Here is a 142,512-nt window from a genome sequence, read left to right as displayed (position 1 = left end):
GTAGTTAGCAGTGATCCAAAAAGGAATTTAAGTGTCTGTTTGTGTCTCTCTAGCTCCAGTGGCACTCAAAACATGTACATAAGGGCTTTGCTAAATGGGAGTGGGCCTTAATGCACACTTAATCACCTTGCAGTCTGGCCTCAGATGTTTGCCTGTATTGCAGTGATCAAGCTCTGTCTCTTGATTTCCTGTCTGCAGTACAGGGATGAAGAGAACAGCCAATGATGTGTGATGGAGACTCCACTGGTCTGACCTTGGGTTTGCTGAATAACTCATGACTGGCAAAACTGTGGATTGATTTCAGTTGGATTTTATGAGGCATGGAGCTGGAAAGACTTGATTTTTTTTCTCCCTCCTCATTACATGGCAATGACTAGCCTAACCATGGCTCCTCATCTTGCATTCAATATTTCCTGGGTCTGATGGATGCCAAGTATTTTCTTTTGTTCCTGGTGTCCTGGTTTTTAACTTCTTTAATTTGTTGACCCTGTGTGTCTTCTGAAGTAGAAGTAACCCCCCCCTGGAAATTCAGTAGTCATGGGGCTACTTTACAGGTCCATGGACTGCCAAGTACCTCCCCTGGCGCCTGCAAAGGCTTTGTTTGCTCCCAATTTCAAGTGACACTAATGACAAACAGTATGAGAAAAGGTTTGGATTTAGACTGGGGTAAAGTCCCTGTAAGCCAAAACTCCTTATCATTTTTTCTTCTCTTCTCAAGTGGACCTATTCCCTGCACTCAATAAATTCAAATTTTAATGGTACAGATTTTCTGCAATGGAGCACTACCTTGATAACCATTTAGTATGTAGACTAGGAAGCCATTAATAGTCAGCAACAAAGAGGAAAGAAGATTACTACCTTTTAATCTTTCATTTATTCTGTGGGTAGCTAATAATTACTTAGACATTATGGCCAGTTGATATTAATTGCTAAGTTTCACAAAGCCCTCTTTCTACAGTCTTTAAAAACAGTAAAGGAAATTATGTATCTAATAGGAATAAGTAGTTTCTGAGCGTAAAGTCACAGAAATCGTAGACCAGGTAGTAAAGGTTTCTAGGTACCTGGTGCTCACTAAAACCAGTAAAAAGTAAACATTACTCATGCCCTTCCTAATCTAGATCCTCATGACTACACCACTTGCTGTTGAGTGGTATGATGGTAGAAACCTGAGATGAAAAAGCCTCCATCTAGTCACAAGGGGCATAAAATATTTCTCTCTAACTGTTTTTATTTTAAAACCAGAATTTCAGGACAGGCCTTCTCTTCACATTGCTGCAGTGTTAATCAAAGCTGTATTTTCAGCTCTGCTAACAGTACGAAGAAAAAAAAAAAAAAAAAAAAAAAAAAGAAGTGTAGCAAACCAGCTGTGACTCACTAGGTATCAAAAGCCATGGAATAAACCATGGGACATCTGTATCTTCAGCTGTCATTTCAGGGAGCAATCCCCTCCTTCTGCCTGCCAGCAAGAGAGGCCATGACAGCAAATTGGTGTGTACAGTCAGAGCTGGACTAGGGGCAAGAGATGGGGGCTGTGCCCAAGCAGCCCAGCCTATTTCTGGCTCTGGGCGAGCACAAGTGAGCTGCTCACAGCAGCAGCAGGGCCCAAAGTCTTCGCTGGCACAAATCACCTGTGTGACATTCTGCGAGGGGACTGCTGTGGGTTTTCACTGTAGGTGGTGCCTGGTCTTCCTGTGTGCTCTGAAGGTTTAGCGTGAACAGGCCAGGCATGCAGAGCAGTCCAGAAGAGCTCAGACCTGCTGGTCTTCCAGGTAAGCTGAAAAATCTGCCCCTTATCCTTGGCTTTCAGCAAGGGAGGGGAAATGCAAGAGTAGTGATTGGCAGGAGGAAAACCGCTGCTGGGTGAGAGCTTTATGTCATTGTCTCTTTTAATTTCACCATCACTAGCTATGTCAGAGAGTTTAAATATGAGCAATGGTGTTGCTCAGTATTGTCAAGGGCATGCAGAGCCCCAGCCCAGTATCTAAATGAAATCCTCTGAAAAATGACTAAACAGGATTAGCACGGCCTGAGTGCAGATACAACACACCTGCACCCTCATGAATCATCCTACACCCGTGTGCAGAGGTGCAGAGGCCCCCACCAAAGCCAGCAGAACAAACTGGTGTTGGCAGAGCAGGATCCAGCCCTTTCTCCACACAGGGCACTGACTGCAGCTCCTTGCGAGGGCAAACACAGCCCTGGAAGGGTGCTCCCACCCCAGGCAGCCGCTTGCAGACCGCTGAGCAAGCTGGGGTGCATGGCAGGGACAGTGTGGGGCAGGGGCCTGACCCTCCATCCGCTCCCCACTGCTGTGGCTGCTGAATGCAGAGGCTCTGGGGCTCCTGTGCCTCAAAGCAATCCCGCTGTGTGGATGAAATCCCTCTCTGTGACAGCACCTGGGAGCCAAGGAGGAAGGAGGGGACTTCTCCCGAGCTCATGGTCCTGCAGGAGGAGATCTGGTGTCACAGGGAGCTGGTGTCACACGCGGAGCCGCTCATGCAGGAGCGGGGCCTCCTCGAGGGAGGGCCCTGAATTCTGACATTTGTTTCCCTTTTCAATCTGACAGGGCAGACACAGATTTTATTGAGCTGCTGAGCAACTCGTGAGGCCTGTCTACTCACCGAGGCTTTTCTGAGAACACGGGTTGAGCGGTTTATTGGATCGGGGGATAATTTAGTATCCATTTTTCACAGCATGTCCATTCATATTAACCTGCCCTCACAGTCTGTTTCCCTCCCTGCCACCCCTGGGCAGTGGAGGGACAGGAGGGAAGGGAGTGCCCTGTCTCTGGCTGTGATGGGACCCCCGGGTTCCCAGGATCACCGTGCTCATGGCCATGGGCAGGAGTGTGGGGCTGCGTCACCTTACAGCACCACCTTTTTTCAGGGTGGGAGGGAAGAGGCCCCAGCGAGATCTGTCAGCCCACACCCCCAATGCCCCTCTGCTGCCTTGCACCAGATCCTCCCAGCAGAGACAATGGGGTATTTCTAAAGGACACATTAACTGTGAGAGAACCCATACCTCCCAGACAGAACCTGTCCTCCCCACCGGTCAGGAGGCTCAGGAGCATGCCTCTCCTGCCTGGCTTCTGAGGACAACCCACAAGCAGGGGACAGGAAGGTCCCTGGCAGAGCTGCTCCAAGCTTTGAGTGCACCAGGTTTTCCTGCAGGAGAGCTTTCAAGGCTGCACACCTGCAGCTTTAGACAATGCTACAAATGCTGCCCAGGGGTCACTTGAAGCAGAACCCTATTGCATCTGCCCACCTCAGGCTGGGACTAGAGGCCCAGGCCTTGGAATGTGATGAGGGCTCCCCACAGCCACCTGTGACCCAGACATCATCTAGAGTTGTCACTTGGAGGGAACATCAAGGATGACAGTAAGAGCTTCTGCTACTACAGTACCGAAGAAGGCTAAACAGAGAAATGTAGGCCCATTGCTGAAAAGGGAAAGTGATCTACTGGCATGGGCACAGAGAAGGCTGAGGTACTCAATGCCTTCTCTCTCTCATCTTCATCAATGAGGTCTTTGAGGGCTCTGGGCACAGAGGAAAACTACCAGCAAGAAAAGTGGTGTTGACTCAGGGGTTGCCTGAGACATCTCTTCAGGTCCATGAGACTCAACAGTTCCATCCAAGACTGCCACAAGAGCTGGCCCATGTCCGTGCACCATCACTCTAACATCTTCCAAAGACTGTGGAGATCCAGAGATTTCCCTGATAACTAAAGGCAAATGTGAGCCCCCCACACCCACCTACAGAAAGGGAGCTGGGAACTTCACTGGTCTGTATGGCAGGAAAACCAAACACACCAGGCGTAAACCAAAACTAGAGAGATCAGATTAGATGCAAGGGGGGGGGGAAAATTTGCCATGAGGACAGTCTAGCAGTGGGGCAGGCAGCCCAGGAGGCTCCACAGGCTCCATCCTGGGAGGTTTCAAGCCCCAGTCAGACACAGCCCTGAGCAGCCTGGTCTGGTCTGGGGATGACCCTGCTCTGAGCCTCTCAGGGTCATGCCCAGCCTGAATTATGCTATGTTCCCATGCTGAGCTGAATTGGATAGCAACGGTAGGAAATTAAAAATACAGAAATATAATCCTGCTGTTGACACAAATAACCCCAGTTCTCCAGACTGCTGTCGTCTTCTGTCTGTTCTGACTTATGCAGGAATCCAGTCTAGCTCTGATCTATCCCAAATACTCTTTTGCCAGTCTGGAGGCTTGGGGCTGCTACTACTGAGAAGAGTCAGATGTGTCCAAAGCAAGTGCAAAGGCTGCCTGTTTCTGTGGAGAACCAGTCACCATCACCTCTACTCGTTTTCCAGCTCTCTTTCTCTCCTCTCCCTCTCTCATTGCCCCTACAGTAAATATCCAACCATGAAAACAAGCCCCCAGGACTCATCTTAGAGGCTCTGTGCCCCACATCTCCCTGTCCTCTCCACTCCCTAAACCTAGAGGGACTTCTGCCAGAGTTCCTCTCCTGGGGGGTAACATCAGTGCCCTCCAGTAACTGCAAGTTGAGCAGCCTAATGATATTAAAGCTCCTTTCACCCTCCTTCCTAGCTGAGGCTAAGCCATCAGGAACAGGAACCTCATCATGAGCAGGGAGATGGCCAGAGAGATGATTTTGAGGGAAGGCTACAGTAACCTCAAGCTTAGAAAAGATGCTTGAACTCCCCTTTTAAGTGGTCATGGAAGCTATTTTCATCTTCAGCTGCTGCAGATTTGCTCCTGGGATGGTGGCTGCACCGAGTGGCTGACATAGACCTGAGAATCAATCAAAAGTAATTGAAACAGAAGAGGCTCAGCAATCAACCTATTAGGTTGCTGGAGCCAGAAAAATGCTGCTATGAGGAGCCAGAGAAAGAGGAACTGACTTCCCTTCTGAAAACTTAATGTGAGGAAGAAGCTTCAGCTGCACCATCTTTTCTTACAAGAATAAAAATTTGTGGAATTCTCTTTTATCCCATTTAATGGGAGGGGGGTAAAGGAAAGAAACCATTAAACCCTTATCTGTAAGAAAAAAAATGCTATCTTGATCTCTTTAATTTTCCTCATTCCCCCCCTCCGTATGCAATAAAATGATTCTTCGCTCTCGATTGTTGTCTGCTGTGGCAGCGGTTGGAATGAGCTTTGTTTTTCTTCACTTCACTGCTCCTCACCGGAGGACTTCGCTGGCTGCAGCAACCCATTAAACTGGTTGCTGGCTGTCATGGTCTCTTCTGTCAGAGTGGGAGTTGCTGCCAGAGTCCAGTTATTTCCAAATGCCTGCATGAATCGGCTCCTGAAAAGCCAGACCTCAGAGCCGTCGACAAGAGCGTGAGCTGAAGTGTTAGGGGGTTGCCAACCTCCAGTAATTAACAGCATCCACCCCTCCACCATCCCTCACCCAGATTTCACAACCTTCTGGCAGGTGCCCCAGGGGGATTTGCAGCAGTGAGCTTAAATATTTCATCTAAATCATTAGAGCAAAAAAGAAAAATTAAACGTGATCTTTAAAAAGGAGGAGGAAATCTTAACCGCTTGCATTCTTGATAAGACACATGCAAAGAGAAAATGTAGCAGCAAGAGTTCAAATTTGGAAGGGACTGCTGTGTATGCTGGTGAGCAATACCTCACCAGGCTTCTCAGAGATTAAATCTGAGGGGCCACCCAGTCTTCTCTGCCCCACAGGTATCTTTCTGAGGTGCATTATTTCGGTTACAGAGGATGTACTGACTTGACCCTGACACCAGAGACTCTTGTTGGCTCTGAATTCCGCAGAACACATCCTTGGTCAGATGCAGTTATGAAACACAATAACCCCTGTTACTGTCTAGATGAGCCCTTCCCCCACACCAATCTGTAATTACTCTCAAGGGAATAAAAACAAAGTTTCTAGTTTCTCCTTTCCGCCTCACCTAGAAAATACAGCAGGGCAGGGAACTGGGCATAGGTTTAATGTTATGATTGAGGCTGGAATGGGAGTCAACCAGTTGACCAAGGGGATTTAGCTTTGGTTCTGGGGTGATTGCAGTGCTTGTTCCCACCAAGGAAAGGCTGGGTGCACCATGCTGTACTTGCTCCTGGCAGTCCCCTACTCCAGGGACTTTTCCACAGCTGGGCAGGCTGTGGAGGGGGCACTCACAACAGTGAGGTTTGACCGGGGTGGTTCTGCCTGACAGGGGTTTTTCAGAGTCAGAGGGAAATGTGTCCTGGGCTCTACAGAGCAGAGCTCCAAGTTTTATCTGTACTTACTCTTTTCTGAGGGTACCACTAAAAATGTCTGGGCAAAGTGCAGGTTTGGAGATCTTTGCAATTCACACCTGCACCTAGACAGTGCCTGTGCTACAGTAAAAACACTGTCCAGATTCACCATCAAGCACAATTTATGTGAGAGATGTGCTCTCCCTGCGGGCTGAAGCAATAACACTCCAAACACACCTTCGGAAAGACTATTGCTTTCATGAAAGGTTTTCATGAAATACAGGGGTGAAGGAAGGGGGTATGAGAAATTAGAGGCTGAAATTGTGTCCGAACACTGCTAAGAGGAAAAAAAATCAATTTTTTTCCCACTAACCCCCTATAGCAGTACTTGATCCAGTATTACCCTCCTCCCAGGGATCAAAGATGATGATGCCACGCAGGAGTAATGCTGGAGTAATACAGGAGCTTATAACTGCAGAAGAGCTGCGACCTAAAGCAAGCCTCCCCTGCAGATGCTGAGTCATCAGAAATGTGATGCCCTTCCGCCATTATCTAAGAACAGCATCTGAAAGAGAGAGGGGTGATTAGACCCGGGTTGTGAGCCAGGACAATCCGAATCCTGATGCTGGTTCTGATATATCCCCCACATGAACCTGGGGAGTAGTTAATAGGACTCAGATGTTCAGAGGTTCTTAACATCTGTCACTCAAAACCCCTCAAATGTACCATGGGTACTTAAATCCTCAAAAAAAAAAATTATGTTTAACCTTCTGAACACAGGCAGAAGAGGAATTAAGGTTAATATTTGTAATGTGCTTTTCAGAAGAAAACAGACTATTACTTTTAGTTCTTCATTACCTTATGCAGTAGAAAGCAAGAAGATATAAAAAAATTAACAACAGAATAAGACTGGTTATTAGTATTGGGAGTGTTGTTGGGCCATTTCTGGGTTTTTATGGGTACTTCTATCAAATAAATGCACGGATTATATGCACCATGAAGGAATAATTCTGGACAGGTGATGTTTGTTCCATAAAAGGGACACTCTCAAAGGACATGCAAAGTCCTCTAAACTTTCCAGGATTAGCACTGAGTGACCTAATATCTCCTCCCACCACTGGTGCCTAACACTTTAGAGAAATTTATGCACAGAATGTGACAACTTGTCATGAAATGCTCAACTTCATCTATCCCGTTTTCCTGTAGAGTTCTCTGCATAATATATAAACAGAGGGGGGTGGGGGAAATCTCTCTGAAAGCTCCTGCCAACTCACATCTATTTCATTCTTTTCTTTTGAAAAGAAACCTATTCCAGATGGTTTATCATTAGAACTTTTTTTAATCTCTGACGCTATGAAAAAACAGGGGAAAAAAAAAGAAATCTGTGTGGTCAGTTCTAGCACAAACTGGAAGCCCTCCTGAAAATCTTTCACACTGAACCTGGGGCTGTGGATGCGTGTCCACTGCAGGGACCAGTGGACTGCCCCAGGTCAATAGAACCAGCACTGGATATTGCTGACAGGGCAGGATTTGGGCCAGCCTGTGACTGGGCAATCTGTTTTCCTGTCCTCAAAGCTCTCACTCTTCCCAGGGCTTGGACACCCACTGTACCACATAAGCAAATATGCTCAGACCGATGCCAGTAAGGTCATTCCTGCTGTGACCTGGGCAAGCTGTTCTGTGTTTATATCGAGGCTCCCATGGCACCCTACAAACAATACAGGGAACAGGAGCTGCAGTATCTCCCCCTGAGCTGCACGCCCTCCTGGGTGTCAGGACTGCAGCCGGGCAGACAGCCAGCACGCTGAGGGATGTTTGAAGCAAGGCCTCTGAGACAAACCTCTGCTTTCAATAAAGTGCCACAGGATTTTTAATGCCCATGCAGAGCAGGCAGCTGTTACCCAAAGGACATTCTCCACCCTAAAATTACATGGAAATTATTTGCCTCTGAAGCTATGTTTAGCCTACAGAGATTCAAACATATAATTCTAGGATATCTAGTTATTTGATTAAAATGCTAATATAGCCACCTCACTGCTAATGCTGCCAACCGACCGGCCTCCCTAGGGCAGCGCTGTGTGTTTGCTTTTCGTGTCTGTCTCTAAGCCAGAGTCTCACCCTAAATCGGGGATCGTGATCACTGCTCTAAGCCCAGGGGTTCAGCCTCCCCAGCACGATGACTCAGAAGAGCAGCCAGCTCAAAGCTGGAGAGGAGGCACAGAGATTTGCCCATTGCCTCATTCCAAGCAGTTTCCCTCTCCTGCTAGGAGCTGTCAGGCAGCAGCAGTGGTGGCAGGTTCCTTAGGAAGGTGTGCATGTTGAGGAGGCACACCCCTTCTACTGAGAAACTGATTTTTATTTTTTTTTAAGAGGAGCCCCTAAATAAGTGCATGGGAGCCATGAGGTTTTTCCCAGAACTTTTCTTAACTGCCTTTTTTCTCACTGTCACTATAATGACTGGGAATTGTGCCGTCAACATTTTCCCTGTGAAGAACAGCTCCCATTTTATCCAAAATTACCTCTGTCCAGCTTGATTTAAAATTTCTAATTTGTCAAAGTTAATTATTTCCACTGAAAATCCAGGTGCCAAGATGCTCAAAACCAATATCATGTACAAAGGAACTCAAAGCACATCATTTTGAGCTCCTGCTATGAACAAACATCCCTTCATCCCACATCCTTTTCCCACCTCAGGATCTCTGTAAAGCACTATGCCACAGCAGTACTACATGATCTTATGATAAATAGACCTAGGTCCTTCTCCTAACGATTGCTGAGGTTTGTCAAAGCTGCTATTCATTTTGCTGAGAGGGCACAGAAAGGATGACCATCCTGATGATGCCAGTCCTAAGCTGAGTGCAGGGGCTGAGCACAAGGCCAGGGATGCTCTGCACTTCACTGTCCGTGTCAGTGTAAGCTGCTTCATCCCTGGCTCCACAGGAATCAGGAGAGAGTCTGAGGGGCACTTTTTTCAGAGGAACAAGGAGGGGAAGGATGAGTGTACATGCCTGATTAGTTACAGGCAATTAAACACGTCTAGCTTCCCCTTGCCTCTCATCCCTAACCTCCAGCCACTGGAACAGAAATCCAGAACAGCCATCTCCTGATGCATGATCCCTATATCCCTTTGCCTTTATAACATGGTGCCTGCACTCTTTCAGCCCCTGGGCATCAAAACATTTGCACACAGGCAAGTGAAATGTCTCAGGCTGTCAGGAAGGAGATCACCCCTTCCCTGCAGACCAATCCTACCTCTGATCATAGGACAACACTCTCTAGCACAGTTCCTGGAGCTGCCATTGCTCATCTTGAACCAGAGCAAAGGCAGCTTTCAGAGATGTGGGATTGCAAGAAACTTCTGTCATCCTTTGGTTTGCAGGCCTTTGGGTTTCCCTGGCTTCACACAGATTTGACCAAGGGTGTTTCCCTTACAGAAACTTTCTGTCTCCATTTAATTTTAAAACTGCTTTTGCTCCAGCACCTGTCCTCCCTGCCAATCTTCTTGAACAAGAGCAGCACAGTCTCAGGGTTTTCCTATAAAATCACTGCTCTCCTTGGTAAAGAAGGATCAGACTATTTGTCCCTTTTCTCCTGTCCTCCCCCAGGGACTGCCAAGAGCCCCCTAGAACCCTATCATCCCTTCTCTCACAGGGTTTCTACCACTGTGGCTGAGTTCTCCAACAAAAGTCTCACCAGGCTGGGTATCATCCTCACCCACGCTCCCCATCCTGCTTCTTCTGCCACTTCTGCCTCCAGGGAACAGGCTCTAGACTGCTCCTGCCAGCAAGGAACACAGCCTCTTGCTGTTTAAGGAAAGAGGTGGGTGGGGAGAGAATCCCTCGGGCTAAGTGGAGAGGCACAATCTGCAGTCAGAACTCCAAAAGCTCTTCCTCCCCAGTGTACTCATCCCTGTCGGGCCACAGCCAAGGCCTTCTTTTTAGAGAGAGCTGGTGAGGCCAGTGCTTATTTCATTGCAGCCAGTACCTCTTCCAAGTAAGGTACAGGTACATGGGTAGAAAATACAGAAAAAAACAAGTGCATAGAATGAGTCTTACTACAGCATGTAACTGTGTTTAAACATGATCACCACCAAAACATCACTATGACTGAACAAATGTCCTTAGGTGTAGGCAAGAGCAAATTTCAATTTGCAAAGGTCAATTTTCACCTCTGTGTTGCAAAGTCTCATCATTTTGCTGAGGACATTGTGATACCCAATACTCTTTAAAGCCTGTATTCCAAGATTTGGGTATACAAGAATGACACCTTGAGCTCTCTTCCAGATACACTTCTTTATGTCTTCTTGTCACTCTCATAGAGATTCCTGATTTTGTGAACCTTATGTTTCAAAAAATAGAGGGACACCCTCTCCCTCACCAAGATTTTTTATCTTATGATCCAGGGAACAACTGGACTTCTGATTTTATACTGGTTGGACTCAGCAGTACTATAAGCACAGTAATTCAAATACAGACAACAGGTAAACTACCAAAATGCCTTTTGCTCTCTGACTGACCCAAAATCCATGTCCAATGTTCTGTAAAGAAACACAGCAAACACAGTTGCGTTCAGATGTGAGAAAATATCACACTTAAGGCAGACCTTAGCACACAGAAAAGAAGCTGAAAGCATCCTTACCTTTTTCTTAGGTCTGTCTTCAGCACCTCACACCATGGCCCAGGTGTACCTCATGCAGCCCAAACCTTCTGTCCTGCTCTCCCTGCATGAATTTTTAGCAATATTCTGTAAGTTACTTTTACTCAGAAAAAAACTGAGTTTTACACCAAGTTATGTCCTGTCAATCCAAAGAACCAGCTCACTCAGTTTAACTATGGGCATGGGGAACATTAGGAATTATTTCCATAAAAGGGTACTAGGCTGGTATTTGATACAGGGGTCAGAGTAGAGGACGTGGTCTAGATTTGACCAAGACAGAGTTTAAAAGTGGTCTGGATAAATGGACTTTCACTGTAGAGTAGACAGGGTTAGAGGTCAGCCTTTGCAGAGAAAGAACAAAAGAGTACTGATCCAACTAGGTAATTTCTGCAAAAAGCAGACTTATTTATCAAAAACTGAATTGATCTAGCTTGCACAACATTAAAGCCAAAGAATAAATAATAAACAGCACCTCCATTTGTCACATAGTAAAAAGAACAAAAGTGCACAACTGGGAAAATGTAATTTGGAGAAAAGTCCAATACAGAAAAAAATAAGGCAGAGTTGCAGTAGCGAAATAAAACCAACCTGTGATTTATTAGCAGCCATTGTGTGCTCTGTGCCATATTTCTTTATTCAAATAAAGCCCTGTACAGATTCCTCTGAGGTGACTTTTCAGCAGCATTTAGCACATTGCAGGGCAGGACCTGAGGGTCACAAGTTCAAGAAAGGACTTGTGTTCCTCTACCCTCCAGCCACCTGATCTGAGCTATAGACATGACTTTCCTCAGCTGTGGTGATGCTGCTGGTGGAAAGGAACAGTCTGCCCTGCGCATTAACGTCTCCTGTAAATTATCTTAGGAACGAGACTGATGCAGCTGCAGACTGAAGCAGCTTTTCAGTTGTCCTAGGCTGGAAGAAGCTACAGCTGATGACAAGAAATGGAAAGGAGGAAGGAAGAGAGAAAAATGTAATTTTGGAGGCTCAGTATGAAAATTTTGACTGCATTATTTGCACGGGCCAGACAGCAATAAAGCACAAACTTGTTGGAATAGCTTATTCTCCTCTGGCTTCAAGCAATGCAGGATTTGCTGTTAGGTCTCCCAGTGCCACCTTCCCCCTCCCCTGTTTTATTATTAACCTCCTACATTTTCTCTGCCTTTAACGGTAAATTGCTTTCCAATCAGCATGGCGTGACAAGGCTAACCAGAGGCAGCCAGAGCCCGTGCAGTGCCGGGCCCAGTCAGGCAGCGACGACTCCTATTCACAGCACTGACACCTCTGTGTTATTTTTCCTACCTCCCCTGACCCTTTGAGATCAGGGGGCCCTGACCATAATGCTCAAGCAGTGAAAAAACACAAATCCTGCTGGACTTGCAGCTGGGGGAGAAACAACCTCAGGAGCTGGGAAAGGAGCTGTCAGCCTTCATTATTAATATCCAGCTGTTAATATTTAATGTCATAAAACCGCGTCTCCCTCCGCAGCCTAGTCATCAGACATGCAGGGGTCACAGCAGCCAAAATCCTTTAGACAGACAATTCAATGTCCCTGTGCTTTAGCTACATGCCAGGACTGCTAAAGGTGTTCTAGATGTATTTGAGATGAAATGCTAGAAGCTTTAATAAAGCCTGAGATAGAAAAAAAATAATAATAATAGGAAATGGAAAAAACAGTGGTCACATTCCTCCCGCCTTCCCAGCCAGCCCTGCTCACAACATTGACCCCATCCACGAAGCCAAAGGGCACCTGCAGCTGGAAAAAAATGAACAGGGCCAGCCAAAGCATTAGCACAGCACGGACATCACCCACTGCTGCAGCTGCAGGACCAGATCACTGCTCTAGCCTTGGTGTCCAGACACAGAGGGAAGGTTTGAACATGAGGTAGAGAGAGGGCCAAGATTTAAATCCTTCAGACTGCAAAAGCCAGATGATACTGCATTAGGAAAAAGACTGTGTAGTCCACCCCAGCCTGTGTTCCCAGGAGCTGTGGCACATACTGAGGAGTGCCAGGCAAAGCATGCCAGGAAATGCTGTTGAGTGTTTGATCTCACAGCAGACGAGACAGAGAGAGGGCCTCTATCATGGGGGGCAGGCAAGGGACATTTTAGTGGTTATTTTCAGATCCTTCACCCTCACAGCTTCACAGAAGGGTCAAACACCAATGTTGTTTGCAGGCAGCTTTCCTCTCAGCGGGTGTGAGAGCGTGTCACCTCTGCTGGCACAGAGCCATGGGTCCTGCTCCCTGCTGCAGATCCCGGGCTCTCCCTGCTAGCGATTCCGCTTGCGCTGCCAGCGTTGCCACTAAAGCTGCCTCGCAGTATTAATTTTTAAAGACTCCTTCCTCCTCCCGGGCATAGATTCCGAGACAGCTCCAGAAGCCCACACATATATACCAGCGCAGCGTAGCAGCCAAATGCGTCAAACGAGATTTTAAGGGAGAATGGGGGAATAAAAAGCACAGCCAGAATGTTTTGGCATGCGGTGCAGAGAAAAGCGTGGCACCACATGCAACATCTGCTACCCTTTGGCCTTCCCTGCCTCTCCTGTTTCCACCTGTAAGCTCAAGATTGATTTCTTTCTTTTTTTTACAGAGCAGTGTAGTCAGAAGGGCTGGAGCACCCCAGGCAATGAAGAAACATAAGTAATGAGAAGCCTCCAAATATGTTAGTCTGCATGACATGAAGACAGCTGAGATGGTCCTCAAAGAATTGGTCAGATCCAGCAGAGCTCATTAGCTCTGGCTTGGGGCTACTTCTGCCAGACCTGGGTTAGCACGAGCTCCCAGGTGTCTGCGAGCTGCACTCTGGGCTCCAGGCTGCCACATCAGCCCAGCACTGGCCTTTGCTGGCACTGTGGCTCGATAGAGCACAGCTCCTCAGCGAGGTGAAGTGCTGCAGAGCTCTGCGGAACACGATGCACAGGTATCCAAGCGACTGTCCAGGAAACAACCTGGGTGCAGCTGTGCCCATACAGAGATGAAGCTATTTAACCTATCTGGGTTTGAGCTGGCTTTATCCAGGGCCTCTGTCCTCCAGCCAGAGTTTGTGGGTTTAGGGACACGATACAGAGACACCCCCATAGCCCTGCCTACAAAACCATCTTGGGTTTGCAGGGATTAGTAGTACAGACTGAGCACTCTGGGGACACAAGGGGTCTAGGTCCCTTTTGGTCTGGAAGCAGACAGCTGTGTCCTCACAGCACAGGGGTAGAGTCCAGCTCAGGCCATTTGGCACAAAGGCAGTTCCTATTTCTTATGGATAATCCACAACCCAATTATATTGCCTACAGCAAGGTACTGACAGCAAGTGGATACTAAAAGAGGGTGGTTATGACTGCGGTCAAGTGTGACAAGCAGGACAAGTCAAGTCTCCCCTTCTACCACACTCTGGCATGGTAAGGTAAAAGTGACTATTTACACATGGCATCTCCCTGCCTATGGATAACAGTAACTTCAGACAACTCTTGCAAACTAGGAACTAGTGAACTCCAGCAGTTAATTATAGTAAATATTTACATAACAGCTGGGCCCTTCAAATTTAGAAGGAATAGTCAATGCAAGGACATGCCCTTTAACCATCCCATTTTATTACACAAATCACCAGGGAGCCCAGCACAGTAAGATTTGCAAATGAAGTGTTTGATATTGGCTGAGACATTAAACTACTTACCTCGTGCTATAAAATGCATAGGTACAGTACATCATTCTTTTTGCAGAAATTTCAACCCCATTTACTTTAGTTAACTCTTCCTCGGCACTTAATATTTTGTGTGCTACAAAGAAACACAGTACATAACCCTGAGTAGGTCTAGTGCCACCGCTCTAGCAGAGTCTGACTTAAAATAAAAATGTTTTCCCCTTTGCTGTTACTAAATTTGGCATCGCTTATGTAGATTCTATTGATGTGTCTGATCTACTTAACATCCTCAATGTTCTCCTATTAGCTGGTTGCTTGGGAATTTGCCTTACGTGAAGGATTCTGCCTCTGTCCCATCCCGTACTTTCTCCACACACACACACCGGATAATTAAACCAGGTTCTGTAAGTGGGGTAATATGTTATCATCCAAAATGACTTGGTACTCAGGAGCATTGTAGAAAATCCTGTAAAAAGCAAAAGCTGTGGGTGCTGGGAGCTGTGGCTGCATGGTTTCCAGACAGAGCACAGTTTTAAAAAGATCACAGTCTGAGTTTGGAAATCCGAGTCAGTCCCAAGCACCCTCGACTGGCAGGACTCAGATGTGCCTTGGGTAGGGTGTAATCTATACCAGGAGCAAGATGAGACACTGACCACTCTCGGGAGCCCCCAGCTCCTGAGTGGCCAGTGGCTGAAGTAACTCCAGAAATACCTGGAGACAAAGCACGATGTGCTGATCCTCTTCAGGAGCTCAGTGTGGAGGAAAGGGGAAAGTAATAAAACACAAAAATCCCAGAAGATATTTCCTTCTCACCACTACAAAAAATTGCATTCCCAGATGCACAAATCAAATATGGAAAGGGGTTGACCATGGTTGCATTAGGCATAGTTTTAGGTGGTCCATAAAAGAGTTCTTCTTACTGAAACGTTATACCAGATAGTATTTACTGCTCTATGACTTCCTTTCTAGAGGATTTTTGTGTTACCTTAGGGAGGAAAATGCTGAAAGGTATCATAAGTCAAGGTGCAAAAGTGTGCAGTGTAAAATTAGCTGTGAGAAGAGAGGATGAAGCAGCCCAAAAATGGTCAGGTTTAGCCAAGGGACAGCTGCTGCAAAATCAGGAACCCTAAGGATTTAATGGATGGGGGTTTTGCATGCATCAGAAACCTTCTGCCAGGCTGGCTGATTTATGTGGCTGAGAAGGCTCAGATGAACCCTCCCTCCTGAGCTTGCTCATAACATTATAGGGTAGGCTAAGAGGGTTACTCAATGTTATTACTGCTGTTGCTGTTGTTTATTTATTAATGCATCTGTATCAGAGACCGTGGCTGATCCTGGGAGTCTCGCTGTGCTACGTGCACAGGATGCAGAGCAAGAAGGAGCAGCCCTTGCTCAAGAAAACTCCAAGTGCTCCCTTTCCCCAGAACCAGAGCAAGCTCCCAAAGCTATCCCAGGGACATAGATCCCCCTTTTCACTGCCATGTTAGCCACTTATTGTTTCCCAGCATAAATATGTTTTAAAGAGAAATAAAGTCTGCAGTTCTGAAAAGGGAGTGCTTTCATACACCCGCTTTTCATCTATAAAGCCCCATGATTTGGCATCTCAGGTTAAAGTATGAAATTATGACACCAGAATTGACTTTAGAGTTTCTGATGCTTCCTTGGATGATTGCTTCTATAACTTATAGAGACAGGGGAGCGTTTGTATTCTACTGAACACATAAATTAATATCCATACATGAAAACGATGTGTAGACAGCAGGACAGAGGCAGGGATGAGTTTGCTACAGTGAATAACACCAAAGGAGGGCTTGTCAGCAGCAGTTTCTGCTGTATTTGGAATGTTGTGGTGAGAGTCTGCAAGAGTAATGAAGTAAAATAAAAGGGGTTTGTACTTGACTTGTTAAAGCAGCTGAGAAATTAATGGTATTTTCCATCATCATGCCATTTGGGGGGGAGTCCTACTGAAAATAAATATACGTTTTTATTTTTGCTGGTGGATATAAACCAGAATTTCATATTTTCATGTGCTCTGTATGTTTTACACCATGAGCAGTGCAGGTTATTTTGTGGCCTAAAGAACATATGTAAAGGTATTGGAATCTGATCTTACAATACATAAGAGATAAGGTTCTCTTGCTCATGCTTGCTAAAAGCTTTATTTTAGTCTGTCGTGGCAGAGACAACATTATTTGATTTTGCTTCTTCCCTGTTTCTAACAGTAGCAATATTATATGCGTTGAAAAGAAATTGGAGCAAAATAAGAAACAGAATACCCCAAACTCTGCATATGCCATGGATCTGAAATCCTGTTAAATTCATGGCAAAGTTTTAAAAACAAAGGGGGTGAAAACCGTAGCCCCACTGAAGCCAGTGGAAAGCTCTCAGTGAGGGACAGGAAGTGGGAGCTGGATTTCACCACGTCCCCTGACACTGTCTTACATTAGAAACAGCAACCAGAATGTTTCTGTTTCTCTCACCTCTGACCCAAACCTTTTTAAAAATTAAAATAAAATGTTAGAGATGCAGCATCAAAGGGCTGGAGGCACAAAGGAAACGTGGGCCTGCTCCCAGCCCTACACACTGGCAAAGCTGTGATGCTGATGAGCCGAGGCAGCAGGTAAGACATTCCCGTCGGCACGGCACGCTGCCTGCCGGATGCCAGTGCCATCAGGAGCAGCAGAGGGGCTGGGTGACACACACCGGTGGCTGGACCAGATGGAGGATTTGGACTGCACTGCAACGTTCAAGTTGTCCCCAGATCCGATGGCAAAGTCCTGTGCCAGTTTGTTAGTCTGGAGAGCTCGAAGCGATCCTGGGAGAAACCCTTATCCCACATAAATCGTCTGGAGTTGATGGATGGCAGGAGCCTCAACTATAAAAATCTCAGCCAGAAACATGATAAATAGTTGCATCCTGTTAAAAATAGGCAGCAGAGCAGCAGGCACATGCATTGGCTGAGGAGGATTGCCAGTCAATGACTGAACTGCCAAGGCATTTTGGCGTTCAGCTTCGGAACAGGCTTTCAGGCTATTCTTGCAAGTGAACAACCTCTGTAGTAACCTGGTTTTCAGTACACATTGAATTTCCTCTGGGTACCTCAAGAGCTGGCAGAAGAAAGCCCAGAAGAATGTTTTGGTTGACTCTGGTTTTTGTATATAGCAGGTATACTGGAGCCAGCTTCTTTTGGCCAAAATCAAGTTTTTCCCTGTGGGCATCATTTAAATGTGTTTGCTTTCCCACCAAATCCTGATTTCGTATAAAGTACTCAAGGGAAAAAGTTGCCTCCCTGCCTCCTCCTGCAGAGTTCCTGTGTTTACTGTAACAGTAGCGTATTTGCATGGCGCCTCCTGCTTTGGAGGCTCAGACTCCCATAGTGCAGGTAATAAACAAATATTACTGTGAGCTTTCTGGAGCAACTCTCTTTCCCTCATAAGAACTTCTATAAAAGAGTTGCTAGATTACAGATGGGAAAGCAAACCTTTCAAAAAAATTCTCTCAACACTTAAAACTACAAGCTAAGTATGTCAGACACACGTGGTTTGCTCTTTATGCAGAACCAATAAAACCTGGCAAATTTCAATTGTAGACCTCAAAACATCCTGTCTATGACGCTTGAAACTTTCTCTCACCAAGAAATTTCCACAATAACATCCCAAATCCTTCCCTAGCCCGTAGTCTCCAATCTGTTCTAGTTTCAGGTCTCTTCCATGCTCCTCAAACACCCAAACCCAGTCTTCTTTTCATCTCTGCAGTGCTCTGCTCCTACCCTGTATGGGTTCTACCATGCTTCCATGTGCCCTCATACCACTTTTCCAGCCTCTTAGCTTGGCAAGAGACAGCACATACTGTGATTCAAGCAAAAAAAAAGCAGATTTGGATGGGGGAGTTGTCAGATACCAGTCAACATGGACAGCATCTTCTTTCCAGCTTTTCTTTGGTGGAAGTACTAACTGGTGTCTTTCCTCCCCAAGTACTGACACTGCCCCAGCCCTCTGCCAGATTTGATTCCATGCTGACCAATGGAGTTCAAAAGCTCATAGTTGGGGACTAGCAGATAAACAGTGTGTTTATGTAACTTTTGTGTCCCTAGGAAACAAGGCTGAAAACAGAAATATGAACTCTGTCCATGTTTACAGATATCTTTCTTGCTAATATTTCTGTTGAACTTGCCCCTGAGACTCTGAGCAACTCTATGATAAACACTGCATAAACAGATAGTAAGGCACGGTCTCTACTCCAGTTAAAGAAGACAAAGTAAAGTATGAAAATCTATACCATTCAGCTATTTTAAAAATGGCTCTTGTAAATAAGCAGCGAGGAATAAATTGCACACAAACATGACACACAAACACAGAGATAGTTTCAGGCTGGGATCATCCGTATCTGATCAGCTGAAAACAAAGATAGATACAAACTTGTCCTATCTGAACCCTACTTTAAAAACACAGTATTGTGCATTCACAGTAGCTCAAATGTTAAATATAAAGCCTCATTTATCTCAAGAGGAAATGCTGATGAAAGGGGTAAGACTTAAACCACATCTTTTGTAGGGCATCAACTTCCCAACTTCAGACTTGCAGCAGAAGCTTATCCTCTCTAGAGATTCTCTACTCCAGTGCTTTGCCATCAGCCATCTGTCATATTTTCTTCAATATCCATGGGTTCAGGACACTCAGTGGTAGGGGGGGACACTTGTCTTAAAAATCCATTGGCCCAGGCTTGAGTCACTATGGGTGCAGCATCTCCTGATGCTGCTGTTTCGCTTCACTTTTCCCTGGAGCAGTTACTGACACCTTGCTCAGCCATAGCTCAGGGAGATGCCACGGAATTAGCCATCATCTTAGCTCTGCTATCAGTCTGTACAGTCCTGAGCTTGATGGTCAGGTCACTTTGCTAGGAGAAACACGTAGATCTGCCCAAATTAGGCAGGGTGAGGCTTTGAAAACAGGTTTTCCATCTGTTGAAAGATTGCTCTAACCAATGGATGGTGGGTGGAACTTGCCCACAAACTCAGGAAGTAGCTAAGTGGGGAACATGGGCCTCTCAGCTTGCCTAACTAGAAGCCTGAATGCCTCCACTTACCATAAAAATTTGGTACATGAGCTGAATCGGACCAGACTTGTTTTCCATCAAGGCTCTGCAGAACACTCAATCACCCTTCCTTTTCTTCGATGCATCAGGAAGGAGTTATGCAATTTAAAACTGTGCAGATCAGAGTGTACAAAACAGACTAAGCCCTTCCCACCAAGAGTCCTTTTGCCATCCCAGGGAGCTCTGGGATGCATGACTGGCTCAGTGTCAGGCTCTTAAAAGAGCCCCTTGTTGGTTGGTTACCAGCACTGGCAGGGCATGACTTGAGAGCTAGGGATCCTGCTTTGCAAAATACTGCCATGCAGGTAGCTTGAAGTTAATTACACACATTGCAATGAAAATGGACATGTAAAGGTCCCCCTTATTAGTTAGTATGGTTTGGGTTTGGGATTTGAGGGGGGTTTTTATGAAAGAAAAGAGGTTTTGGGTGGGTGTAGAAGATTTGGCAGTAAAGCATCTGGACAGCCAGTCAAATAGACAAGCAGGACTTCCATTTTTACTACTCTTGTCTTTAATCCCAGCTTTCCTGCAGCTAAATCTAGGGATAGGGATGTAGGGAAGGAAATCTACACTTATTTATTTCTGGAAATTAGGATGAAGTCATTATGGCCTGCACAGTATGTTTGCTATTATGAAGTTGCAAACTGAGCTACAGAAAGGGCATTTAGTGGGAAATATTGTCAGCTGGCAGTCTCGGGCACTTGAGTACCCTCCATAACATGCATAACGGAATCAATTTAAACCTAGTGAAAGGGACATTGTCTGATAAAGTAATTCCTCTTTGAACACAAGATGGCAGCCTTAAATAAATGCAACCCCGCACAGCTTTTAATCTTACACATCATTAAATTCCTAATTTACACATTATGTTTTCATGGGCCAACCCATAACTCATTAGTGTTGAACTCTTGAGTTGTAAAGACCAACACACTAGACAAATGTGGGCTTCTTTATCTGCTTTTCTTTGGGTGGCAGTTCTCTTTTAATTTACCACAGAGGCAGACTTCAAATTCAACATTAAGAGAGCTTTCTGATCTTGTGTGCTTTGTGCATCCTTTACCCCAAAGAAAAACCACTCTGACTACTGTTCTATACCCACAGATTTTACTGATGAAGTGTGGAATATGGAATGGGGAATACCATCTTTTTTCAGCTTGTTCAAGATACTGGAGTTCCTTGAAAGATGTGTCTTTCAGCAGGAGAATTTCAAACAGGCCTTGAAGTCAAAACTAAAACAGACTGAAAATAACATAGGGTTTCAGCTGGTCTTCCCACTTTTCCACAAAACTTAACACACCAAATCATGTTTTGACCTCTTAGCTTTCCATTCTCTTGTCTGGGTGTTGTCTGAAAGAAGTCACGAACACCATCTGAGCAGGAGGGTTTCCATAGGGCTCCAGTACCATGACACTAGAAATAATTCTAGCAGAATGGATGGAAATGGCAAAGGAAAGGCTATAATCACATTCCCTGCCTTGGGAACTACAAAAACGTCAAGCATAGGAGTCTTTACAAACCTGGTACCACTACTTTAGCACTGCATGTAAGAACATAAATGGCACTTGGAGAAGGTCAGACCAAGGGCCCTTCCAAGGGGCAACCCCTGGTCTCAGATTCCCCATTCAGGCAAGGGCAGTGGGAAATGTGACTAATTATGTGGGTTCAAAGAAAGCAGAGCAGCAAGGCAAGCCTTTGACCTAAGTTTGTTCTTCCTGGCTGGGCTGCAGTTCATCATGGCCACAGGGCCACTGGTCTGCAAGAGCTGCTGCTTTGAGAAAGCCAAACTCCAGTGGCACAAGGCCCTGCATGCCCTGATGGAAACTGGACTGAGGTTCACTGATGGCTGTAAAGGCTGCTTATACAAAGGAGAAGATTGGGATCATTCTTTCCCACCAGAGTTGAGCAAGCTTCTAGGGAAAGTCAGTGCTCCTCAGGGGAATGTTTTGCTATGCCACTGCTCAAAAAAAGCTACAAACCTAAGGAGAGAGGAGGAATATTCATACCTCAAGTGCAAACTATTGCAGGCTCTCCTCCCCATCCTCCACTAAGCCACATGGAGGCCATCCATAACACCAGCAGAAGAAATCTTGATGAAAGCCCCCATCTATTCTCTTGCTGCTTATGCCTCCAGCAGTTCACAAAGATTGCCCCATTGGGCATCTTACAGACCCTTCAACTATTTTAGAGAATGGCAGTGCTGATCCAAGTCATCTGCCTGGCACCCCCATGGAGCTAAATTCTTATTCTTATAGGATGGATGTCTTCACCCCCACCAAGTCCCTTTTCCTATCTGCTTTACTATATAGGCATTAATTTTTCTCTAGTATTCTTCATCCCTCCTTTCTCTTCTTTTTGGTGGATATATATACATATAACATATAGAACATATAAATTTGTCAGCAGAGAAAGAGGTAGCAACCAGTCAAAGTGTCTTCCTACTGACACCACTTTCCAAGTGGAACCTTCCAGAGAGCTTGTGGGTGGTGAGGGACAGTGTGTAGCAGCAGGGGATGGTCCTGTGTGGCAAATAAAGGGACTCTGTCTCTTTCCTGAGACTAAGCTATTTGGGGAAGGAGGTGGGCTTGTGAGATCAACTCAACATCAGCCTCAGTAGGTTTTGCTTCAATTTTTGGCACAGATTTACAGATATGATTTAAAGCCAAACTGGGCTTCCCTGCCTTAGTTTACTCCTAGAGGAAATGAGTCTAGCATTTGGAGCATTTATAGGATCCCACTCCATGCTCCTGCAAACGCATTGAGACTTGGAGACCCAAGTTGCATTCTGACTGTTCTCCACATCTTCCCCATCAGAGATTGTTCTAGAGGTCTAATGCAACCCCCAGCAACATCTGTACAACCTCGTAAGGACATAATTTTAAAACAATGCATTGCACAAGCACACCAGGAAAGGATGGATTCCTCTTGTGGTTAAAGCACAGCAGGAGGCCCTCAAAGATTTAGGTTCCATTCTCAGTTCTGCCCAATAGTTTGAACAGATCATTCAATCTTTTCAAGCTCCCAGTTCCCCTTTATGAGAGGGGAACAGCTCTTGATGGGAATGCCTACGAGGATTAATGCACACAACATGAAAGAGGTGAGGGCTGTATTGCTAAGCTGCATGACAGCGAGTTCTCTCCTTAGCTTGCCAAGTCTCCTACACTCCTGCCAGAGATGGGACACGGCCTCCAGAGGTGGCAATTAGAGCTCTGCCAACTATTACAGTGATGCGTGGCACACGGCACGGCCACCCCTCCTTGGCAGGGCGCCTCTCCAAACAGGGCTGAGGCACAGCACATCTCCCGGGCAGGGCAGCGTCCCTGCAGGGCCCGGCCCGGCCCACGCAGCTCCGGCCGGCTGCAGGGCCAGGGCTGCCGGCAGGCTCCGTGCCCGATGCCCTGATGCCACCTCTGCTGCCTGAGCACGGCCCTGGGACCTGCCTGCACCCTGCCCAGGCTGCCCACACCCTGCCTGGCCTGCCTGTGCCCCACTGCCCACCCTGCCCAGGCTGCCCACCCTGCCCACACCCTGCCTGGCCTGCCTGTGCCCCCCTGCCCCCCTGCCCAGGCTGCCCAGGCTGCCCACACCCTGCCTGGCCTGCCTGTGCCCCACTGCCCCACTGCCCACCCTGCCCACCCTTCCCAGGCTTACCCCTGCCCTCCCTGCCCACCCTGCCCATCCTGCCCAGGCTGCCCAGGCTGCCCATGCCCTCCCTGCCCACACTGCCCCACTGCCTACCCTGCCCAGTCTGCCCACACCCTGCCTGGCCTGCCTGTGCCCCCCTGCCCACCCTGCCCACCCTGCCCAGTCTGCCCACACCCTGCCTGGCCTGCCTGTGCCCCCCTGCCCACCCTGCCCAGTCTGCTCACACCCTGCCTGGCCTGCCTGTGCCCCACTGCCCCCCTGCCCACCCTGCCCAGGCTGCCCATGCCCAGCCCACACTACCCTGCCCCAATTGCCCTGCCTGTGGCACTGCTCACCCCGGCAGTGCTGCTCCCCTGAGGTTCACAGAGTCCTCCACGATCTTCTGTTCCCCACAGCCCCTAGTTCTGCACAGCCCCTCTCCATCACCTCCAGAGTCAGCACCTCCCCGGTGCCTGCCCTGCTGCTGACACCCACACACAGAGCCAGGCACAACCCAGCTGGCCATATGGACCAGCAGCCAAACACAATTTTCCCCTCATCCACAGCCCTTCTGCAGTCTCCCATCTGCCCTCCTTGCTTTTGCACACAGGGCTCAGACAACCAACCCTTCACGTGAGCCTCTGCAAGCCTCACCAGAATACAGACGAGACATACCCTGCAGCTACACACTACCAGAGACAGCCCCTCACACCCTGCACAGGGCTCCCTCTGCTCCCTCTCTTTTGGCCTCCTGTGCATACCAGACTTACTCCACACCCTGCACAGACAGACCCTTTCCACCCCCAAATGCAGCCACAGACACCTGCAGCGTGCGCACACCTGTAGATCCAGAACTGCACAGGCACAAATCATTGATCCTGTACGGGCAGGAGACTGAGTGGAGAGGCAGCAAGGAGGTGTGATCAGACCATTAGTGGAGGGAGTCCTTAAAGCCCCGTCACAAGACAGTGTGCTGCCTTTTAGGAAATGCTGTTACCACATTTCCAACTGCATCCACCTCAGTCAGACACCAGCTCCATTGCCCACAACATCACAAGGTCTTCATCTGTACTCAGCACTTGCCTGTGCCCCACTGACATTTATCTTCCAGGCAGCTCTCCAGCACTGCTGTAATGGACAGCCCCATGGCAGAGGCAAATGTTCTGAATCACAAGTATCTCTCCACCAGTCTGGCTCTGCATGTGCAAACACACAAGTCCTGGCTCCAGGGCTGTGCTGCATCTCTCCCAAGCACTCCCCACCTCGTTCAATACTTGTGCACTTTACAGAGTATTCTTCTACAAGCATCCCATGTATAACCCCTGCACTTCCACAGGAGTGGCTTTCCAAACTCTCCATGCAACTCAAGCATCACAAATACATCTACACATCACATATGGATTTTCATGTTATCCAAGTCAACAGTGGTCTGCTGGCAGGGCAAGTTACATTGTGGTTGCCAAACCAAGGAACAGATCCCTTAGTTCATCATTAGAGGCAGATGAAGTCTGCTGGGAATGGAGGCTGGAACTGCTTAGGGTTTTATTCAGCTTATTCTTTTGTCCACTTGTATTTAACATATTATTTTAAAAATTGTAATATTTATTTCTATTTTTGTTGTCTTCTGTCTGTTGTTGTATGAAAATAGATCACAGGCTGACCCTTGTACCAAACAGAACATATCCTAAGTAAGAAAACCCAACAACCTGTAAATAATAGAGATGATGACAATATGCAGAGTTGTTCTGTTGTCTCCTCTTGCTATATGTACCCCATTATTTTACTTTCAAAATCTCTCGTCATGTCTAACACTGCAGTGGGTTGATTTATGCCTTCCTGCACTTCAGACACTAGGATAAAACCCTCAAACAATAGGTTTTTTTCTCTCTGTCATACTGGTGGCATAATCAACTCTGCCTTGGTTTTCCCTGGCTTCTATCACCAGTTTCTGGCCATAGGTAGTGCCTTTGGTGAGATTTTGCCCCATTTTATGCCCTTTCCATTGTCACAAGGTCGGGTCACTTCCTTAAAAGTAACCTGCTGTGGTCAAGGTTGTTTTCCTTGACCTGGTTTATTGCCTTTTAAATGTTTTAGTGTTTTGACTGTTTCTCAGGTTGAGCACAGGATGTTTGTTGCACTGGTAAGAGGTTAGTACTGCGAAGCCTAGGGAGTGATATATGGATGGTTCATGCTTTCTTTTGGATTTAATTTTTCATCCTCTAGTGCTCTGTGGTGAAAGGAATGTTTGCTGCTTGCCTAGGGAGACACCTGACATTTAGACTTTATCTTCTGTAAAGGCTTGGGCCAAAATTCTCTTCTCTGACTTTGGGAATGGCAGTAAAGGGCACAGAGTTGAAGTGAAGGGGGGGACAAAGAGGGATATGTGTCTTTGTGATACCAGGCCACAGTAAGGAACTGTGCAGCCCTCTGATAAAAGTCAGTTCCTCCAATATAAATGGGGTTTTCATCCCCAGGTGTCTTGCAGAATTTCCTCAGTCCCAGAGTATCTTTCACAGCTCCTGCACACCCAGGTAGAATACAAAGGCTGACCAAAAGATAAAGAATCTTCCTCTGGAATACTTTTTGCTCAAGCTCAAAGCACTGAGGGTTTCCTTTTTATTTTTTTTTTTTTTTTTTTTTTGCCTTTGATGACTCCTAATTTTGCATTGTCCTAACCTGATTTGGCTGCCCCTGCCTCTGGCTTTATCTCATGTCCTGAGTCAGTAATGTTGATTTAACAGAGGCAGATCTGACAGGAGCAGAAAGAATAAGGAAAGGACACCTTTCTGGAGATAACCCTCCAGTGTAAAATAGATAAGTGTGTGAATCTTCCATCTCCAGGGCTTCAGGAGCCATGATCTCCCCCTCCAGAGCATTCACTTTCCCAGAACTAAACACACTGGCTTTCAGAAACTCTCCCCTTGGGTGCTTACATCTGGTTTGCCACCTGGGGTAGGAAACACCAAGAGATGCTGTGCTGGTCTTCCCATAGCTCTTCATTCCTGGCTTTCCCTACCCCAGCCTGTGACAGCACCAGAGGACAGTTCTGAAGGGGAGAGCAGTTCTGTGAGAATATGAATGCTTGATCATAGGTTAAGATGCCAGGAGAGGTTTCTTCTGTGAGTGAAAGGTTGAAAGTTTGTGTTCCTCACCTGTGTGTGCCCACACCTGCCCATTCCCATCATTCAGATATCTGAGCTGAGGTGACTAATGGTCCATTAATAGCTAAAAAGCCCCCTTGGCACAATTGTTAAAAGAGGTATGAACTTTCTGTAAATGGCACTGGTTTATAGCTGTTAGAATAAATGCTACTTAGATGGTTCCCCAATTTTTAAATTAAGGAACTAGGAACTAGGAATTTTAAATTAAATTTAAATTTAAAGAAGGATTTTGTGTCTTCCTTCATGTGCTCAGTGTGAGGAAGGATTGGTATGGTTGCAAGATGCATTTTTGCTGGCCTTCCTGTGGAGAAGCAGTACCTGCTTTGCAGAACTACAGGTGAAGGTCTTCTGCATGATTCTTTTATTTCATCAAGTAGGATGGGCTGTAAAAGATAGACCTGCAGCAAGAAGGACTCAGTTATGCTCTGCCCAGTTCTTTTTTTATCAGAAATTTCACTTCACTCTGTGGGTTGTGTCTGTCAGGTGGATTCTCCATCGTACAGAAAAGCTGGGGAGCTTTCCTTGCCACGTTTTGAAAGGAGGCCTGAACATCCTCGGTCTGGCAGAATTTAGAGTGTGTTTAATTTCCACGTCACTGAAATAACATAGTATTTGTTTTAGAGATTTTGTGAAATACTGTTGTTGTTTTCCCGGCTGACCTTTGGAGGCTCTGCATCGCCGTGGCAGCAGGTTGCTATGGGGATCGCCTCACATGGGTGGGAGCATGAACCAGTACACACAGATCCGCTGGGTGCTCCGTGCTGCACCTGTTCTGTGGTGCTGTACCACTGGGAATTGCTCACAGAAATCTGGTAGGCTGATTCATTAACACGTAGGAGATCCAGCTCCAACTTATATCTCTTTTTTCCTGTATTTCCCTGTATTGTTTGGCAAAAGTAACTTTTTTCTAAGTTATTTATTTTCAGTGGTGCCATAGGTTTTGTTTTCTATTAGCAAATATAACTTGAAGCAAACTGAGGATCAGTCCCAAAAAGCTCAGGTTAAGCCAAGGGTTTAAGCTATACATATTCATGATGCAATTACTCTCTTCTTTTTTTCCTTGTTTTTTGTGGTTTTGTATCACCTGTAAGGTAAAAGTATGTCAGTGGTTAATTCCTCGTGGAGAAATCCAATACAAATTCAGCAATACTTTGCTGTTGGACAGATGGCTGAAAGGAAATGATTAATCTACTAACCTTGGATTTAGGAGATATGGATTTGAGTATCTGCTTGCTGCAGATTTTCCATGTGACACTGATGCGTAAATATCCTCGAATATGGCCACTGGCCTCTGCTTGAGTTCACAGACTGCAAAATAGCATTGCCCAGTCTCTCAGGGCAGGGTGAGAAGAAAGAAGGCACATGGCCTCAGCCAGGTAATCCCAGTTTCTTTACAAGGGAATCTGCAGGCCCACAGCAGCAGGGTAAGCAGAAGGTGACTGGGAATGAGTATGGAAATATTTTGTTACAGTTTTGGGGTGGTGCAGACTTACACTACAAACTGAGGCTGTCGGCTGCTGCGGGGATGGGCTCCACACAAGTGCCTGGCAAAGGCAAGGCTATTTTCAGGAAACTAGACCATAATTTGCAATTGCTCATGCTGACACAGATTTTTCTATAGTTTCATGTCTCAAGCACACTTCTGTTTTGTATGGGCATAATTAGTGCCAGTGACTGTCTCCCGAGGGAGTGTCTGAACTGGAACTCAGCCATCCTGAAGATACAATATCAGGAGAAGGTTATCTAAGTAAACAGGTACATCCTCCTAATCCACATCCTCTGTCCTCATATCCCATATGCAACCTCTTTTACACAATCCCAAGTATTTATTATTTCCTCAGCTATCCTGAAAGACAGACCCAATATTTGCCACCCTGCATGTGACATGAGACACACTATAGAGTGACTTTAAGCACCACATCCAATCTTCCAACACTTGTATACCTGCACTGTCTCCCTTCCCTCTTCCAAAGCAGATCTTCTCTCTGCCTTTTTGGTGAAAAATCCATCATCAAAAGTATTTATTTGTTTTAAGTGAATCCAGAAACCAGGTCTTCGAACTGCTGTCTTTTGCAATTTCCTGAGCCAACCCCAGATCTCTGCACAATTCATCACTGCTTTCTTTGTGCTCTGCCTGCTCTACCCCTGAGAAACATTCAAAGACATTGAGTACAGGCCTGAAAAGCTCACATGCCTGTGCATGGCTGTCTCTGCACATCCTGAGCCTGCATGGGCTGAATTCTCCAGGATTTGGAGCTCGGGGGAGGAATGCATCCAGCAGACACATCACAGGCAGGGGCCACGAGAAGTATTGCTAGGGCTGAGTGTAAAAGTTGGTACGTTGGAGAGAAAAATCACAAACCTTCCCCAGCAACTGTCATCATGGTCCATCTCCAAGCAGGGCTTCACATCTGGGAAGAAACTGCCTGCAGGTAATTGGGTTTGCTAGAGTTGCCTCTCTAATTAATAAGTGATTTGACTTGGAGATTGGAAATAATAGTTGAAATGATGGCATAAGCACAGGGGCATTGGGGCTGCTGTTGCTGCACTGTTCAGAAAGGACTTTCCTGCACAATCTAATGACACTGTATGGCAGTTTGAGGAATGTGAAGTTGTTTGCCCAGGAGACCAACAATGTGATAATATTGGCATATAACCTTCTAGTATTTGAGTAATTAGTTGCTTAGCTACTTTGGATAGGTCATTATTTTGCAAACTGGAAACATTTGCAAGTGGTGATATTTTCCTCGGTATGGTGAAAGAGCTAAACCTATTCTGGCAGTGTACAACTCCTAGAAATATATATGCATAAATTGTTTCTAATGAGACCATCTGCCTTTTATAGCCCCTTTGGAACTAAATAGTACCCAAAGACCACTCTGTCTTTTAGATATCCGTGGTCAGGAAGGCTGCTCCTAGCAATAACAGTATGTAGTTTTTTGCAGCTAGAGAAGCTTTTTGATTCCTACATTTCAAGACGTGTTTGTGTGTGCGTGCGTGCATGATACTGCTTATATTTGTTAAAGTTATTAGAAACCACTGTCCCAAATCTCTTAAGAGATAGCATCTGGTAACTCATCTGTTAAATTAGTATTTTCAGAGATAACAGAAAGTTCGATCTTTCACTTGCAGAGCTGGGGGCAGCTTGGCAAGGATTCTTCGCCTTGTCAGGATCTTCCTGTACTTGCAAAGAAACAGCACTGTTTTAAAGGAATACCCTCAATTTAAAAATCACAGCTGAGCTGCTCAGACTCAACATCTCACTTTGAGGCACTCACATTTTGACACTGGTGTAAAATTTGTCCGACTTCCTGGGTGCTGTGTGCACAGCTCCCACTGAGCTCAGCATGTTGAGGACACAAAGGAGCTCAGCATCCCTCAGTCTCCAAGCAGCTGCTGTCCTGGCACCCAAATCAGACCTAGGCAACAAGTTTCTTCTTTTACTCGTGTTTATAACTGCAGGATTATAAAAATAACAGGATAATCTGTAATTCAGCACTTGCCTGCTCCTTTCCATCACCAGGCTGGAGCCGACACTGAGAATAGTGGAGTCAGGTGCTTTTCTTCACATCAAGTTTTCAGTCATATCCCCTCCCAAGTCCTTCTACAGGAACACAGACCTTTAAAAAGCCTCCACTGACTGTTTGTTTATTTGTTTGTTGCTTTACCCTTCAACCACATAGGTGCATTGGCTTTAGTATGAGGATTTGTAAAGTCATGCTCCATGTGGTTTCTCTTTAAATACTCTCTGCAGTTTCTGTTGGAGGAGACCTCAGGCATGTGCTGGGGGACAGCCTGTGTGGGAGGGAGATCTGCATGGGCAGGGCAGTGCTCAGGTCATGTCCCCTGGCAGCTGGTGAGGCCAGCTGGAGTCCTGACCTCTGGCTCCAGGCTGGCTGTGCCTGGGCACACTGGGTGTACTGGGCACACTGGGTGAACTGGGCACACTGGGTGTGTATTGGGCACACTGGGTGTGTACTGGGTACACTGGGTGCAATGGGCACTCTGGGTGTGTACTGGGCACACTGGGTGTGTATTGGGCACACTGGGTGTACTGGGCACATTGGGTGTACTGGGCACACTGGGTGTACTGGGCACACTGGGTGTGTACTGGGCACACTGGGTGTGTACTGGGTACGCTGGGTGCACTGAGCTCACTGGGTGTACTGGGCACATTGGGTGTGTATTGGGTACACTGGGTGTGTATTGGGCACACTGGGCACACTGGGTGTGTACTGGGCACACTGGGGGTGTACTGGGTACACTGGGTGCAATGGGCACTCTGGGTGTGTACTGGGCACACTGGGTGTGTACTGGGCACACTGGGTGCAATGGGCATACTGGGTGTGTACTGGGCACACTGGGGGTGTACTGGGCACACTGGGTGTACTGGGCACACTGGGTGTGTATTGGGCACACTGGGCACACTGGGTGTACTGGGCACACTGATTGTGTACTGGGCACACTGGGTGTGTATTGGGCACACTGGGGGTGTACTGGGCACACTGGGTGTACTGGGTGAGCACAGTAGGGAGCAAGCAGGGGCGGTGAAACACCCAGGGAAGGAGGAGGAGAGCTGCACTTGCACGGAGGGAGGGGAGACCAGGCACTCAGGTCATGGAGCAGGGACACAACATTCCCACCGCAGAGGTGCCTGGCTGTTGAATGGAAAGGTCACCCAGGGATGGATTGTCTTGAGGCAGTTTCACAAACCTCTCCTTCCTGAGGAACCTCTTCCTCTTAACGTGTCCTCAGCCTCCCCAGAGCCCTCAGAAAGCTCGTGTCGGCAGGGCCTTTCACCCCTCTTTGGAATAGCTCAGCTGACAACTGTGGGTGCCCATGGGACAGTGCACAGGAGGGTTTTCCAGGGTGTACCTGGTAGGTGACCAGCCCTGAGGCAGTCAGATGTTTCCATGATACTCTGTCTTGAATTAAATATTCTATGCCAGGTCACGTTAATTAACATTCCATCTGTCATAACACAGCAGGGTAGTGAGCTGAGGTAGGGGGGAGGATAAACACTTTCCTATTCACTACCTGCTGTTAATTAAAAGAGAAATTAAATAATAAAATTTTTTTAAAAGCTGCACTCTTTTTAAGGGTTGGTGAATCAGTGCTTTGTGATAACTCAGGTGCTTCGGGTGAATCTAAGGTCTCAGCTATAGCCAAGATTATTCCAGAACTTTAGTCAATGAGCTTAGTGCATATTCTCATCTTAATTACAGCCTGACAGTAGCCATGCTACATACAGCTCAGGACAAATGCACATTCAGGGGGCTCAGGCTTGGAGGTTTTTTCAGTCATCATCTCAGATGTCTCCCTTTGAAATCTCACTTGCCCTATTTCCTGTCAGAGGAAAGTTTTGCTGGGAAGTTTGATAAAACTCCTTTGGTGTTTTTAGAGCTGTAGCACTTTGAAATGTATCTGAACTTTCCTTTAGAGAACTTTTTCTCTTTTTTTTCCTTATTCTTTCTCAGCTCAAACACACTCCACAATTGCTTGGCCTTGTTGTGTACCTGTTTGAGGTAGGTTAACTAGCATAATAAAAATATTGATGAGTTAGCATCTTGTCCTATTTTTTTTTTTTTAATGCAGCAAAATCCCATTTTCTCACATCACATGTGCAGGAGTCACCACAGAGTTTGTTATTTTATCTTACTTTATGAATAAGCATTTGTACACACCATGGCAAGGAACAATATAACACAGGAGAGCTCTGGTAGTGTCGGTGGCTGTGCACCAGGTGTGTCTGCCACCACAGCCATGCCAGCTGGGAGCATCACTGGGACCCTGCCTCATGCAGACACACTCAAATCCAGCTAACCAGGCATAGTCAGCTTGAGGGCTGCTGGAGCTACTTGCTTTTCTCTTTGGCAGGGCTGATTTTGCACTTTTATCCACCCAGCTTTGCTGCTACATCTGTATTTCACTAGAAGCCTTTGCCAGTACAGAACAGAGGTATTCCCCCACCTGCAAAACACCCTGATGCTGACACCGTGTGACTTAGCTCTAAGAGAACAGCTCTGATGCAGAGCTTGGTCCCTGACAGCCTTTGTTGCTGAGATAATGGGATTTCCAAGATATGGGGCTTGAGGAGACAGTTTGCTTCTCTTTTGAATATAATGGCTGGGGTTGGGTTTGGTATTGTTTCCAGTGAAACACACTTTAAAGCAGAACTTTGTTTTTATCTCAACAGGTTTGTTTGTTTGCAAATACAGAGACTCTATCATCAGGCCAGGTCTTCTGTAAATAAGTACCTTACTGTGGTTAAAAAAGGCCATACATACATAAAAGTTACCATCTGGTTTGTAAACCACAGCCCAGGATCAGAGGGGGACTTCCCCTGCACTTTAGTCAGAGCTCCAAGATGTTTTCCTCTCGGCTGGCTCACAGCTCTGAGCTGTAGTACTCTCTGTGTGTTTCAATAGAAATGAGCAAGAGTTCATCTCTCAGTCAACAAATGTAAGGAGCTCTAAAAAGTAAATCAACATGAGCAAATTGCTTCTGTTGCATAGAGAGCACTGGTGTGGCCAGCGTCACCACTACCTACACTAATTGAATGTTATGTGCATAAAAAGACGTTCAGCCACAGGCAGGAAAAATAAAAGTTCAAAAGAAAATCCATGAGGAAGAGCAAGGCCCAGAGAAGCGAATGGCCAGAGATGGAGAGCAGGGATGGACCTGTGGGATGTCCAAGAGCATCTGGGTTTAGTCCCTTTCATTATAATTGTACTTTGCTCATGTGACCAAACACCTGGGGAAGGAGGGAAGTGACAAGACAAATGGCTACACTCATTTTCATAGGTTTGGGCACCAAGGGATGGAATCCAAATTGGCAGTGCAGTTGCTGTCAAGTACTATTTCAGTGGGTAGGAGCAGCAGGAGAAAGTTTTACTCTTTACCATCTCCATCATCAGGTGGACTCACCAGAAAATACTTACCAGGGTGTGACTAAAATCAGAAGTGTACAGACAGGGTCTTCCTTTAGCTGTTCTGCCTCAAGGGCCGCCCTTTGGGCATAAAGAACACAATCAGAAGCTGAAATCTTGAGGGAAAGTGTCTTCACCCCCACCTGCCTGCGTAGACAACACTGGCAGATGGCTAGAAATAGCAACGCCTCCATAAGACCTGGTGTTAAAAATCTTAAATTTTGTGTTACAATGATACAAAATGTTACAATGTTGTTAAATTTGACCACACGGATTGACAGGAGGCTCTCTGTGTTCCCCTCTTGCCTTTTCTTCCCGGTCTTCAGTTTCAGCTCTATCTCTGCGGTGCTGCTCCAGCCTTTTCTGATTTTATTTTATCCTTTTTGCACAAAGACTCGTTTCTTTTAGGACTTGTCCCTGTTCCCCGAACTATTTTTACCAGTTCCACCTCAGTCTCTTTCCCCTCTGACTCACTGCTGGGAATCCTCCCCTGGATCATTCCTCCTTTTCTCATCCCCACATCGTCACTCCTCCTCTGCTAGAGGTCAGAGCAGGAATCACTTCTGGATTCCTAGCAATAAAAAAAGTGATGTCTTGGAAATCCAGTGCCTGAGGGCACATTGGTGACTGCTCCTTCCAAAAGCAGAGCAAGCAGGCTTCTGTGGCTCTTGCAGGGTTTAGCCAAGGTGCCCATCACTCGTGAGGTTTGTACACTGAAAGGAGAGGCATCCTTTCTGTTTGGTCCTCCTGCGCTGTCCTTTGGATGTTCAACATCTGCCAAAAAGGGCTGGGCACTGTGTGGGAGCAGGGGTGCTTATGTCCCCTTTCTGACCTCCTGGTCAGAGACCAGCCACCAGCTCCTGCCTGGAGATGGCCACCTTTAAAGGCAAAACTCCATTTCTTGTTGCTGCCTCCCAACATTGCTCCCGCAGAAGTTGTTCTCCTTGTCCTGTTAATAAATTTTTAAAGGCAATAAATCTTCACTTCTTTTAATAATTCATTTTCATATGACCAGGTTCCAGGCAGGTGTTTAGGCTCCCACTTTCTCCTGGCACTTTGTGGATGGCAAGGAGCCTGTAGACCCCATGGTTTGGAAACAGGGGCACTCACAGCCCTGCCCTGGGAGCTGCCTCACTCTGTCCACACAGGCGTGCAGGGAAGCTGTGTCTTTAAGAGCATTCCCTCCCCAATGCCATGCCTTTGGGGTTGTGCTCTCCCTCCCCCAGACCTTAGATTCCCTCTCCACAGGATGTCAGCTGTCCTCCTTGTCTCCTCCCTTCAGTGGGATGGCTTCCTCTGCTCTCGCTGTGATAAGAGTTTGTTTTCTTCTCCAACATACCCTGGGCTAATACCACTCTCTGCATTTTTCTGCTTTGATACCTGCATTTATGTTCTGATTTCTTTCTCTCTCCTGGGGCCATACTGCTTTTCTTTTCTCACCCAAAGCAGCTCTGCAGTAAAGACAGGTATAACTAATAGCACTGGGCTTCGTCAATGAAGCAGAGTTCAATTTACCCTTTGCAGAGATCGTACAGGCAAGAAACATCAGGCTAAGATTTATGTGGAACTGTTTGTCTAAATGGGCTTCCTACTTCCTTATTTCCATGGAGCGAGGAAGCCGCCAACATCTGCTCTGTGCCTGATACCACTTCCGATTCTACAAGTAGAAACTTTTCCCAAGAGACAAGAAGCAAGTAGTTTCCCAAGCTGGTGGGGATTTTGGAGGGTGTGGCTGTGCTCTGCATCTCCTGGCTGCACACAGCCTGCATGAGCAGTGGAAATCCTTTGCTTCAGGCAGCTTGAGCTCTGCTTGCTCTCTGAAGGGAAGGGGAGACACCCAACTTGAAGTCAGTCTTCTTGGAGGGCATGAGGGCAGAGGAGCTCTTGTTTTGCTCGGGCATCATGTATTTCCCATTCTCTCCAGAAAGAAACCCCACTGTTGCTTCCACTGTTGCTGTTGTGCAGGGTTGATGTGAGAGGTGATGCTTCTCCTGCCCAAACTGTGGCAGTCTTGTCTCCTGAGGGGCAAAGTGCAGCTACTGGAGAACGAGCAGCATGTCCAGAGCAAGAACTCCAGGGGTTTGGTGCTGAAAGAAGCCTCAGACCCACAGAGACCCTCTTACACCCAGGTTTCAACTAGAGAGAAATCCAGTTTTCTGCCTAAAAGTCTCGTGGTTTATGGCTATTGGAATGTGTTCTAAAGCTCTTATGTGTCACATGTGGCCCCCTGCATGGCTGTGCAAGCATCCCAGCATTTTACTGTGTGGATACTCTTGCCTTCAGGTGGAAGGAGATGTTGAAAGTAGTGGAAAATAGTCTGATTTTTATACTAGACCTGTAACAGAATAATTTGAGGGGAGTGTGTTAACTTTTGTTTTATTTAGCTTTGCCAACTTTCAAGTCAGCTCTCAAGCAACCCAGAAGGTTTTAGAAAATGTTTAATCTAACTCAGACAATTTCCTGAACTCCCTAACTGGACCACCCCATTTTCTGAAACACTGCCAAAGGCTCCGGCGTGCTGCTCTTTCACAACTCCTTGCTGTCCTCTCACCCCACTCTGGAGCCGTTGTGTGAGCCTTAATATAGCCCAGAAAGAGGAACCTCCCAGACCTCGCTGTCAGTGCCTGATGGGGCAAACACTGCCAACAGGGCTGGGGTGCCTGCTGAGCCACTGCTGCAGCGGCATCCAGGCTGTGAGCATGGGCACCCAGCCTGCTTGTGCTCATCTGCTGCTCCAGGTGTGCCCTGCCCAGCCTCCCAGCCCCCCTGCCTGTGGCATGAGCCCCTGGAGAGCCAAGGGACACTCCCTGCTGGCCCTACAGGACAGTGGTGCAGCCTTTCTTCACCGGGGCTCACACCCTGGGTTTGCTGTCCTGATGCCTCCGATCCTCCCCGCCTGTGCTTGGCAAAAAGCAGCAGGGGCAGCTTCTCATGTTCACAGGACACGAAGATGGTGAGCATCCCCTCTCCTTTCACCTCCCTCACCTCTGCACGATGTGTCCATACAGCCGTATACATAGGGGCACATACAGCACACAAGGATCAGGCCAGAGCCCTCAAAGATCCATCTTTCAGACCTTAAGAATTATTTATTTTACCAGCAGAGCCAGAGCACAGCACGATTTTAACAAAACTGCAGCAAACTGGGTTTTTAGTCACTCCCTCGCTGAGAGATGCTTACTGTTTGGGGACTTATCATCATGTGATAGAAGTGTCCTCCTCAAACTTAGTTTCCTGCTCTTCTCCTGTGCTTCCCTCTGTTGTCCACCCACACTGCTGGCTCCAAATAAGGGCAGTGAGCTCCCTAGAGCTCTCCACCACCTACTCATCACCCTGCTGTCCTTCCTCCCCTGCCTACTTACCCTGTCCCCTCCTGGTCACAGAGGAAGTGGGATGACAAGAAAAAATGGCTCAGCTTTTCCAGGGATTTCTGTAGAAATTTGTTCTCTTGACCTGGACCTGGACCTGGACTTGGACCTGGACCTGGACCTGGACCTGGACCTGGACCTGGACCTGGACCTGACTGACTCATCTTTAGGCTTTTTACTGGAAAAGGTGTTAGGCATCCACACATCCAAATGAAATAAAAAGCTGGAGGGGAGAGAATGAAGACAGCAGTAAGAAAATTGATGAATGAAGCTGCTGGGGTCTGCAGCTTCTTGCTGGTTAAAACTGTCACAGACCTCACCAGAAGCCATCCAAAGTGCTGGGGTCAGAGCTTGCAGCACAGTCCTGCCATGGGATGCTCAATCCCAGCATGTGCAGGAAGCTGGGGGTGTTCCCAGCTCCCCACACAGGGCTGGAAGAAGTGATGGAACCTCCAGAGTGCACAGCTTTCCTCCCCTGCCCCACAGGAAGCAACTTTGCTGCAGGGGGAACAGTAATTTTGTGAAGGCAAAATATTGCCAAGGGCAGAGGCTTTCCTGGAGGAAAATGGGAGCAGAGCCATCTGGGAATGGCAGAGCTGGGTTCCACATAATCAGGATGGATGGCTTTCCTTGGGTCTCATAGGTGAGATAGGTGTCTTAGGAGGTTAAACCTCCTGCTTCCACTCACTGGAAGTCTCTGCTCTGATCAGGATGGCACACAGGGCTCCACAGCTTCAGAGTCAAGGAGTTATTGCTCAGATATCATTTCCCTATCCTTCACAGAATTATTGCAGCAGGGAGAGGATTAACAGGTATGCAAATCACAGTGGAGGTGGGGGGAGAGCTATGCTAAAAAATTAATAAATGCCACAGTGGTATTGCTGTTCAAGCTCTCTGGTGCCGTTTTAGGAAAGCTTAATGTGTTTGCAGGGTGACTGCAAGCCTGATGGGAAGAGAGAGCCAAGAGCAAACCTTCCTGCTCCTGGCTCCTGCTCTGGGTCAGGTAATGGGATCTCCTGCACAGCTGGGGCTGGGAACAAGCACCCCCTGCACCCACACACACACACACCGACCCACCCACACACCCACCCACACACACACACACACAGAGACTGTGCACAACTGCAGCGTGTCCCTCCTCAGATGCCAGGACTGCTGCACGCTGAGCAGGGGAGGTGGCAGAGGATGGCAGGAGCACAGCCAAGGCTGTCTGTTAAGCCAAGTGAGCGAGGGAAGGCGCTCGCCAGAGCGTCTGTCTCTGCTGGGACTGACTGTGGTCCCTGACACGCTGGGCTGCCTTGAGACCTCATGTCATCCTGCAGCCACACGGCACAGCCTGCTCCTGCCGTCTGGTCGTCATCTGCCGCTGGCCAGCAGGGCCAGGCAGCAGCCGGGGTGAGCAGGCAGCTGAGTACCTCCTCCTCCTCCTCCTCCTCCTCCTCCTCCTCCCCAGCAGCCCTGTCCCAGCTCCCTGCCCAGGTCTGATTTAAATGGGAGGAAGCACATCTGCACCCCCACCTCACCTACCCCAAGAGAGTACCTAGAGTTGCAGGGGGTGGCTAATGGCAAGAGTGATTTGAATAAGTCCCTTAGTGCCCAATCTCAATTTCTAAATAAGTCTGCTTTAAATTACATTGATTTATGATTCACATATTTTTATTTGATCAGTCAGTGGTGCTGCAAGCCTTCAGGCGCTTTAGGTGTTTCTAATCTCTCCATCCTGTTGGATGGAGCAGTGCTCACAAAGGGCTTGTTTTTAACCCCTGAATCCACCAACCACTCAGCCAGGACGGGCCAGAAGCCTGTCTCCTGTCCTCTTACTGGGGTTCTTCTGGTGTGATCATAGCATGGATTGTCCAGCATCTCTGGGGTCTCCCGCTCTCACACCAGGACACTCGACAAGAAATCGGGGTGAGAATATTTTGGACACTGGGTGTGACAATCCACACCTCTGGGAGTTTACATTTTAACATTTGTACCAGGAAATCAGGTCTCTCAGTGTCATGGAGTTAGACAAATACCTGATAAAGAAATAAATCTGTCAAATAAATTCACTTTATAAAGGACCAAGCCCTGCAGAAGTCTCTGTTGTGTGTTTTTAGAACTGCCTCACGCCTTCACAATCAGACAGCCTGGGATACTGAATTCCTGTGCACTCGGGAGCCACTGGCAGCAGAAGAGGGACCGTCCTTGGGGCCAGCTTGCTGTGATTCAGCGGCAGCTGCTGAGCAGGCCCACTCTGCTAATCCTCCTCCTCCACATCCTCATCCTCCTCCTCCTGCAGCGCTGCTGGGCGAGGGATGGGGCTGACTCACCTTGTTCTGCCTCCAAAGCAAAGCTGGGGGCCCCGTGGAGCACCAAGAGTTACCGCAGGTGGAGTGAAAGCAAACAGTGAGCAGGAAAGGCTTTAACCTTGTTAGAAACTTGGTGGGATGTTTGAAGCCCTGGCAAGTGAAACGTGGGCTGAGCGTGAGGCTGTGTTTGTGAGGTGATCTGCAGCTGTAGCTGTAAGCCTGGGCAAGGGCTTTCTGTGTTCCCCCAGCCTGCACTGCCTGTGCCACATCTGCTGTGCTCACAGGATAGCCTGAGAGTGCCTGGGCAGCTGTGGGTTCCTTCCCTCCCGACAGCTCTTGTTTACTATTAAATAACCTTGAAGACAGAGACGCTGCTTTGTGTCCACAGAGCCGTGAGCCGGCCTGAGCCGCTGTTTTCCCCGGAATAACACACCCTCCCTTCTCCAGCCTTTCCAGCACTCAGAGCTGCTGCTTCCCGCTACCCAGGGCCCCGACTCCCAGACTTACAAAGCACCTTTTTGCTGCAGCGTATTTGCATCTCTTTGTTGATTTTGCTAATCAAGCTCACTCCTGAGCCTTTGAAAACAGCAGTACTCAAAGGCACTCCATCTCTCTGGGCATGGCAGCCATTTCAGGAGAGGTAACCCCTTGGGGACCAGGCAGGTTTGGTCACTAGGCTGTTACGGGCTGTGAAAGGAGCACCAGCTGGTGGATGGGCACAGCATCCAGGTTTTGGAGGCACAGGCTTACCCAACTTTCTGAGCCAAGGTAATGCCACACTGCCACCAAAAGGGCAACGCTTCCCTGGCTCTCCCTGACCCCTTGCCCTGCTCCCAGACCCAGGCAGCATTCTCTCCTTCCCTTGCAGGGGGATGGGTGGGCTCCCACCCACCCTGAGTGGCTTCTGGGTCTGTCATCTGCTGCTTTAGTGCGTGCATGCAGCCCCTGTGGGGACATTCCCACACTGACATTCTCAGCACTGCCATGTGCTGAGCTGGCCCTGCAGGGAGGTGACTCAAACCCCCAGATGCTCACAGCAGCCAGGGGCTAGCACAGACAGGGTCCCTGGGCTGGGGAGTTGTGCTGGGCAGATACAAAGCCACCCTCATGACATGGAGCTAGGGGACAGAAGGATGAACTCTGGAAACCCAACTGCATCCCTTGCTAAACTGCCCATGGGTTGGCCCAATTCAGAAAGAAGAATTACATTTGTGTAGACTGGCAGGTCACAAAGATACTTAAAAGTGATATTTAAGTGATGTGAAGTGGGGAGACAAGGTACCCAGTTCAAACTATTTGTTTCCCTCGGTGCTTTATGCCATCAGTTCCAGCACCTCAGCAAGGGAGCCCAAGCCTGGCCCCGCTGTGTGGTCAGACACCAAATGCCCATTGGATTCCTGTGGTGGTGGAGGAACTTCTCCTCAACAATCACCCCCAGACCACTGGCACAACACCTGGCAGTGGCAGCCCAGGTCTCCCCACTCCCAGGGCTGAGCTCTGTGCTCACCAGCAGCAGTTTGAGAGCAGCCAGGCCAGGCTGTCACACAAGAGTCCCTCTGGCACATGTTGGCTCCAGATCTGAATTTGCATACTGTATTTGCCAAGGGTTATTAGTGTTGATCAGCTGTTAAATAATCTGCCCTTTTCATTTCAGGAGGCCTGTCAGGACTTGCCTTCACATAGGCTTTACTTAAACAGGAGTTTCATGGCACATTTGAAAAGGGTTTTCATTAGGTAGCCTTTTCCTTGAAATTTTGACAGCTACAAATACTAAACACTGTCTCTGACATCACGAGCGTCTGCCACATGTGTTGCCTAACCCTCTACATCTTCAGTGTGTGGAAAAGCCTGTGGCCACAGAGCAGTGGAAATCAGGCTGCAGTCCCACTGGAACTCCTCATTGTGCCAAGGAAAGGCCCGAGCCAGGAGATGAAGATAAAAGCAGATCCCACATCAGAAAATGAAATTATCCCCTGTTGGAGAAGGGTGCTTTGAGCTTGCTGTACACAGGTTTTAAAACCAGCCTCACCCTGCTCTGCACCTGCAGGGATGCAGTCTTTGGGTGACTTATGGTTGCGTTTCAGCATCCTCGGTTTTATCTGTGTGTCTTCAGGGCCATACACCCTTTGCAATTAGCCAGAAACAGGAGCTCCAGAGCCTGGGCAGGCTGGGAGCACAGGCCAGTGGTTCAAAGGGGGTGGCTTGTGACTCACAAGGAAACAGCAGGATGGGGTAAGAACCGCATTTTGTGGTTAGGCAACACCGTCAAAGGACTCTGGAAAGTCAGGTCAGGGAAAAAACCTCACTTCAGGACTGAGTGGAGCTGCAATAACCAGCTGGTTTCCTCACATGTAATTATGCCCACTACCCTACAAATCTTTAAAAGAGCCAGAAAGGAATGAAAAATATGGATGCGGTAGTAGGGATCTGAAGAAGGGGTTGCTATGCATACTGGATAGCCTTGAAAAGCCCTGTAGAAAAACGTTGTGCTACTTTGAGGGCAAAGAACCTTCACTTTTACCAGCAAATTAATTAAAACACCTGCCTGCAGGACAGCCCCATGCTCCACATCTCCCACTCCTCTCACCTGCAGATTTGGAGTGCCTGATGAATTCCAAGGGCTTTTCACCACGGTTACTTCAGCACAGGGGAAGAAACCCTGGTGCCAGGGAGGTTTTCTGCCCACCTGCCATGCTGGGGGCAGAGCTCTCCCCCCTCCTCACCAGGGCTGAGCCAAAGCTGGTGTCTAGGTGGTACCTCCAGGCGGTCGCTGCCTGCTGGCAGAGAAAAGGAGGAGCAGGAGGTCCCTGCAGAGCCGAGCTGGCCACGTTTTCCTCAGCCATGCCCAGTAGGACGAGAGGGTGGCACTGGGTACCACGGCAAGCTCAGTCTTCACTTTCTCTCCCACCACTGCTCTGGGGAGAAGAAACAAAAGCGACTGTGAAAACCAACCAATTTGACTGTAACGAAGCATAAAACATGGGATCAGCTCTCCACCTCCGGGTCACCTCGCCAGCAGAGTGCTTGGTTGTGCCTTGCTGGTACTGCCTGTGTTACGGTCATCAGGCAACAAAGCCAGCATTTAGAATTGATTAATTGATTTGTACATTAAATAGGTGTTTGTGCTCAATTATTGGCAGGTTTGTTAATAGATTACTATTTAAACAATTGTGATATTTTAAATTACACGTTCTTTTATGGATGCACATTTACTTAAAAAAAGAGCACTCCTTGCATCTATTAGCATATTAAAAAGAAAATAAAACATTCAGGCTGTTATAATGCACAATGTGGCATTACTCTGGTACTTTCCCTAAGCTAGGGAAATCTTATTTGTTTAATAATAAGTTAACCATGAATATGCAAATCTGCATCCGTGCAGTACCTCACTGCTGTCACTATTAATGAGTTGCAAATTAATGTGACAACAAAAGGAAAATCTATTTAGTGACAGATTTGTGGTTCCTACCTGGCTCAAGAGAGCAACCATCTACAGTCACGTCAGTCTGCTGGAGGGAAATGTGCACATGGCGTGGACAGGGTTTTCTTCAGGACTGGCAAACCAGAAAGAAGCAACGGCTCCCTTCACCCCAAGGGCAGAAGGCAGCGCTGCTGCTAAGGATCCATCACACTTCACTTGCAGGAAAACAGCCTCTTCACTGTGCAATCACATGCAACCACATTAACGGGTGAAATGCAGAAATAGCAAGGCTCATGCACGTAGACATCATGGTGGGATGCTTAAAGCTTCATCTTCTTCAGATCTCTTTGGAGATTTTTGCCCCTGACACTGCTCCAAGTGAAACTTGGATTCCTGTCACCTTCTGCTCCTCCTTCTAGGAGAAGTGCAATGGTGAAAGAGCACACTGAGAAAAGATCTGTGTCTTCAAAATTATAGCATTCAACTCTTCTGCCTTGTGCGGTGGTGCCAAACCCTCTCCTACCACCACTGGCCTCGTACTGAAATGAAAATATGTTCTGCAAAAAATTTGAAGCAGATAAAATGCTATTTTTCCAGTTACCTTGAATCCATGCAAGTTAAAGCAATAATGTGTGCATTTTCCCTGTGCAAACTGATGATGCTGAATGTTTACCAACAGCCCCACAGAGCCTGGGAATGGCAGCTGCACTTAGCACTCCCTGATACATTAATGCTCAAATCATGGGTCTCATCTACAGTTTCATTATTTAGCATAGAAATAAAGGGAGGAGTCAGCTTCAAACTCTTCTGATTCATGGAGTGAGCTTAGTCCCTGGCAGCAGTTTTTAAAATAATTTCCATTCTGTGCTTGCTAACTAAAGTCATAGAATCATTAAGGCTGCAAAAGACCTCCAAGATCATCAAGTCCAAATGTTAACCCAGCACTTACAAGTCCACCACTAAGCCATGTGCCTCAGCACCACATCAACCCTTCCTCTGACCCCTGCCTGCCACTCACTGCCCCAGTGTCTCTGGCACTAGACTCCAGCTCAGCCACCACAGCAAAGGAGAAGAAATGAGAAGAGTGGCTGGAGGGAGAAATGTCCCAAAAAGGAAAATCCCAGGGCCGACCCCCCTGCAGAACTCTTGGGTAAGGCAGGAAGGCAAGGGAGGGGTTCAATATTTTGGCCCTCAGCAGCATTGCTTACCTCAGGGGAAACCTCCCAGCACTGCCTGTGCTGTGGATCCCCCTTAGCCTTCCTGCCAGGCAGCCAGCCTGGAACTGGGTATTCCCTGGGATTTCCCAGCCAGCAACAAGTAAAACTTGACAAAGGAACCTCTTTGAAGTGAGGCTCATCTGCCTGCTCTAGCAGGAAATAGGGTTTTTCCCTACTGCACCAGTGGTTGTCCAACACCTTCACAGGGCAGCACAGACTCCCGGCTGGGCAAATCCAAGCAGCAAGCAGGGGAAATTCAAGGAAACACCTTGGCTTTGCCCCCAACAGCATCAACACCACACTTTCACCTTGCAGAAGGCAAGAAACAGGATCAGCAGGGTTTTACCATCCCCAAAGGCTGCGTTTCCATTTCCTCATTTTTTTACTAACCTGGAGCAAAGCCAGCAGTGTGAAGCAAGCGTGTTTGGCCCACGGAGGATGCACAGGAAAGCACTTTAAAGGAGAACAGTGTGAGATCAGAAACTGAAGCGCTGAACACAGCCCCCACATTGACTGGAGCTCGCCCAGCCCCAGCTCTGTGCCCTGCAGGATCCAGACATTGCCAGCACTGGCCAGGGTTTCACTCCCCTGCCCACACTCACTGTCACCACGCTCATGCCCTGCTGGCACGCTGCCATCTCTCCTCTCCCAAGGTAACTCTCCCCTGGGCTTGTCCTGCAAGGTTACACCTGCATCCAGCCTCTCCTGTGACAATCTCTCCCAAAACACCCAGCACAGGGGCAGCCGAGCCAGGCTCGTGGCCCCTCCTGCCACAGCGATGCCCCTTTAAAGAAGCACATCCCGGAGCAGAAATCGGCTGTGTTACACCAAGGGACAGCGCTGGGATCAGGTGTTCCCTGCCTTGCCCCTATTTTTAGAGCACAGGCGCCTGGGGCAGGCACACACACTCGCATGAGGCTGTCTGTATTCCAGCAGTGGGCAGGAGCCAGCGTGGAGAAGGCCCAGCTGTACCCAGGGAAGGCAGGGAGAGCTGACTAAGCAGAGATGCTCGGGATTCCTTGAAGATGAGCTGGCCAAAAGAGGAAGCCGTGTCAATCTTTTGTTTGCCCGAGGGGCTCAGGGAGAAATGAGGTGCCTGCCACACACCCCGGGAAGTGGCACGAAGCTGATTTATACCCAGCTCAAACCATCCAAGCATTGCACAGCTGATCAGATAAAGGTGTCCGTAACAACTGCTTTCAGCGTTCTCCCTTAAGATTTTCTGGCCCTCTTCTTTCTGGGAAAATCAGGGGGTGAAAGCAGATGGCACTGGAGAGTAGAGGTGTCTGTGTTTCAGTTCCTTGCAAAGCTGGAGACTGTTTGAAAAGGAAATCCAGTATGCACATAAAACCTGTGCAGGGGAGACCGTCATCCTCCTTACCCCAAGTCTGGAAAAAGGAGGTGGGTAGATGTGTTAGGACTAAAAATTCCCTGTACTGTGCAGAAATGAGACTTCAGCGTCCAGCAGCAGGCAGCTTTTGGACCCTTCTCTCACCTCCTGGCTCAGCTACAAAACCACCTTACCCACAGGAACAGCCCCACTGTGAAGCCACACAGCACAAATGTTTGGCAAAACACTCATGGGCAACACACCAGGAGAGGCAGCTGCTCTCAGTCTTCCCCTCCAGGGCACCTTCAGAAATGAGGCACTGCTCTCCCTTACCTTCAGCCTTCAAGACAATGGAGAAACTTCTTCCCATATGCTTTTCCCACTGACCAGGTGCTCTGCTCAAGACCCTTTGGGTGGGGTCCTGGCCCCCATCAGAGGAGTAGTGCAGTTTAAATACCTTAGTGGCAATTGGCTATCATAAGACATACTGCTGTTAGTAACAGCCCCAAATTAAAACTCAGGAGTTTGAGTTCACAGCAAGAATTTCCTTTCACAAAGGGAAGGCAGAGAGGGTCTGCCCAAGCCCAGGGAGCCCAGCTTCTTAGATACAAGTTCTAGAGCTGGGCAAAAGTGACATTCTGGTCACTGTCCCTTTAAATCCTCCTAAAATGTGCTCATAGCTTTAATGCTCCCCATTAAAACTAAAGCATTTCCCCTGGCAGTATTTTCCTCCACTCTGCAGGCTCCATTGAAAAGAGAATTCAGCCAATTGAAATTAGAAGGATGTCAAGGGAGGGAAAATGATTGAACCTATTCACAATTCTTTAAGTAAAAGATGGTGCAGAAGGTATTGTGAACACCACTTTTAAACCCTTGTCCCACCAAAAGCACCCACCTGATGTCTTCTTGCAACATGGAATTTAGAAAGCCAATACAGATTGTACCCCAGATTTCATCAGCTGCTTGCCTGCCCCACTTTGGAACCCACACCCTCCTTTCATAAACACTAATGAGATGAAGCTCATGTCACAACCGGGCACAGAGTTAATGGGATTCACTTTAGCCTCTTCATTTCTCAACAGTTTTATTGCCTTTAAGAAAATTTTTGTAAAATATAAATACAAAGGCAGAAGATTTACTTACAAAGTTAAAACACAGATCTCAAACATAAACACACAATTCAGAAAATTTAGTTTATGTACAGTTTCAAGCAACTTCAACATATGTTAGTTTTTCAATATTTTACAAGGTACAGAAAAAATAGTTCAAAGTCTTCTTTAAATAAAGAGCATAAAATGTTTAAACATATATAAACAATCCGGTTTGATGTGTGAAAACTAAATTTCACAGCTTTTAAATTAGGATATAAAAGTTCTTACAATTAGTTGATGCGTATGGATATGGTTTAATTTATATTACAAACTATTGAATTATATTCAATAGTGCTTACCTGGCCAAAGCAGGTAATTCTGTAAACAAAAAAAAATGAAAATAGTATCACCAAGTGCCTTACCGAATTCTATCTCCCAAACAAGCCACACGACTTTGATCACATCACCTAGAAAAAGTATGTTCTGTGTAATCAGTGCTTTGTATGAAACAAAGTCAATGTGTGTGGGTGTGTTCTTTAAAAAAAAAATGTGTTCCGAGTAATAACAAACTTATCCCAAAGCCTGTGTGCATTTAAAGAAACATTATATAACAATTTTTGTAAAAACCGATTGAAGTTAAAAAAAAATTCTTCCAAAATCCATCCAACTGGAATTCATATCTCTTATATAAAGGAAAGATATTTTCATATTTAATAGTGTCCTTTCTTTACAGAAACAATTTAATTTGAACACATATACATAAAGAAGTAGCTGTATAGAGCACTGTACATTAAATGGCCTGATGGTTCACCAGACGATGTCGAAGGGAGGGTCCTCGTGCGGATGCAACCAGTGAAGCTCGGAGCCGAGCAGAGTCTTGAGCTCGCTTGTGAACTCTACCAAGTCCAAGAGCTCTTTGCTCTCTGGGTTAAAAGCTTCAAGGTCCGTAGCACAAGAGAACAACTGGCTGAGGGAAGTCTGTTTGTAAAACTCTGCCTCCGTGATGGTGACGACTTCCAGGTTGGGGAAGTTGCAGCGGAAGATGCGAGATGACATTTTTAGCCTCTTCACCACGTCCGAGAGCAGAAGCCAGTTCCGTGGTCTGTGGAAGCCAAGGAGAAAGAGGCTCCAATAACTGACATTAAGTCAAGGGATTCCTTACTCTGCCCCACATAGCTGTGTGGCAAACCCTCCCCCAGCCCACGCCCACAAACAATCCCTCTGAAATCCAGGCTGTCGCCCAGGGGTCGAATATAACAGATGAGCAGGTGTGTATTTATTTATTCAGAGTACTGCTGCCTGCAGCTCTGGGAAGGAAGGATCCAGGCATGCAGGGGGCACTGGGACCTACGAAACCTGGGCTCCTCAGTGTTCACGTGGGCCAGCAGCCATCCCAGCTCAGACACCTAAAGGTTAGCCCACCTGAACCCAACTTTTGTTTCACAAATAAGGAGATAGCTTGCATTTACAAGCACAAAATTCAGCACCCCTGACTTCCAGAAATGCCAATATAGAATAGAAGTCAACGGTAAGTTGATTTTTTTGTCAGATAAAGAATGCAGTTTTAAAATTCAATCTTTGTACTTGTCCACTTCAGGGAATTAAGTTAGATCCATCACCCATGTAACAAAGACATACTAAAACCCACACTCCTGCAGGATCAATATTTAAAACTAGCTGTCATCAAAATTGGTGCAAATGGTAAACAACAGTCGCTTACAAATCTAATTTATATCTTGAATATAAAGGATAATACAACTTTCCAGGTACTGGCTTATTATTAAGTATCATAGGATCTTCTCTTAAGATTCTTATTTGTTTGTTCCAATTCAGAGCTTTAAACCAGTTTTGCTACAAAGTCTAAAAAGCAGTAATGGTGTCATTTTGTCATCCACGAAGGTGTGTCCACTCAGCAGCAGAACAGAAAAGCTCATGAAATATAATTAACACCTTACAAACGTGATACCCAAATTTAAGTTCTAGAAACACTTCTATTCTGGGAAATTATAAACAAGATGCCAGTCTGGGATGAGGGGAGGAAATTTGTGTTCAAACATCACTTGGGAATATGGCAATAAAAACTCAGCCCTGACAAACCAGCCTTTTCACTTCTCACCTCCTATTAGTTTATTTCCAAAAAAAACCTAGCAGTTAGAATATTGGTCTCTCATTTATGTTACATAAATACACTTTTCCCAGCTGACACAAACTGCCATCAACCCAAGCAGCTCATCCCAGCTGTTTTTACCCCAAAAGCTGTATTTGTTCTTACCCCTGAGAGAGACACACTTGAATGTTGTAACACGGTAAGGGAGGCTCATCCAAAAATTCAAATTCAAACACATCGCTGAAGCCATCTTCATCTTCATCACCCGGGCCAGGAGGATTTGCCAAGACATCAAATCCAGATTCATCTTTTGGATCTAAATAAAATTGAATAAAGGTGCTAAGTCAGCAATGAAAAGACTGTTACAGGTCTTGCTTTTTTCCCCCCAGTGACGTGATCTGTAAACAAAATCAGTTTGCTTCCTTCCTAGCTTGCTCCACCACAACAACAAAACAGCCCCCACCCCCACGTGCCCCGTGTTTTTAAAGTCTCTTCATACAAAGAAATGAAGGGCAACATTTGCTCACCACAAACAGAGCTGCCATAGAAATCCCAGTACAAACCAGGGTCATCAACACTTCGACCTTGCAGGTCAGTTAAATACTCTGGAGAGGGAAAAACAACAACAAAAACATACTGATGAGAACAAAAAGCTGGCAATTTAGGAGACAGCACGTCACAGAGCCTCAACACGTGTCCTCCACGCCATCAAAAAACCCCACACCATATTCCTGGCACTCATGCCACAAACAACAGCATATATACACCATTCCCTCACATCAAATAAGGACCCACCACATCAAATAATCACCCAAGGTCTAACAGGGACAGACCCAACCTTAAGCTTCAGGTACTGAGAGCAGCATCTTATTTTTGTGAAGGTAGGGAGTATCACATTTTTTGGCCTTCACAATTATTCTGGACACCAACTTGAGGGTAAAACTGCGGCCCCAAATAAACTGATGGAAAAGGTTTTTCCATACAGGTATGTTCAGAAGATGTAGTTCCTTTCTACAGATATAATTTGGGAGATTTACAAGCTGAATTGATGAAAAGATACTAGGATTCAGGATGCTAGGAAGTCAAAGATATAGACTTTACTGAATCCTGAAACACCTATGTGCCTTCTATACTGCACCATTTAAACAGGTAAACAGGTGAGTTCTGACACTCATGGACTATGAACACTGCAAACATGCTCAGAAGTTATTAGGGAATGCAAGTGTCTTCATACAAAACTAAGAGGAAAAAGATCCCTAAAGCCGTGTTACAACATGGATATGTTTAAAGGCAAGAGCCTTCAATGTATTTTTACAGTATTTCAGATATAAAACAAGGCAGAACTGGCAAAACCAAAAATAGTTTAAGACGAAAAGCAAGACCATGGGAAAACACAAGTATGTTTAACAAACATCTATTTGAATTGGCAAGTTTCTTATTTTCACTTCAAGCAGAAAACTGAAGGCACCGAAACAGCCCACTGACCTCCTACCCACCTATCAAATCTGACAGTGGAATAATCCTTATGACTTATTAAGAGTTTCAATTAAGAGCCCCCAAGCGTGGCTGTGCTTCCCACCTGCAGCCTCTGGGTTTTTGCAGGCAAAGAGGGAGCTACTGCAGCCCAGCCCAGCCCAACCCATGGCCCCTTGGCATGAAGTCACCCCGCCAGGCAGGAGGGACTTTGGGGGACAGGGAACATCTGCCAGGACCAGAAAGCCCCATGCAGTGTGGGCACAGACCTGTGAGGAAGGTCTCCATGAGCTCACTGTGGGTCATTTTCACGATGGTCCTCCCAGAGTAGGTTGCAAGTGTTGGATCAGCACCATAGGACAGCAACAGGCGGACAATTTCCAAGTGGTCGTTCTCGACCGCGTCGTGGATTGGTCTGGTGTGAAATAAAAGGAAAACCACGGTGTTACATTTTGACTCGACAGTATTATGCAAATGTTTTTGACAAGAAACTTCTGACTGTAGATCAAAGTTATTTATAGAAAGTAACACTATTAATATAGCTGCCAGTCATCTTATTGTCAGCTTTACTTGCACATCATCCCCCTCCCCTCTTGTCTTCAGCCAGACTTCTCAGGGCACATATTTCTGCTACGTCTATTCCTCACTGCACACATTTTCGAGGGACAGTAAAATAATTACACCACTGTAACACAAAGCAGGAGTTTGTGTGAAGCCTCACAAACATCATTTTGCTGCAAGTCACTCTACCGTTCCAAATCTCTGCCAATTTAACAGCGTGTTGTGGAGCAAGGCTCGTTCAGCCTGCCTCTGGGCAAGCACAGAAATCAGTTACCCGAAGCTCCTAAATTATGTACACAGAAATAAGTTATGAAAATTTGCTAGGAATTAAACTTCTGTGCAGAACATCCTCTTTAAACAGTACTTGTGAATATATTTGCAGCACAATTCAGCCCTTCTAATCAGAGAATAGAAAAACATATTATTTTAAGTGTAGTCCACCCGGAAATTAACGCATTTCATGCGGCATGAGCAATCTATACAAGCTCAGACATAGATTTTGTGAGCCTTCAGAAGGATTATTCATTAATACACAGGCCTGCAATTCCAGGTTTAGAATTCCTTATCGCTAATTATAAATCGCATTAACTTTTGCCTTTAAAATTGATTATACGTAACGAGGAGTTGTCTGGAAGTAGAACATATTATCCTTCAGACTAATGAAGATGTGTTAAAATCCCATCTTTTCCTTAGACAGGGAACTAAAAGCAGAGTCCAAGGCATGGACAGTGATTATGGCAGCCCAACTCAGCACAATCCTCCTTTGGGCTGCAAACACTGCTGCCCCCAACAAGGTTTTCAAGCTCTCAGGGAGCTCGTATGAAAACACAAGGAAGGACTTCAACCAGGATCACACACTGCCTTCCTGGAAAGCTTTCACAGTGGTGTTACCAGGGGAAGTCACCTGGAAGCACAGCCAAGGGAACCTCTCTGCTGCATCTCCCAACCTGCCAAGCTATGCTCAGCTGACAACCAGGGCTTCAATTCTCTCCTGCCAAGAGGTCACAGCCCACCACTCCTGCCTCACAGGGCAATGTCCCCTCCATGCCACCACTGCTTTGGCATGACCTGGCATCCACGAAAACTCAGGACAGAGGAGGGGAGGGTCGAATCAGTCAGAAGAGGATGGCACACCACAGTTTTCCCATCTATCACACAGCACTGCTGGGAGGAGGGGGAGGAGGGTGACTGGTAAGTCTCAAAAGATGTTCCAGATGTATTTACTCCAAGTACTTTCCAGTAGGCCTTGATTTAGGGTGACTAACATCTGCTACACGTGAAGGGTTCTTGCTTGCACCCATCTTTCTGGAAAGCTGCACATTGTATCAGTTTTGGTATGTGCACATTATACTGACTGGAGGAGGTGCACTTGGGGACTTGGTGGCTTGTTCCCTACGGAAAGAGGGCTTATCCCATTCTGCCTGCCTCTCATACAGCCCATGCACCAACAGAGTGAAGAAGCAGGTGGTCCTCGAGCTGCTGAGCACAGTCCTCAGTCCAGCTTGTGCCAGTCCTCAGACCCTTGGCTGCAGAGAGCAAAACATGTGGTCGCCTTCAAAGCCCAAGATACCACTCTTTGAAAAGCCACCTTCACATTTTAAGACTGGAGAGGTCCATGAAGATCTCACTGGCAAAGGGTCAGGATATCCCCTCTCAGTTTCTGAGGTAATGTCTCTAAAATAACACTGAAACTGATGCCTTTGAGACAGACAGAGTTGGAGGAACCAGCACTCCTGGGATTCCCCTGCAAGTCCCACCCTCCCACCTCCACCTACTGACTCAGTGCTTCCCCACAGGGAAGCATCACATCCAGGATCTGGTCAGTGCCACATCACAGTGTCACATCCCAGGTGACATCAAGCAGGAGGCAACAAATAACAGAGGCTGCAGAAGTACCAGGTGTTTCTTGCTGTCAGCAAGCATCTGAGGCCTGAGCTGCTGGGTCATGGCACTCTGAGCATCTACAGCAGGAAAGGTCAGTCTTGCTGCAAACCCTCCTGTCCCCCACTGGGCATGAAGCATCCCTGGCTGAAAGTCTGGCAACAGGCACCAGGAACAGATCAGACTGTTGCCAAGCACTGGGAATGCTCTTTATCCCCCACTCCCTCACTTTACTGGAGTCTTTAATTTTGAATTCTTTTTAAATTTTTTTCAGAATTACGATTTTCTGGTTTTGGGAGAGGTTGAGGAGTGTTGTGGGATTACTGGTTTGTGGGTTTTCTTGTGTGTGTTTGGGGTTTTTTTTAAGAGGACTTACCTAAGTGGCTTTTGAAGCAGTAATGAATTCAAGATGATCCCTTAACTTATTAAAAACAGCATCTAAATCACCGCCCAGTGTTTCAATTGATTTAACGACACTCAGACGAGTTTATTAAAGGGTGCCTGGGCATTCCCCAGGAAGGAAAAATTGCAGCACATGGGCTGTAAGGCTGTGATGGAACCTCCTCCTGCCTTTTTACAGGTCACCAAGCCCAACGTGGTGCTGCAGAGAGAGGCAGCGGGGCAGGCAGAACCAGATTCGTCATCTGAGAGTACACAGGGAGGCTGCCTGGGCATGAGAGGGGAATTTATAGAGGCATGGGGAAGGAAAGGCGTAGTAAAGCAGTGCGGAAGAAGGAAGAACAATAAATAGAAGGAAGGAAAGAAAACACTGGTGGGGATGGGGTGGAGGAGGGGGGGGAGGGAAGGAGATTCCCCATAGATAAGTTAAGGGAGAAAAGGCCAAAACAGAGCGCTGACAGACTCTTTTACTGGCTAGAACAGCTTCTTGGCAAGCTCATGAGCGGAACCATGCAAAGGCACAGCTATTTGTTTGCTTCTCCCAGCAGGGCCAGCAGAGGAGGGAGTATTCTTCAGTCTTGGCAGAGCTTAACCATCCTCTTTGTAGGATGCAAAAGCAACTACTGGAATAGGCAACTTTTTCAGATGTGAAAATAAAAGAAGATCCCTGGGAGTCCTCTCCTGGGCTGCTTTGCCATACAATCTCTTCCACCCTGAGCATCGTGGAAATAAACACTCTCTCTATCCCTAATGGTACAGTTAACATTGCACAGCTCGTTTCTAAAACAAACCCTTCAAAAGGCCCCAGAAGGATCTGGGGACATTCGAGAGCTGCAATATCCTACAAAAGACACACATCTCAACCCTCTCTTGTGTACTGCCGAAATCTTCCTACTATTTTTACTGCCACTAGAGTTAGGAAAACATTTCACTGGGGGTTTATCATTCCACCACCAAAATTATAAACTATTTAGAGCAGTCAGGGTTTGCTCTCAGCCTTTCAGGCACCACCAGAATTCTCCTCACTGCAGTGAGAGGTCTCTAACGCGCCGAGCAGTGCCATGGTTTGGCCTTTGGTTTTTATTTCCATCCTCTCCGTTACGCAAGGCTGCCCCACGGAAGAGGCAAGGCAGGAGTTGCAGGAGGGCAGCTACGCAGGCTGACTCTCCTTTAACGCAATTAGCTGCTGGAAGGTATGGCTCTGCCAAGCCCAGCTGAAAGGACACAGGAAGAGAGCCATCTTGGCATGGTCCTCGCAGGGATAAAAAATAAAAAAGGCTGAGCTCATCAGCTGCCAGCGGGAAGGATACAGCAGAACTGGCTGCAGAGAATGAATCTAGAGAGCGAACTCTGAAGCAACGTGGAGCCCTCGCTAACAGGCAGGGGACGTCTGCATTTTTGGCATGTGGCTTCGCTTCTATAATGGCACGGATTCAGCCGCAGAGGTAAGAGGAGAACAGCAAGATAAGGCCAAATACAGGCGGCAAACAGCCTTGCTAATGTCAGCTCCAACACCCCTAGTCGAGCTACTGCACTTAGTGGGGTCCTGTCAGGGAAGGGAAGCTCTCACCTCTTAAGCACGGTCTATTATTATTTATAGGTAAGACGATTAAGAGCCCTTAGTGACTGCAGCACCTCGGAGACAGGTCTTAAAGATCTCCGGGTTCTACAATAATCTTTGATTAGGCACTAATTGAGCAGCAGAGTGCTTGTGTATTCAGGGTCTGCAGGCACTGCATGTGGTCTATCAGCATAGAGTTTAAGGGGAAAAACATCCAAGACCTACCACATTTAGCCCGGCCAGATGTGCTGTGAATAGGGCAGAGAGGAACATCCTGTGCCGAGCCGGGGTGAAGGGAAGGACTGCACCACTCCTACACCCCCAAACACTGTCTCCTCCTTGCCCCTACACCAGCCCGGCGATTTTGTTTGTTTCTGGCTTCACCGGGATTTCTGATACCATGATGAACCAGAGGCTGAACGCCTGCCTCATCCCAAAACACACAGAGCAAAGCCAGCACGCTGCTCAGAGCACCCGCAGCACTTCAGGCAGGACCGAGAGAGAGCCACAAACCCCACAGAACTTTCCCACATCCTTCACATTCACACGGACATCCAGGACAGACCAAAGCCCTATCCTCACAACTCTTCAGGGTGTCCTCCACAAAGCTGACGGCAGAGGCAGCAAGGCACAGAGCCCAGCGCTGCAGGTGAGCCCCGAGCTGCCTCCCCAGCACAGCTGTGCTCACAGCTGCACCGCAGCCACATCACTCCTCTACACCAACAGGCTGAACAGAACCACACACACCCACTGCCTGCAGCCTTCACAGCTTCCACAGCACGACCAAAAGTACCTTCCCACAGGTGATGGCAGAGGGGAAAATAAAAAGCATATTCATAGTCATTAAAAAAGCAGGGGAGAAGGACAAGTCTTTGATGATGTGCTTTTTGGGTTTTGTTTTGGTTTTTTTTTTTTCTTGTTCTTGTTAAGACTACTGTATTTCTAAGGGTCGAACATGTTCTGGAATTTAATTTTGAAAGCCACACAGCTGAGGAAGACTGACACATCTTTCCTTGTAAAATTTAAAGGAGAAAAACTTTCAAGAGAGAAACGGGATTTACCTTATGAATGTCCTGACTTACTCTATAGAGACAGAGAAGTTCGATCCTGCCAAAAGGCAGTGCATGACACAGATCCAAAGTTCCTTACAGAAGCTTCTGCTCTCTGTCCTGCCCAACTCAGACCATCTTTCCTCTGTATAATAGTTGTGTTTTGGATTCTTGCTGTCTGTTGGGCAGCTTTCCAAATGAAAAGTAAGTCTGCCCTCAGAAAAGAGAGGCAACAGCACGCTGAGTTCTGACATTACCATCTATGATCAGATCATCATTATGTTCACTTCTAAAATCCATTTTCCCAAAAACAACTTTTCAGGGTACACTGGCCAAGTTTCTTTCTTGAAAATCAGCTCCATCTGTGACTAGAAATCAAAGGTGGACTCTGAACTGGCGGGTGATTAAGATTGCTCAGACACTTCCCAGGGATAATTTTCTATATAGGTTATTCCAGCGAGTGAGACAAAAATAATTTAGGATTCTTTTGCAGTAACTCACCGCTGTTGCACAGGTCACATTTTAAAGCTGAAGGCAGCAGAAAATGCGAGGCTGTTTGTGTCAGCCTGGTGAGCTCAGAACCCTTACAAAGACTTGGGCGACAGAGCAGGAATCTGACAATCCAGTCGGGGTTTTAATGTTTCTCCAAAAAGCTTTCCTTTGGGCTCTGATGGGCTGGTGATGGGCCGGGAACAATGGACCATCATGGATTTTTAATGGACCATCCCAACCAGACCTCTTTTTGTTTTCCTGACTCCTCCCTTCCCAAGTTAATAAATAAAGAGCTTAAAAACAAAAGAAGCAGGCTCTTAGTTACGCTAATTTTACCTCCCTGGCTATTTGGATGGTGATAGGGAAGGAGATAAACCATTTAAGATAACAAGCTGCAGGAGATTCGAAGAATACAAAGCGACCTGTCCCCAAAATGCACAGACTGAATAACGCTCTGCATATGCTTAGGACGAGTTACCCCAAGGTCAGCCTCACAGAGGTGGTCAAAGAGGTGCTTTTGGAGATACACAAGAAGGTTTAAAAAAAGGTCCGGAGCAGCATTTTTTTTTATCCACAAAGCTAAAAAGAAAAGCTCGTTATCTATTCTGCCAGCACAGGAACTAAGCACCCCCACCATTCTGTGAAGGAAACGAAAAAAAGGCTAATTCGGGATTAAAAAAATAAAAAAAAAAAAAAAAAGAAAAAGTAAATCCGAAATATCAAATGAGCAGATAGTTTAACAGTTCAGCAAACAACATTTTTATACAGCATATACAGGACTCGCACACCCGACCGCCACAAAAGGCTGAAGTGCTCTCAAAAGTAACCCTGCTAACAAGGCAAACTCCGCTCTTCTGGCACAACTCAAAGGACCTGGAGGGCACATGAGCAGGGCTGCAGCTCAAGTATCACTCCTTCCTGCCCTGCAGCTGGCAATTCCACTGACGAACAAAAACCAACCAAAGCACAACTTATTAAAATTCCCAGAAGAAAAAAGGAATTACGCTGAACTCGAGTCACAACAGAAGCGTGTCCCCGGCGCTTTATTAACCGGAGAGCAGGGGAGGTCACGCAGCGCTGCGCGCCCCTGCCCGAGGGCCAGCAGTGAGGCAGCGCTACCTGCTCGGAGTGTTTGGGGTGGGGAGGCAGGACAAGGGGAGGCTAAAGGAGAGGCACAGAGGGGAGGGAAGCGGTGCAGAGCCGGGGGTGCTGCTAACCTGGTTCCATCCTGCGCGCTGCAGTTGACATCCGCGCCGTACTCGAGGAGATGCCGCACGATGCTCAGCCAGCCCCTGGCGCAGGCCTCGTGCAGGGCACAGTAACCCGCGTTGTCACGATGATTCACATCACACGCCTTGCTTTCCAAACAATACAGAACCACTTCCTGGAAACAGAAAGGAAAACAGATGAACATCGAGTTATTTCTTGCTGTGTAAATGCGCAGATTTCTCTGCTTGAAGGAAAAGCGGGCTAAAGACAAAATCCCCGTGATATGTTAAGTTACCCTCTATGAGATGGGTCAGTCAGAAGGAAAATAGAAAGGGGAGCTGTTGACAGTCCTGTCTGTTCAGGAGACACAGCAGAGACCACGACTTCCCTAAGCAGACTCATTTGGTCAAAGAGACACTGAGAGCTCCATGCTCTGCAGGACCCTGCAACCCCCAATATCAGGAATTGTCACAGAAGGAGAACATAAAAATTTCACAGACAAAACTCACAACGTTCCACTTCTGAGAACTTCTACATTTAAAGCTAGTGGGAAGGTTGTTACTCTTACATCTGCATCTTTTTAACAGAAAATTCTGCAAGTGCAACAGCAGCGCAGCCAACATCAGTTTGATTTTAAAAAGAAAAAGTGCATGACCCGAAACAAAACACATTTAAGACACACAAAGGATGGTTTGCTATCAGCAAACAAAACCCAGCCTGGCTCTATCGAGATCAGGGAAATCCCATTTTCACCCACCCCAGTTTTCTGTATGCAGAAGTAAAGCCAGGCGCCAGGTTCCAATAACGAGCCCGGCACTGCAGGAAGCCATGTGAATTTAACACAATTCATCTTGCAGTCAAATACACCACACTCCAGAGCCTGGGCCAGGCTCAGCTCTGAGCTGCCGTGCAGCCTTGGAACAATGACTGCTCCATCACTCAACCGAAAATTTAGGATGGTGCAACTCTTCCTCGACTTGTGTCGGATGCAAAAGTAGGCAAAACAAAACAAAACACATTTCTAAGAGATGCTCAGTGCACAAAATAGCCCCCAGTTCCCAGATTCGCGGTAAACCATTAATTTTGCATTTGAGTGACATCCTTGCAAAGCCAGATACGGCACGGAGGGGGCGAGTGCTTGTTTTGCCAAAAGAAGAGAATAAAATGACGTCGGGCACAGTGCATTTATTCCTCCCGTTTCAAAATAAACCGGAAAGCCCGCAATAATCTGTGCTCTGGGTACACCTGACTCGAGAGCCGGTATCCAGGATACAGCATGAAGCTGCTCTTTTAGCAGGCCCTCATCAACCAGGCTAGAGTTGAGAGCTAATGAGAGCCTGTCCCATGCTCCAGAGCATCCCCTCCACCTGCCACGGGGGCTGCACCCACCTATCCCAATGCCCCCAGCACCGGGACCCCCACAGCCCCCACCTCCCACCAAACAGGGGCTCTGAACGCTCCTGCTGATCAGCCCAAAGGCAAAAAATCCATCCAGAATGGATGCTCTTTACCCTGCACATGCTCAAGCCCGTAAGAAAGGGCTGTGCAAAATTATACTCCGGAGGTACGAATTTTCCCTCAAAACCAGACCACCCTGCCAGGCAAATTAGCAGACGGATATAGGTAGCAGAAGCAGCTGCTGTATTCAGCACCACTTTTAGCATGCAGTTACCATTTAAAATAGACTTTGCAACTCAAAATAAAAGATGTTTCATCTATTTTTGTAAAAAGGAAAGGCTTGTCCTAGGGAAGAATACCTACTACTGGACAAAAAAGCTAATTTTGTCAGGCAATTCTGTGTTAAGAGGCTATAAGAAGAATGTCATTAACCACAAAATGTAACCATAAAGACCATAAAACTCTACATTGTTAATTAATTAAATGCCTCATTAACTTTTTTTAACATGATTTATTCAATTTACAAAAAAATTAGCCACCACTGCCAAATACAGGAACATGTGGTGCCACAAACACACTTTTGGTTTCACAAGCATTTCTCGCTAAGGCTTGGGGAAGGCTGTGAGAGTGCCACAGGGCAATTTAATGCCTGTTCAGGTGCTCTATTTAAACCAGCATTCTGAAAATCATTCACAGTTAATCCAGAGTCAAACTAGAACATAACCAGACACCTCCACTCTGCTGCTTGCAGTTTCTTAGCCAAACTGCAAAAAAGCAATGTCCAAGTATGCACTTATGCACATATGCATGGTCCATCCTCATAGGCTGCCCTTCTTATGTACTCCTTTTCCAGGGGAAGAGGTCCAGAGCATCCCCCAGGCCCCAAGGAGCTCTATTCCCCCACACACCAAGGGGAACACAGCCCTTGGGTCAGGCATTATTCGCTGAGCCTTCACATTTCCCCCAGCATCACACCAAATCCCTCAAGTGATGTCCACTCCTGGGCAGGATGCAGGAGCCCTATGGGAGCTGTGCAGGGACAGGATGGTGCTCTGGAGATTCTGCTCCTGTAGCAGTGGCAGTGGGAACTCTCCATGCCTGGATAAGCCCTGCCCTCACATGTGTCTAAAAGCCCTGCCCTCACATGTGTCTAAACTCCGTATCACACATCCCGCTAATTTCACTGCCTGCCTTCCCAGGAAGGATTTAATAATAAACTGATGAGGGAACTTTCCTAGTCCACTGTCATGGTTTCACCCCAGCCAAGCCTCAGACAGCCAACTCACTCACTCCCCCACCAGCAGGACCAGAGGGAGAATCAGAGAATCACAGGGGTCAAAGGTGGAAAACTTGTGGGCTGAGATAAAGACAGTTTAATAGGGAAAGCAAAAGCCATGCACACAAGCAAAGCAAAACAAGGAATTCATTCACTGCTTCCCATGGCTGGGCAGGGGTTCAGCCATCTCCAGGAGAGCAGGGCCCCATCCCACTTATCAGTGACTTGGGGAGAAAAACAACATCACTCCAAACATCCCCCCTTCCATCCCCAGCTTTATACACTGAGCCGTGGTGTCAGATGGTCTGGAATATCCCTTTGGACAGGCTGGGTCAGCTGTCCTGGCTGTGTCTCCTCACCAGTGTGGCAGTAGGAAAAGCAGGAAAGGCCTTGGTTCTGTGTAAGCCCTGCTCAGCAGTAACAAAAACATCCCCATATTATCATCACCGTGTTCAGCACAAATCCAAAACACTGCCCCATACCAGCCACTGGGAAGAAAATTAACCCTACCCCAGCCAAAACCAGCACATCCAAAAAGCAACATGCAGCAGAAAGACAGCCAGTGTTTCCTCTCACATCAAATTCATTACACAAGCCTTTTGTAATTTTTCTCCCAAAAAGACTCTACACTCCCTGTAATTCCCTCTTCACAAAAAGTAAATTACAGTTTTAAGACTACCATTATCTCAAGTCATTTGTTTCAAATGGGGAAAGCAGAATGGATTCGAGAGCGGCCATACACTGGGATGGGTTGGTAACATCCTGCTGAAGCACGGCCTGCCACAGAAGCCTAGGAAGGGAAAGGCAAAGCTTCCCACCAGCTTCATCAGGGATTTCCAGGGCTGAAGACCATTTGCTGCACTGTCTTTAAGTAGCCTTGCTGGCTGCAGCCCTGCAATTTATCTGACCAGACACAAGCCACACTTGTCCTTCGACACTTCACACTCGCGTCAGCTTTACACACAAAGTCGTATCCGCTCGCCTCCTGCTTCCTGCGCTGCTCTGGGGCACATCTGCCACTGAGAGGAGGTCATAGGCTCGTGGCCTCGCAGCATCTGGGCTCCCCATGGGTCCAGGAGCGATACACAGAGCTTGCCAGCACCTCTGTGTGCTGAAGGGTTTGGAGTGGGATCTCTGCACAGCCTCAGGGCATCCCTGCTGCAAAGGCAGGCAGGCTGCCAAGGGCAGGCACGAGCTCATCCGGTCTCAGGGCCATACAGCATTCCTGCCAGGGCTTGGTGGTGCCCTGCGGTGCCAGCCGCTTCCAGCTCCAGTCCTGAATCAGCACTCGGCTCCCTCTGTGGCCCTGACGATGCAAACTCCTGCCTCCCCTGTCTCCGAGCTGGCACAGGGCCACCGGGCTGCCATCGCAGCAGCCAGGGAAGCCCCTGTGTCCCCACCAGAGGCTGCTGCCCTGCTAACAGGGGTGGCAGAAAACTGACCTGGGTACTTGCCACAGGTCACAGATCAGTGTAATACCTTGACTCATCCAGATTTTTCTTCCTTTTTTTTTTTTTTTTTTAATAATTTTTTTACTTCTTGGCCATTCTCATTCTTTGTGCAGAGAGAGGAAATTCAGCTCTCTACTAACTCCAGTAGTCTCATGGTACCCAGGAAAACCCCTCAGCTATGGAGCTTCCAAGGATGATCAAACTATCACAGCTCAAACAGAGCTCCAACAGGGTGGCACAGACACCCACCCCTCTGAGCCTTGAAAAACACAGACAACATCGGATTCTGGCAGCACTTTGGGTGCATGGACTGGGCTCTTTCCATGCCCTGCATTCTATCAGCAACAGAACCAACTGCTGCACTGCCAACACCACCTGAACAATCCAGTCAAACAAGCTGAATATTAAAGCCTATTAAAAATATGGCATTCACTTGACTTTTGGGTGAATTCAAGTCAGAAAATGAAAATCCCCAACCAGCTGACAACAGGAAGGCATGATGGCACACAAGCTTACCCATACCTTGGTGAGCCTGGATGTTTCCCCAGCTTTCTGCAACCAGCCAATCTGAGCCCTGGGCCTCTGCTTGAGCAAGACATCAGCCCATCACCAAGTTTGGGAGCTGCTCCCATTGAGCTGTGCTCAGCAGAGGTGCTGGGCACAGAAAGCCAAGTGCCCAAGCATACTCACCCTGACAGACCCCGTGCAGGAAGAAGATACACACCAAGAGCTTGGAGCACATGCTACAGCACATTGTGATTTTGCACCCACAGAAAATCAAACCATTTCAATCAGAGAATACCGTAGCAATGTTGTAACAACCACCTCTCCCAGCTAGAGATGAAGTGCCCTGGGTTAGAAGAAGCCTTTGTCTAAGGTAAACAAAACCTTTCCAATAAACCCTGCTTTCCAGAGCGGGACAAGGTCTTGCTCCACACAAAGCTCTTTCCAGCTATACAAAGGGCATTTCAAGGTTTCAGCAAATCCCCAAGGCTGGGCAGGCCCCACCTGGACCTGGGCTGATGCCACCTTCCCACGTGGGGCTCAAGCCCAGCTGCAAGGTCCAAGCAGCCCTCTCAGCAGCACAGCAAACCCTGCAGCCATGCCCAGCCATCACTCCCTGCAATGAAACACTGCTGCACCAGATCTGAAATCGAGCAACAACGACGCTCATACCTACATGCCCATATTTCCCCAATAAAAGTGTGCTTCAAAACGGCACAGCTAAGGGATTCATCGGTTTCTGATTTTTGTAGCAACAGGGGGCCCCTTTCATTAGTCAACATTGTTCCAGCTACACCAAGCAGCTCCAGACGCTGAGTATAAAGCATGCAGAGTGCTCCTATGAAGCGTCTGATCATGCAAGAGGACACTCCAAGTGCTACATCCTGTGTCACATACCAGATACTCCTTGGAGAGAAGAACAAAAATAAAACCCTTCTCCTAAACTACACGCTCTTCACAAACAACAAAAGCAGAAAACACACAGCTCATTAAAGATCACCATAAAGATTACTTAGGAAAAAAGAAAAAAAAAAAAAAAAAAAAAAAAAAAAGACATTCGTTCTGTTTGCAGATGGTTTAGATTTGAAGGGAAGTGAGGGTTCCCAATAAAACTTTACCCTTTGCTCATTCCCAGGGGATGGTGCTCACCCCACATCCCTGCCAGCAGACCCAGCAGTGGTGTGGAGTCATTCCCACAGCAACCTGCCTCCAAACCCCACACACCACGGAAGGGAAAGCAGAAGGGGAATGGGGGCTACAAGTTTCAACGACCCAACCGAAAGCTGCTAAATCGCAGGATTTCCCACCTATAAAACCGGGAAGAGGATTTTAACTTTTGACATTTCAAAAGAAAAAACAACAAAAAAAAACAAAACAACAAAACCATCATCCCCTAGGGTGTGGAGGGAGCCTCACCTCATAGCCCAGGCGTGCCGCCCGCTGCAGCAGCGTCTCCCCCGCGTTCTTGTTGACGATCAGGCGCCGCGCTTCGGGCGGCATCGGCCGGCTGGGGGTGGTCTCCGGCGGGGGGCTGGCGATGGGCAGCTGTGCAGGCTGCGGGACCGGGAGCAGCGAGGGCGTCTGCTGCAGGCGCTCGTACGGCTTCTGCTCGTACGGCTTGGCTGGAGAGGAGTCGCAGTCTGAAGTCGGCTCCGGTCGCTTCCTGACTTTCCTCGTTACCGTTACCTGTCAAAACCATTACGGTGAGGGGGTTTTTAATCTTTGTTTGCACGGCACAGTGATGGGACTGTATTTTGTCAGCAAGGAATTACACTTTTCTACTCATGTTTAATTTTTAAAGGAAGACCAGCTACAGCTTTTTAAACACAAGATGCTTCACCTCTGCAACACTGCCTTCAACTAAGGTTACGAAAAGCAAACACAAAATGTGCAAAGCATCCACAGACAAATCTGAACGCAATCCCCGCTACCCCGCATGCACGACAGTGCGTTAGTTTTAAGCAAGCTGGCTCTGCCTTCTCTGAGGCCAGTGGACAATTAAGTCTAAATAAAGATACCTTATCTTCAGCATTTTCGATATCTGTGGTGTCATCCCCTGTCAGAGATGACCTCCTTCTCCTCTCCTGCAGTGCCAAGTGTTTTGTTTTACACTGACGTTTCCCTGATGGCTTCTCACACTCGCTGTATTTCGGCAGCAGGGATGCATGTTGGAAATCCTCCTCTTCGTCTGTGTACAGCCCATCTGTCTTCCGGCTTTCTTTAATTTTCTGCTGTTTGGCAGCCAACCTCGAGGCTGGAGTACAGCTTGGCTGAGCCTGCCTTTTGCTGTTTGCATTGGTGGATGAAAGGCTCTTCATGTGCGGAGACACCGGGAATACGGGCAAGCCTAAATGGGAAGGAAAGGCATTACACATCGCATGGTGCGTTAAACGGAAAATGCATTGCTAGCACTTAACACAAGCTCCTCGGCTGCTTAAGAGATCTACAATTACATTTTCAAATCATTAATATTTTAAGCGTTCCACATCCAAACTGTAAATAGCATCTCCCCCGTTGAAGCTAACACTTCTCGGGCTCTAATAAAAATCCCTGAATGAAGTGCCCCGCGCAGGTGCCGGGCAGCGCCAGGGCCCTGGGGACGCGTGCCAGGCCAGCTTGGCAGTGCCACAGCCCGACCACCACGGGCAGAGTGGAACAGCTGCAGGGAAAAACTCGCCTCCTTACCCAGGACTGCCTGATCTGAAGGGGAACCAACTCCTCCAGCAGCCTGGGCCCAGCCCGGCTCCTCTCAGTGGGGTGCAAGTGCAGACACAGGGATGGCCAGGGAAGAGGGGACAGGAAGAAAGGTGGGAGCATGGATCAGATTTTAATGGGACAGCACAGGTGGGCATGTTGAGCTTAGCCCCAAGACAGCCATAAGACAGGGAACACCTCTTCAGCAGCATTTAGACTTCAAAAACAAACCAAGAGAAGAAAGACTACTCAAGGAGCCATCCCTACAGAAGCTCTGTGCAAGCTCTCCATCAGAAAGCACAGGGACTTTGCAGGAAAAGCAATCAGATGTTTTTCTCCCCAAGAACTCCATTCAGAAATGAGTCTTTCTGGGACATTGGGACAGTAAGGCCAGTGCTCTGCTGCCTGTGGCAGGATACTGGCAGGGCTGGGTTTTCTTTGGGGGTTAGCTCCAACAAGCTGGATCCCACAATCTGGGCCACATGCAAAAAGCATGGTTAGTTTTGGGGTTTTTTTCAGAGTGCAAGCAGGCTTACAACAAAACAAGGACAGATAAGTTGACTTTTTATAGTCTGAATTTCCCTTGGGAGGAGAATTGAGGTGACCTCAGAACCAACTCCTCTGCAGAAAAATTAAAGGTTGCCGGAAAGGAAGGGACATTTCAGCCAAACAATACCACACCACCAAGGGAAGGTGTGTAAAAAACTTTAAGAACTTGGAAGAGGCTCCCTTGCTCTGAGAAGTCTCTGAAGTGATGCTACTTTCAGAACAGAAGAGATGACAGGAGGAAATAAGCAGGTGTTCAGGGGAGAGATACCCTTACTTAGAGAGATTCGGTCCAGAACCAGTTGGTAAAACAGAAAATAAAATCTAGAATCCTCTTGGTGGGCAGTTTCACACTTTAGTCTTCCTTTAAATAGATCTGTGAAAGCAACTCACAGAAGGCTTTCTAGATTAAGGATGAAAACAGAAATCCCTCAGTTCTTTTGAGCCACTTTCTAGAAAAAGACACATACCACGGCTTGCCAAGCAGATGTCAGGGAATTTATGGGACACATGATGTGCAGATTGTTCAGCAAAAATCATATAAGTTTTTCAGGCTTTGCAAAACTGAAGGAAGGCATCTAGTCGTAGGCTGAGCCTATGGATGCAAGGCTGTCTTTCCAGCTCTGTAGACAGCACGAAGTAAGGAGTGTTTCATCTTCACATTCCCAACTAACCTAATTGAGTAGCATCTGAAAAGCCCAATTCCAATACAGAAGTACCATCATTACCTACTTAATCACTTACTAAAGAAAAAAATAAAAGATGGAAAAGATGGAAAGCAACAGTGAGGAGCTCTGGTGAGTGCAAATGGAACAAAACAGCTGCATGCAGAAAAACTGCAATAGAATGAAAAACTCACAGGTCTGGAGAAGGACAGAAATACTGAAAGGATGGAGGGAAAAAAACCACAGGAAGCTTATCTCAAAGAACTGCAGGCTTTCCCATGCAGAGATGCCAAGGCATTGAAAGGAGAAGTTTAATCACCACAAAAAATGTGTACTCCTGATGTGGAGTGTGCCTGCAAACTCCACATCAACTCTGTGCTTCACTCTGACCCTCCACAGTGGTGACAGCAGGCACCAGACTAAACGTGCACCGGAGCTAAGAGATGGAGAGTAGCTGTGCTCTGCACCCAGGAGCTTCAGGATCAGTAACACTGCAAGATGCCAGCACTACACAGAAAAAGCCAAGCATCAGCCTGAGAAAGGCAAGACAACAGGAGCAGAAAAGCAGCAAGTGATTAATCCCAGAATCCCACCCCATCTTTCTGACCACGTGAAGAGAGAAGAAAAACAAGAGTGAGCAGGAATATACCTAAATATCCATGGAAAAAAAAAAAAAGAAAACCCAAACCAAAAACCCCAGGCCTCTGACTGATGTGGGTTGTGGCAAGTCTGACTCAGAGCAGGACCTGTTTCCCTCCCCGCAGGAGCGGGCTGCTGGAGAGGTCCGCGCGGAAAAGCAGCTGCTGCCGCGTCACCTGAATGCTCGCTTGTTCAGCTCCCACCCCAGCAGCTGCCTCCTCCTGCCTGCCAAGCCCGCGGCCACCACACTGCCTGCAGCCCGAGGCAGCTCCAAGGGGCTGGCACAGGCTTCCCAGTGGCTGAGATCCTCCCGGCTCCTCTCCTCGGGGCTTTTGCTTCCGCGCTGTTTGGGCTTTCTCCTTGCACCGGGTGAGCGGCTGCAGCTCCCGGGGGAGCATCACTGCACCGCCAGCAGCACGGGGTTATTGCTCAGCTGGGACCCCAGCACAGGTTGTGGCCTCTGCCTTGGTCACAGGGCTGGGCAAGCAGTGTGATGCCCTGAGGAGGCAGTATCCCCATGTTCATGGATCTGCTGCACCCCGGAGACCCAGGATCACAGAACCATAAAATGGTCTAGGGTTTGAAAGGAGATCATCCCTTAAAGATTATCCAGTTCTAAACCGCCTGCCATGGGCAGGGACACATTCCACTAGACCAGGTCGTTATGTCCTTGTCAAAAGTCCCTCTCCAGCCCTCTTTCAGGTTTTAGGAGGTGCCTAAAAGGTCTCCCCAGAGCCTTCTCTTCTCCAGGCTGAACAATCCTAACACCCCCTTCCCCTCAGCCTGTCTTCATAGCAGAGGTGATCCAGCCCCTTGATCTTTTTCATGGTCCCCTCTGGGTTCACTCCAGCAGATCCACATTCTTCCCATGTTGGGAGCCCAACAGCTGGACACAGATTTGCAGGTGGGGGTCTCACAGGAGCAGAGCAGAGACAGAATCACCTCCCTCGACCTGCTGCTCACACTTTTTGGATAAACTGGGGTAACAAGCCCTGAAGTCAGAAATCTCCACATTCCCAGAGATTTGCAGGCAGGAGCGGCAAATCATCCTGCTAGTGTTAGACTGAGGCTTCAGAGGCACAGAGGCAACCCCCACGTCCTGTTACAGCCTGCTCCTTGGGATACAACCAGCTGCCCAGCAGCAGAGACTGCCACAACTGCAGGCAGTGCTTGAGCACAGAGAACAGCTGTTCTCAGCCCCAAGCTAAAAAAAAAAGGCTACAAGTTACAGTGTAAATTCTTATATTGCTTAAGAAAAGTCTGAAGACTAGTCCTGAGCAAGACAGACAAGCTGGAAGTCTCCGTCCCCTTAAGACTGTCATGCAGAGGATGCTCTGTCACACAGTGGGGAAAAATGTCCTCATCCCAGTCAATTAAGAACAAGGAGATTCAAAAGTTTACACTTCAACAGGGCTGGAGAAGCACCAGCAAAATTATCTGAATGATATTCAGTGTCTTTGTTACAACGCTTTGTAACAGCGGGGCACAATTTAGTCAAGTTTATGGTTTTATAGCAGCTTCCTAACCCAAGAGTTTTTTCATATCCACAGGGCAACTGGACCTGAACGCCTTTGGGAATGGTACATAAATTGGGATCCACCTCTTTTTCTTTCCTGAAGCCATGAGCCTGTCACTGCCACAGGAGGCATTGCAGGGGAAAGTGAGAGCATCCTTACACAATACAGCTTCTTGTTAGTGACCCTCGTTTAATCTCTACAAGGTATCTCTCTCTCAAAGTACAAAGGTGAGGGGCACGGGTGTCTGAGCCGATACCATGCTCGCCAAGGCAGCACATAAAGCAAGGAAGTAAGAGTCAAAGCCCCGTTTAAACCAAGTTTTGATCTCTTCCTCCACAAATTCTTTTGGAGAACCTTCCCCATCAATAAGCATCAAACTTCGGGGGTTTCTGCCCTTAGAAAATCGTACCAAGGAGAAGGACAGATAAGGAGCTCCAGGACCAAAGGGAAGCTGATACTTTTGCCTTGACTGTTTCACAGACACTACCAAGGAAAATCCTCACTGGCACAGGATGATCTGGACTCCGTGCCTTCTACGGTGTGGGACAAGAGGATCCACTCTTCTCTTGCTTCTCTCTTTTAAGGGGATCTCAGCTAAACTACAAGTTAGGCCAGCTGGAATGTGAATGTCTTCCAGTCGATGAAGCTCCCAGGTTTGTGAAGGAGGAAGGAGCCCAAATGCTATACATGGAGCTCCTGCTTCCAGAAATAGTCTTTCCTCAAAAACAAGCGGAGGGCTTGGAGAGGTAAGAGCAGGAAAAGAGAAAGAGAAAAGGGGATTTGCCATGTGGACTGTTTGATTCCATTCCCCATCAGTTCTCCAGCCAAGCTACAGCAGCAAAATGTTGTGGGGAAGGAGAAAAACATCGCAGAAAATGTGCCCGGGGCTGAGGACAGTGAGGACAGGAGACTGACCTGTCCATCCCAATGAAAATTTGGTGGATTGTATCCACGGGCTCTCCCCCAGGATAGGGAAACAACAGAAGTGGGAGGGAGGATGGGGAAAGGAGGAAGTGGAGTGATGGAGTGAGGGGGAAAGAAGAAGCCAAAAACAAGTCAAGGAAAGCTGATACACTTTGAGGAAGCAATCCCTCAGGAGAGAGGTTCTGGAAGACCTCTGCCAAGGGGCCGGGAAGTGGGGTGAAAGGAGTTTACAGGATGTGCTCAGAACCAGGAAAGCATCCTTGTCAGGAGGACAATGAGCTTTGCTCTTGAGCATATGGCCTGGGAAAGGCAGGGGAAGCCAGCAGTGCTGAGGGTGCTGGAGGCGTTGGGTTCCCGAGATCAAGAGCTGCTATAGCTGTGCTGACGCTATTTCAGAAGCTCACAGCCCCTCCAACCCTATGTGTGGTTAAACATTAAACACCCTCATACCAACTAGCAGCCCATTTGCTCCCTCTCTCACCCAAAAGCATGCCCACATTCTGTGCCCTCCCCAGATCTCCTCTAGAGTTATAGACTTCATCTTCACATCATCTACGAAAATATTTAAAGCCAAAACACACACGCACACACACACAAACACATAGTTACACACACATACACAAACACGTTTTCTTGTCTGACAAATATCAGCTACAGTAAAATTCTTAAAGAAGAGGTGTCAGTCCTTATAAAAGTGGACATCTACAGAAATATATATAATTCAAAAAAAAACAAGAAAGAAGAAAAAACTCTCAACAATTCCTTAACATCGGTGGCAGCATGCGTCACTGTAAATGCTAAAGCCAGCTGGTTTCCCTAGTAGTCTCTGCATACCTTGTTCATTGTCACTTGTTTTGAGGGACTCTTCAGACCAACTTCTATTGCTTTTGGCCTCTGACCTTTTCTTGGTGTGCCTTTCTTCTGTGAAGTCTTTGACCTTTGCAGTGGCCTCTGGCTGAACAGCCTCAGCTAAATCTTTCCTGCTTTGCCGGCCCAACTTGCCGGACGGGGATCTCTCTGGTGACACCTGCTGCTCCCATAGTTCCCTAAGATGCTGCAGGTGACGCTGCTTTTTGGGATGGAGCCCTGTTAATTCAATGCACACCTTCAGGTTGGTCACCTCATTACAATTGGGCTCTTCTAAGTGGTTAGAGGAATTGTTTGTCATTTCCCTCTCAGGCCAGTCATCTAATGGAAAAATAACTAAAAATTAATCAAAAAGCCCCCTCAACTTAAAACAAAAGCTACATTTCACTTTCGGGGCATATAGTCTCAGCTTTACCACCACACTATGCATTTTAAAGCTTCGCTCATTAAGGGTTACATGCACTACAGTAACTTGCACTGCTGTGGCTACAGTGTCCAATGACTAGTGCTTTATCCTTACATACCAAGTTTGGTTTTTTTATATATACATATATATATACACATATATATACATACATATATATACATATATATAATTTAAAAGTGAAATGACAGTGCTCACATTAGTAACTAGCAAGTTCAAAAATGGAAACACATTAAGCCAAAGGGACGTTCCTTTCACAAGACATTCCTTGAGAGAGACCAAAGCAAAATGCTGTCTTACCTTTGGAGTTCTTCTTCTTTTTTGCTTTTGATACAACTTCGTCCTGCAGTTCATCCACAAAGCTCTCATTTTGGCTGCCATCATTTTGCACTCTCTCACCAGAGTGTTTACGTTTCCTGTCCAGACGTGGACATGAATGTTGGCCAAAATCTTCTGTTGGCTGGTCTTCTGCCTTTTCATATACAGAATGTCTCTCTAAATAACATTTCTCATTTGAGAGATCTTTTTCCTCTGGAGTTTCAAGAAAGTGACCTCGGTTGTTTTCTGTACTAGTAAAGTTACCTAAAAATAAAAAATAAACAAACACCACAAGACCTAATAAATATGACACAATTCATTGTGAGAAGGCTTTGCTCTCTGATCTCTTCAATGTCATCTCCCTCACGACTTACAGCTCATGAGGCATGCAAATAAACACAAAACTGTACTTGGGAACAAGTCTCCTCTGCCCAGCCTAAGGCTGCAGTTTTCTCAATAGTTAAGCACAAAACCCCCAAATGCACACTACTTTGTGTTGTTTTTACATTAATTTAAGAAGCACAATATTCACTATACTCGTATCCATAGAAACATCACAATATGCTTTTTTAAATAAAGAAACATCTTTAGATACTGAAAGCGCAAACCCTTTTCAGAAAGCAACCTCACCCCCCCTAAACTGGCAAGTAACAATCCAGTTCAAAAATACCTTCTGATGACAACCAAGTATTAGTCCTCCCTTAATTCCTAATCTTTCACTAACTTCTCCCATCAAATTGCAGAGTCTGACTTAAAGGCAGTCATCCCTTCCTCTGGAGATATAAATGGGATACAGAACATGCACACACGGACACAGAAATACCACTAAGAATAGCTGTGATATTTTGCAAAAAGCACTACTTGAATCCAAGGTTATAAAAAGGCTTCCTCACTTCAAGTAACCAACCAGTCACTGTACCTCACATGATCTCTTTCACCTCCTTTTAAAACAGACCTCACTTTTTTCAAGGAGTATTTCCAGCAATAGCTAGAGGGTGAGCTCTGAAAAGCTTACTAGAAACTAGTCAGACAAATTAGCCACAAAAACACCCAGGCTGCCTCGCCTGCACTAACTTCAGCTTCCCTCCAATACTGTTTGCCCAAATTCAGAGACAGTCTATGCAATTTTAAATGGATGCTTGATTTAAAATTACACTTAATCACCATCTTGAATAATGTTATTTTCTTGGGTTTAACCAAACTAGCAAAGGCAAGGTTAGGCAGAGATGCAGTACAGACTTCAACACAGATAATCAGCTCCTATTTACAATTCCCACAAACAAGCTGGGGTTCCCACGTGCTTTAGCCCTCCTGGCTGACCAATACTCCACACCTCTGCTGCTGCTTGGCAAACTGTATGTTCCATCCTACCTCCCCCTGGTTCACTGTCCCTTTTCCTCTTCCCCCTTCCTGCTCTTCCCTCTTTCTCCCACTTCCCTTCCTGCAAACACATTTGCTGGTTTCCTACCTGGACTCCTGACAGCCTCCTGCGGATCCTCTCTCCCTTTTACTCAGTTTACTCCCTTTTACTGCCCTGTCCCAGCCTGGCCTTCAGCTTCTGCTCTTCCCCCTCATCAGGGCTGACACTGCTCCCCTGCAGCCCCTTCTCCACTCCTGTGTCCTCCAACACCCACCTCTGGCAGTGTCTGGAGGCAGCCCAACTCTACCCCACCTTATCTTGACAGCTCCTTCCTACAGCTCTGCCAACCCCTCCTGGTTTCACCACCCTCCTTGAAATACCTGTTGTCAGTAATGGAAGGCTGGGGGGTGGTGAGGGGAAACCTCCCTATAGAGTTTTCTCTTCACCACAACCTGGAAATGGCTCCAAGTAGCACCAAAGGCTCTGGAAATGTTTGTGGGCACCAAAAGACACCCCAGCATAATTTTTACACTGCTTGGGAAGCTGCCTGCAGGGCTGCTTGTGAAACAGCACAAGATATCAGCCAAGAAAAATCAAAACAAAAGCTGATTTTCTGCAGGCTAGCGGGACGCTCGAGCTGCTCCGCTGTTTGGCGATGCTCCTCTCCACAAGGCCGTCTGGCCAACACATGCTCCTTCCAAGACTTTAAAATGCACTTTGTCACACTTCTTCCAGCCAACAACGCTGAGATGTTCCAGAGAACAGGTATCTCAGCTTACTGTGACCGTGCCTCTAAATCACAGGGTCCCCCCAGACCGGAATGAATCTGCCAGCGCCCTGTGCTCGCACATCTGGCACGAGGACGCCGCCCCACAGCTGTACCCTATAACCACACCAGAAGCACCAGCAGTCCTGTTTCACACAGCATAAAAGCAGCTGGCCCAGCCACGTTTTAAGTATCACAATAGAAATAAATGCTTCTATCAGATTTCATTTTACATTTTTAATGCAGTCTGCTATTTTCCTCCTTTCATAAGGAAACATTATACTTCTGTGGTCATTTTCCCTGAAGAGATCAGGTAAGGGCACTCTCAGCCACACTCCTGCTTAGAGCCTCTCATCTCCAGCAGCACCAACAGCTACACGCCATGGTTCATGCTGAGAGTCACCACACTGGGATAGCTGTCCTGCTCCTAACACTGTCTGGCCTGAGAAAAGGCAGGCACATCCTGACCAATTCCCAGAGAAGCTCTTGCAGGGTCAAAGGAAGTAGCAGGCTGTAGGGAGAGGGGGATGATGGTCTTAATCTTTACGGCTTGCAGGAAACAGCAAGCTAATTCCAGCTTGCCACCACTAAAAGCAACCTGCTGCAGATTAATTCCTCCTCTATCTGCAAGAGGACTTGGCACAGGGATGCCGAGCGCCGCTCGCTCAGAATGTGCTGAAAAATAAAGAGGGGAGAACCCTCGCTAACAGCTTGTCACTGTCATCGTTCCTCTGGGGCTCCACATGCTGGGAGGAACAGCACACACCTACTGAGCTTCATCCAAAATTCAGCCCTCGCTGCCAGCAGCTCCGTGACACCTCGGCCTCCGCGGCCGGTCACACCCGGGAGGGACCCTCAGGGGAGCAGAGCTCCATCTCCACATGTGCAGCGCCAGAAATCCCTCTCAAGGACCGCCCGCTGCACACGCGGCTCTGAAATCCCGCTCGCTGCAGCTAAAACCATCGGGGAAGCGGCATCTCCGCACACTAATCCCGGTTGTGTAATCACCCTGCATCGAGGCAGGAGCGCAGCCCCAGAGCAGCCAGGGAGCCATAGCCGGGGAGCCACAGCCTCAGAGCAGCCAGGGAGCCACAGCCTCAGAGCAGCCAGGGAGCCACAGCCAGGGAACCACAGCCAGGGAGCCACAGCCCTGGCACAGCCAGAGAGCCACAGCCCTGGCACAGCCAGAGAGCCACAGCCAGGGAGCCACAGCCCTGGCACAGCCAGAGAGCCACAGCCAGGGAACCACAGCCAGGGAGCCACAGGCCTGGCACAGCCAGAGAGCCACAGCCAGAGATCCACAGCCCTGGCACAGCCAGAGAGCCACAGCCGGAGAGCCACAGCCCCAGAGCAGCCAGGGAGCCACATCCAGGGAGCCACAGCTGGGAACCCACGCAAGACGCGTCCTTGCCTGGGCGCTGCGGTGCTCCCGCCTCTCCCGCAGCTGGATTTTCAGTACCAAAGAACAAAGGTCAGCCACTGCTGGGGACACAGCACAGCCCACGGGCTGTCGGGCTCTCCCTGCTGCCTGCACGGACACGTCGCAAGCCCAGAGGCTCTTCCCCCGGCACAGCTGCGGCCGCCCCACGGAGCGCAGGCTCTATTAATATTTTACCACCGGATTCCACTCTGTCCTCAAACTGTTTTGCAAGCGACCGGGATCAGACGCAATGTCTCCCCAAATTAAGATATAAATGTCAACAAGCACAGCAACATAAGCATAACGTGCGTGCCCAACAAGGATGAGGAGAACTTATCTGCTTTTGTTCCCACCACCCTCCTCCCATGCCATGTATCTACAACATCCTTTTCTCTGCCTGAGGAAGAAAACAACAACAAAATACTTGGGAGTTCTCATATAATCATTATTCAAACAGTGGTGAGGTAGCCAGAAACACAGGATAAATGCTGAGTTCTCATAGCAACACACCTCTATGAGTAAGGAGATTAAACTCTTAAATGTGTTGCTTCCTCAAGCCTCCAGTATTTGCCAGTCTCACACCAGCTGTGACAACCAGCACCAACAATTCAAACCATTTCTCACTGTCCTACCAATGTAGAAACAAGGAAGAATTAAGAAGATTCTTTCTTCACAGCTGGTTTCTGTCTGAAGCAGTATCAGTGCACAGGTTACAATCTCACAAGAAACAGTTACAGACACAAGCAAACACCCTACCCAAAAAACTTTCTTTCATTTTTCCATCTTCCTGTTGCTGTCAACTGCTGTCAATGAGACCAGATCCTCCCATGCAATGCAAACAAGGAAACACATCTTAGTGTTTAAGCTGCAGATTCTTTTGTTCAAATAACATGGCAGCTAAAAACAGCCTTTCCTCTTCCCTGGAGCAACCTCTCATTGCGCTCACTTATATGCAAGGCACCCTTTATTCATCCAGGAACAGTAATGACTATCTAAATGCTTTGGTTTAAACCCAGTGTTCAGCACGGAGACCACAACAACAGTAAGAGATTCCCTAAGACATCCTCAGAATTCAATTCTGAGTATCCCATGGGGCAGAGAGAACCCAGGTGATTTCACTTTTTCCTCCTCTGCTTCGGAGCTTTCCACATTTGCTGCATTCTGCCCAAGCCTGCCACACTGCACAAACAAGCAATCACCACTCTCAGTGCACAGCTCTCTTCTATTTTTTTTCCCTTTTTTTTTTTTTTTTTTCCTCCACTATGTCCTGTGGCAGGAAGGTAATAACTGACCAGGGCAAAGGACATGTTTACTGCTTCCATCTTTCATTTGTTCCAGTGTACACACAGCCTAGTAAGAAAGAAGAAAAGCAGGGCATCACCATGCAAAGGGACACTGGCACCTCACTACAAGGCTAAGATCAATTGTGCAATGTGTTTTGGCACATTGAACCATTTACCTTCACACGTACCAACTGCTTTAACTTTTTCCTCATGATCTCATGCCTTAAGATCAGGCTTCTATAATATACTGAGATAATTTTGTCCAGCTAAGGCTTAAACAGGCAATGTCTTCCATCCTAAAAAATTAAATAAACAGGCAAAGTCATGCTCCCCAGTCAAGAAATTCAGTTTGCAGAATTCATTCAATCTTTCACACTCAGGTATGATTTTCAGAACCTCTAGAAGAGCTTTCTTACGAACATGCGATCATCACATGCCCATATTGATGCATGTGTCCATGCCAATAGCTTAAATCACTTGATCTCTGAACAATTCTATGACTCATGACATATGCATCCCATAATTTATCATGTTTGTGCTATGAAAATGCACTGGAGCAGCATTGCCTCAGCAACATTTACAAGTCACCTTGGCAACAAAGCAGCTTTGCGGCTGCTCTCAGATGCCCGCTCTCAGATGCCCAGCAAAACCTGGACAAGACGGGAGAAAACTGAAGCACTTCTACTTTACTACTCAGCTTTAGTTGCTCATTAATTAGCTAACATGGATACCTGCCTTAAATTGAGCCTTAAAAAATATAAAAAGGGCTAAACAAAACAAAAGCCCGCCTCTTTTACCCTTCTCTGGAAGGCTCGATGCTTAAACTTAAAGTACAGCAAAGCCACACACTGCCAAGTCCAAGGAAAAGTTTAAGGAACTGGATATTGTGCCTTCGTGTGCTTCCAAAAAAGTCTATACATGTGCAATAGAGCCAGGAAAAACAGCAAACCCTAAGACAAGCTGAAAAAAAAGCAGTTTCCATCCCATCAAATGCCTCTGTAAGCATCACCTGCCTGTGTTATTTAGCCTTTTGTTGCACTGGTAGGTTTAGAGGAGCCAAGGGGGCAGGCAGCTGCCAGGGCCCCGGCCGGCTCTGGCGCTCCATGCCAAGCACGGCTGCCACCGCGCCGAGGCGGCAGCAGGGGAGCCCCGGGAGCTGGCTCCGTGCCACAGTCACACTTTTGGATGCAGTTTCCCTCCTCCCCGCTGACACCAGGCAGGTGAAGCGCTGGCAGTGGGGGCAGAACAGCTCGCCAGTTTCACTCCTCAATTCCCTCCTCGCACAGGTAAAGACACGGCTGTTTCACTTTCGAGCTAGCGCCAGACGAACGTGAAACAGAGGGAAAAAACTTTTGATGCAGCAAGATCGCTTGCAGGAGGCAGAAAGGAAACAGAAAAGGCTGCAAACCATCAGCTCATTCCCGTTCAAACACACCAAGAGCGCGGTCAGAAATTGGAGGCAAAGGGAAAGCAAAAGATAAGCAGCCCTTGCTCTCACCGAAGGGGAAGAGGAGGGAGAGCTCATCAGCTCTTTGCCAGTCACTCAGTGAGAGATGCATTGAGGCTGCTGGTGGCTCAAGCCCCAACAGAGAGCCCAAGCCACCACAGTAGAAGCATTCAAGAGGTGTGAAGCTCAGCTTCCTGATTTATCAGCTGCTATCCCGAGGGGCAGGAGGTGAACCACCACGATAAAAAACTTTTACTGAGACCTGAATCTGTACTGGTAAGTATTTGCTGCTGCCCAGGCGGGCGTACAAAAAAGGAGCTCCCTCAGCAGAACAGATCCATGCTTTTAGGAGTTTAGACACTTGGCCAAAATCTGAAATAGCCTGTTAAGTCAGAGCTAATTAGTGGAGGAGAGGAATGAACTAACACAAGACTGAACATACTTTCCCTGCTTCCAACAGTTATTTAACAGTCTCAAACAAATTTCAGCCAGCAGATTCAAGTGCCAGAGATCTCACTAAATGGTGAATTTACAGACAAACCAAATCATCAGCCTTTTGCAAGGATGGTGGGAGGGGTTTCAGCATACAATTATGCTCTAGCACTCATGCTCTCCTCCATAGCCCCCGGCCACCCTCCACAGGCAGCCCCATGTCCCTGAGCAAGCCTACCTTCCCTCCCTCTGTTAACCCCCTGTGCCCCCCACTCAACTCCACAGCCCATCATCCCCCCGCCTTTGCTGAACCCTCTTTGCAGCCAGAACAAGCCAGCAGGCCTGCTGCTGCCGCTGCTCTTCTAGCTTTCCTAGAAATTTCCACACTCAGGCTGGAATTTAACAGAGGACATCACCTCTGAGGAGCAAAGGAGGCTGTGATGGGGACAGCCAGGGCAGCAGCCTGCCCAGCTCTCAGCTTTACCACAGGGACTGCAAAGGCAGCTGTGCCTTCCTCCCCGCAGCTACCTCGATAAAGTCTGGAGAAGGAAAAGGCTGCCCAGATTCCAGAGGCTCAGTCTCCCTCTCCCCAACCCTGCCACCCTCTCCATATCCACAGTTAAAACTTCCCCTTGCTATTTTGTCACACCAATTTTTGTTGAGGCTGTCATTTCAGCGATAGCAATGCCACAGTAACTTGAATTTAGGTGAGTAACAGAGCAAGTATGATTGACCAGCATGCCCTCTGCCAAAAGCATTAACCAAAGACCAGAACAATAATTCAAAGTTATTAAATTGCCTGAATGAAATTTTCTACTAGCCCTACTCATGAATCTCCACCTACCAAAGAGCACACTTAACCACTGAGTTACACAGCCGTGCACACACACACACACACACAGAGTGCAGTCTGCAGTACAATTCCTCTTGTTTTGCAATGCCTTCAGCACAGATCTCTTTTTTTCTGAGTTGTTCAAAACAAAGTAGCAACAGAAGGAACTGATCCATTCCTTAAATACCCAGATGAAACAAAGGTGGAAACTGGCAGAAGCCATATGCTCACCAAGCGTGCAAACCAAGAACTGATCTTTCTTGCATGCAGCAAAAAAATCCCCTAATACCATTTATTTATTTTTAAGTTTATCTCACTTTTAGGATGTTGCATTTTCCATAGTCCTTTGACACCCTGTAACAGCCTAGAGGGAACAGACAGCCCCACGGGGATTTTCACAGACTCTGCCTGCAAGAACCTGGGCCTCACACACCTCTCAGCCACTACACAGGCAAAGTAGCTTCTTATCATTTGGAGTTATTACTGCCAGCTTTTATGGATAAGCCAGCCTAGCAGATCACATCCTTCCCCACTTCCCTTCACATTTCTGTCCTCCATCCTTGCTTTGAACACTGCAACACTGGCATATCTCAGTGCTACTGCAACTTCAGGAAGCTGAACTCCGTGTTTTCCTCTCTTCCCCCATATCCTTTCTATATTTAAAATACAACCTTGGACCTTTGCTTTCACTGGCTGTTGTAATACCCCATCAGTTAAAAAGAGGATCTTTCCAAGGCAGTAACTTAGTGACAGACAGTTAACTATCTCCTGAAAAGCAGGTGCAATGGCAACCAGAAACTTGCAAGCCCCAAAACAAGCGCAGGGGGTACCAGCCGTGACAACTCAGCACCTGCAGAGGATGAGGTCAGTGACTTTCACCAGCAACACGGTGAGAACACCAAGATTTGCTTGCTTTGCTGCAAGCTGCCATGGCAAAGAGACACATACACGCTTCAGAAAGCCATCTAAATTCGCTTACATCTGTCATTGTCATTTTGGTCAGCAATGGCATCTTCCAGAGCAACAGACTTTGGCTTCTTTTCACTGTTTCCTTTCAAGTTTTCCCAGTCTGCCTGGCTGAATCTGCAGACCTCTGAGTCTTTGGTAGCTGTTTGGCCTTCTCTCTCTTTCATCTCCAACTCTGAGAAGCGCATCATTGCACGCTAGAAAGAGAATTGATATAAAAAAAAAGTCTTGCAATAAAAACAACTTCATTTACCTTACCTTATATGAAAGCATTTCCAAAGAAAAATTGACTCAAAACCAGGGTTTCAGATAGACAGCTAAGGGTAGGATTTTAACACACCTGACTTGTAAAACAGTGTTATAGCATCTTATAAGCAAACAGCCACACAATTCTTTCATATGTAAGTGTATATATATATATATATATATATATACACATGCATATATATATGTATATATATATAAAATATATTATAAAATGCATATTATATATAAAACAAAAACATTCCATTTTGGAGGTAAAAGGAGACAAAAACAAAAAGAAATAAAAAAAAACAAAATAAAAAAAAACAACACAAAACCGTACAATGAATAAAAGACGACCATGGCCCACAAACTTCCCTTTGTGTATTTGGAAATGAAATTTAACTCAAAGGTTTATGTAAGAGTCTAGTAATAAAAATTTGAAGAACTGACCTCACAGTAAGCAGCAGGTAGACATAAAATACTGTCCTCTTGTAATCCTTCCATCTATGTAATTAAAATGGGCACTCAATGGATCATTTAGATAATTTCATCCATTTTTATAAGCATAAACCAATTCTTTTCTTAACAATGCAAAACAATTTGGCTTAACTCATCCCTTCATTAAAAGTAAAACACCCTAAGAATATTCCTACACAGTATCTGTCTATCATCCCTTAGCATCAACCTCAATACCACTCCTACTCTTCCCTACGCGCTCGCTTGGCACCAACGTTGCCTGAGACCCGCTAATGCATGGCTGGAACTCCTCACCATCCAATGGCATGTTTGGCATACTAATCACAACTTCTGGGTATGCTGTGCTAGCTGGCACTACAGGCCAGCTCAGAAATTACAGCCAGCGCCAAGGTAACATGCATGCCTGTCCGACTCCCCTCGAAACTGCACAAACATTGCATTAACGTGCATTAACATTTGTATCAGATCTTAGTAAAAGCCCTTTAAATCTTGCTAGCCCATACATACCTATAAGCCACACATACTATTCTTTACATCGCCTCACTCTCATTAACAAACTTATTTTGCTATTTAAAACCATTTATGGCCAGTACGCCCCAACAAAAAAAATTTTTTCTGGTCTCCCCACCTGTGTCGCTTTTCTCAACTTTAAAAACTCAACTGTGACTTGCAACAGAGAAATAACGAGAAAAAGCGCGGCGGTCGTTGGACCGCGCGGACTCACCTGCAACGCCCGCTGCTCCCGGCTGAGCTGGCTGGAGTCGGCGTAGAGTTCAGTCGTCACACACTTGAATCGGTCACCTACATAACCGGCAGAGTTTGCGATCCTCTTGGCCAATTTTGACGGCTTGGGTTTCAGTATTTTGCCATCGGCAGACTCCGCCTCGTCGGCTCCGTCTTTGGTATAGGTCTGGCTGGCATCGATGCTTGGCGGCGCGGTCCCCATGCAGAATGGCTTCGCGTCCTCCTGCACCTTGCCAAAAGCCAGAGCTGGAGCATCGCTCTCGTGCGCGCTTTCCAAGAAAACAGGAGAAGGCTGGACTGCCACTCTCTCTTTAGGCTGGCTCACAGATAGATCTTCCTTCCTTAAGCCGAACACTGATGAACTCTGGGATTGCTTGAAATTATAAGTTTCGTGAACATCATTATTTCTTCCAAACTCCTCTCTCATTACAATAAAATCTCTGTGCTGAGACGCCTGCTCTACCTTGTGCTTTGTAGGGTCATTAGTCTGATTACTGCTTTCTGTAGCAAAGCTGGCTTTTGTTATATTTGCTTCGCTCTTAGCCTCTTGCTCGTCTCGCAGAAGATCCGGGAAGAGGTGTTTGTCGCTTTTTGCAGAGTTTTTACTATGGCCAGAGCTCTGGTGCAATTTCGCACTCTTGTCACTGGGCATTTCGAAATGCATCTTCCCACCGCTCTCCAAGAGCTCTGGCAATCGGCCCCGCAGAGCTGGGTCATCGTAGCGGACCCTCTCATGAGACCGTGACCTCCGTTCTGTCTTCTCCTCCTTATTGATCTCCAAAGCTGAATGCTGCAGCAGCATGGGGTGCACCATCCCCACCCCCAGCGCATCCTGGTAGGTCATGAACTCCCCTCTCCCCGCTGGCAGGCTGTAAGGGAGGCCAGGTTTGGGAGCCAGGTGGGTGGGGTAGAGGCTGCCGTTGGGCAGCAAGACAGGATGAGGGTAGACATGTCCTTTCCCATGGAGGGTGAGAGGGCTGATGGCAATCCCCTCCGGCACTGGATACGGGAGGTAGCTTCTGGGGTAGGGCAGAGGCGGGGAGCGAAATGCCTCGTTGGGTGGCAGGAAGATGGGGCTGGAGGCCAGGGCAGTCTCGGTCGCCTTGAAATTGGCTTCCTGACCACAGGACTTGGCCACCTTGCTGCTGTGTTTCGCAGGGGTGGCGACAGGCTGCCCGACGTGCTGTATAACCGAGGCGGTGCTCTCCGCAGAGCTCCGGGCCGTCTTGGCGCAATCCACGTTGGCATTGGGAGCTGGTGACGCCGACGCTGGCCGCCCCCCCGCTGACACTGTCCCTGAAACGCTGCCGACCACTGCCTCTGTGCCACCCATCCTGGGGCAGGAGGAACTCCGTGGCTGTGGCATAACCCAGTCCAGTGCCTTGTTTTTCAGCTGGACATTCTTCCCAGCCTCCTCACTGGGGCTGGGACCAGGAACGATCCAGGAGGATGGCGCCGTGCTGATAATTTCGGGCCTGTAGATGGGGCAGCTGTTCCCAGGAGAAATGGTTTCTTTCTGAACCATGTCACTGCCTGGCAAATGTGTCCCCGCTCCTGCCCTTCCATGCACCAGCACCGTTGGCATGATTTTCTTACCGTGATCTGACTTGCCAGCAGCTTCTGCATCAACCACTTTTGCTGACAAGTCCAGCGGTTTGTCGGTGACGTCTTTGGTCGGGGTCTGCTTTTCCAGGAGTGGGGGAGATCTGCTGTCCTTCCGGTCATGGCCAGCTTTCCGTGCATGGGGGGCCGATGGCAGGGGTGCCTCCCCAGCATCACTGCCTTTGGGAAGCTTCCCGTTGGAGAGGCGAGCAGGTGGAAATTCACTGCCGATGTTGACGTAGGGCTTTGGGAGCGTAACAGCAGAGGAGGGAGAGGTGGTGATCCTGGGGAAATGTTTGTGGAAATCAGCGTAGGCATCTCCGACCTGGGCGGGCAGGGGGAGGCGGGGAGACGGCCGGGGCGAGTGCGGCAGCAGGAGCGCGGGATCTGCTGGCAAGTTGGCAGGGGCTGGCTTGGCGGTGGGGACCCGGGGCTGCTTGCTGCTCTGGATGTGGGGGTAGGCATGCGTGTCAACAGGATTGCCTGGGCTCACGCCCATCTTCCACGACAAGCTCTTATCCGGACAGTGCACCAAAGGTGGGATTGCTGGTGAAGCTGAAGCGGTCGAGAGCCTCATGGGCGACGCCAGCGACGAAGGGATGTGAGGGGCGACGTAGTGGGAGGGAGGCAGGTATAAAAAACGTTCACCGTTCGTACATACGGGCGAGTAAGCCAGGTGCTGCGGTAAGCTGTAGGTGGACTGCTGAGGTAGCAATGCCTTGTACATGTTCAAAGAATACTTATTTGGTGAGTCAAGGAAAGGGTATATGGTGGGCGTTGCGCCCTCCATGTAGGGGTTCACCCAGGGGAGCCTTAGGTAACTAGCACCATTGACACCGAGGGGACTCTGCCTGTCACCCGCAGCTCGGTCCAAACCCAGTGTCTCCCCTGTCGGGACAGAGTTTTTTTGTATTCCAGGTGGTGTTTTGTATATAGCGCTGAAGCCGTTCGGGGCTTTTCCAGAGACAGTTGCACTTTCCACCGCGTCGGGAGGATTAGACTTAAACTGTATCTCTGGATTTCTTTCAGGAGTAAATCCCAGGCTGGCTATCGAAGCCGTAGCATCCCGCGATTTCTCTGAGCCAAGTCCGCATAAGCTGGAATAGACAATGCTGCTCGGGACTCTGAGTCCTTCTCGCATGAGCCCAGACCTGTCCATACTCAGAGCTGCAAGACTGTCGATGCGATGTGCTGTAGTTGCATCCACCTTTACAGAACAAGAAGCATGTTACTTTCACACCTCACTAACATGACTACCATTCAAGCTACAGATAGATCAGCATTTTGGACGAGAAACAGTAACTGCAAACATGCTGTTTGTTGTGAAAATGTACAGAGGCTGATTACACTGGAAAATGGGAGAACAGGAACCTAGGGAGCAATATGTATAACATCACAAACATCAACACCAATCTTTCCAAATCCAAAACTCAAACAGCCAGGAACAAAGGTGTGAGGACGCAAGCAGCCAGGAGTGGCCCAGAGACAATGCTCAGAGGCACTGCCCCAGTACAACCACTGGCTCTTCAGCCCCAGCCCACCCAGAGCAAGAGGATGTGGGCTGTGGCGTGGAGACCAGAAGGAGAAGGATGGAGTGTCTCTCCTCATCCTCCTCTTCCTCTTCCTCCAAGACCTCTCTGTCCACTGCAGCTCTGCTCTGGGGCTCACCACCACCACATGATTCATGGGGCAAGGCATCTGAGGATGCAGCATGAAGAAATGTTCACTGTCTAATTTCCTTCCCACTTGCTGTTCCCCATGTAGACTCAGAGAAAAAAATCCCACCAACTTTGCTGGAACATTGATGTTCGTAATGTTTACATGAACTATTTTTGTTACACATGCTGGTATTCTGCATGGCATTATTCAGAACAGCAAAACTAAGAATCTGACATCATACAACAACCCATATCACAAAGCATCAAGAGATTAATGAGATAAAGAAAGCCCCAACTTCACTGTTTCACAGAAACAACCTGAATGTGCCCAAGCCCACTAAGGCTGCATCAGGAAGGTGTTTTAATCATTTCTCCAAATGGATCACGTAATAACAGCCAGGGGCAGGACTCGCAGTGGGGAGGACAGGCATGGACTCATCTGCAGCATGAAGCTTGTAACTTCTTACCACACTGTGATTCAGGTGATTTTCCTCCCTCAACTCCAGTCTGCTTTTCGGTGCATCACCATCATTAACGGGAATTTTCCTATTGAAAAACAGAAGCTTACTAATTTGAAAACATCCTGCACATCTCGGATCAGTACAGTATCATATCATCTCCATATTTTGATTCCCCTAGAGAACTCCCATGAGATAACATATTTATCCTTCTCTGTACCCATACATGCTGACCACTTTGAGAAGCAAGGACCATTTGAAAATAAGCATAAAAGGTTTTGACAACAAGAACACACAAAGTACACCTCAAAGCAGCCTCTTCCAAAGCAAGCAGTTTTTGTCAAGGTCTTCTCCTTTGCTCCTCACCCTTTCCTTTTTCCAGGGGGAGAATACCCCATTTTAAACATACTCTGTTCATATATCATCCATAAACACTGCTGAGGATAAAATTAAAACACACACACTAGTATCACATGAACATCACCTCTTCCATGCTGAAGAAGGAGATGCACATCTGTGCCATACCAGTGTTGCAGCTCTGGGACTTGTTATCACAGAAATCACCAATAAAGAATATACCTTAGTGCCAAATTTCAAATCCCAGGGAAAAAAATCACTGACATGCAGCAGAAGGAAAGTTTCAGCATTACCCAAAAGAACTCCTTTCAATCAAAGTACTTAAAGGCAAATCATCACCACAAAGCAGAAATGCAATTTTAATCCATTTGTTTTTAAAAGATTAACCTTCCCTACAAGCAGCACATACAGTTATTATCCCTGAACAACTCGGAGGAAAGTGGGGAGGGAGGGTGAGAAAGCAAAGTGAGATGCTTGGCTGTTTTCCTTCAGCTCATGTTTGCAAATAGTATTCCCTGCAAAGACCAAAAACTTCCACCAGCTTTTTGGAGGCTTTTCACACAACAGTGAGAACAGGGAATAAGAAGAGAGAAAAGCACTAAAACCACACAAAACTGGCACAGAGAACTGGAGGCACATACGCAGCTTCTGTCCAGCATCATTTTGCTTTTTAAAAAGCTGGGATTTAAAGGAAGGGGACACCTGCCAGTGCCTGTGTCATCCCATCAAACACTGTAATTTTGATCATCAACTGATTATATTCAGCAGGAAAAAAGGTGGGGAGGAGGAGAAATTAATTTGTGGGAGACAGACACTACTGATCCTACTTCACATGACAAGTCATTGGTCCAAAGGCGGGGAACACTAAGTTGCAGGCACGAGCCAATCTGCTGCACAGAGTCACCACAAGAAAACGTGCACTACTTGGTTTAATTCCCCTTCACAAATGCAAAATAATAAATTAATTGTGAAAGCACATTCAAAGGCTGCTTTGAGGGCGTCCTCACTTCACTGACCCAGGTTGCCTGTTCCATAGTAAATCAGCATCTGCTCTACTGCTCTCAGGCACGTCTTGACTCTCTCCCTTTGCCCTCCCTCCAAGCTGGGCTGATCTCGATGCAAGGTGGCAGCTTTCTGCTCCAGTATTAGGGAAGCGAGCAAACTCCGAGACCTCACTCTGCAGAATTACAGTGTGGTTTAACTTGCCAGAAGCTTAAATATTTACCTGTCTTCATTAATTCCACACATGCGGACCCTTTCATTGCTCATCCAGCTATGAACATTGCCATACAGGGGAGTTGCAGAAAGCATGACGTCTTCTTAAAAATCAACGCTTTTCAACACGGTTTTATATTCTATTAAAAAAAAGGAAAGAAGAAAAAAAAAGAAAGAAAAAAAAGTTGAGCAGATTTGTCTAGGAGGAAGTGCAAACATCACAGTGGAGCAGCCAGCCTCCCTCCGGGTAATTAATAATGAATGCAGGATTGGTGCGGGGAGTGAGCTGCCTACGTTAACCGCTAAGGGAGATACCCGGCAATAAAGGAGCAAATTGAGGGCATTTATAGGTCAGAGGAGATGGATCTTTTCCCCAGCTCACATCCAGAAAATTAAGAATCATTCCAGACTATCGACAAATAAAAGTTTCTCCACAGCATTTCATTTCCACAAGAAATGACTCAGCCGGCCAAGTACACACCAGTCCCCAAATCTTCATCTCACATAGACTGAACCAAGGAGGGAGACCCCGTGAGCCTGGGGGAACATTCAAACAACCCACAGGCACTCACAAAAGCCCTGCATTAGGAACACACAGGAGCAGGAGAGCAAGGCAAGAACAACCACATACGGGTGTGTATTAGCTACGCTGATTGCTGATAAGGCTTTTACACGAGGACTTAAAACTGAAGAGACACTGCTACAGAAGGCATCTAAATAAAAACCTCCCTTTTAGCGTCTGCACATGACTAACTTGGAGAAAGGGGTTAAAAATAGTAAGTGGGTTGGCGAGCTCCCCACCCCTTGATTTGATTAAGCGAGGAGCCCTGGTGGCTTCTGCATCGGAGCTTCTGCTGCTGCTGCTGCTGCTGCTGCTGTTGCTGCTGCTGCTGCTGCTGCTGCTGCTGCTGCTGCTGTTGCGAGTGCTTTCAGTAATTCAATGATGCCTGCTCACTCCAGGGAAAGAAATCATTAGCAGGCTCACTGGAGAAGTATTAGCAGTCCAAGAGGATCGTCGCTGTGTGCAGCCAGAGAGGCAGGTGAAAGGTAACCACATTTTCACGTCCAGCAGCAGAGGGGGAAAGGCTTTTCCTCCCCTCTACCTTGCCTAATGCCACCTCCGCTCGCATTAAATTCTAGTTTGCTGCATGAGCGAAGTGTCAGGACAAGCTGCGTTTTATTAACAGGATTATCGCGGCGCATGATTTATTCCAGTGCAAGATTTTAATTGCTCTTCGGAGGTTGAGTCGTTTCTTTTGACTGAGCTTCAGCCTGCATCCTGCTGCTAAATGCTGGGTTAATAAGTAGGGGGAGCCTTTAATGCACAGGATATCCCTCAGCTCTTCCTCTCTCACAAAAATAGAAGCCTTTAAGCAGGAGGCATGATACTCCTTTTACACACACACAAGCCAGTAACGGGCGATTGACCACTGGGAGTTTAATGCCTAACGTCTCCCAAAGCATCCATGCTTCCCCAGCAAACTCATTTCCTTTGTCAGGCTACAAAATATGCAAATGATCACTTTGGCATTTAATAGGGAAGAAGCCCAGATTGGGCCTTTAACACAATACTTCACACACGTTCAGAGAGGTTTAAGAACTGAAACGGCAGGAAAGCCTTGTTCCCCAACACTTTTTTCTCCCCTCAGAGAGGCCTTTTGTGCAAAACTCCACGTCTGGAACAAATGTATATTAATGAAACGGCGCGTTGACCCTCCTTTCTCCACAACGGTTAGCTTTTCCTAATGAAGTCCGCACAAATCGCCGCGAGGAAACAAAAATCCACGGAGGTTAGTTACCGCGCTATCATTCAAAAGGACTTATTTCACTGGAAAGACGTTTTCTGGACAGATTTACTGGTTTCCAGATGCGCCGCTCGTAATGTTTTCAATAGAGGCAGCAGCAGCATGGAGAGAGTGATTTAGGGTTTCAAGTAGGGTTAGTAGCCACCCCGTGCGCTGCCTCATCTGTAAGGGACAGCCACCGGCTCAGAGAAGGGCCTTTAGGGCACACAGTCCCACTCTCTGTGCCCCGCTTCCCTTTGGGGCCAGGGCTCCTCCGAGGGGCTGCCTGTTTCCTCGCTGGAAATGTATCATTAAGATAAGGCGAGGTGCCTGCACTAGAGCTCATCAATCCCCTGACACGTGCAGATAGCGAAATGCTGAAGCTGCATGGGGGGAGCGAGAGCTTCCCCAGCCAAAAGCGGGTAATCTGGAGGCCCCATGTCCCACAGCCTCCGCCACCTGAGCAAGGGCAAAGCCCGCCCAGCTCCAGGGATGTGGTGGGACGTCCTGGGGCCACCAGGCAGGTCAGAGCCCGCGGCCCCGACGGCTGCCAGCCCCTTCCCCAAAGCCACCCCTCGTCGCTATGTGCCCCGGGAGCGCGCGTGTGCGCGGCTATCATCATCGCCGCCCTGATGAACTTCTCGTGAACTGTTTAAAAGTGGAGGTCTGCTGAACGAGCAGCGGCGCCACTGCCAGCCATAATTTCATTGCAACAAGCAGCCGACTTTTAACTCTTCGCACACCCTGTCCCTCCCCCTCCTCCCTCTCCCCACAAGCAGCTGCCTTGTCGAGGATACCGGCTCACGGAGGCTCGGCCAAACGCCGGCAGCGCCACAAGCGCTCCGAGCCGCGGGGCCGGGGGGGGTCACAGCGGAGGGGGTGTGGGGGGCACCGCACCTATTTATACCCAGCTTCCGCGGGGGTGGGCGCAGCCGGTCCCGTTATGCAAGCCCGACGGCGGGCTGAGCGCCCCAGCGCACGGAGGAAACCGAGGACACGTCTCCCCTCCCTCCTCCTGTCACCCACCGGGCCACCGCCAGCGCGCCCCAGGGCGCCGCAGCCCCCCCGGCCGCCCCCGCTGCGCTGCGCGGCGGGGCGCGGAGCGGGGCTCGGCAGCCGGAGCGCGCACGGCATTTCCTCCGGGAGGTGTCTGGCCGATAAAGCCATTTGCGGCTAAATATAGACGGTGATGCACGGAGGAGGGAGGGAGGGAGGAAGAGAGGGAAGGGAGGGAGGCGCGGGGAGGAGTGGGGGAGGAAGAGAGTGAGACGCGCAACGCACACGCGGTTCCGCAGCGATGCCGCCGTGTGAAACCAGTTGTGAAAAGCGCCTGCAAGCACTAACCTGCCTCCCGGCGTGGTGCCGAGCCGAGCCGAGCCGTGCCGAGCCGGGAACACCCACCCACCTCCCGCGCTGCCCGCGCCCCGCCGGCCCCGCGCCGCAGAGGCAGGCACAGGCACACACCGCACTGCTCGGGCAGCTGATTAAAAAGGGAAACGTTTGGGTCTCCCTCGCAACGTCAACAGACTTTTGGCAGCCATTGACGCCAGCAGCAGCAAAGTTTTGTTAACACGCTCCTGGCGTGGAAACGAGAAAAACCCGATGCCCGCGGGGAGGGGGAGAAGGAGGAGGAAGACTCCACTTCTCATGCCTCCAGGGGAAAGAGGAGGGGATGGCATCGCCACCCGGGACAGGGCAGCCTCCTCTTCCCCCTGCCCGCCCACCCCCATGAGCCCGGGGTGCCCGGCGGAGTTTGCGAGGTGAAAGTCTCAGCGAGGGGCGCGGGGGGGGCGGCAGGGGGGTGGCCTGGAGGAAGCCCGGCGGGGCCGGCGGCTGCAGCGAGCCAGGAAGCGGCTCGGGAGGAGAATTGCAGCGGCGCACGAGTTCCCTTTTGGCGCCTTTACTCGTTTCCACCTCCGAGCTCCGCCTGGCAGCCTGCCAGTTTCCACTGCACAAGCCACGGAGCCGGCAGCGCAGCGGCAGCCGGCGGGGAGGGCTACGCGGGGTATAAAAAAAACCTCTGCGAGAGCCGATGGCACCGACGGAGCGCCGGGACCTTCGGCAAACAACCCAGGCTTTCGGATATTAAAAGCGATGCAATAAATTACAGGCCTCTGATCCCTCCCCCATATCACCCCCCCCCCCCCGGGACTCCTCCTTCCCCCCCCCCCCCCCCCCCCCCGGTTCCAGGCCACTGGAAGGATCATTTCTAGATTTGTGAAAATCCCTGAGAAAGGAGTGAAAAGCAATCGGGGACTCGTAGCGATCTACTTCGATTAAGCCCTCAGCCCCGTTCATCTGGAGCTTGATTTAAGGGGCAGCGCTCGCACGGTATTTATAAGCTTAAATACGGGCTGATGCTTATGAATGTCTTTAGGTACCTCGTTTATCTTGTACCTCCGACTTATATATTTACGACTTATAGGAACAACGACCTGTGCCACGGCTAGAAAGGAGACTTCAGAGACACCGTATTGCTGCACCGTTTACAATGCGCCGTATAAAGCTCTGGCAGCAGCCAGCGATCTAATATTAGACAAGTGTTAAAAGAACAGGGTTGGCTGCGCTTTTTATATATATGTATAAAAAAATAAAATATACCGTGCGTTATTTTTTGCAATCTCCACACGACATCGCCGCTAGTGACACGTTTTGTAAACCAGAGGAGGAAGCTGCAGACTAAGTAGCCGCCGCACGGATCCGCGGATTAGAGAAGAAGTTTGACCTTTACCCGGGACGTGTGGCATTTCATTTAACCATAAAGCTAAGCACAATGCGCCAGCGAGATCGCTAAACCGATTTAAAATACATATTGAGTCATGCACGACAGTAGTGCATCTCGGTTTAGGCAGCGTGCAGGCAGCACAAGGGGGTCGGCGACTATTTTAAGGCTCTTGCCGCAGCCACCCCCACGGTTCCCGTGTTCCCCGTGTTCCCCCCTCCCGCGGCTCCCACACCGTCACGTGTCGAACAGCGACCGGGACTTTCTGCCGTGTAAACACGGCGGAGCCGACCGGGGGCACCCGGGGCCGCTGAGCCAGCGCCAACGCCCGCAGCAGCGCCAGCGGGGCATCCTCCCCGCCCCGGGCACCGCCGCCCCGGGCACCGCCGCTCCGCGCCCGGCTCCGGCCCCACGGAAACACCCTCGGTGCAGCGGAGCTCCGGCGGGCTCGGACCCCCCGGCACGGGCGGCCCGAGGGAGCGGCGGCCCCCGCGCCCCCCCCGGCACGCCTTGGACCCCGCACAGACAGGCGCTGCGCCGGAGCGGCAGCGGCGCGCTCCCCTTTCCCATATGCTGCGAGGCGAATCATTGCATCTCTCTCAGCTGCCGGCGGCAGCCAAAAGGGAGAGGAAAAAAAGTTTTCAATTAATGATAAGCCTAGGAACTGGGGAAGGGGGCGGGGGAGGAGGCCAGTGAGGGAAAGTTAAAATGGCTGGCGATCCTTCAAATAACCCTGGCTGCCTTTCCCTGGAGCCCGCAGGGCACTGCCTGCCCCGGAACCCCTGGGGAAGACCCGGACCCCCAGGCACACGCTCCTGGAGGCCAAGGCTGCCTCGGGCGGCCGAGGCTGCCCCGCACACCGCGATGCCCATACCTGAAGGTTACGGGACGTTCGCATGGCGGGTGCACTCACGTTCCCCCCCCCCCCCCCCCCTTCCCTCCGGTTAAACCATGTCGTGGGGAGCGACAGAGAGGCTGCAGAGGCTCCCACACACACCGGGGGGAGGTGAGGCGGCTGCTACCCAACTTTGAGGCATCACCGCATGACGGATTTCCCAAAGATTCGCGGGAAACACCGACCCCATCCGCCGCACTGACAGCCCCGCACCGCCGCTACGGCGCCCGCCCCCGGGGCCCCCGTTCCTCCCCCGGCGCGGGCGATGCCTCTGTCCCCAGGCGCACGGTGGCGGTCGGGGGGGCCGGGGGATTCCCGCCGCCGCTCCGGCCGTGCCGGGAAACGAGGCTACTGCAGGAGGGAGCCACAAACCGGCTCAGCCGCAGGAACCCCCGGGCTCCAGCGCAGACGGGGCTCCCCGGAGAGAGCCCGGGCTCCCTCTCGTCACCCAGCCGCAGCGGCATCTCCCTAGCCAGGCCGTCCGCGCCATTTTAGACACACACACGCTCACACACACGCTCACACACACACTCACACACACACGCGCACGGGAGCGAGGTTTCCGCTGCCGCTGCCAGAGACAACAGGCAGCAGCCGAGCCCGGGCTGCGCAGGCGGAGCAGCGGCAGCACTGGGAGAGAGGGACACACACACACACACACGCAAGCACACACACCCACGCACCGCGGGCCAGGAAGAAATGTGCATTTCAGGTAATTTAAGGCCGCATTCCCGGCGCGGGGAAGGAAAAGCGCAGGCCTGCGCCCCCCCGCGCCCCCCCCCCCCCCCCAGCCCATTAACCAGCCGCACACTCGGCATCCCCGGAACCTTTCACTGTTGCCTTTATTCCGTATAGCTTTTGCTTTCCAGGAGTGGGATAGACAGGAAAAAAAAAAAGGGGGGGGGGGCTGAGGGGGAGGAAGGGAAAAAAAAAAGAAAAATACCACCAAGCCAGCCCCTTCCCCCCGCTCGTCCCCCATTGTTCGTCCGCGGGAGGCTGGGATAGCGCAGCGCCACGGGCTCGCCATTAGCCGGGCGCCGGCGAACCCTCCCCTTCCCCCAATAGCTCGGGAAACTTAGGAGGCAGGGTGGGGGGGAACCCCCCCCACATCGAATACGAATGTCCCAGCGCTCCTGCCAGAGTTGGGCGAAGGCCTGCGCTCACTTCCGCAACGTTATCCTCGCAGAAATACCGGAGCACGGCCCCCGTTTCCTTCCCCCAGCCCCCGCCGCACCCCCGGGAGGGGTGGAGTGATTAATGGGCCGTACGCCCTTGGTTTCCCTCCGGCCACCCCGGCACAGCGCTCCCCGGCGCGGAGCCGCCGCGGCACGCTGGGCGGGGGCGGCCCCCCCCGCATCCGTCGGGGACGTTGGGAGATATTGATCACGGACGACTTCATTTTGCATAACTGCGGCTGACAGGGCCTGTGGTTCCCTCATTTACGGAGCAACAGCTTCGCGGGGCTGATGGATGGGGAGCGGCTCCCTCCGCTCCCCCAACCCCCCTCTCCGCTCCCCAGCGCCAGCCCCGCCGGGGGACGGAGGCTCCGCGCCTCACACAGCAAATGGCCGCGCACAACAGGCAAATATTAAACTTAGGTGCCTCCGTCTCTCGTTTTACCTAGCGGGGCCGTCAGAGAAGCCTCTCGCTTCCCGCAGGGCTTTGTCTGCACAGCCACGGCAAGGCCAGGGCCGGGGCACGGAGACCTTCGGCGACCGCATGCAAGGAAAAGTGCTTGGGAAGTTGGGGGGGTTTTCCTTTTTTATTTTTTTTTTTTTAATTCCTCCCCTTCCCAACAACAAACAAACAGCCTGGTTTCTGTTGAACAATGCCTAAAAATTAGCCTCGCCCCAAAGTTTATGTCGGGTTTATGGCGCTGACGTTTCTCCTTAATGGGAAGCGCTTTCCCGAGCACTTCTGGAAAGCGCTGGCGAGCCCTCAGTTACGAAAGCTGCATTACGAGCACCTCGACTAAACGGCTCTGCAACGTGTCCCGACCTCACATCATCCATCCACCACCTTCTCCTCCGTTCCGAGGAAACGCCTGTCCAGGGTGGGCACCGCCAGTGCCAAGCACCGCCCGGCTCGGCGTGTGGAAGACACCGGGGGCAAAAAAAAAAAAAAAAAAAAAAAAAGAAAAAGGGAAACCAAACAACACGTGAAAAAATACAGATTTTTTTTTTTTTTTAAAGAAAAGGAAGTAAAAAGGACATAAAGTTGCCGATAGTGGCGGTGCCCCGGCGGAGAGGAGGCAGCGTGGAGGCCGCCACCGGCCCTGCCTTCCCATCCCAGCGCTCCGCACCGAAACAAAGCAGCGAATCAACTGCGATGCAGATGGGCGGCTATGAATTTTTTGCTGCTGCTTAGAGCTTTAATTACTCGTTCTTGATCCGTGGGACTACTACACGACACCGCCAAGGTTAAAATGCCCTGAACAGCTCTGAGCAGATGTGAACGAGTTGGCAGACGCGCAAATGAGGTCTGCCTCTAAGCATGATAACAAGTGACTAATACATTGCATATCGCTGAAAGAAAATTATTTTTCTCTAATTTGCATTAGCTTCTTTTTTTCTTTTTTTTTTTCTTTTTTTTTTTAACGCCGCCGACATTCCCTCCTCAGAGGCAGCAGCATAATCCTGAAAATATTGCTCCGTGACTTTAAAAAGATTTGGAAGGAGGCAGCAATTGCCAGTGTTTTGGCTATGCAAGTGTTTTGGCTATGCAGGCTTGTTTATCTTTCCGCCTTTGCTCCAAGGCGAAACTAGTTTCGCAAGCAGTATTCTTGCAGAAAAATGGCACATGTCATATAAAACACCAGTTTATAGGAATTGATGCTAAAATTGTTGAATGACTACTGGTGTACTTTTGCCACTAATAGCACAGTGTAATCCATAAAGGACCAAGGGGACAGTCAAGGCCAAAAGAGAAAAAAAAACATAATAGATTGACTGGAGAGAAACAGATAAAGACAACCCATCGACCAAAACGACTAAAAGGGGGGAGAGGGAGGAAATAAGCATCTCCCCTTCTTACCTGCTTTCCACCCCAGAGCCGCCTCATCAAAAAGACAATAGTACGTGGAGGTCACTTACTATATAAAACACAGCGGTTCTCGTAGGTAGCGAAATTATGTCAGGTACAAATATAGGCCAGAACCCAGTTCTCCAAGTTTCCTCGACTTTCCAGAGGCTCTTCTGACAGGGCCAGGAGATCACTCTGGGTACTGGAGCAAACTTCTAGGACAGCATTTTATACTACACTCAGAAGGCAAACCGAGTGGCTTAGATGCAGAGGCTCTGAGCAGAAAATAGCCACTCGGGAAATTTATGCATGAGGAGTTTTTCCACTGAAGACCTACTCCAGGGATCCCCGCACGTCCCGGTTATCAGGGGTCGTACGCTGCCATCTCAAGCGGTAACTTCTCTGCCAACACGTGTTTGCCAGGGAAACGCGCTGCCGGCCACCCCAGCGCACTGTGCCGTGCCCCGGGCCGGCCGAGGCTCGCAGCCGGGCTGTCCCTCCTGCCGCGGGGCTGCCGGGACACCGCGCCCGCCGCTCCCGCGGAGTCACCGGGGCCAGGCAAGCCTGCCGCCGGGAGGGATTTCCCAGCGCCGGGGCCGGGCACGGAGCCGGCCGCTCCTCCAGCTGCCTCCCTGCGCTTGTAAATCAAGCGGAGGCGGAAAGAGGGGCCGGGGGGAGGGGGCGGAACGCTTCTCCCCGGCCAGCGGCGTTTGCTTAAGCGTCGCGGCGGGCGGCAGGGCAGCGCGGCTGGGCACCCCGCCGCCACCGCCGCCCGGGATGCCGCCGGGTCCCGGGGTGCCCCGCCGGGCCCCGCAGCGCCGGGCGGTGCCTCCGGGAGCGGCCCCGGGGCTACTCCGGCCGCAGCGAGAGCTTTTGTGTGCGAGTGCCAGCGAGGCGCGGGCTTTTCGCGCTCCAACAGCTGTCACATTATTTGCACTGGCTGTAAACAGCCTTCGCCTTCCCCCCCACCCCAACCCCCGCCCCCCTTGCCACAGAGTTAAATCCAGACTAACAATCCCCAGTTAGAGATCAAACCAACAACAGCAGCATTGTGTCTGCCTTCATGGCTTTACCATCAACTACTGCAGCTGGTTTACTCGAAACAAGGAACACCCTCTACCCACCTCCCCCGCCCCGGGGCCAGAAACGTGCTCGTTCCCGGAGCTTGGCCAGGCGGAGCCGCGCTGCCCGGAGGGTTCTCCGGGCCGGGGCTGGGGGGAGCTGCTCCGCCAAGCCGGTATCGGAGGGTGCCGAGAGCCAGGGAGCTCTCCCCCACAGCTCAGAGGGGTTTCCAGTCAGCACTCACGCGCGACGAAACGCCTGCACAATCACAAGCAGAGCTCCGCTCTCGGTCTGGCTTTTGGGAAAGGCGAGGGGGAACCCCGCTGTAGCGGGGAAAGCCGCGCCTGCAGCTGCGCAGCGCCCCGCGGCACACGGCGAGCTCGCCCCCGCGGCGCGCCTCCGAGCAGCCCTGCCCCGGGAGCGCCGGGCTTCCCCCGATCCCTGCCCGGCCGCCTCGCTCGGGCCGCCGCCGGCAGCGTCCGACCTGCTGTGGCAGCGAACCTCCCGCCGAGGGGCCCCTCTGCCACCCCTGCCCGGGGCGGTGACCCCGCAACCCGCGGTGGCCCCGGCCCCTCCGCTCAGCCGGGCGACAGAGACGCGCTTCCACCTTCTCCTTTCCACCGTAAGTAGGGAAAAAAGAAGAAAAGAAAAATGCCAATAACCTAAGCACGACTCCAGCTTCGTTCATGATACAACCACCTGGAAGCAATGGAGTGCGCTGCGCAGTATCAGAGGGCCTTTTGCTGGGCACAGCTGGAATTTGAGTGTACATCCTCATACCTCCTTTCCCCGCCCTCACTTATTTTTACATCAGCAGCAAAGTTGGAGGAGACGTGGAATTTGCTTTACAGAAGCATGGGGGAAATAAATCTGTTAGAGGAAACCTTTTGCTGCCCGTTCTGACTCCTGGCATTACCCAAATTGTGCATCTCTTAAGGGAAAACCGAGACACAGCAACTTTCTTTGATATTTGTGTCCTGCACAAACTCTTTAGGAGGCCACAGGAGCTGGAATAACACTTTCAATGTACCTATATGCAGTTTGGGAGCCAGCACTGGCAAGGAGTAATAGGAATAAGGAATTACTGGAAGCATGCCTCCATCTTAGCCTAACTCCTGCCAAAGGGCAGTACCTCCCCGGCAGGTATGGTGCTTCACACTGATGTGGTAAGTCTCCAATAGACTTCCGAATCAGATTCACCACCCAAAGACGCCTGTACATATTCGCAGGTCAGTATCATCGACTATTCATTGCCTATACGTAGCTAGAAATCTGCTGGCCTGGTAAAAACCACTGCTAACAGAACAATGTCAGCAAAGGCTGCAACACAGTCTTGTGAGAGACAGGCGATTCGTGCCTACTGAGGCTCTTTCAGCACAAAGGCTTTTAGAGGAAGAAGAGAGAGAAGGGGGGAAAAAAGGAGGGAGGGCTCTCGTGTTTCAGGGCTGCTGTCCCCTGGGAACCAAGAACCAAGTGTAGCTTCAATCAAATGCTGACTTCTCCTCTGGGAGCTCAGTAGGAAACCTGATCTCACTAGCTCATGCCTGCCTCCATGCATATAGGCTGGGTTTTCTTTCATACCAGCAATTTGTATAAAGAGGGGAACCAATATAGTTTATTGCAAACGAGATCTTGCAGTAATGGATCTAGAGAGATATTTCTGTAGCTAAAATAAGACAACCTTCAGCCACCTGCTCAGGGCAGGCCGCGCCACAGCCGCCTCCAGCTCCGCACACAGGGCTCCGCTGTGGGCGCCCCTGGCACTGCACGGCACAGCCTCCCACGCATCTCCCCGAGCCCTGCATCCTCCCCAGCTGGCAGCAGCCGCCCTGGCTTGGGGTTTTGTGCAATGCCAGGTTACACTTCCATTAAAATGTTTGCCCTGGGAGATCACTTCCTGCTTGCAAGTACTGTTCCAGCTTCCCCTGCTGCTCCCAACTTTAGCCAGAGGTATTTCTCTCCTCGCCCAGCGAGGCATGGAGACCCTGCGAAGCATCCATCCCTGCCCGCTGGTCCTGCAAAGCACGGAACAGCACAGCAGGTCTGCAGGGGAAGACCTCAGAGCTCCACATAACTTCACACCGGGCTGCTTAATTCTGCACAGGGCTTTGCTAATCCACTTTGTGCTTGACTACTGAAACGGGAGGAAAGGAAAACACCGCATGGGGAGCACGACCAGGCCAGAGCAAGGTGAGCCTGGGGGACTGCAGCCTGTGGGAAGGGCTTTCCTCAACACCCAGCTCATCCTCCTACTGCTGTGGGCAAGTCGGAGAAGCTTAAAGCACAACCCAGCACACCAGGGCGTGGGAGCAAAGGGGATTGCCCGAGGATCAGAGATCCTTGTAGGATCTCTCCATAGCCAGGAGCTTTCACATGGAGAAAGTTTGGCTCAGGGAGGGAATTTACACTTAGAAAGAAGAACTCAGCCCATTCCTTCTTGTGCCATTAACAAGTTCTCTGTGAATTTCAAGGAGAGCTGAGAATACGCCCCTCCAGCTTTGATTTCACTTCTCTGTTCCTACCTGTCACCATACACAAATGCCACAGTCAAACCATGATTAAACCAGCCCTGCAAAGCTCTCTCACCCCTCCAGGAGACTCCCAGATGCAATGCCACCCCATCTCAGGAGAACACAGAGGAAACATAGCGGTGTGTGAGGGACAGACAGCCCCACAGCACCTGTCCACACAGGGACAAGGACAACCATCAGGCTGCCCCAAGCACGGAGTCTGCTCTCTGTGCAAGTACGGGTGTCCTTCTCTCTGCTACCAAATGTGCCAAGTGCCAGCCACTCCAATACTCCTGTGATGGTGGAATTCTCACTTCTATAAGAGGATACAGGCCCAAATGTTTTGTAATATGCAAATACTGAAAGGCATACAAGGCCCCCAGGTGAGCTCCTGGGATAAGACCAAGAGTTACTCCAGCTGAAAATGAAAAGCAAACCATGCTCTGAGAAAGAATGAGCTGGCAGACTGCAACCCACCGTGGGCCATCCAGAGGTGCATGGGGAAGAACCCCACCACAGCTCCAAGCCACTGCAGCTCCTGGATGTGGGAGATTACTCCAAGGGCAGCAGGAGCCACAGAAAGGACAGCACCGAGGCTAGGAGCACTCTGGGCCCTCCCGGCAGAGGGACAGGCAGAGGAAGCACAATGACAGGCTTTCCCAATGCAGGCTCAGCCGTGAAGCACAGCCCCGAGTCTCCCCTTTCCCCTGTGCTCTGCCGAACACACTCAGCTCTTTATATGAGCTGTTCCCAGTGTGGCTGGTGGATTCTGCGCTTTCCACTTTAATTGTCTTATCCAAATAAAGCTTTGTTTTCCTTAGCACGACAATCCCAACATTCAGACCGAGATTTTCATTGGACAGAGGAGATATTTTATTCTCTGATTGTTTAGGGAGTCAGGGCTTACACGGAACAGCCCCGGCTTGTGTGCCTCCGCTCACAATGGGTGCTTTGCAGCCCCTTGTCCCCATCATGTAGATTCATTTTACGGAGCAATCAGGATGAGAATCGTGCTTCTATCAATTTCATAGCTTTCCAAGTCTACCCTAGACTTTAACAAGTCTTTTAGTTTGCACCTAGACAATAAATTTAGTTTAATTTAGCTTCCGGTCTTTAATTTTAGCAGGTCTTCTTTTTGCATGCAAATCAATATGGCAATTACCATCTAAAAGCTCACCCAGCCCTAGGTCAATGTAAATTGATCATTGTCCGCCTTCTACAAAATAACACCGGGAGTCTGTGGTGCATAATGAGATTATACTGGAAACTGTCTTTCAAATCACAAATTATATTTCATGCTGTCAGGATCTTCTCCAAGCGGACTTCCTTGAATGTCTAATCACATGGCACCAAATCTATCAGCTCATGAGGTAGTTTTGGGGTGCAAAGAGTGAAGGAAGAGTCCCAAATAATTCAGACAACCGTTTTGGAAAACAGGCAGGCAGGTACTGAGGCGTGCTCTCACTTGCTAACTTTTCCAGCAGTGGAAGAGAGGAGGGGAAAAAAGTCTCCTCTCAGCCAAGAACTGCTGTCCAGCAAACAAGGAAAAATGAATTCCCTGCTGGAAAGCATCAGAACTTTCCTAAGGCCGCATTTGCAAGGAGTTCTTGGCCTCCTCCTTTCCGTCCCCACCTCATCTGCTCGGCCACTCAAAGGAGCGCTGGCATCCTGCTCCGGAGGAAGCCGGCAAAGGACGCGCTCTCCTGGCAGAGCCCTCCCTGCCTGCCGCAGCCCGCGGACCCGAGCAGGTCAGCTCGGAGGGAAAGGTCGCTCCGGAGCAGCGGCTGCTGTAAGCCGGTTCCCTGAAAGGCCAGAGGATTAACGGGATCTGCTCACAGCCAGGGGAACTCCCCCTGCCTGCAGCCCGGGCCTCCGCGTTCCCTCCGGCACGCACACGCGATGCAGCCAGCGAGCGCTGCTTGGCGTATTGCAAAGGGGCAAGCCCGGCTCTCCGTGCCACCATCCAGGTTATTGCAAAAGCAAGGAAGGGGGGAGCAGGCCCGCTCTGACCATCAATTATTTCTAAAGCAACACCAGCCTAAGGAGGAAGTATTAAACTCGGCTTCATGCTGCTCGAAGCCCACACTAAAATGTGATGTATTGCAGCGTTCGGGGAAAAGACAGTGCGTCACACATCACCTGTGCAACCCAACTATGCTGCAGGGTCCCAGCAAGAGCACAGACCTCTGCACAAGACATGCAGAAATCGGAGATCACTTGTCCTCCACACTAAGCACCGATTTACTCCAAGCCATATTTAGTCTGAGGGAAATGTGGCTGCTTAGCTATGACCTCAACTGCAGCAGGCCTTTTGCCTGTCTTTGCAGGGGCCACTCATCGGTCAGAGTGGAGAGACCTTGTAAACGACAGCCACACATCGCCAAAACTACTTTGGTATGTGCGGCACTCATTATTTTGGGCTGTGGTGACCTGGGTCCATTTTCTCAACAAACAGAGACATGAAAACATATCAACAACTTTGTGTGCTCTCACAGCTGCACAGATCCAGCAAGTTTGCTTGCATGGACTGCACAGGAGCGCCTGCAGCTCAGTCACTCTTGGGGGACCTTGGCTTCCTCATCAGTCTTCAAAAAAGTGAATTAACGCGGGGTGGAAGAAGAGGAGGGAAGAGCGATGACAATTTTGAACTGCCTGAGAAGCTGCAGCTCTTGGCACATTCTGGTAAAGGCAGATACAGTGTGTGACACGGAGCCTAGATTGTCCACCAGCACAGGAATAAAGCCAAGGCACCAGTATTGTTTCAAGACCCAGTCCATATTTGGGCATTCAGCTCACACATCCCAAGTATTGCTTTAAATATTAGAGACATTCACCAATGTGGTTCATAATGTACTCAAATGGGAGAAGTCATTTCTGTTCACTCTCAGATTACTGCCTTGGTCTTGATGGTGGGGAGGTTTTTTGTGGGGGGAGAAGAGAGGGAAACCCTGCTGAGTCTGTTTGCACTGGTCTCTATTAGATATGCAACAAATCTGCCATTTCCGGCGCTGCTTCTATCTAATTAGAGATGTATTTAGATGTGACGTGTAAATAAGCGCGAGCTGCCTGCTGCCCTGGCTGCGTGGACTGCTCGGGAGCATTTCCAATAAGGCTGTAGCGCCCGGAACCAGGGCTCAGACAAAGAGGGATGGGAATGGTCTGCGCTGCAGGCAAATCCAACAAAACCAGCTTTTATCTATCGCTCTAAAGCCTTAACTGCTTTTAATCTGTACCGCCCAGGCTTGCACGCCAGGATCGCATCTCATCCACCGAGGACGTCTCAAGCACAAAAGGAAGCACACAGGCACGGAAGAGCGGCGAACAACCCCCGACCCACCCGAGCTGCAACGCAGACCCCGCTCTCCACCTGCCCTTGCGTTCCACGAGGTGTGATTGCTCCCCTGGGCTTCCAAACACCCCGAGGCAGGTACGCCCATCTCCTGCCTGCACAGACACGAGGGCTGCCCCACGTTGTGAGCGCAGATGCGGCCCCGTGGGGCGAAGGGCACCGAGCTGCTGGCAGAGAAGTTGACGGAACCTGAAGGCAGCCACGGGAACTCGCTCCCCCCGCGGGGCCGGGAACCTCCATCCCGGGATTGCCCCTTGCGGGAAGAGGGCGGGCACGGCCCGGGGGGCGGAGAGCCCCGGGGACGCCCCCGAGCCCGGGGGGCTGCGGCGGCTGCCCCGGGCCTGCCCGAGCCCGGCTCCAAACGCTCCTCGGAGTTTCCAGAGAGGAAACTCCTGGGAACGAAATCATCTGGCACTCGCCTCCTGAACTCTTTCCTGTTGTGGGAAATATCTCGTATAAAGCCATTAGATGGACGAGGCAGCGCCGGAGCCCGAAGGAGCGCTGCCCCCGTCTCCCCCCGCTCCGACATCATCCCTACGATCGCTACAGCGCTGCCGCATCTTTCCAGGCCGGGATAGCCATCCCCGATCCCCTTCGGCGTGAAGGGTTAACAGCCATCACCACCACCAAAAAAAAAAAAAAAAAAAGGAAGGAAGAAAAGAGGGAGGGGAAAAAAAGAAAAAATATCGCGGTGACCTTTTCCTCTCCGTCTCCCCCACTCTCCCTTTCAGGCTCCGGTTCCTGTGCTCGCAGGGAGCCTGAGCGGCTGTCTAGACCGATCTATCACAGACGGACAAACAATACCAGGAGAAGCCCCTGCCCGGTCCCTCAGCCTCCGCCACTCACCTTAGAAATGGCGAAGAACAGAAAAGTGACCGCGATACAATCCTCCCCGGTATATTTATAGCTTTCCACACAGCCCACCTTCATGCCTGACAAATGAGATTTTGTCTGCTCTCTCAACGTACGCTCCAATAAACACACACTTTTTTTTTTTTTACTTTTTTTTTTTTTTTTTTTACTTTTTTGTTGTTGGTGGTGCTGGTGGTGTGTGTCTGTTTGTTTTTAGTAACATTCCGGGGCTCGTCCCTCCGATCTCGGGGCGGGCGAGGGCCCACCACGCCCGTCCGTGACGGCAGGTTTGATAGCGGGGCCGGGACAGACTGAGAGGAGCAATAGGAGTCTCGGTCACTCGTCCATATATACAACCTCCCAACCTGGAAGCTTCAATATCCGTATTCATCACGCCCCCTCGCACCCGGCCCCCCTCACCCGAAGTATTCCCTGGTCCCTGCCAGCCCTTCAGACTGCGTATTAAAGAGGTATACGGGGCGAGGAGCCGGAGGTCCAACGCTGCAAAAGGCTGGGGAATAACTAATGAGCTGTGCAGCCCATTGATCCGGTGCATACTTCCTAATTAACTCTGAGTCACCTATTTGTGACAGCAATTCAAAGAACTGCACCAGGGATAAACTGCAACCCCGGCGCGCGAAGGCAACCCGCCGGGGGGGGCGGGGAGGGAAGAGGCGGCGAGGGGGGGGTGCTGGGGGAGGAATTTTCTCCTAATCCTCCTAAAAGCAATTAGGGTGAGCGCTGCGCTGGCTACCTCTCGGGAAGAGAAAAAAAAAAGAAAAAAAAAAAAAAAAGAAAAAAGAAAGGGAAAAAACCCACCCAGCGGCTCCAACAGCAGAACCGAAAGGAAATGAATCGGTGTGTCGCAAGGGCGACAGCAGCGGGCTCCAGACAAGACAGGCAAGCCTCGGCACCTCGGGGACGAAAGTCGGCGAGAGCGGCAGCCGGAGGAAGCGGAACGCAACGCCGGTCTCGGCGGGCAGCGGCGCGCACGGAGCCGCGGGAGGAGCGCGGGCGGCGGTGACCCGGGAGCGGCGGAGTCACAGGCGGGGGGTGCGGGCACTGCCCGGGGACCCAGACCCCGCACCGCCCTCCCGCTCTCCCCCCCAGCTTTGTTCCCAAGCGGCTCTGGCGGGGCATTGCTCTTCCCGGCCGCCCCCCGCGGTAGGGCCACGGGGAGGGGGCGGGGAAAAAAAAGTTAATAGAAACCTTTGGAAAATCCGGGCTTGGCTACGTGGTGCGGGTTGGGCTCCCCCCGCTCCCCCCCCCCCCCCCCCCTTTTTAATGCAAACACGAATACAAAAGCTGCGGGCTCTAAAGAGCAGATGAAAGCAATGAACGGAGTTTCTGGAAAAGATTCATTAGTGGGAATTAATGCTGCGAGGAGCTCCGAGGCGATACCATTAAAGTCAGTCCCCACACTTTGTCAGTTTTACACCACTCGCTATGGTCGGGGCTTTTTTTACTTGTCGGGGTAGATGGGGGAGGTGCTCTTCGCCTTCCCCTCGCCCCCTCTGCGATCACCAAACCCGGAATCCGACAGACATCGCGGAAACGAGAAGGAGGGAGGAAGGAGGAAGGGAAAAGAAAAACAAAACAAAACAAAAACCACCCAACATACACACATCGAGAAAGAAAGAGGAACGTGAACGCTCCACAGCCCTCGCCCCCGGACTCGCTCCACGAACATCAAATGCATGCCTCATATGCTGCGCAGAGCCGCCCCACTTGGCCCTGGCTTCACAAAGCAGCCTCCGCTGCCTCCCCGCCTGGCCGTCCCCCTCCGGCCGGCCCATGGATGGCAAGCCCCGAGCCTCCCTCCGGCTCTCTCTCCCAACTCCAAACTACATTTTCGGCCTGACTAAACTTCCGTGTCACGCCGGACCTCACGCCAGCACAGCTCCGCGCACGGGAGAGCCCCGGGCCGCCCTGTCCCACGTGCGCCGCGGCGCCCACCCCGCCGGGGCGGGGGGACAGGGGGGAGCAGCGCCTCAGGTTCTCCCGGCAGGGAGAAGGCGGCCGGCAGCGGGATCTCCCGGCGAGAAGGAGGCAGCCGGCAGCGGGCTCTCCCCGCCGCTCACCTGCCCGCCGCCGGCGGAGCGCGCGTTGCTCTCGGCGAGGAGCGCGGAGCCCAGCCCGACCGGCGCTAAAGCTCTCCCCGCTCCGCGAGCCGGCAGCGCCGCTCCTTGCTCGCCCCGTCCCACGGGATCCCCCGTAACGCCGCTGCTCCGGCGCCTTCCCAATCACAAAGTGCGAGACGACGGGAATACCGCCACCACCACTCCCCACACGGGCGCACCGGAGCCGACAACGCGATCGGGGGCTTACCCCCGCCTCCGCTGCCCCAAACAGGCATCTCCACAAACAACCGCCTCCAAACTTCCCCTCCGACACCGCGGTCCCGGAGGCGCTCGCTAGACCCTCCCGCCCGAGCCCCGCTGCCCCGCGCCGTAACTTTGTGCCGCGCCGCCGCTGTGCCTTCCCCGCGGGCGGCTGAGGGGAGCCCCGCAGCCGCCCCGGCACCGCGGGACTCGGCGGCGCCGCTTCCGCACGGGAGCTGCTCGCGGAGCGGAACACTGACCTTCCTGCCGCGCCGCGGGGCTGTGGCGTGCGCGGTCCGAGACGCGGGTCCCCACACCGTCGCTTGGCCCTGCTGCTCTCCCTGAAGGGCAGCCCCGTCGGGGGTGGGAGGAAGAGGCGAGAAAAGTTTCACGATCCCGCTCCCCCTCTCCGTGGGTGCGTGTGTCGCGGCTTGCCCCAGCGCGGGCGGGTCGGGGAAGGGGCGCGGAAAGACCGGGGACCTGCGGGGCGCGGGGAGCAGGAGCGTGGCCGCCCTCTGCGCCGACGGGGCAGGTGCCCGCGGGAAGGGCTTTGCTCCTCGGCTCGACTGGGCTCAGCAGAGGGAGTGGGAGCGGCAGCCCGCGATGCTCATTCCGGCTGCCGGCTCTGGTTTGGCAGCGCCATGTTGCTGGCTTGCTCCGGGCGAAGTTCCTGCGCTGGCGAGCGCGGCGCTCCCCACATCTCGCCCGCGCCGCCGTCTCCCGTGCCCTGGCCGCCGCGGCTTTGTGTGTGTGTGGCTGGGGATTTAATTCTCCTCCTCCTCTTCTCCTCCTCTCTCTCTCTCTCTCTCTCTCTCTTTTTCTTCCTCTCCCCCCCCCTCCCCTCTTTAGTCCGCCGGGAAAGCCGCTCTTCCTCACCTTGCCGCTGGGAGACCGGGCTCCGTCTGCTGCACGCTGCGCTCCCCTCGCATCCCCCCTCCCTCTCTCCCTCCTCCTCCTCCTCCTCCTCCAGCCGTCGCCTCCCCTCCCTTCCCCTCCCCCCGGGCAGGCGCTGCACCGAGGGAGCCGCCGCCAGCAGCAGCAGCGGCAGCAGCGCCGCCACCGCTTTTTCCCTCAGCAAGTTTCCCCCTCCCCTGGCTGCGTTTCCCTGCTCAGGCAGGGCTCGCCCGGCCGCTCGCCCGCTCCCCCCCTTGCCCTGACTAATTGATTTGCCCCCCCTCGCCGCGCCGCCAGCCCCTCGCCTCGCCCGCTCTCCCCGGCTGGCACAGGTCGCTGCCAAGCTGCGGCGCCCCGGGGGGGGACTCCGCGCTCCCGCGCTCCCCGGCAGGCAGGAGGGGAAAGCCGCCCCCCCCCGCCCCGCCGATACTCCCCTCTCTCGCTACCCAGAAGGCCAGTGGAGAACCGCAATTACCATAAAGCTCCGTTCACTCCGCTCCGCCAAGCTGTCAAAACCCCGGCGGCGGCGGCGCTGCCAGACATCGCTGCGAACCTCCGCGGCGGGTCGCGCCGCGCTGCCACCCCCCGCCACCCCGATCGCCCCCGGCTCCTCCGCCGGGAGCCCCCGGCACCCCCGCCCTGCTCCCCCCGTGATCCCAGCGGCGCCCGGAATACCCCCCGGCGATGCAGCCCGCGCCCCCAGTCACACCCGCCGGCTCCGGGTTCCCCCTGTCGCGCAAAGGCATCCCCGCTCCCCCAGGACCTGCCGAGGGCTCGCAGCCGTCGTAACCCCCCGCAGGGGTCACACCACGAGCGGACCCTTTCGGCCGCAGCCTCTCACGCTAGCGGAGGGGGGGGGGGTGTCGCCCCCCGACCCCGGGGCCCCTCTCTGGTCCCACCCGCCGCCCCCAACTTCGCGTGGTCCGCGGCTCGGCCGCGCTGATTTCCGCGCTTCCCTCCCGGTCCGCTTCTCGGAGCTCTGAATCGGGATGGGAAAAAAAGCCACTCGTTTGTCAACGTCTGCATTGCGGGGGGCGGGGGGGCCGAGGGGGACCTTATTAAAGCGCGTTTTCGCCTGATCCGGCTTTGGCAGCCCTTAACGCGCTTTTTACCCGGCGTGAGCAGTGTGGCAACCCGGGGTGGGGTCACGACTGAAGAGCCGTTTCCCTAGCTGGCATTTCTAAGGCTGCTTTAAGATTTCTGCCCGGATCGTGGAGCCCTTTAATCTACCCGGGTTGGTAGTTATCGGCTGCATCTATTTACTTTGGCAAGGCAACTTTTGGCTCGGCGAGCTGGACTCGTAAATTTCACATTCATAACGCCCATCCCCGCTGATACTCCCGGGTTTGGTCCCGCAGAGCCCGCGGCGTGGAAGCTCCCGGGGCGGCCCCGGCCTCAGGGCCAGGCGGCTCTCGGCCCCACTGCTCCCCCGCACCTCCCGGCGCCTTCCCGGGGAAGCCGGAGTTCTGCCACCTCAGCGCCGCCGGCGCCGCATCGAGCCCTTCTCGCCGCCGCTCCGTGTGGGAGCGACTGCCAGCCAAACGCCAGGCGATTAACGCGGACAGTTTGCCCCGGGGGGGATTTTAATCGCCTCGTTCAGGACCCTGCGCGAAAAGGCTGCAGAGACGCTATGAGCTGCCAAACTTCCCTCACCGAGGGCGCCGGAGCAGCACGCAGGGCGATGGGAATTCAACGCCAGAGCAGGACGGCCGGGGCTGCCTGCCTGCTCTGCGCCGCTGCGTATCTCTGAAGGTGGAAAAATGAGTTCTCCAAAGTTGTCCCTACTAAAGCTCCCCCTCCTCCCCCAAATCCAGAAGCTTTTAATAGAGAACCTACGCTACGTCTGGGGAAACAAAAAAAAAACCAAAAAAACAACAACAACAAAAAAGTGGGGGTCGCCCAATGCTCGGGAAAAGGACACAGAGTCCAGAGAAAAGCACACACACCCCACACATACACACACGCATGTGACACGGGTCATGGCCAGAGGGTTGGCATTTCATGAAACTGCCACCACGGGCATTGGAGTTTCACTGCGTCTCTTAAAAAACTCTCCCGTCTCAAAGCAGAAGTGAAATATCCACCATCTGAAACCCGAAACGGCAGCCACACCGCTCAGCTTCCTCGCAGGGGAGCCCTGGAAGTCGCCGGGGAAGGGGGCTGCGGTCCCACCGTGCTGGCCGGCGGGGAGCACTGTCCCGAGTAGCGGCCGGGTTTGATCCTGGAGCGGAGGGCCACGCATCTGAAAAGGCTCCCACATGTTTTTTTAATCTCCAATAACAAGGAGAAGGACACCTGGCCTATTACGCTGTAAAGCTATTTTTTATAAAGATGTTTTAGGGCTAGACATTAAAAGTTATTAGACTGAACACACGTGAGTTACAGGCACACAGCTGGAGGGGAGGCCTCTGCTGGATTTTTTTTTTTTCCCCTTTCCTAGGAAAACCTCATTAAAATTGCTTCTTTCGATATGAAAGCAGAACTAGCGCGTTTCCTGGCGAGGTGGCCGCAGCCGCGGCTTCCCGGCTTCATTGATCTGGGCTTTGTCTCTCCCCACAGGTCTGGATCTGCGGTGCCAGCGGCCCGCACTTGTATCACAAAAGTCGCCCGCTTCCCTTCCCCCTGGCTGCGAAATCCGGATCACAAGCGTGTGCCTACAGCGTGGGGCTGGATGCTTGGGGCAGTGGTGGTTGGTTTTTTTGTTTTTCACTAATGACTTAAAGTTATCTCGGGGTAAACTTGCTGCACTTTTATTTTTAACCGTAAACTTTCTTTGTGAACGCAGCTTCCTTCGTGGCGGGGACGAACAGACTCGCGCTTGTTCGCCTCTGTGCCTTTTTTGTTCCCCGGGTCCCCGAGCTTTGCAGCGGGAGGCTGGCGGCTCCCGCCGAACACATTGGGGCTTCAGTTCGCTCCTCCCGCGACCTGCCCCGGCCGGCTGCGCGCCCCGCCGCCTTCCCCAGCGCGGCTCCGAAGGGTACCGCCGAGCTAACCCCGGAAAATTCAAAGCATGCTCTTGCCTTGCGGATTACCGGGCGGCCTCCCCCCTCCCACATGCCCCGGAGGGAGCTGACCCCCGGGTCAGGCCGCTGCACACTGCTCTCTCCCCGGGAGGGGAGGGGGGCTCCGCGCTGTCGCTGCTGTTGCGGCCGCCGAGGAGCCGGGCGAGGATGCGCTCGCAAAAACGGCTGCTCCCGATAATGCTAAGTACTTAACCTCCTCGTAAAGACAAATCCATTGTTAATGGCAGAATAGGCTTCTCGCAGGAGGCTTCCAAGTGGGATGGCTTTATGCCGGCTCTCATTTACCTCCAGCGCCGCCTCTAATTGGAAGCTTCCCCGCGCCCCCGGTCCGCGCACCTCAGAAAGTTGGGGGTTAAAGCGCAGGAGTGGCGAGGCCGGGCCCTGGCCCCTCCATGGCCCCGCTCCCCTGCTCACCAAACGGCAACCGGAGCACTCGAGTCCTTCGGGCACGAGGAAATGAGACAGAGGGGAGATGGGCGCTGCGAAGGTAAAATGAATTAATGCGAGCGAGGTGCTCAGACAGCCTGGTGATGAGTGCTAGGAAAAGCCTATAAATAACAGATCACTGTCCTAAGCTCTGAATTGCCCTGCTTGAGTGTGTCTTAAATCAGACCTTTATCATTGGTTATTGTAAGGCTGTTTTTAATGGTAGTGTAGAAATCTGAATAACAAAACAAGACAAGCCTCAATTGGCGTTATACAGGGTCTGCAGCGCTTTCAGACCTGACACGGCGTCAGCATATTGTTACACTGCCATGCAAACTCCTCTTGCAATCAAAGGGGGTTTGCATAGCAGAAGAACTATAATTTTACTTCGTAGTTCAGGGCTACTCCGTTGACAGGAGATCCATAATTTTCTTTCTGTCTCCCCAAAAGAGCCCGAAACACTCTCGGTTCATGGACTATGCGCCGCTATCTTTCTTACAAAGGCAAATGACAAATCACTCCGGTTGCGTTTGCTTCGCTCCGCACCCCTTCCCTACTCCACAAAAGAGCGGAGATGCCCGCGGTCCTCCAGTCCCCCCTGGCCGGCCAGAGCGGACAGCCCGGCAGGGACAGGCAGGCAAACACTCGCACTATCGGCCTGTCCCCGGCCGGGGAGCTCGGCCTGCCGCACCGCAGCCGGGGGAAGCGCTCGCCGGGCCCGGGCAGAGCTCAGAGCTCGCAGCGCCGAGCCCACCGGGACTCGATGCGCGGCCCGGGCCCCGGTGTGGGGAAGGAGGGCGGCAGCCAGCTGCAAGGGGAGGGCAGAGTGGCTGCGAGCTGCCCCCTCCACCTCTCCCACTTGCATACCACGGCCATTTTGTGTGCTTGCGGCGCGCCCGTGTGCGTGTCCCCCACCCCCGCCCCGTCCCCTCGGGCTGCTGCGGGCGCTGCCCCGGGCGCAGAGGCCGGGCCGTGCTGGCGGCGGGGCCGGCGGAGGTGAAAGGCGGGCGGCCCCGGCCGCTCCTGAGAGCGGCGAGATGCAGCCGCTAGGCAAGGCCCTGCAGGGGAGGGGGCGTGCGCCGCACAAGTCTGGAGAGGAGTAAAAATAGCGGCGGCGAGGTTGTCGCTCTCCTCGCCTCCCCCCAGCCCAGCGGGGGGCAGCGGTGGGGCTCGGAGGGAGGGCGGCGTGGAGGGCTCAGCGGGCGAACGGGAACGGGAGCCACACAAAACCCCGGCCCGGCGGAAAGCGACGCGAGCGAGGTTGAGCCTTCGCCTTTGAAGGCGATGCGCGGGAGCTGGAGGCTACAACCCCTTTTTCCCGGTGGGGTCCCTGAGCCCCGCGGGGTTCGGGCTGCCGCCCGGCCCCGGCTCTCGGCGGCCTGGGGAGGAGCGGCAGCGAGCGGTGACTTGGCGGAGGAGCAGAAGCCACCGTGCTCCCGAGTTTAAACATAATACGGCGGCCGGGGGAACCGCCATGGTTTGAAGGTGTGTTTGTGCAGACTACAGCTTGTATGTTAATAATTGGATACAGTCGATGAATCACCTCCGTCCTCCTTCTGGTTTTGTTTTTGTGTTGTGTTTTGTTTCGAAGGGGGTGGGGAGTGAAAGCGAGGAGACGGTGGCTCGGCGCTGAATACCAATTCCGAGCCCGGGTTCATAAACACTGGGGTTATTCACTCCGCCCCAGAGGTGACAGCGGAGGCCTCCGCCGCCCTCCGCGCCCGCGCCCCGCGGCGCGGCCCCCGGGCTCGCCGGCGTGCCGAGCGGGATTTGCGCCCCGGCTGGGAGCCCGGCAGCGGCGGGTGGCTCGTCGGGGTGCATACATATGAAATGAGAGCCTGCAACATCAAAGCAGCAGCAGAGCGAGGGCAGGGAGGGGCTCTCGGCGCGTACACGTGTGTACCTTTCCAGAGAAAAGCCCCTAATTTTTAAAATCGGACAACCCCCCCGCTCCCGCCCCTTCACTCGCATGGCAGACACGCGGAGAGATTCTTTAGTCCTGTACTTAACACTTCACAGTGTTTTTAGCAATTAAGGCGAGAGGGGGGTGGGTATAAAGATAAGCCACTTTTTCGCCCTGCAAGTGTGAAAGATAAGATAACAGTAAGCTGGGGCAAAACGTCTGCTTACAACCTCCCCCCAGCGATTCTGATCGGTCACCTCTTATCTCAGAAAATGTTCATTTCGAAAGCAGCTTCAAAAATCCAAGGGAAAATAAAAGTATTTTCCGTTCAGAAGTGCCATTTAAAACCCCGTCCTCACTTCATCTCTGTACACCGTCATTCCCCCGCGCCCCCCCGCCATCGCGGTACCCAAACAAGGGCAGCAGCCGCTTCATAGAGCGCCTCTCGGAAGCCAAATCACGCAGGTAATCAGAGGACCGAAACCTGTCAGGCGCCGAGATTAGCGGCTCCCCGCCGCTTCCCGGCCGTGCCCGCTCCCCATCCCCGTGGCAGGCGGGGGACGCGGCCCCTCGCTGCCCGCGGAGTGGGCAGAGAGCTGCGCTAGGGAAAGCCCCACGGGCTGAGGCGGATGAGGCAAAGCGAGAGCCAGGCTGCCTTTCCCAGTTCGTTTGGTTGCAGCACCCCCGACGGCGACACTCCCCCACCCCGGCCTGTCCCCAGCCAAGCTGCGGGATCCGCTGTGGGCGGCCGTGCTCGGCGTGGAGTCGGTTCTGACTCTGAGCCTCTGGGCCGCCCCCGCGCCCCGCTGCCCGGCAGGCACAGGCGGAGGCCGTGTGCGGGCAGGGTGCCCGGTGCGCACGGCGGGGCCCTGCCCTCTGCGGCACCGGGCAAGGCCCCGCCGCGCCCGCCCCGGGGCCCGCGGGCAGGATGCGGGCGCTGCTCCGCCCCGAGCCGGCGCGCCTGCCACGGCCGGGGTTTCGCGCTGCTCCCCAGTCCCCGGGGACCTCCCCCTGGGCCCGGAGTTTCCCCCTCCCGTTCCTGAGCCGTCGCCACCTGCGATAAACTGAGATGTAGAGTAGAAAAGGCTTACGGACACCTTCCCGAGGCAAGGCGCGGCAGCACCGTGTCCTCGCTGCCCTGGGAAACCTCCACACGGGCCTCCACGTGAGGCAGCGGAGTGTGTGTGGAAAGGGGGGTGTGTGCGTCCCCTTGTCCCCCGGCAAAGACACACCGAGGGCACCGCACGGGAAACGTGATAGCAGCGACCCCGCGCTGCCCCAACGCGCTCAGGGCCGGAGCGGAGCCGGAGCGGCTCGGCGGGGAGCCAAGACGTGGGGGGGCTTCCCCTGGCTCGCCACACCCCCGATCTCCTCCTGCCGCCGTTCTCAGAAACCCGTCGATGCCGTGCTCTCGAAGTGAGTGGGTCAGCTGCTGATGACAAGAGGAAAAAAGGAGAGAGCGAGCGAGCGAAAAAAAAAAAAAACTCCCTCCCAAACCCTAGCCTGGCGCGATTACTCATCCCCAGAGTTCCCCTAAGTCAGAGAAACTTGGCGAAGTCCCAAGGCCGAGCCGTTAACACGGTCTGAGGCTCCCCGGGCACCTTCCGCCGCGGGGCCGGGGCCGAGGGGGCCGAGGCTGAGGGGGCCGGAGGCCAAGGCCATCGGGGAATGCGCGTCCCCATCCTCGGCGCTGTTCGCGCTCGACTTATTGTGGAGCGTTTTATCTTCACAGTCACATCGGCAGCTAACGAAGCTCGGCGGCTGCAGCCCACACGACTTTGGTTCTCTGCATTTATCCTTCAATAAAAGCCGATTCCTTTATTAGAAACAGGAGACGTGTCTCCTACCGCCCCTATCAAATCCCAACTGGCAAGGCGCAGCCGACACCTCCCCCTCAGCCTCCCCCCCTGCCCGAGAGGGGCAGGCGGCACCACCCCGTGGCCTGCGTCCCCCTCCCGTCGGACCCCCCACCGCGAGCATCCCGCACTCCCCCGCTTCAGCCCCCCCACCAACAGGGGCAGCCCTCGTCCCCTTCCACCGGGGCGGCCAACGCCCCCTCCCCGTGATCCCTCCCGGGCAGGAGCAGCCGAGGCCAGCCGGCCCCTCCCGCCCCAAACAGCCCGCGCCGGCACGGGCAGCCGTCACCCCTCCCCTGCCAAATCAATCGCCCCCACCAGGCGCACCCACACGACTTTCGTTCCCCTGCATTTATCGTTCAATAAAAGTCGTTTCCTTTATTAGAAACAGAGGAGACGCTTCTCCCACCGCCCTCACCTCATGCCCCTTCCGCGGGCGCAGCCGGCGGCCCCCCTACCACGTCGCCCCCCGCCGAGCGCGGACCGCCCCACCCCCCTCGCTCCCACCATCGCCGCCCCCTAAAAATAACAATAACAGTAATAACAATAATAACAGCCGCCGTCCTCAGCAGTCGCGGCAGTCAGCACCCCCTCCACCGAGCTCAGCCCCCCTCCCCTTCCCTCTCAAATCCCCCATCGCTAGGCGCAGCCAACCGCCCCCCTCCCGCCCGCCTTTCCCCAGGCGCAGCCAACGACCCATCAAATCCCCTGGCCAGGCACGGCTCGGCCCCCGCCCGCCTCGCATCCCCCCCCGGGCACCGAGCAGGTCTGCGCGGCGGATGCTTGTGTGCGACTCCGATTGGAGCTGTCGCTCCACCGCTACCGGGCGGGGAATGTTTCCCCGGGCGCCGCCGGGAGAGCCGGTGCTCGGAGGATGCCAGCCCGCTTTGCTGTGCCGTGCCCCGCCGTGCCGTGCTGTGCCGTGCCCCTCCTCCGCAGCGCGGAGCGCCCGGCGGAAATCTCCCCGCTGAGGAGGGGCCGGGAGGGAGCGCACTCTGTATCGCATTAAATTAATCGCTCGGCTCCGGAGGAGGCAGGTGATTCTGCCAAACACAATGAGGGGTTTGAGCGCTGCGGAATAAAGCGCTGTTCATGGGGCCGTGGGCGGCGGTGCCCGGCTCCACCGCGGGATCGCCGGCTCCCGGGCGATCTCGGCGCTGCTCCCCGCCGCCGGCCCCAGTGCGGGGAGCTCCGGCTCGGCACACCCCACCCTGGCCCTCGGGATGGATAAAGGGAGGGCGCTGGGGGGAAACGAGCAGCCGCCCTGGCAGCGGGGGAGCTGCCGTCCTTGGGGACGGGACGGGAAACGGGGGGCAGAGGGGGCTGTAGGCAGCTTTCCCCACACCCCGCCTAGCCCCCACGGTGCGTCCCATCGGGGGCGGCCCTTTGAGATGGGGGGAGCGAGAATCGGCCTCCCGAGAGGAACAGGGGCCGAGTGCCGGGGGCCGCGCAGCTCGCCGTGCGGGGCGCCGGGGAGCGCGGGGCCTCTGGGCGGCCTCCGGGCGGACGGTGCGGGGCGGGCGGCGCTGCCACGGTTCAGGCGGTGGCAGGCGTTGTTTTCCTCGGAGAGCGGAGGAGGAGGAGGAAATCTCCGGGTTTTTAATGAGGGGGTGCAGAAGGGCTGAGCGCTGGGATTACACGGCGCGGAGACAGAGCTGCGGGCTGTGTGTGCGCGCAGGGCTGGTAGTCTCCGCCCGTCTGCCTGCTAATCGCACGTTTTCCGCTGTTAAAAAGAAACCGAGACACTGTGGCCGAGCCCAGCGCTGTCTCTGTGACTGTGACATGAAAAGATGGCGCTCTCTCCCCTCCCCCAGCCTCCCTCTCGGTTTACACTTCCTCCCCAACAGCTTTTGCCTTCCAGTTTTTTAAAGCCCTCTTTGCTCCTTCCTTCCCCCCCTCTTCCCCGGCCGGATACCACCAGGTTCCCAGCCGGTCGGTGGGTCCCTCTGTTGCGACGATTTTTTTTTTTTCCCCTTTTTTCTTTACCTCGCTATTTTCGCCTCTCCCTTTTCTCGGAAACCTCGATCTCTTTATGTCTCGCTCTTTTGTGAACTTCAGCGGCAGTTTGCAGGAGGCGGGGGGGAGGGGGAAGGAAAAGCGGGGAGGGGGCTACCCCGTCGCTTCTGTCCCCCATCCGTGTCCTCCCGCTCCCCAGGGGCAGCGGGGGCAGCAAAGTGAGCCGGATCTAGGTGTGTGGGTGTCGGAGCGGGCAGCAGGGAGGCTCAGGGAGGTGCCTGCCCGAGCCGGCGACCTGGTCGCGCTGCGGTTGCCCTGGTCGCCACGGGAGCGGTCGCGGGGGGGGGCGAGCCACGATGCAGCGGGAGGCATCTTCTGTCTGAGGAGTTTACCTGTCTAGAAACCTCCGCGCACCAAGGTGGTCCCGACTCACGGAGAGGGTCCACGGAACTGGCCGCGGCCCCGCTCTGAAGCAGGAGGGACTACTCCGCTGCTCTCCACATCACTTCTTGCGTTCATCACCAGACCGCTCTAAGTGCTAAGTGTTTTTGTTGTGGGGTTTTTTTTTGGTTGGTTTTTTTTTTAATTTCCTAAGCCTGCAAATTAAATTCAGCGCCGCTCTCCTATTTTAGTGTCTGTTATGTTAATTGCACTTAGCGCTGGGGCGCTGCTCGCCAGGGATGTTTGAAGGCCTCGGAGATTAACCGCAGGCTCTTTCTCGGACTTTTCTGAGGCAGCAGCAAGTTCGGAGGGGCTATCAGGGAGTCTTCAAGATCCCATGTGCTTTTGGGGCGTGCCACTGCTGGCCGACACCTCTGAACTCGGGGCCAGCAACTCTCGGCTGGCAGGTCAGGCTGCCAGCAGCTCCCTGTGCACCCGCAGATCTATTTGCGTAAGGATTTGCATTGCGGGACGACAGGTATTTTTCTTCCCTGTGGATGGTAAAAATGCAAAATTAGCGTGACTGTTTCTAGGCAGAGAAGCCACGACTACGTGATCTCGCTGAACCTGTCGGTTGTGCTCTCTGGAGCAGCAGGGAAACCGGACACCTTTATCAGTGACCCCCGGAGCCGTTCTCCCGGGCGTTCGCTGTATTTATCACCATCTAACCCTAGGCAGCCCGCGGGTGCCGTGTCACGGCTCCCTGCCCTGCCCGGGGATGTCCGTGCGGCTGGCTGTGCCCCGCGGTGTTACCCAGCCCCTCCGGGAAGGAGCAGGCATGTGTGGCCTTCGCAGGCATGTCCCTTCTCCGGCGTCTACTTCATCTATTCGTTATCAGGGGACGGCGTGTGGAGTGACTGAGCCTAATAAGTTGTCCACTTGTTCATTTCAGGAGCATTGATTTCTGGTTCCAAGGCACTCTGTTCTAGCTCTGGCTACAGCTGCGGGGCATTTCGCAGCTGGTCTTTCGCCTAGACAAATATCAGCGAGAATGTGAGCGTTATTAGCCACATAAATAAATCATTAACGTGCACACAAATGTTATTTTAGCATAACTTCCAGGGAGAAAATATCCTGGCGGAGCAAGGCGGCCAGGCGTGCTGCGTTGGACCGGCCTCGTCGCGGGCTGCCCGGCAGCGGCGGGCGGGGGTCGGCGCCCCCCCGGCACGGAGAGGCACGGCTCTCCGGCTCCCGATTGAACATTAACAGGGCCGGCCGGCGTGGCACGGCCGCAGGGCCTTGCTTCGCAGACCTTTGTCTGCTCTCCCGAGGCCGGGCGGGGACGCCGGGCGCTTTACTCCCCAAACGCGACGGCACTAATGGGATTACCGGCCGGGCTGGGAAGCGCCGAGCCCGGCCCGGCCCGGCCCGGCCGCTGCGCCTCGTTAGCGCGGAGCTCACGGCAGGAACGACGTTCGCTCGTGGCCTCCCGCGAAGGGCCGCCGGCTCCCCCCGTGCCCCGGCGGCGGCGAGCGGGGAGCGGCAGCCGCCGCCGCCCGGGCCGCGCTCGCCCTGCCCCGCGGAATCCCGCGGGTGCCAGTAAAGCCCTGCCTGGGAGCTCTGCCAAGGCGGTCTCGCTTTGATATTCCGCGCCACGGCCGCTCCTCCGCTTGCTCCTAATCACGCAAATGCGAGCTTGCCCCGGCACTCTCCATAATAAACACCGAGCGCGTTTCGCTGAGCGCCCAAAGTAAATACTGTATCGGAGAAGCGGGGCTGCGCTGGGAAGCTGAAATCTTCCACTTTTCCGCACTTAGCAACAGACTGAGGCGTCGTGCGCGCCCTCCCCGAGCCAGGCTCGGTGTGATTTACTTTCTGGTTGCAATGCAGATATTCACTTGTCAGTTCAAGGGCAGGACAGAAACTGTGCAAGCGGAGTCTTGTGAACGGAAATCTCCCATTTACGAGGTTCTGCTCCAGCACCAAAAGCCACCCTCCAGCACCTTTGTTCTGTATGCAGCTGCTTTTACACACACACACCCCCTCCACCCAGCCACATCACCATCCAACCCTTCTTCCCGCGTCTCACTCCTCAGATGGATTCCCAGTTTTTTCCCGACTGACCCTGGGGGAGGCGATGGGGGGGAGCAAGGGGGAGGGAGCCCGGGAGAGGTTGATGATGAATGACAAGGCGAATGATAAGAGCCGAAGCGACAGCGAAAGCAAACAGAAGTGGTCTCTCGCAGGGCCCAGAACCGTCCGCGGCCACGGGAGTTGTGCCTGTGCCATGAAGGCAGGGTTGGCCTCCGCAGGCAGCCCGGCTTCTCCGGGGCGAGATAAACACATTTCGGTCACGTGGCGAGCCTATACGGTGCCATGCTCCTATTTGCCTTCCCCGCTCGCTTTTCGCTTTTCACAATAACATGCCATCCGCCAGCCAGCTCCGAGGCTAACCTCACCTCCCTGGCGCCCGGCCAGCCCGCCCGGGCCCGGCCGTGCAGGGAGAAGCCGCGACTCCCGCTGGGAGGTTGCACCCCGGCCTGGGGCTGGCAGCTGCCCAAGCCAGAGCTGGGGAAGCGTCCGGCTGCATCCCGGTTTGCGGCTGGAACGGGAGCTGGCTGCACGGGGGCGAGAGCAGGGGCCAGGACTGGTCACATCCCCAGGACGGGGCTCAGGAAGAGCGCGGTGTCCCCGCGGGGTGGAGTTATGCCCGGGGACCGCAGGTGCGGGGCGTATGCGGGTGGTGCTGACTCCAGGGCGGGGGAAACCCCCGCATCTCCGTCAGGATCGTCCGGGAGTAGAATGGGCTCCGGAGAGAGGAGGAGGGAACGGGGCACCCGCGGCGAGACGCCAGCTTTGCTGTTTTAAAATGGCTGAAAAGGGTGTCCCCGGGCATCCCCTTCCCGCTAGCAGCAGCGGCGAACCCCGTGGCCCCGAGCAGCGCGGGCGCCGGCGGCAGCCCCGGTTGCTTACGGGAACAATGAGGCACCGCGGGCGCGCCCGGTGCCTCCCCGCTGCCGGGGCCGGCCGGGGGCAGCACCGCGGGGCCGGGGGTGCAGGCGGCGGGGGAGGCGTTCGGGGGGAGCGGGAGGCTGGAGCCGGCCGAGTGCCCCCCCCCCCGCCCCTCCCGGCGGAACGAGCGTGCCGTTTAATCCCTTTATCCCCGCTCGCTGGTGGCGGTGCGAGCCGCCGGGCCGGGAGCCACCCGCCCGCCGCCGGGGAGGCAGCGTGCTGGCTCGGCGCCGCAGATGTCGCCGGGTGGGAGCGGGGAGCCGATCCCCAGCGGCACCACCTCCGCGACGGCGGCAGCCCCCGGGGACACGGGCACCGCTTGGCCGCGCACCGGAGGAGCCCCCGAGGGTTTCCTGCCGTCGGGCACCGCAGCCGTGCCCCAGCACCCCGCTCGGGGCCCGGCCACCTCCGAATCTCCCTCCCGGGGCAGGCCTCTCTTCTGTCCCCGCGGGTGCACGGTCTGCAACCTCCTCTCTGTCCGGAGCCCCCGGGCGAGCGAGGAGCTGCCCCCGGTGAGGTGCCCAGGTTGCAGCCCGTGCTCCAAAATCCGGCAATTATGTAAATGCCCGGGACGCTGTCCCCTTTGATCTGAACTTCCTCGGAACGATCCCTTCTCATTACGGGGCATGAAAATGCCTTTCGGATGTGTAAAGTGAGCTACAGAGCTCCTTTCATTCCCTTTTGTTACCCGCACCGGGCTCGTCTCTCCAGCCCCGCATTCCCCAAGCGCCGGGAAAGAGGACGGGAAGGGGCTCCCGGGGGAGGCGGCGGGACGTGGGAGCAGCCCGGGCCGCCGGTTGTCATGGCGAGGCCAAGCGTCTTCCCAAGTTATGTGCGACTAATGGGTTTGTGCCCCGCTCGGCTCCGGGTTCACCTTTCCCCCCGCTGCTCGGCTCCCCGCCGACCTCCCCGCCCGCGCCCCGGGAGCAGCGGCGGCGGCCCCCGCCCGGCCGAGCGGCGGAGCCCGGTCCCTGTGACTCAGCGCCTGCATGTCAAACACCGCGGGGTGAGCAGCGCGGCCCGAGGGAGGCGGCTGAGGACTCCCGTCGGAGTGCAGTCCTCGGGCGACTTTAAACTCCATCTTCTGCTGCGCTCCTTACCACCTCTTGTTTCAGGTTTGATAACTGAGGCTAACGAGGCACTGAATGTATCAGAGGTTTAGAATGTCTACACAGCAGTGGATATGGTTTTCAAGACTCCCAAGAGCCGTGGCTTGGATTTTCTGTTATCTTATTTTCTCTCTTCTCTCTCTCTCTCTCTTTCTTTTTTTTTTTCCCCTTTGAAAGGATATTAAGAAAGTTTATGCTGCCTTGAAAACTACTCCTCTGTAAGAAAAACATTCTGACCATTTGCTGGAGGCCATTTTATGAAACCTCAAGGAGGTTAATAGCTTGCATAATTTCAGGAATACCACGTCTCTCCTTAATCCTTCTTCTCATTCTCTGCCATTTACTCAGACAAACCAGGAGCTCTGTAGGCCAAGCACTCCCGTGACAGACAATGGATTCCTACCTATCTGAGGGGCCTGCACCAGAAAACGGATGGACTTCTTCCCTGCTCGGCTCACACACGGTGCTGAGAGAAAACCTGCAACGTGTCTGTGAGACTAAGGGACATGAAAGAGGAGACAGCGAAAGAAGCCCATCCTAAGTATGGAGATTGCGTTTTTCATTTTGCTGGAATTTGCTATTTCATCTAGAGAAGCACTGGTAGATGTGGCATGAATGAAATTGCACTGCTGCGAAACAAAGCTGAGCAAACGGGAGAAGGAGAATTATTTGAACTGTTTCTAAAATGTTGTCATGTTTGTTAACAGCTGCTTAACTCCAGTGTCTAACAAGCTCTTGGAAAATAAGTTTATTAATGAAAAAAAGAAAAAGGCAATGCCCCTGCTTGCTTACAATTAAATGATGACAGCTTATAATGCATTCCTTTGAGACCTCCAGTAATATCAGGACTCAGGGGACTGGAAATACCTAATTCATAGATTTTTTTAAACCAAGAATGGACTGTTATGATCAGCTGGTCTGACCTGCCACATATCATGGGCCAGTGAATTTCAGCCAGACGTTCTTGTATCAGACTCATAAATTTTGCCTGAGCTTTTAACCTGGCATCCAATCTTGCTCTGAAGACTTTTAAGTAACAGGAAAAACCACTGCTTGCCTCAGTTGTTCCAGTGATTATGTCCCCTCACTGTTTTTTATTTTTTAAAAGTACCTATTTCTGCTCAGAATTCATAGAGCTTCATTTTCCAACGTAGGATCTCATTATGCCTTTGTCTGCCACATTAAAGAGATCTTGACTATCAGAAATCTCCCCATAGAGACACTTAGGGCACTTAAAGACTATGATCAAACCAAGTCATAGCCTCCTCCTGGATAAATTAATAGATGGGATTTCTTTAGTCTTTTGCAATAAGATGCGATTCCCAGACCTTGAATCACTCTTCTAGCTCTCTTCTGATCCCATATTAATTTGCCAATGCACTTTTAACATGCAAACACCACAACAGAGCCGGACACAGTATTGCAGCAACAGCCTCATTCATGTCGGAAGCACTGATGGCATCATTAAGTTTACTTGTTTAAAACCCTATGCAGATTACTTTTATAGATAGCATTAGCAATACTGACTTTATTAAAACCCCATTTAAAAAGTCACCTGTCTTCATTCAGACTAGTGTTGTTCATCAAAATCACAGTGCTGAGCATCACTTGACCGAAGTGCAGAGCTGGCTTAGTTTTTCTGGCTGGGGCTTTTTCAGTGCTCCATCAGCCCCAGCCTTCAGTAGGGCTTCATATATTTTTCTTTTGTTTGTAAGAAGCAACTGCTGCATATTATCACAATGGCATTAGCCCTGGATGTACAGCAGCAGAGAAGCATGGACAGAGCTTCACTACACTGTTCCCTCTTTTCCCTGCTCCTCTCTTGCTGTACCAAAGCCCTCATTAAGCTGCTCCAAGACTCAGGGTAGTTCAGTCCTTTCAGTGCCCCAGTGATGGAGCTTGGGTTTGGGACACTCCTCCTCAGACAGCTCACAGAGAGATTCCATGAGAGCTTTTTCAACTGTGTCAAAGGGTCTGTGTTCACACCTCAGCCCGTTGCCCATCCACCTTCTCATGAACATCTGCTCCAAAAGATGGATATTAAGCGTGGTAGGGCTGTGAGTGACGTTGCATCGGGTGCTGCAAGCCTGGACTTTGTTCTGCCTGAGAGGTGGCTTGAGTTGAAGCCAAAATACCCTGGATTATTTGGGTGAGACAGGCTCCCAAAAATCCTGAACAGTAGCTGGGACTGCATTGTGCTGGACTTTGTACAGCAAGGATGAAATAGTCTGACCCAACAATCTCTTCTCATATTATTTATATCCTCAAAAGCAGAAAATCAAGTAGGATAGACACATTCTAGGAAATGGCTGAGCCTCAGCTTCATACACTATCTGTGCTTCCTAGCAGGAGTCACACCCGAGCAACACCCCTTTATTTATTTTCCTCACAAATTATAGGTCTTTTTTCATGGTTCCAGTTCAGGTTGGTCATGGTCACACATCAGACCAAAAGTGCTTTTCCTACCAAGGGTGATCAGACTGGCATCTTCTAGCTCACTTGGTCTCCCAGTGAGCTTAGTGGGCCTGCACCATGGTCCCCTCCCACTGGGAAAGTAACTGGGACCTGCCCAGGAGAGCTGGTCCCCATATAGGAGTGATTCTCCATTTGCACAGAGCCACTTATTCTGCCACTACATCTGGGAATGCGGTGGCAGAGTGTAAAGCCAGTGTAACTACGTTTTTTATGCTAAGTGATGAAGTTCACGTTACATTAGAGAACCTTGAGGCTGCTACCTGTCAAGGCCCAGCCTGCATAAACCAACACCAGGACAGGGACAGCACAGGATCAAGGGTTAAGTTTCTTCTATGCTTTTGTCCCATCTCACATTTTGCACTATGCAGTTGCACCACATCTGCCCCTTTAATCATAAATTATCCATAAGCCTAAATTATTTTTCCCATGACACATAGCACAGCCTTCAAGTCCTACTAGTAGCAGCCCTCCCTTCGTTTATACTTTCCACGTGCCCTCGTTTTACTATGAGTCAGACACACTTGCCCTCTCTTCCTATGACTTACACTTTCCTACCTCAGAGGACACATATATCAGAAGACACATCTGATGGCCCAGTTTATGGATATCCTCTCATACAATGGGCATTACTCCTTTCCAGAACCACTGCTAGATAGCCATTGGGTTCAAATCAAACTCTCCATTAGACCTGACTATGAAAAAGCGAGCACAGAGAAGTCACCTTTGTTATAACAAAACACCCTTGAGTTGCACTTAATTCTAGTAAGCAGCACATTATCCTCACTTGCCGTACAAAAATGTGATTTATAATTTTAAAAAGCAATAATCATTCAAACCATCGGACCTGCAGCTTTGAGGCACTGCATACTGCAGGATGGGATTGCTTCTCTTCTGTCTAATTTACCTGCAAGCACACGTCGCCCAGCCACTCATGACATCCTGCACTTGCTCCTTGCCAGGCTGCTGCAGCCAGCAGTATCTGGGTCTGAGCAATTCTTTTGGGGTCTGCTCCCCTCCAACTTTCTTAGGGGTTTGCCAGTGGTTTTCATGGAGAGCAGAACGAGGCTGTATGTGTAAAAACCAATGTTGACATTTCCTTGTTTAAATATCATACATCAGAGGGGGGTCACGAGAGCCAAGGCCACCAGAAAGGGTTCCCCCACAAGCTATTATTTCCTTTTAAAAGCACCAGGGACCCAGCAGTCTCAGTGGGGCCTCACACCCCCTTGTCTGCCCTTCTCTGTGAGCTGGCTGACTGCTGCCGGTGCCACTTAGCAAATACAGATGTTCAGGTCTTTTTCTTTCACCACGGGCCTCACTTGTCCCTGTGCAGAGGTCTGCTACTAAATGAATGCAACGTTTAAGCCCTGCTTTCAAGGCCATGCAAAATACACACCCCATCCTCGCTCACCTCACTCTTTGCTTGCAAAAATCTACAGTGCTTTCCTATCAAATTTGAAACAAATGGCATTCAAACTTATTTTAAAAATTAATTGAACCAATACATCAACAACTTTCATGTTTTCAGAGCCTGCATGGCCCTCGCCTGGGAAATTAGAACTGCAGGAGGGTAATTCTGCATTTAAATCAATGGAGCTCTCTTTCCTGACAAGGTTGCCTTCACACTGAGCCAAGCAGTTCTACCAGGGTTCCAAAGAAGGGAGACCATTAGGTGTCCTGCACCTATGGCACACCTGTTCTCCCTGCCAGGAGAGTTTTCTGGGAAACTGTGGAAGTGTAATCCTCACATCAGCACCGTATGGGAAAATGATGCTGGGGGGTCCTTCTGCACCCTGTACCCTAGCTCCTTTCTCTTCCCGTTCATCCAAGCAACACCTCACCTGCTGTGCCTTATTCCATGCATTTTTCCCCATTCCTGATGTGGGAGTGTCATGCTGAGAGTGAGCAGGCTGTCAAGGTGATATCAGATGCTGAGCTAGGAACTGCTCAGAAAAAGGAGCAGAGAAAGTGATGGAAGCCATGCCCTTTCCCAGAGAGGGAACGGCTGCAGGATTTATCTTTTTATCTAAACCCCTGAACAGATTTGCTGCCAAAAGAAAGATAATCCACATTATGTAGAAACACAATTACATTCACATGAACACACACACACAAATACACACTGTTCCCTTCTAACCACAGGACACAGACTTTGGGAGTGGTGGCCTTGGTGAGACATTGCAAAGGAGCCCATGACTAAGTCCAGGAGCTCACCTGCCTCCCCGTACCACCATCAAAGCACTCGTGGTCATCTGCCTCTATAGACTTTAGAGATTTTCTTTCATTTTTGGGGCAGGCAGGAGCAATCTGTCTTCTGTGCCTATAGAGTGCCCAGCACTCAAAAGTTCCTGGCATATAACACAATATTTGTGAACCTGGAAAGATGAAATACTACTCAAATTTAGAATATATTGATCCCCCTATTTATGTCAATGTGTCCTGAGCCTTACTCTAGTCCAAAACCTCTCCTGACTGTTTTATATTTTGATAATAGGAACAGTACATTAGATGGTGCAAGGCAGAGTCCACCCCACAAAAAACAAGACAGGTGGCATAAACAGTGTTTCTAAGAAAATGAAGGCATCATTTAGGTGGTCATGTAGTGGTCTTTAAGAATTTTCAATGATAAAGGACATTTGAAATAATTTTTCCCCTTCTCAGAAGTGTTCTGAGGGTGGTGAGATGTCAAAACAGTGAAAAAGAGAGACAAGATTTGACGAACTGTAACTGAGAGAACATCAAAGGTGTAAGCCTGGCTGCAAGACTGGCTGCAGGCTGGTGGGGATTGGGTGCCTGCAGCCTGCTGCTTCTTGCAGAATTAAGACAGGCAGCAAAGGGCTGGGGATAGAAGAGGGGCCTGGGGTGTACCTGTGTTCCAAACTGAAGAAGCTTGCATACCTGTTGGTGTACCAGCCAACTGCTCCAAGCCACTGGGGTTTGCCCATTCTGCTTCAGTAATGTTCTCCACTGCTTTGTTTCTGAGGCTTAGCCATCACCACATAACAGCACTTCCATGGAGATTTTAAAATGCCTTTGGAGCACAAGGGGACAGCAGTGGGAAGACTATCAGAACCACCTTGGTCTGAGATGCTGGGGCTTAGATCCATCCAGGCATTAATTCAGTGAAAGCCAGCCAGGATTAGGCTGAAAGTGGCATAATGCACTGTTGGAAAAAAATCCACATAGCTTCAAGTACACACAAACCATTTTCTATGGGACCTTGGAGTGTTTTACAAGAGCGCTCAAGGGACCAGGTGACTTTAAGCACAGTGAATTTCAGCTGCATAACCAAGGCTTAACACTGTGACCACGGCCCTCCCTGAGGTAGGGATGACTGTGAAGGCCAGGCCAAAAAGTTGGAAAGGATTGCTTTCCTTTTTCATTGCTACTGTCTGGTTTTCCATCTTCTTGTTATGCATACTGCTTGAAAGGTGATGTATGTTACCATCACAACACAAGGCTGTGTTTTCTCTCCCTTCTAAATGCTGGATGTGCCAGTCAGAGAGCAGCTCCATGCAGAACCTACAGGGACATGTGGAGACCCTGGGGCCGTTTTTGCCAACTGCTCTTCAGGTTGCTCAAAAGTTTCAGTCCTGCCTTCAGATAGTGAACAACAAGGCTCAGGGCTAGGAATAGTGGTGGTATATAATACCTATGCAATACCTCTCCCCTCACATGGCAGGGATGAGTCAACTACACCCAAACCCCATCAGGCCCCTGGGAAATGAGTTTTAGTATTTGTTTGCCACAAATCTTGCCTGAAATATGGAAGAAGGGACTTGTCTCAATCCAGCCTGAAAGACTTGTATAGACACACATATATCTGCTGTTGTCTCATTCTTGCATTCTTCTTTCAGGTGCTTTCTTGGCATGGGAGAGGGTATCCCCAAGCCCTCATTCACACATACTTATAGGAATGCTTCCCAACCACAGTTTATATTCAGTTTTCCCCAAACAAGAGTTACTCTGACATCTTCATACACACACACACACGCGCACAGAGGGATCTTTCTGAATGCCATATGCATCATCTTTTGCTCTCCTGCTCCCAGGCAGACCAGGGCTCAGCCTGCCCAGGCATGTGCCACACCACACCTCTTCCCCATGGTCTTCCCAGAGTCCATCCCCATTTCCTTCACCTTCCGCTGTGCCAACACCAGCCACTTCTGGAGGACCAGAGCAACTGCTCTGGTGCAACAAGGGCATGTGAATCATTTATCTAGCTCTGTGCTGTGCTCCAGCAGGACTGGCACAGTGCTCTTGCTTCTGCTCCTCCAGCAGCACTCAGAGGTACAGGGCAGGTTACAGATTTTTGCCTGTCTCTGATTTTTGGGCTCAGCAGCAGAACCTCTCCTTGCAGGGCTGCACAGGCAGCTGGTTTGTTGCTGTGCCCTTTTGCTTCCTCTGCCGTCCCTGATGCATTAAAACTTCCTCCAAAGGCCAGGGGGGTGGAGGGGAGCAGAGGGAGAAGGCGGAGGTCGGTGGGACAGACACCGGGGATGGGAATGGCTCCAGGGTGCTGGTGAGCAGCATGAAGGCAGCTGGTCATCTCTGCAAGCGCACGGCAGTCGGGAGCAGGGAGCGCGGGCTGGGAGGTGTCACTTGCATGACCCGGGGCCGGGGCCATCACCGGGGGACAGACCGTCCTGGCTGGCTCCCGTCGGGCTCCCGGGGGCAGGGGCATAGCCCGGACACCGCTCCCAGCCCCACACCATGCTGCACATCCTCTCGAGGACCCGGCCACGTCTCACCGGGATTTCTCTAGGCGCCGCAGTCCTCCCGGCTAGCTTAGTCCGGGGGACACCCGGAGAAGTCCTGTCCCGCTGCTGCCATCCCTGGCCCCAGCCTCGACGGCACGGCCCGTTCCTGCCCTGCCTGCCTCGCCTGGGGCTACGAGGTGGTGCTGGCCCCGGGAACTGTTTTCCGGGCTGAGAAACGTGGCCTACATCAGCCCGAGCCAAAACTCCGGCCGTGCAAGTCATCTCTGTCCTGGGAAGAGCCTGCGATATCCTGGCTGCCTGGGGGTAGCAGGGAGCTCCAGAAAATACCAAGTGCGTGCTTGGACTGCATCAAAGGTATTTATTTTGATTGTCCCTTGGCTATAACTTTCATCGTTCGCCTTTGTTTTATAGCTGCTCAAGTTTACTTGCAGAATTAAGACAGATTTGGGGGGGAGGGGGAGGAAGGGGGTAGGAAGCCTTTGTTCTCCGGAGTGTGCTTGTCTTACTTTTGCATCATGTGGCCCGAGCGGCACACACACACATCCCCCCCGCCCCGACCGTATTTACTCTATCTCGAGTGAGTCCTTTGAAGGAGAGGGCAGAGTCGTCGTTAACCCCCTGCGTGCCTGCTGGGCCCTCCTCCGGCAGAGCCCGCCTGTGGCGGGGACGCAGCCGCTCCTGAATCCCAGAGCCACGGGTGTCGCTTTGACGGACGGCATCCGTCGTGGGTCTGTCCCCCCAAGAAAAGCCCACAGCGGCCATCCCGCGGCGGTCTCCGCTCCGGCAGCACTCATGGAGATCCAGCGGCGGTGGGCCTCTCGGAGAGAGCCCGGGGATACCCCCTTGATCACTAGCAGACTGGGCTGCTTACACGAGGCTGGAGATGCCTACAAACTCGAAACAGCTGCCGGGCTTTGCTCTGGCCTGACTGCTAAAATACGCCGATCTCCTTTTAATCTGTTTCATATTCACAAATTAAGCACTTAGCCTAGGTAATAAATCATGAGGCAGTTTACGAGGCTAGCAGGAGACAAACAAGTGGAAAGGGAAAACAATCGCCTAAAAGTAGATTCCGTATAACTGAAAATATAACTCGGAAATGTAACAAATGTAACTCGGAAAACATAGTCCGCGCTCCCTGGAGCGGCGGCAGAGCCCCGCGGCCCCGGCAGAGCCCCGCGGCCCCGGCAGAGCCCCGCGGCTGGCGGGGGGCCCGCACCGGGACCGGCCGAGCCCGCACTTGTCGGCGCAGCGAGGCTCCGCTCGCACCCCGGGCTCCGGCCTTTGTCTCCCCGGGTACCGGCCCCAGCACCAGCTCCACCTGGGAGAGACTCCCGCGGCAGTCGGCCTGGAAATAATGACTCGAGCTGGCTATAATCTCCTCTTGCACACACGCACACCGGCTCCTGGCTGGGGCGGGGGGAGGAAAGTGATGACGGAAAAAAATAAAGTCCGGGATCGCCTCAAGCGCAGCCGCTCGCAGGCGCCCGCGTAGGATGTGGCACTCGCCGGTGTCCCCGGGCAAGGCGGCCCCGAGAGGTGCCAGGGGGCTCCGGAGCGCACGCTCCCGGCCGCCGGGCGCAGGGGAGGGCAGCAGCTGCAAAGTAGCGCCTTGGCTACCGGAGTTGTCCCCTGCTCCTCCTTCCGGGATGGCCGGTTCAGGGGGGCACCGCGGCCGGCGAGGGACACACGCCCCCCCAGTCCCCATCTGGGGCCAGTGTCACCACCCATGGGCGTCGCGGGACGGGGCTCCGGTGGGCAGGTCCCAGCCCCTCGGCTCCTGCGGCTGGAAAGGGGAACCGGGAGGCGGGCGAGCCTGCAGAAGTGCCGGCCGGGCGCTGGCAGCGGGGGGCCGGGGCACCGCTGTCCGCGGCGGCAGCCCGGGACTCCCCGGCGCTTTGCCCAGAGGCTCTTCCCGGGAGAGCCGCCAGCCGCTCCGGGGCACGGAGCCGAAGTCCCCAAGACAAAAGATCCGACGCTAAGACCCCTCCTGGCAAAGTCGCAGCGTGCCGAAAGTATTTCACCAGACAGTTTTCCCCCTCCCCCGGCGGAGCTCCGTGCCGGGCCGGTGGCGCCGAGCCGGGGCAGCGGGGCCGCAGCGCTTGCGGGAGGGAGAGCGAGCAGGGGAGGGCGGCGGGGCTGCTGTGTGGGGGACGGTCGGGAACATCCCCCGGGAGAGGTGAGGGGGGAGTGGAGCCGTGATTTAAAGGAACTCCCGCGAAAGGGAGCGACACAGACCTGCGGCCGTCCACCGAATCCGATCTGCCGAGCTGTGGGTGCGAAGAGGCGCTGTCAGGGGCTATTTATCTCTCGCCGGAGCGGCGGCTCCGGTCCCCGCATCGCCCGCCGGTAACAATGGCAGCGGCCGGCGGCTTTCCACGCGCCTGGGCGGCGGAATGGATGGCGGAAGATGCCGCCGCGCTCCGCTCACACGGGCTCGTTCATGCATCCCTCTTGGCCAGAGCCTCTCGCTACTGCCGCTCCGCCGAGAGCTCTGGCCCGCTCCCCCCACCCCCCCCTGCTCCTCCACCCACCCCCCACAGCCCGCCCTTCCCCAATTTTCCATTTTCAGGACTTTGGCACGGAGCCAGACATGTCAGGAGGGGATGAAACTTGACACAGAGATCTCAACCCAGAGCGATTTCCTCCTACCCCCGCCCTTCCCACCTCCCCCGCCCCCAGCCCCTAAGTTAACTTGAAGATAGTTTGGCCATATTTCAGTTTGAAAAGAAGGGGAAATTGCAGGTCAGTGGTGCATGGTCGGGCCGGGTGCATTTTTTTAATTTAAAACGGTAGACATCGAGGCCTGAAAAGCATCTGCAGCCCGTGCACTTTAACTGCTCCTCCCGGCCGCGGCGCGGTTAACCCCTGTGTGCCTCGGCCGCCTGCCCAGCTCTGCCGGCGTCCCCTGCCCGCAGGGACTTCGGACCCGTTCGGGCAGCTGGCCCGGCGCGGAGCTGCGGAGGGCGGCCGGGGCGCCGGAGCCAAGCGCTTCGCCAACCTCCCCCCTCCCCGCCCCCTTCGCCACCAAACATCGGGGCTGGGTCGTACCCGCCGGCAGGATGAGGCCCTCGGCGCGGAAGGGCGGCCAAGCGGCAAGGAGCTCGCCGAGGGGATCCCCCCGCTGCTCCCCGCTCCCTCCGCCTCCGTCTCCGCCCTCGGGCGGACGAGGCAGCGCTCCCCGCGGTGCCCCCGCAGGGCCCCGGGCGATGGGAGGGATGCTCGGCTGTTCCTCACGCCCTCAGCCGGACCCCTCGGTCCGGGACACAGCGGAGGGCTTCCCTCGCCCCTGGCCAGCTGGGCACGCTGATAAGGGCGAGCGATAAGGGGGGGTTGGAGGGTGGGGAGGGGGGACGGACCCGGAATGAGGGAGGGAAAACTCCCGAAACGAGGAGAGCAGGGAGCGAAGCCCCAGCTAACTCCGGGGAGGATGCCTCAGCACTTTCTCTATTATGCATTTCCAGCAGAAGGAAAGCTAATTCCTCCGCTGAGGGCCTCAATCAGGCATTTATTTGACACTCATGATGCATGAACGGCTAAACACTAGTCTAAGCGGAGGATCAGCCGCTAGTTTATAGCTCGCAAGGTTTTTTTTGATGCAGGTGAATTATGTTGATCTCTGAATGCCTCGTATTCCTGGTGGCGGCCGGGAGCGGGGGGGCAAGAAGGGGAGGAGAGAAAAAGAAAACAAGGGGAGAAAGAGGGGGAAATGAACTTCTTCAAGCTCCTCTACCGCACACCCGGGAAACAATTTGGCCGGGAGTTTTGGCTGGCACCCCTCCTCACGGCTCTCTCCTGACTCCCAGTCTTGCCCTGCTGTTCCCGCTCGCCCTGCACGCTGCATTCTGGCCCGGCTGAGCCTCTCAGACACCGCGGCCGGGCCGGGCCGGGCCGGGCCGGGCCGCGGGGCCTCTCCACGCCGAGGCGGTGAAGCGCTCCCCCGGGGAACGGAGAAGTAGCGTGGAGTGGGGAGAGTCACGGAGGCAACGTGGAGGGGGGAGAGGAGGAGGAGGGGAGAAACCATATGGAGCAGGAGGGAGGGAGGCGACAAGGAACGAGCGAGCAGGGGAAGCGGGGGAAGCCGGGTGGCCGCCGCGGCCCGGGGCCCTGGGGCGGCCCCCGAGGGGCCTGTGGGGCTCGGCGGAGCGTCGGCCAGACCCTGCTGCCCTCCCTCAGGGCTGCACTTTCTCTCCATCTCCCCCGCACTCTCCCGGGCACTGCCCTTTATTCCCCTCACCTCCCTCCCCGGAGAATTTATTTTTAATTTTTTTTTTCCCTCCTGCTGGCCTCTTTCCAACTGTTGTTCCAGGACCGAAAAAAAAATAACAATTAAGTAGGAGTCATGTCTTGTGACTTGCACAATCTCTTCTAACGCCTGAGTTCAATTTTACACAACATTTAATACAAATATTAAAAATCAATAAATCAGGGAGGTTGTTAATGAAATGTTACAGTGAGTGTGTGTCACCAGATAGGATTTTGGTGGGAAACATGTCTGATTTAGCAAAAGCTGAATGCAGTTGTATTATTTATCCTTCTGCTAAAAACAAAAGATAAAGGTGTTCATTAAATCATATCAAATCGAATTAAACTCTATTGGCGGGTCCCTCCAGCAGAACAGAAGTATGAAAAGCAGGGATGGAAAATGAATCTCAATGCATCTCTTGACAACGGAACAGGAATCGGAACGCATTAAAAATAAATCAGAGCGCTGCTGTAGGTCACAACAGAAGGATTCGACTGTAGTGGAATAATGGGACGACAGAGAGAAAGGCAGAGACTACCCTGCAGGTACACCCTAGCACTAGAAGGGGAAGCCAGATTTTTTAACGATAGGTCGCACCAGGTCTGTAAGAAACAGTCTTTGCCCCATTCACGCTGCTTCTTCATGTCCCCTTCCCTGGCTGTCGGGACTGCAGTGCTCCCTAGCTCCTCGGCATGCTGCCAGCTCAGCATTTTTGCAGGCCGGTGGCTTTGCCTGTCGCTCCCCCGGGCCTTTGTACCTCTCCCTTCTCTCCACCCTGGCCGGTCCCCGCTCTCCCTGGCTCGAATCCGCCATGCTTTAGCCCGGCCTATAGCACTCCAGCTATTCCCCGTGACCCGTCTCAGCCCTTGCAGGAGTCCTTGGGAGCCGTCTGCAGAGCGATCTGCCAAAAGCCTGGCAGCTGTCCGGGCAGTGAGCAGCGGGAGCGCCGCTGACAGCGGCCGCCGCCCTGCCCGCCGCCTGTCCCGTTGTGTCCAGCTGCGGGGAGCGGCGTGGGGTGACGGCACCGGGGGGATTCTCCCCTCTGCCGTGATGTGGCCGAAAGATGATGGTGGTGGTGTATTACCCCTGGGAGCCCAGGCCTCGGCTCCGTGGAAACTCGAGGGGCGCGGCTCGCCCCCGTTCTTCCTCCCGGCGTACCGAGGCCCCAGCTCGGGCCGTGCTACGGTGGGAGCCATGGCAGCGGCAAGAGCTCCTCTCCTGCCACCGCCACGCCGGGAAAGAAAGGTCTGTGACCGCCGGGGCGAGTGTTGCCGGCCTCTTCTCGAGCTCTCGTCCAGCTTCCCCAGGCTTGGACTTCGCTCCCGGCTCTCCTGACACAGCTCCTTTCGTCCACCTCTGCTGAGGGCATGCAGAGTCCTTCCCGACCCCGGGAGAGCTGCGGCTTTTCTGGCCCTGTTAGCAAAAAAGTGGCGTCCCCCTCCGAGCCCTCTGCGAGCTGAGGGGCTGCACAACCCCTGCTCAGGCGGGGGCCGCCTCTCCCCCCGTGTGGGCCTGCGGCGGCCGGCGCTGCAGAAAGGCTTGGGAAGAGCGATGGGAACAGCGGACCCCCGCCCCCCCAGCCCCTGCCCGGGCTCGTTCCTCGAGGGAGACGTGCAGGCCAGTCGGGGCCAGCGCCACTGGAGAGGCTGCGGGATCAGCTCTGCCCTGCCGCCTGCAGAGCCGGCAGCGAGCGAGGCGGCGGCGGGAGGCAGCGGGGCGGCTGATGCGCGGCAGCCGAGAGTGCTCGGCACCGAGCCCGGAATGCGCCGCCAGAGCGGGAGCGCGGCGCCCCCGCGGTGCGGCCAGCGGGGCCGACACGGCCGAGCCCCGGCGGCGGAGGGAACGGGAACCCCCGGGCACGGCTGCAAACCCTCCGGCAGACGCCGTCTTGCCGCTTCACGATCGGGAGGCTCCCCTCCCGCTCCCTCCACCTCTCCCTGCCTGCCTCTCCGGGGCCGGCCGTGCCGCACAGCAGCGGTTAGGCGTGCGGCACCGCCGGAACGCGATAAACAAGGGTGGCCATCTGCCCTCCGCCCGCTGCCAGCCCGCCGGCACCGCGCCCGGCAGCGCAGGGGGGTTGCTTGCCCCGGCCCCGCTCCTGTCCCGGGGCCGCGGGGCCGAGGTGAGGGGTCAGGGGGCCGGAGATGCTCTCCGAGGCAGCTCCGTACGCGGCTGCCTACTCGCCCCCAGGACCATGCCGCGGGCTCATCTCGCCGGGAGCGCAACTTCTGCTCCGACCTGAAGTTGCAGCTTCTCTGTTTGTTTATTTCCCCGGCCGCGATGGCCGGCTGCCAAGCACGCCGACCTTGCCTATTAAAAACCCATTTCTCTTGCCCTGCGCGGAGCAGCAGTTTGCTCGCCGCGCTCTGTTGTTCCGTTAAAATAAAGCGCTGCAAAGTCTGCTCGGGGGTGCCGGGGGAGGCTGGTGATGGGAGGGTGGTGGTGGAGCTCTGCCCGCTTCACGCGTCCCGCCCGGGGCCACCGCGGTCTCCGGGGCGCCTCCCGGCGCAGCCCGAGCCGGCCGTCGCCGTTCGCCGGGATCGCGGCGGGGCGGTGTGACCGCCCCGGCTCCCCGGCCAAGCCATTTCCTGCCCTCCGGAGCCGCGGCCCCTCGCCGGCGGCCAAGCAGTAGCTGGGTCTGGCCGAGGGACGGCGGGCATCGGGGCTGGGCGGAGAGGTTGGAAAAATCAACACGCGGCAGCGGAGGCAGCGGCTGATCCCATTAGCCTCGTCAAGCCGGAGCGGCTGAGCCGGAACAGCGGGGTCACCGCTGCCAGGGGCGCCCCGGGGCGCCGGCCGGAGTGGCAGGAGGGCGATGCTGGGTTCCTCCCCTCCTTCCCAACGTGTCCCTCTGGGTCCCCACGCCCTTATCGGCCGAGACAGCCGAGGAGGGCCGCGGAGGGGTCGTTGCTGCGTATCCACCTCCGGGGGCAGGAGGCCGACACCTTTGTGACGCTGAGCTCAGGGCGCCTTTTCTCCTCGCCGCTTTGTTCGGCAGCGGCACTGCCCGCCCGAACGCGCTCCGGCCAGCCCGACCTGACCGGGCCCCGGCTCGCAGCTCCCTCGCCCTTGGCACCACCCCTGTGCTCAGAGCCTCCTCCAGTACCCGAGGGTGGCCTCTCTCTTCTTCTCCTCTAGGACGATCTAGAAGTCGTCCGAAGCAAGTTGCTTTTAGAGCAGATACAACAATAAAGTATATTGAAATAAGTCTGCGGTTGGTGAGTTTCCAGCGATACTTAATGGCACTCGCGGTAAACAGTCCCTCTCTGTGCGAGCGGGGAAAATCATCCAGACACAAGCACATTCCACCCTCTTTAGGGCTCCCTGGCTGTTATTATAGTTATTGCATTACTCTGGTGTAAGCCTTTTGTAACTAAGCTTCTATAAAGCCCCGCTTACAAGCACCCTGATTAGAATTTTCCTTGCCAGTAACCAAAGGCCACCCGCTTTCCAGTGCTATACAGAGGGAGCCGTCAACAGCCACCCCTCTGAATGTACGCTTTGTTCCTGGCAACAAGGAAACGAGTGGGCTTCTATTGGGGAGAATGCAACCCTTCTTTTAAATATCACACAGCGAGAGCTGATGGGGCACTGAGCTTCGGAGGGGCTGCGACGGAGGGAGAGAGACACGGCGGGGTCACGGGAGCGCGGAGTGGCCGAGCCCTAATGCTACCCACGAAGCGGCTGCCACTCAGCCGACGGCCGGAGGATCATCTGGCTGATCCCGGCTCAGGGGCGGGCGGGGACCGAGCCAGGGCCTAGAGGGAGAAGAAAAGGAGGACGCTGGATAATGGTTTCCCAGCAGCACACTCCGCTCCGGCACCCTGTCTTCCAGCTCTCCAAGCAAGGGGAGAGCAGCGGATCACAGGCCTGGGGTGGACCCCAGAGAACGGTGGTGACCTTCCTAGGAGCTCACCCAGCACACCCAGCATTCCTGTCCCAAGCCCGTCCACCCGTCCCATCGCCCCTCCAGGGATGCTTGATGCCCTGGGAAAATAAACGTCGAGCGTGGGTAGGACATCGACATTTCTGCACACACGGCTTAGCTGCCGGTCACCCCCATTTCCAGGGAAGAAGAATCCCCCGGTGGTGAGGAAGGAGCCCGGCTCCCCCGGGGCGCTCCCTGCGTGCAGCTGCGGCCCTGCAGCCGCGCCGGTGAGCGAGCAGGAGGCGAGCGGGTAGCCGGCCTCCTCCGGAGGGCTCCGCAGCCAGCCCGGCTATTGTGAGCGCCCGAGAGCCCGTCTCTCGGGTGTGAGTGATTGCTGTGGTGTGGCCAACGTGGATCTTAGTGACACTACTAAGGAGGTGAGAGCTTGGCGCTCAGAGGGCCGAAATGCTGGGCTTTCGCTTTCATTCAGGATGTGTGTAACAGAGTCTTTTCTCAGCTCGTCTGATTTTTAACTTCCTCTAAACCTCTCTCTCTCTCTTCTATTTCCTTTGCTCGGAGAGCAGCAATGAGAGACCGAGAGGAAACACGCTGCTGCTGTGCAAAATGTGGACCATGTGTGGGAACTATGTACTGAGTACAGAGTGCAACTGCAAGCACCAGGCGAGGGGCTGGCAGAACCGGGGGGCGGTGGTGTATGTCTCTCTTGCGCTTTCTCCCCCCTTGTCTTCCCTAAAGCCAAACTATATCACTGTGTGTGTAACAGTGCGTTTTACTGACTGCTCGCTGAGCTTGTGTTGTATTTTTTCTTTTATTTTCTTTTTTTCTTCTTTTTTTCTTCTTTCAGTCCAAGGCTTTCACGTTCTTCTTTTGTGCCTCACCCACCTCAAGCCTCAAGCAAAGGGTTAAATATTTGGAGCTCTGCAACGAACCAGAGTTAAAAAAAAAAAAAAAAAAAAAGGAAAAAAAGAAAGAAAAAGGAGGGGGAAAAGGAGTGAGAGTGTGAAGAAGCGGGCAGAGAGGGCTGCACGGTCCCCTGATCGTCCTTTTGGCGGCTGCAGAATAATAAAAATAATTAATAATAATCCCTAGCCTTTCTTTTCTATTTGGCTGTACCAGGAAGTGCCTCTGGCCTTGAAACTCCCGATTACCTCTCTTCCCCCCACCCCCGTCCTTTCCTTGGGAAGTGAGAAGAAAAAGGTCTGCAGCTGACAAATATTATCCATCCTTTTCATCGATCGGAGCATATACAGATGTGATAGCTTGATGTACGCTGCAAACCGGCTGATCCATCGCTTTCTCCGTCTCTGGCTGGCTCTGGTTCGGCCCCCTCCTCCTCCCCCTTTGTTCTTCCCCCCCCCCCCCCCCCCCGCCTTTCCCTCTCTTTAAATAGATTTCAAGGCGCTGCCTGTTGGAGAGCAGCTCTCCAGAGAGAGCGAGCTATTGCTTTCCTGCCGATAGCCTCCCCCCTTCTCCAGTTTCCAAACAGAAAACAATCCCCGGCCCGAGGAACCTGTGCTGGGCCTGGCGGAAGGAGTTAAACTAGCAGCGAAGAGCGAGATAAGGAGGCAGCTCTCTGCACTATCGCTTTCGAGTCCCGTGGAAAAAAAAAAAAAAAAAGAAAAAAATAAAAGAAAATAAAGAAATTTAAAATAAATAAAGGAAAATTAAATTTAAATAAATAATAAACAAATGAAAATATAATTCGTGACTCCCCGTCCTGACCATCACGAGGAGAAGAGTCAGTTTATCCCGAGGCAGCACCCGAGCCCGTCCCGGCGGAGGTGCCCCGGGCCCGGGGCTGACCGGCACGGCGCGGCTCGGAGCGGGCGGGCAGCTGGGAGGCGGCTGGCGGCGCGGAGCGAAAGGGTTAAGCCTCCCCTCCACCGCCCTCCTCTCTCGCCAGAGAATAAGCGTTCGCACGAAGCGTTTCTGAGGAGGCAGGCTGCGAGCAGGCCTTTCGCAGGGGATCCATGGCTACCTCGGTGCTTGCCACCGAAACGCTGACCCTCCCCTGGTGGCGTGTGCGGCCAGTGCGGGCCGCTACCAGGCACTTGCAATCAGTTTTTCGAAAGGTTAGCCAAGGTCCCCGGTCCTCGTAGACGGGAGGCATTACGAAACCGCCTTTGTATCTGCAGGAACTTACATAAAAAACAGGCGAGAAGGAGGCGAGGGAGAGAGAGCAGCTCTCTCCAGCCCGGGCGGCGGGCTGGGGGCTCTCCCCGGGCAGGTGTGGGGACCCCCAGGTACATCTCTCTCCTCCAGGGCACTGCGCCCCCCGGCAGGCAGCTCGCCCGCGGAAGAGCCGGGGTAGCCCTCGTCGCCAGCCCCTCCAAACCTGCCCGGTGCTCGTCCGGTGCCGGGGAGAACCGGCCGGCGGCGGGGCTGCCGCGGCGAAAATGGAATGGGAGGAGGGAAAAGTGCTATCCGGAGAGCTGTTGTGACAGATGCTAAGCTTTGCCCTACGCATGCTGGTGAGAGAAGGAGTTAAAAGCAAGCTGCTTTTTCGATCGAGCTGCTTCCCCGAGCGTCGGAAGGAGCGGCTTGCTAGAAAGCCGTCCATCAGCAACCAGTCCAACCTGCCCGTGATAATATGCGATCAACACCAAATCACCCCCGCTAGGCACGATCCATCATCGCTACGATGCAATGGGCCCTTGTATGGATGTGTCTACACGGGGGGCGGGCGGGGAGAGAAGGGGAGGGAGCGGAAAAGAGAGAGGGAGAGCGTGTGTGTATGTGTGTGCGAGGGGGGGACCGCATCATTCACCGGAATGGGAATCGCCGCCTCCCCCGGTTCTCGGCGAACGGAGCTGCCCGAGCCAGCGGAGCCGAAAGTTGCTGGGCCGGGGCTGAGCGAGGAGCCTGGCACACGGCCCCGCCGCCGCCTCCGACTGACATCAGCCTCCCCTCCCCCTCCTCGCTCCTCCTGGGCAAGCTTGACTGGCGTAAAATTAATAATTAATAGGGTGAAATTGATTAAAGGGCTGGGCGCGCGATGGGGGCGCTCGGAGAGCCCTTCCCCTAGCCAGTCGCTCCGCATCCGCCTCCCCGCCGGCAGCGGCCCGGGAGCGGGGACCGGCCGCCGCCGGCGAGCCAGGGGAGCTCCGGGGCAGCTCAACCCGAGCAGGAAGGAAAAGGGCGGCGGGGACCGGGGAGGAGGAGGAAGGCGGCGGCTGCAGCAGCCAACCCCGCTGGGTGGCTGGCTGTAACCGAGATCGGCCGCACGGGCAGCGGCAGCGGCAGGCGGGGGCTGGCCCCGGGGCTGGCTCGGCTCAGCGCAGCTGGGTGTGTGTGTGTGTGCGCGAGTGTGTGTGTGTGTACAAAGCCGGGTCCCGGGAGCTGCCCGAGGGCGGTGCTCGGCAGCACAAGGCCAACCCCCCCGGGCCCCCCCTCGCTTCTCCCCCACCGTGATCAGTCTCTGCCACGGAGGGAGTGGGGAACCGCAGGGGACGCGGCCGGGCCAACGCACGCCTCAGCCTCAAGCCCCGCGGAGGTGGGAAAGGGTTAAACGTTGGAGGGAGATGGGGAGGAGGACGGGGGATGGGGAGCGAGGGAAGGGGGGCCGCCGAGCACAGCGCTGAGCGCAGGGAAACCACAGCGCACCTGGGCTCGGCTCGGGAGCCGGAACGAGCCGCCGCCTCCTCCTCCCTCTTTCCCTCCCTCCCGCCCTTCCTCCAGCTCGGTGCCTGCCTGGCCCATATCGCGGCTCTATCTCTGCAGCAGCGGGAGCTCAGCTCCTCTGTTTCTATCAGCTGCTCCCTCTAACCCCAGTGACCCAGATAAGAGCGGCGGCCTCCCCCCACACCCCCGCCCGCAAGCGCGCCGGGGGCCCCGGTCCTGCTTCTCACCGGCCCTCCCCGCCCGCTGCGCCGCCTCCCGCTGCCTCCCCTCGGGGCCGCGGGGCCACCCCCGGCCGGCAGCCTCAGCTGGCTCCTCCCGGCCCCGTGGCTCCGGCCGCGACCTCCGCGGGAGGGAGCGAACCTGGCCCCGCGCCCGCCCCCTCGCTGGGCTCTTTCCCCCGCGGCTGGGGCGGCGCTGCTCCCCGGTGCCCCTCTCGGACAGCTTAGGGTTATTGTTTGCCTGCGCTGCGTCAGCCCGCCGTCAAAATAATAATTAAAAGCAAAACAAACACCCCGATCCGGTCTTTCCTGGACACGCGGGTCGGAGCCACCGCAGCCCAAGTGTTGTTATTCCCGGGCTGGAAATAGCCCTGGCTCCGCCCTGGACAATCGCCTGTCAGAGGCCTCTCCTCTGCCCTCCCTGGAGGCCCTGCCCTGCCCTGCTTTATTTACTTTTGAAGTGTCTGGATTGATGGAGAATTGCGAACGGCACTTTCTTCCTCCGGCTCCCTCCTGCACCAGGGCTCCGCCGGAGCCTCTTACCGCACCCGGCGCTCCGCGCCAGCATGACCCAAGATAACCCGGCCCCGGGGAGGCCGGGGCAATCGGGGGAGGGCGCTTAACCAAACCAAACCAAACAGATCGATCCGTCCCCAGCCGGGGCCGCAGAAGCCCGGGGCGATAGGGGGGGGTATCGGGGCACCCCTCGCAGCGGTTCCCGGACAGGGGGGCGGGGAGCCGCCGTCCCAGAGTAGCCAGCACTGTCCACCCAGCACGCCCGCCCGGGAGGGAGATCGCGGCAGGGCCCGAAATGACACAAGGGATAAACACCAAAGTTATCACCAGCCGTGACCAAAATAAATGCCTGTGATAAAAAAGCACTGACAGGATGATCCATTACGCGGGTGTCACTGCCTACAACGAGGTTCAATCAGATACGCCGGTTGCCGTGGACAACGGGGGAAGCGGCGGTACCGGGCTGACGACTTTTCTGGAGAGGCGGATGGTGGTTGCCATCAGGGAGGTGACACGGAGCGATCTGCATGAGGGTGGCCCGTCATCGCGGGAAGGGACAGACCGCATCTCCCGCGGCCATCGCTCGCCCTGCGGCCCCTCTGCTCCTCTGGGAGCCAACCCCGAACCACCGGCACATCCTTGGGGAGAGGAACATCCTCCCTTGCAGGCGGCCCCGCGGAAGTGTGCACACCCTCCCATCTGGGATGCGGTCGGGTCCCTCCCCGGTTCGTGGCCCCCTCTCCGCCGCTGTTTGCAGGGCCGGGAGCGCGGCACGGCTCGGCTGCCCGCTCCCCAGGCGCCCCACGTCCCTCCGCAGCCCGGCGGTGGAAATCAATGAACGTTTGTTCCGTGCGGCGCGACCGTCTTGCGAGCGGTGCCCTGTTATTAGTGGGGAAAGGGGGAGAGAAGAAAAGCTCTCTGCGGACTCCTCCGCACGTCCTCGCCTCCGGCGGAGCTGCTCGCAGGTGCCGGAGTGGGGGCAACGGGGGCCGAGCTGGCTGTCAGCGCCGCCGGGAAGAGCCGTACCCCGGGGCGTCGGGCTAATCGCATGGCAGGCCAGCTCGGCGGTACGCCGCGGCCCCGGGCGGTGCGATTAATGAAGGCTCAGAGGCAGTAGGGATGGGTAAGGGCCGGTCCTCCTTATGCCACATTCCTCTGGATGGGCCGGGCCGGAACTTGCCCCACAGCGAGGAGGGGGCGGCGAGAACAAGGTCCTCCGGGCCTGGGGACGATCAGCCCTTTCTTCCCCGGCGCTCCGCAGGAGCGAGCAGCCCTTGGGAACGGCCGTGCCCGAGGGGGGGGCATGGCAGGGAACAAGGGACGATGCTTCTCCACGCCCGCGGGAGGAGCGGTGCCAGGGGCCGTCCCCGGCGGTACCACGGTGCGTGACACGCCAGCCCCGTGTCTCTCCGGGGTGAGAAACTTCCTGGCTGCTAGCGACGGGTGGCTGCGTCGCTGCAACGCATCTTTCGGTCCCGAGATTCCCCCCCACCCCCGAGCGTAAACGCATCCCCCCCGCCGCCCCCTTCCCGTCACGATTTAATGCTTTTCATGTTCTTCGGCAACTGCGTTTCCGCAGAGAAACCCCGGCGCGCTCGCAGCTCGGCTGCTCAGCTGTATTGTGGAGAGCTCAGGCACAGCCGGAGTGAATCCATTACGCCTCGATCCTACAATACAGGTTTATGCGGATACCCTCTGATTTACATTTAAAACAGTGCACGGGCATTGTCTGCTAGCCTGAAAAGAAAATACAGCCCCGTAACTTCAAATGACCTTCAAAGCAATGCAATTAACTCTCGTAATTATCAGTACACGCCTTTTAGAAAAAGACACAGGTGCTCGCCTCGGTGCTGTTCCACCTGGTTAAGCAGCCTCGTCCTACCCGGGAATGCCCCCGTCTCCCCCTCCCCCGCTTTGGAGTCCCCAAATCTGGGACTCGCTCCGCCGTTCCTACATGTCGAAACCTCCCTTCACCCTCCCTTCCCCCGCCCGCCGCCTGGGCTGAGGGACAGCTTGCTCAGCGCGGCGAGGCTTTGTCACACCGCCACACACACACACCACCACCACCACGTCGCTGGCTGGTGCCGGCGGCGGGCGGCGTGGTCGCTTCCCGGCTCCCACAAAGCGCTCCCCTCCCGCCGGCCCCCGGACCGCAGGCCACGCAGAGCCGAAATTTAGGTTAATAGGATGGGCTTTGATCCGTGGTCCCCTTCGCCCGCCCCTCACCCCGAACGACATCGATCCGCTGCATTTACTCCCGCGCCGATCGGCCCCCGGCGCTCCCGCAGTCACTCTCTGCGCGACCGGAGAGAATAAATAAATATTCCCGAAACACCCAGCCGGTGGTGGCCCCCGGTCCTGCCTGCCACGGCCCCTCGCACGAGTGGCAGAGCCCGAGCGGCTGAATGTGCAGTGTCATGATGGCTCCTACGGCCCGCGGGCAGTCCCGGGGGCGATACCGGGAGCGGCGGGGCAGGGGCAGCTCCGGGGGGGCTGCCGGACCCGCAGGAACCGCCGCCCCCCTCCCCTTCGCCCCTCTTTTGCACACACGCACACACAAAATAAATAAATAACGAGGCGGCTGGAGCCATCTGGGGTTGGATGGCTTCTCATCTCATTACAGAGCATTAGGAGAAACAGGCAAATATACAGCTATTAAAATTAATCGCCTCGCGCTGTCAGCTGAACATAATGGAAATTATTTATAGGCTGCCTACGATGCCTTTCTCGTCACGGAGGCTTGGTGCGGAGAGACGCACTCGCGGCTCCCAGCACAGAGAGGCGTACGGGGCCGTGCGGGGGTCGCCGGGCTCGACTCGGCCCCGACCAGCGAAGTTTGGGAGGTCAGGGCGGGAGGGAGAGGGAGAGGGAGAGGGAGAGGGAGAGGGAGAGGGAGAGGGAGAGGGAAAGGGAAAGGGAAAGGGAAAGGGAAAGGGAAAGGCAAGCGGCAGAGGCGCTGCGCTGAGCGAGTTAGGGCGGCTTGTTTTCAGGTGATTGCAGGGGAACGGTGGAGACGCAAAAAGGGCAAACGGCGGTGCTGGGGGCCTCCCCGGGCTGCTCTAGCGGAGCGTGCCCGGGGCAGTGCGGGGCAGGGTCCGGGGCAGCGGGCAGGCTCTTCCAGAAAGAAATCTCCTCTGCAAACAGCGCGTAGTGCTTAGCTGACACCGTGAGATGCGGCGAGGGCACGCCGCGGGAGGGGGCGATGCGCTTCCCGAGCGATCTGCCTGCAGATCTCTCCTACCAGAGGAAATGTTAATTGTCAGCCCTTCCGCTTCAGCCTCTGGAGCGGGCTCTCGGAACTGTTTGCTTATGCTCCCGGGGAGATGGGGGTCTCTTCCGCTCCGGGAAAAAACCCTAAACCAAAACGACTAGGCTAAGAAGATCTGGCCTGTTTTTCCGACCGAGAGAGAGAGAATGTATTTGGGAAGCAAAGGGAAACGCTGCCCGTGCATTTCCTCGCTCCGACGGGGGTCGTTTTGACCAAGACAGCCGCCTCGGCTTGGCCGGGGCGAACCGCCTCCTCCGGCCGCAGCTGTGGGGCTCATCGCGGTGCTGTGCCCATGCGAGGACTGAGAGCCTCTGCAGGGGCCGGAGGAGGCAGAGCACGGCTGCCAGGGGCAGCGGAAGCCGCCAGGGCAGCCCGGGTGGCACCTGCAGGGTCTGAGGGAAGGTGCGAGAAAGGCCGAGCGAGAGGCTGGAAGCGCATCTTCGCCAGGCTTCAGAGGTTAATAAATACACCCGTCCCCTCTTCCCAGCCCGCCTGAGGCTAAGACTCACAGCTCAGCGGGTAATTGACAGTCTCAATCCAAAATTGAAACATGTGTTAACAACAACGCCACGCATCCTAGGAGCTACCCGGGAGATCGCCACCTCACGGTCTTTATATATTATTTGAATCCACTGGAGGAAAGTGTCACGAGATTTTCAGAGCACGTTTCACCCCTACCTGTAAATCAGTTCTTATCGCTGCTGGCTGCTCAGACAGAGCCAGCCTCTGCTCTATAGCGCAGGTGGAGAAGAGCCATTGCTCCCTCGCAGCGCTGCTTCGGTGCCGCCTCCATGCGGAGCCCGCCGGTCCCCCCGCCCCTCCGGGGGTGATCCCAGCGGCGGGGCAGCACCCGGCAGCCCGTGGCCGGGAGCGGGCGAGGACGAGCGGACCCGAGACCCGGATACGGCCGGGGCTGCGCGGCTGCTCAGCGCTCCCTCTCCCCTCCCTGCCAGAGCAAGCAGGACCGCTGTCCGCGTCCCACCCTCCCGCCACCCTTTTCGGGCTCCAGTTTCACAGCCGCAAGTGGGAACAGGCTCCCGTACCGGCGCAGCGTCTTTCCCATGCAGTTGCTCGTGTTTCTGGGATCCAGCGGAGCAGGAGCAGATTCCCGCGCCGAACTAAGGGCCTTGCTCTCGTCAGCGCATCAACAGCCACAGCGGGGTTGCCTGCTCCCTGTGGTGTAAGCAAGCTGGGGATTCCCTTCCCCCGAAACCCCTCTAAGGGCCTATGCTGTCCCTGGCAGGAGGGATCGGGCCGGGGCGGGA

General features: G+C 52.2%; 1 protein-coding gene across 7 annotated transcripts; it reads right to left on the bottom strand.

The window, feature by feature from the left end:
- Positions 1-45,966: 45,966 nt before the first annotated feature.
- On the bottom strand, positions 45,967-127,952 carry BCOR (BCL6 corepressor). Of its 7 annotated transcripts, none has more exons than XM_058831376.1 (15): positions 127,728-127,952; positions 85,228-85,357; positions 83,655-83,733; positions 79,908-82,736; positions 79,157-79,210; positions 78,474-78,657; positions 69,937-70,218; positions 69,180-69,533; positions 63,379-63,707; positions 62,777-63,046; positions 56,740-56,906; positions 49,849-49,994; positions 48,634-48,711; positions 48,272-48,422; positions 45,967-47,101 (listed from the first exon to the last, which is right to left on the bottom strand). In XM_058831376.1, exons 2-15 carry the CDS (start codon positions 85,311-85,313, stop codon positions 46,807-46,809), a joined length of 5,304 nt encoding a protein of 1,767 aa, XP_058687359.1. In that variant the 5' UTR covers positions 85,314-85,357; positions 127,728-127,952; the 3' UTR covers positions 45,967-46,806. The 7 variants fall into 7 exon arrangements, with proteins under 7 accessions (XP_058687359.1, XP_058687370.1, XP_058687351.1 ...); XM_058831387.1 differs by lacking the exon at positions 127,728-127,952 and adding an exon at positions 104,610-104,667; XM_058831368.1 differs by lacking the exon at positions 127,728-127,952 and adding an exon at positions 103,994-104,603.
- Positions 127,953-142,512: the final 14,560 nt, after the last annotated feature.

Source organism: Poecile atricapillus, chromosome 1, assembly GCF_030490865.1.
Source record: "Poecile atricapillus isolate bPoeAtr1 chromosome 1, bPoeAtr1.hap1, whole genome shotgun sequence".
NCBI lineage: Eukaryota > Metazoa > Chordata > Aves > Passeriformes > Paridae > Poecile > Poecile atricapillus.
This window is presented reverse-complemented; position numbering and strand designations above follow the sequence as displayed.

Excerpts from the sequence above, each read along its gene's own strand:
- BCOR (XM_058831376.1), bottom strand. The coding sequence starts at position 85,313 with ATGCTTTCTGCAACTCCCCTGTATGGCAATGTTCATAGCTGGATGAGC. Across the intron at positions 63,047-63,378 it reads TCGAAAATGCTGAAGATAAG|GTAACGGTAACGAGGAAAGT; the intron begins GTATCTTTATTT and ends TGGTTTTGACAG. Across the intron at positions 56,907-62,776 it reads CGGCACGCCTGGGCTATGAG|GAAGTGGTTCTGTATTGTTT; the intron begins GTGAGGCTCCCT and ends TTCTGTTTCCAG.